Source organism: Globicephala melas, chromosome 17, assembly GCF_963455315.2.
Source record: "Globicephala melas chromosome 17, mGloMel1.2, whole genome shotgun sequence".
NCBI lineage: Eukaryota > Metazoa > Chordata > Mammalia > Artiodactyla > Delphinidae > Globicephala > Globicephala melas.
In genome coordinates this window covers 24,568,041-24,712,219 of record NC_083330.1, presented here as the reverse complement: position 1 = coordinate 24,712,219, position 144,179 = coordinate 24,568,041, and the positions used below count along the sequence as shown (strand labels likewise).

The window sequence follows — 144,179 nt, the reverse complement described above, 5'->3', positions numbered from 1 at the left end:
TGTCTCCTGACTCACTATCTCATCAGCCACTCCTCTTTATATTTCTGCACATTCTGTGCCTAACAAATTATTTACGTCCAGAGTCTATGAGAAATGGTGGAGAGAGACATGCCAAAGTGTTCTATGAAATTTCACTCTGTCCTTTCTGAGGTCAGTCCAAGTGCCCATTAATCAGGTGCAACAGACAGATACCCAAACCTCACCAGGAAACAGCTATAAATGTGAAAGAAGAAATTATGGGATCAAAAACACAGCTATGGGCAATCTGATTTTATGAGATCAAAAACACAGAATGGAAAATCTGTTCAGCTGACATGTTAGAAACTCTTGCCAAAAATTAAATAAGTCTTAAACCCTGAATCCCTGAAGAGCTGACCAGTGCTAAGGATTTTTAGTGGTATTTGAAGGTCTATTTTGTCAAGGTCAATGAAATATGCCAAATTAAATGACCTGTCCAGTACATGACTCAGTCTTGGGAATTTTAAGAAAAGGGTTTCTTTTTTTTTTCTTTTAGCATACAGAGAAACTTTTCAGATTAACCAAAATCATGGTTAGATGCTAATTCCTATTATTTTAACATGAGGTCAGACCTCTGTATTATTAAAATAAAGCAAAAAATATAATGTAGATAGTTGCATCACAGTCTCCTGTACAACCTTTATGCAGATAGAAGATGTAATGTCAGCCCCATAATTAAACGGAGGAGAAAACCTGTGAAAGTTGACTTGGCTACATATAAGGTCCATAAAAGGACCTCTTCATCCCCTTCTCAACAATTCCCATCACCTAGAATAGCAGACATCTTAGAGTCTTTCTTTCAATTCTTTCAGTCATTTATGACTGCTTAGTGAATAATATGGGTGCCAAAATTATTCTGCCAAATGCATCTCAGTCCTCAACCATCTATAGCATTTTCTATGGCCCAACACATTACTCCACTTTCTAAGAGTCAAATGAACAATACTCTAGAAAGGATTTAAGTCTTTGACTCACAAAACTATTGGTTTTTATTGAGAAAGGACATGTTCTTTACAAGAAATGCTGATATAATGTGTGCCCAAACAAATTAAAAATACTATCATGTAGTTTTTATAATTTTAGACTAGCTCTAGATAACTATATGCATTTGCTAATATGTAGTTTTCTAATTTAAGTTAGAGTTGAATTTTTCTTTCTTTTGGAAATATCAAAAAAGCCACAATGCTTAGCAGTGTCAAATACATGGGAAAGGCTATAGTTTTATTTAGTATCATTATTGCTCTTTCCCAATGTAAAATTTTATATAAAAGTGTTGTTCTTTTACCTAGTGAAAAAATAAACAACTTATAACAATGATATCTTTTAAAAAAACTCAAGTGAGGTAAATTTGGCAAATAAGAGGTCTACTATAAGGCAATCATATTAGAATCTCATAAGTATCAATGTATAACTAATATAATTGTGGTCCATGAAAAATTCTATTAAGCAATGGTGTAAACATTTTTCTCCACTGTTTTCATATTCTTAATATGGGTCACTGATCAACTCCACCAGGAATCATTTGTTATAAAATATTTTATAAAAGTCAAATTGACATTCTAGTCAAAACGATGGGATAAACAGTTCCTCTTTCTTCTACACACACACACACACACACACACAGGGCATACTTTATTAAAGAAAATGGAAGTCATTAACACTGTCAGAGTCCCACAATTATTAGGCCTATATTATAGCATGTATTATCTCATTGACTCCTCACGAAGAGAGGATATACATATTTCCACTTTACAGAGGAGGAAAATGAGTCTCTGATACATAAGGTGATTTTTCCAAAGATCAGTCATCTAGGAAGGTGGAATCTGGATATGAATCCAAGTGGTTTGCTTCTACAAGCTATTTATTTCTAGGCCATGCCCCTGTTTTTTCCAGACCTTTGTTCTTGAAACAACATTTCGGGGAATTAGGAAAGCCTTACACTTTTCCTCAAATTAGTTCTGGTACAGAAACACACACACACACACACACAATTATACATAAAAGGTTTTAAAATTAAGACATTTAATCACTTTTGGTGGCCTCTTGCCCGTGTATGATGTGTTTCCAATGCGAACTACAGCGAGACAGGGTCAGGAAGGTTGTGGTGGTTATGAACATATGTTAGAGTCAAAAGCCTGATTCCTCCACTTCATAGTTGTGTGACCTTGAGAAAATTGTAATTTCTCTAAGTCTCAGATTCCTTACCTATAAAATGGGTCTAAGAATACTACCTGCTTCACAAGGCTGATACACAGAGCCCTTGACTCAGAGCCCAGCACTCAGGAGGAGCACAGTTAAACCAGTCTGTCCTCAGGTTCAAAGAGAATGAACAGAAGACCTGTTTCCTGGTCCGTAGGACTGCTGTCCAATTTTTGGAGGCGTGTTTCACACCACTAACTGTGAGTGTTTTGCATGGTGAACTTTGCAGGTTTTTACAATGAGAAGCAAATAATTCACCTGCTGGGCTGTCATATACGGGCTATTGAGAGGACTGTATGGTTGAAGAAGCTAAGTTGCCCAAGTTCAAAAAGCAAGTTCCTCAGCTGAGCTACATAATAGGAAAAAAGGTCATCTTTGACTGACTTTTGCTCTCAGCTATCAAAGGTGGACAGTCTTTCACAGCATATTCCTCATGTGCTTTAACAGCCACCCCCCCAATGGATGCTTTTGATAGAAGGTTGGAAAGAAATGTTAAAGAAGTGAAATGTCTAAACTAAGCTTTCTCTCTGCAAGAAACTATCTTCTATCGTAACCACCTGTAGCTCCACCATGGTGCACTCTTGAAAAGGACCCCTTATAAAGCCAAAGATACAAATAAAGAACAAAAATCCGTGCTACGACTCTCCTTTAAAATGCTTTTGGATTTATTTGGAAGGTTCTACAAACATTTAGGGACTCAGCTGGAAGATTTTTCAAGAAAAGAACCTCAGAGTCCAGTTGAATGTTGATGAATGTACGTCCATCTGGCAGGGTTGAAATAAACAATAATTCAGAGTTACTAAACTTACTTCCTAGAAGATTTCAGAATCATAGAACTTGGAAGTTAAATGATGTACCAGCAGTACTGAATTGCAGAATCTCCATAAACTAAAAGCATTGTCTATGTGAAGTCATAATAACCACGTGAGATGAAAAATAGAAGCCTCAATCAATAAAAATACTGTTTAGTATGTATGAGGCAAAATAATTTGTTGGATCATATTGTTTTTCTGATTTTGATGAATTAAACAGTTGCTTTCTTATCATATAGAAAAAACTTACAAGGTAAAGCTCAGTGTTATAGAAACATTCATATGTACATGAAATTAGCAATTATGGGGAGTGGGTGAGGAGTAAGTCCAGAAACTATAAAGAGATCCAACTTGGACACCAATGATAATGTTAAAATGTAATTTAATCTTATTCACAGAGAAACACATATAAGTAATAGAAGTAGAAAATATGTCTTTGTATTTGCCAGTTAACTAGGCTACTTTCATCAGTAACCTTTTCAAGCATGTATTAAGATCTAATATTTTGTGTGATGCAGCTCTTCATTTAGAAAGATAACACTTTCAAAACACTATCAGTGGATAATATAGTTAGAATGACTCTTTTGAAGCAGTGATAAATTTCCTTTCAACAGGAAAGTAGTGTGATGTAGTACTGTGGTAAACTGGATTATTGATCTCAATTTTTTGCTCCTTCTGTATTATAAAATCATCAGTCTATTCCTTTAGCTATGTAATTTTACAGTTCTCCCCACTGTGGGCATGCTTCCTCACTCCCTGTGACATTTGGCTTGACTGTGTGACTTTCTTTGAAATGTCTGTGGATGTGACACAAGCAGAAAAAACTGTACAGTGGGTCCTCCATATCCACGGGTTCCACATCCCTTGATTCAACCAACCACATTTCAAGCACTATGTTTACAGTCTGCGGTTGGTTGAATCGACAGATGCAATATGGAGGGCCAACTAAGGGACTTGAGCATCCCTGGAGTTTGGTATCTGAAGGGGGTCCTGGAACCAATCGCCCCACAACCCCAGGATTACCAGGAATGACTATATGTGGTCACCTGGACACCTCTGATGGCCGTGATGAAAGTACACTCCTAGTACACCCAAAATGAGATACATGAGCAAACATGAACCCTACCCAAAGCTGGAGTCAAACTCTACTGACCTAAAGCCTGAAGCAGAGCTGCCCCAGCAGGCCCACAGATACAAGGTTGAGAAAAATAAATATTTGTAATTGAAAGCCTCTGAATTCTGGGATGGTTTGTGTAGCATTATTGAAACAACAGCTGTCTTAAGGGTTTAGAATGTGGACTTCAAAGTCAGAAAGGTCTAGATTTGAAGAAACATTTTGCAGCTTAACCATGTAACTGTGCAAACTTCTTAACCTACCTGATTCTCAGTTTCCTCATTTGTAAAATGTGTGTAATGATGTCGATCTAATAGTATTGCTGTAAGGATTAAATAGCATAATGTATGTAAAACAAACTGTATATGCCTTAGAAATTCCTCTGTAAAATAGTTGCTGTCATCATCATCATCATCATCTTTATAATCAAGTCCTTCCTTCTACAATATAATAGTCCAGGACTCACTGAGTCAATGGTAGCTTGTATCATGAAATAGCTTATATGAAGCATCTATAGTAGTCACTTACACAAAGTAGAACCTCATTAATACTTCTTTCCTAATAACTCTTTCCCAAAGGCACATTCAGAAATGAGGCTCACAATTTTTGTTTCAGTAGCATCCTATGCTAAATAACCAAGGTGACCAAAAATATAGTATCTTTTTTGTGAAAAGTGATGTAAACTCACTCTTTTAGTCCCTCCCCGACTGAGACCAAAATCAAATCACTTTGATAGAAAAAACTTATATTTCTCTGGTTCTCAAACCCATCTGCTATTTTGTACCCAACAGTCTGCATAGTCCACACACACACACACACACACACACACACACACACACACATACATTCACATACCCTCAGTACTGCTGTGAATCTCCTACAATTCTGGGGATCTACTACCTTAGTCTGTTTGGACTGCTACAACAAGGTGCCATAAAACGGGTGGCTTAAATAACAAACTATTATTTCTCACAGTTCTAGGGGCTGGAAGTCTGAGATCAGGGTGTTAGCATGCTTGAATTCTTGGTGAAGGCCATCTTCCGGTTTTAAAGACTGCCATTTTCTAATTGTGTCCTCCCACGGTGGAAAGAGAGATCATGTCTCTGTTTCTCTTCTTATAAGAACACTAATCCTATTCGTGAGGGCTGCATCCCCAAGACCTAAATACCTCCCACAACCCCATCTCATTGGGTTTAGGATACCAAATACACTAACATTCAGTACATAACATCTACCTTGTGACTGGGCACCATCATCTTTTCTAGACTCAGCTACCACTTCCACTGGGTACCACGGTTCTCGGGTCCCCTGTACTTGACACTGCTGGCACTTCCTATTATGGCCTTCGCTGCTGATGCTGATATAGTAAATACCAAGGTACAAAAGCTACTCAGTATTCTATACTAATGTGAGTAGAAATGGATCCCTTTTCTCACCCATAACAATCTGTCATAAATGAACCAACGTAATAATCTCTTCTGTCCCAATACCTTACAGAGACTTTAGTGGAAGTAATCCTTTAACTTTTTATTCACAACCCTCACTCTCATAATATTCAAAAATGAGCCTACCACGGAAGGAAGTAAGGAGGGAAGAAGATGGACTTGGAACAAATCTGAGAGATGGACACCATTCTGTAGCTGGAATTGTCACTCTGGGGCCAATTCTGCTATTGGGCCAATTCTGCAATTTGCTGTTGGGTCAAGTTTGTTTCCTTTGCCTCTTCTATTAATATGAATTATTCTCTGTGAGGTCCTCCAGTCTGCCTTTTGTAAATTAACTTTCAGCACACCTAGTCTCACTGAGTCAGGTTTATAAGGATATTGCCTTGAGCTTCTGCTATAAATATACTGCCATTTATTTGGTACAAAACAAAATGAATAAATGATGAGGAAAAAACTAGAGTGTGGGTTATCATATTCATATACTCAGCATTACTCTATTTTTAACCACTTGGTTATTTAATAAGTAGCTCATACTTAGCATAGCAACAATTGAACTCTTGATCTTTCAGCCCACCCCCAAAACCTACTGTTCTATAGTATTCCCTGTTTGGTAAAAAGCAACTCCATCCTACTACTTGCTCAGCCTAAGAAACTTAAAGTCACTTTTGACTTTTCTGTTTCTCACATTTCACAGGCAAAACCAACAGCAAATACTTTTGACTCTACATTCAAAATATGTTTAGAGTCCAGCCACTTCTCATTGCTTCCATCACTATGATGCTGACTCAGGGCCCCATCATCTCTCACCTTGGCAGTTGTAAAAGTCTCCTAAGGGGTCTCTGCTTCCACACTAGACCATCTATTGTCTATCCTTAGTAAAGAAGCCTGTGTGAGCCTTTGAAAATATAAATCAGAAAATATCTTTGCTCTGCTCTTAGCCATTTTCCCATCTCACTCATAGTAAAAGCTAAAGTTCTTACAATATCTATAAGACCCCATATCAACTGACACCCTGGTTCCCCCATGCACACCCTGTTCCAGCCCACTGACCTCCTTGCTGTTTCTTGGCTATCCCAGGTCTATTCCCATCTTAGGGCCTTTGCTCTAGCTGATTGCTCTGGCTGGAACACTCTTCCTCTAAATGTACTCTTAGGTAACAAATACCCTTACCTCCTACAAACATTTGCTCGGACCTCAATTTTTCAAGCAGATCTATCTTAACACTACTAACTGCTCTCTCCCTACTCCCACCTTTACCACCATCCTCCCATTCTGCTTGCCCTGATTTATTCCTTCATTTTTTCCAAACACATCGGCACCTATCATAGAAAATAATTTATCCATCTATTGTTGTCTTTTTTTAACATCTTTATTGGAGTAAAATTGCTTTACAATGGTGTGTTAGTTTCTTCTTTAAAACAAAGTGAAACAGTTATACATACACATATATCTCCATATCTCTTCCCTCTTGTGTCTCCCTCCCTCTGACCCTCCCTATCCCACCCCTCTGGGTGGTCACAAAGCACCGAGCTGATCTCCCTGTGCTATGTGGCTGCTTCCCACTAGGTATCTATTTTACATTTGGTAGTGTATATATATGTCCATGACACTCTCTCACTTTCTCCCAGCTTACCCTTCCCCCTCCCCATAACCTCAAGTCCATTCTCTAGTAGGTCTGCAGCTTTATTCCCGTCTTGCCCCTAGGTTCCTCAGAACCATTTTTTTTCCCTTAGATTCCATATATATGTGCTAGCATATGGTATTTGTTTTTCTCTTTCTGACTTACTGCAATCTGTATGACAGACTCTATGTCCATCCACCTCACTACAAATAACTCAATTTCGTTTCCTTTTATGGCTGAGTAATATTGCATTGTATATATGTGCCACATCTTTATCCATTCATCTGCTGATGGACCCTTAGGTTGCTTCCATGTCCTGGCTATTGTAAATAGAGCTGCAATGAACATTGTGGTACATGACTCTTTTTGAACTATGGTTTTCTCAGGGTATATGCCCAGTAGTGGGATTGCTGGGTCTTATGGTAGTTCTATTTTTAGTTTTTTAAGGAACCTACATACTATTCTCCATAGTGGCTGTATCAATTTACATTCCCACCAACATTGCAAGAGGGTTCCCTTTTCTCCACAACCTCTCCAGCATTTATTGTTTGTAGATTTTTTGATGATGGTCATTCTAACTGGTGTGAGATGATATCTCATTGTAGTTTGCTTTGCATTTCTCTAATGATTAATAATGTTGAGCATTCTTTCATGTGTTTGTTGGCAATCTGTATATCTTCTTGGGAGAAATGTCTATTTAGGTCTTCTGCCCATTTCTAGATTGGGTTGTTTGTTTTTTTTTGATATTGACCTGCATGAGCTGCTTGTAAATTTTGGAGATTAATCCTTTGTCAGTTGCTTCATTTGCAAATATTTTCTCCCATTCTGAGGGTTGTCTTTTCCTCTTGTTTATGGTTTCCTTTGCTGTGAAAAGCTTTTAAGTTTCATTAGGTCCCATTTGTTTATTTTTGTTTTTATTTCCATTTCTCTAGGAGGTGGGCCAACAAGGATCTTGCTGTGATTTATATCACAGAGTGTTCTGCCTATGTTTTCCTCTAAGAGTTTAATGCTCTCTGGCCTTACATTTAGGTCTTTAATCCATTTTGAGCTTACTTTTGTGTATGGTGTTAGGGAGTGCTCTAATTTCATTCTTTTACATGTAGCTGTCCAGTTTCCCCAGCACCACGTATTGAAGAGACTGTCTTTTCTCCACTGTATATTCTTGCATCCTTTATCAAAGATAAGGTGTCCATATGTGCATGGGTTTATCTCTGGGTTTTCTACCCTGTTCCATTGATCTATCTTTCTGTTTTTGTGCCAGTACCATATTGTCTTGATTACTGTAGATTTGTAGTATAGTCTGAAGTCCAGGAGACTTATTCCTCCAGCTCCGTTTTTCTATCTCAAGATTGCTTTGGCTATTTGGGGTCTTTTGTGTTTCCATACAAATTGTGAGATTTCTTGTTCTATTTCTGTGAAAAATGCCAGTGGTAGTTTGATAGGGATTGCACTGGATCTGTAGATTGCTTTGGGTAGTAAAGTCATTTTCACAACGTTGATTCTTCCAATCCAAGAACATGGTATATCTCTCCATCTGTTTGTGTCATCTTTGATTTCTTTCCTCAGCATCTTATAGTTTTCTGAGTACAGGTCTTTTGTCTCCTTAGGTAGGTTTATTCCTAGGTATTTTATTCTTTTTGTTGCAGGGGTAAATGGGATTGTTTCCATAGTTTCTCTCTCTGGTTTTTTGTTGTTAGTGTATAGGAATGCAAGAGATTTCTGTGTATTAATTTTCTACCCTGCAACTTTACCAAATTCATTGACCTAATTAAACTTAAAAGCTTCTGCATAGCAAAGGAAAGCATAAACAAGACAAAAGGACAACCCTCAGAATGGGAGAAAATATGTGCAAACAAAGCAACTGACAAGGGATTAATCTCCAAAATATACAAAGAGCTCCTGCAGCTCAATATCAAAAAAAAAAAAAAAACTACCTAATCAAAACATGGGTTGAAGACCTAAATAGACATTTCTCCAAAGAAGACATACAGATGGCCAAGAGGCACATGTAAAGATGCTCAACATCACTAATTATTGGCGAAATGTAAATCAAAACTACAGTGAGGTATCACCTCACACCGGTCAGAATGGCCATCATCAAAATATCTACATACAATAAATGCTGGAGAGGGTGTGGAGAAAAGGGAACCCTCTTACACTGTTGGTGGGAATGTAAATTGATACAGCCACTATGGAGAACAGTATGGAGGTTCTGTAAAACACTAAAAATAGAACTACCATATGACCCAGCAATCCCACTTCTGGGCTTATGCCCGAAGAAAACCATAATTCAAAAAGATACATGCACCCCAACGTTCATTGCAGCACTATTTACAATAGCCAGGACATGACAGCAGCCTAAATGTCCATCAACAGAGGAATGCATAAAGAAGTTGTACATATATACAATGGAATATTACTCATCCATAGGAAGGAATGAAATTGTGCCATTTGCAGAGACATGGATGGACCTAGAGACTGTCATACAGAGTGAAGTAAGTCAGAAAGAGAAAAACAAATATCACATATTAACGCATATATGTGGAATCTAGAAAAATGGTACAGATGAACCTATTTGCAAAGTGGAAATAGAGACACAGACGTAGGGAACAAACATATGGACACCAAGGGAGGAAACGGAGGTTTGATGAACTGGGAGATTGGGATTGACACATATACACTACTATGTATAGAATAGATAACTAATGAGAACCTACTGTATAGCACAGGGAACTCTACTCAGTGCTCTTTGGTGACCTAAATGGGAAAGAAATCCAAAAAGGAGGGGATATATGTATACATATAGCTCATTCACTTTTCTGTACAGCAGAAACTAACACTGTAAAGCAACTATACTCCAATAAATAACTTAAAATATATATATATATATCTCAGGAGCTGAACAAGGAACAGAAAAATCCAAAGAAATCCAAAAAATCCAAAAAATCCAAAGAAATTTCAAACATTCTGTAATGTTCTGAAAAGTTTGCAACTTATGTAGTAGCAGATAAAATTTCTAACTGTAAAATGTTAAACTGTAAAATCTAATTTGCAAAATGTTCTCAATAAAGTCATTGAAAATGAAAACAAAAAGTCTTACAGATACAAGCTTCACATTTGTTGATGCTCTACCTAGTCTTCGGGGACCTAAGAGGTATAAACTGATATGCAAATGGAAATTAGTCCAAATAGTTACATCATGATATAATTTTTAGTAACAGGAAAATATCAAACACTGCTAATGTAAAAATGATACAGATGACAGATGCTATAGAGAGAAAGTGGAAGACACTTTGGAACAAATAAAATGAAAGTTATATATCAGCTTCATAAACATGTTTTATTTACATTCCCTCTAAAACAGCATAGGCTTTTCCAGGCTCACACATAGATCTCAAATACAGCATGTTAAAAACAAGAGCTTCTCTCCTGATTCCCCAAACTTTCTCTTTCCTTAAGAAGAAAAATGGCACCAACATTTATCCAGTTACTCCCTCACCTTCAACACCTACTTAATACCAGTAACCAAGTTTTGTCAATTCTACTCCATGTCTCTCAAAACCACACCCTTTGCTTTGTAGTTATTAAGTGCTTCTATCATCAGAATCAGCCACCATTTCTTGCCTAGACCACAGGAGCACACTTCTAAGTTGATATCCAGCCCAAGTCTTGCCTTTCTCAAATCCAGCCTCCACAAAGCACATCTGCTCTTACCATTCCATTGCTGGAAAACCCTTAAATAATTTTGCCTTGTCTTTACAGTCAAGTTAAAAAAAAAAAAATCGTAACATGGCTTACCCAAAACTCTTTGATATGTTAATATTGCCTGCCTCTCGAGATTCAAGTAAAGAAAACACTCTATGTTTGATTGCAAAGTACACAGTAGGATATTTTAAGAGGGGTGATCTGGGGACTTCCCTGGCGATCCAGTGGTTAAGACTCCATGCTTCCACGACAGGGGGCATGGGTGGATCCCTGGTCAGGGAACTAAGATCCTGCATGCCACGCGGTGCAGCAATAAAGGGGTGATCTGGGTTATGTTTCCCCAGAAGCAAACCATAAGACTAGGATTTGAGTCAAGTAGATGATATTGGAGGAGACTTAGGAAGTACTAGACAGAGAAAGCCCGTACCTGGGAATTGCAGGTGCTTGCCTTAGGACACCTGTTATGAATGGGAACTATAAGTTCCTAAGGAATCTGGAGGGATTTACCAGCAGCATCTGCTAAAATGGTTATAAACAAAATGAGTCTTTTTTCGACTAAAATAATCAGGGCAACAAAGGATCTTGAAACTATATAACAGGAATGATGGTTGAAGGAATGAAGACTGTTCCACCTAGAAAAAAAAAGAAATATAAAACCAGAAATTGAATTTTCCACTTAAGAACATAGTTAGCCTTGATTAGAGGAAAACTACGAAAAGTAAATCATTTGGATATAAAGGTTATTTTATTTATTCAGTTTCTATATTATAATTCTTATCCTTTCTGCTTATAAAAAGAAACATGAGATCCAGGACACTTATGACCTAGGGAGCTATATGAAGCACATATTTGCTAATTAATCAGGTTACACTGAAGTCTAAAATGAAATTAAATTTGGATATGATCTGTTCTCTGTATTAAATGACAAATTTCTCTGCTGTATTTGTCTGCCACTTAGTGTAAAGATAAAGACTCTCTTGTGATTAAGATATTTTTATGGGTATCTAAAACCTAAACTTGTATTTTTTAAGAATTATGGAACATGTTTTAATTAATTATGACATACAATAAAGCATGACTAATATAGGAGATAAATGTTTCTCCAATTATACTTTTTAATCACATCAGACATATATGAATTCATAATGCATGTTTTTAAAGTTCCTGGCCTTAAAGTTCTGCCTTTTTCTCCCAAAAAAAAAAAAAAAAAAAAAAAATTAGAATTTAAACAGGCAGGACAGCTTTGGGTTCCGAGACGGCTGTCACATTTGCCTGTCTTCTTTCTGCAGAAGTTTGCAACAAGCATGATAAAAAATAACAGTGCTGGGCTTCTCTGGTGGTGCAGTGGTTGGGAATCCGCCTGCCGATGCGGGGGACGCGGGTTCGTGCCCCGGTCCGGGGGGATCCCGCATGCTGCGGAGCGGCTGGGCCGGTGGGCCATGGCCATTGAGCCTGCGCGTCTGGAGCCTGTGCTCCGCAAAGGGAGAGGCCACAACGGTGAGAGGCCCGCGTGCCGCCAAAACAAACAACAACAACAAAAGAACCAAAAATAACAGTGCTGTTGACAGCTTCTAAACCCTAACCCAATGGAGAGCTTTTATACTTTGACACAGAATAACTACCTATGAATCTTGAAATCCAGACTTACGGTAGAGGGATTAGACATTCTGTATGGCTTCATGGGACAGACTTAAGGCAAAAATGGGAGAAGGATTTCAGCTCAAATGAAGAAGTTGGAGGAGAAAGAAGAGGAGGAGGAGGAAGACAAAGAAAAGGAGGAGGAGAGGGAGAGAAAAAATACTTCAAAGTAGCTAAGTTTCTTTTTGTTGGTTTTTTGTTTTGTTTTGTTTTGTTTTGTTTTTTTTGCGGTACGCGGGCCTCTCACTGCTGTGGTCTCTCCCGTTGTGGAGCACAGGCTCCGGAGGCGCAGGCTCAGCGGCCATGGCTCATGGGCCCAGCCGCTCCGCGGCATGTGGGATCTTCCTGGACCGGGGCACGAACCCATGTCCCCTACATCGGCAGGCGGACTCCCAACCACTGTGCCACCAGGGAATCCCAAGTTATTTTTAAAGACTGACTAAGGCGAGCAGTAGAGTTACCTAAGCATAGAGTTAGCTTGGTATTTAGAGAGAACTAAAGAGTATCCAGTTGATTGGACCAATCACTTTAAGGTCTGTTTCTAATTTTGGGGTCTATGATTCTAGATTCTAGGGTTTATCTGGCAATAACATATAAGGTGAATTAGAGGAGAGTGCGGGGATAGAGAAACCAGCTAAGAAGTACCCCAATAATACAGGTAAGAAATAAAGTAAACTCTATAATGATCCTGGAAACGGCAAAGAACAAATAAATATTAAAATTTTGAGCGAGAGAGGGGAAGGACTCAAAGATGATACCAAGGTTTGGAGCCTATGTGTAGGGAGGTTAGTCACCACTAACAGAAATAAGAATTCGAAAGGAAAGAGCAGGTTTGGGAGGAAATAACAGATCCACTGTGAGTTTAAGGTAGTACTCAATATAGTTAGATACAACAACAGGTAATTGGAAAGATGGTACTGGAGTTTGGAAGAGAGGCTAGAATTGGGCATATAGAAGCGGAAATTTCCTGCACATTGATTGTAAAAGTCGTATCATTAGATAAGATTGTCTGCCGAGAGAGAGGTTATGTAGAGAAAAGAAAAGAGATAATGAAAGATCGTTCTGTGATGTCTAAGTTTAAGAAACAGGGGTGGGTGGTGGGAAGGGTAGTGGGTGGGGGTTAGATGGGAACAGAGAGTGAAGAGAAGAAGGAGATGGGAAAAGGGGAAGGAAGAAAGGAAGGAAGGGAGGGAGGAAGGAAAGGAAGGGAGGAAAGAACGGGGTGGGGGGGACATGGGGAGGGGGAGGCTATCTCAGTACTGACCTTTACAGATAATGAGTCAGTAGTATGTTTCATATGAACACGGAATATAATACTCCTATGTGTAACTAACAAATGAATAACTTTGAAAACTTTATTTGCATCATAACTGAATATTCTAATGGAAAAAATTCTCACTGGCAGAATTGTTTTCCATTTCTCCATATTAAATGCTTGCAGCAACCTCCTAGTTATATAAGGGAGCAATAAGCCTGAAGGTAATGATACACTGCTTATTAATAAAGAAGCATCTATTGCTCATTTCAAGTTAAAATTAGATGACAGGTAAAAATACTGTTGTTGCCATCCTTGTTTATTTAATTCTTGAGATTTATAATTATTGCACTGCTCTATTTCCCCTAATCGGATTACAATTCTACAGTTTCCTGATTTGAAAAGTGTTTTCACATGTTTCATCTCTTTCAACTTTCATGAACACCCTGTTCTCTAGACAAGGAAGGTCTAATTACTGAGAGTTTAAGTGACTCACCCCATTTGAGTTGATGGATCCAGTCCACTGCTCCTTCATTCAAACACATTGATTCTCTGTGTCTTTGTAGGAAATTGTAGATTCTTATTTGTGATTAGATGGTTGTGTAGCTGCAGGAAGTCCTTCTGATCATTTATATTCATAGAAACATTGAATATTACAGCAAGCTACCTTATATCAACTGATTCATCCCTTCAAGTAGCAGATGAGAAAAAAAGACAAAGGAGATGTAGGGACGTGTCCTAGACCAGTCTTTTAGTTTATTTTAACAGCATAAGCCATAAACATCTGCTGTTATCTATCTATAAGGACAAAGATGAAACTAATTTGTAGTAAAAGTGACATTGCTTTTTTGCTTTCTTTTCACATCTGGTGGCAAAAGTGAATAAAATTATAAGGAAGTTTTCAGAATTTCTATTCTTACCGACTTTTAAAATTTAAACATACTTAATATGAGTAAGTCTTCTGCTGCCTCTTTATCTCACTCTCCCTTTATTTCTCTTGTAAATAATCTGGTGATAGAAAGCTGAAACAATCGGCACCTTAAAAAGTAACTTCTAGGTCTTTAATCTTACTATTGCCGTCACCTTCTTATTTGTCTTCTTTGAACTATAAAAGCTCCCTCTCTGCCTTTAGATATTCCTTAAAAAATCTACATCTCAAAATTTTTGCTGTTCTTCTCTTCAATCAGAGGCAGTCAGGATGATGTTTTATGGAATAAGGCTACAAATAGGGATCTGAAGACATCTTCAAGTCAAGTACTTCTCAACCACTAGGTTTCTTTCAACAGGTTAGTGATTCACCAATGGTCAGTTGTATAGTTGTCTTAAGTAATTTTAATAACAGTGTACAGTTTTAATGACAAAAAATTTACAGACTCTTTAAAAATAAGTTGGGTCACTTTCAAGGTTATTTCTGGAATATTGAAACTATAATTTTCTATGATATGCTTTCCTAAATGGAAGATAAAAGGATGGTATACACTTAGAGGTAGGAATTTCCAAAATTATGTTTACACCTTAGGAGTGAGTTTCTGTGACTGTTATCTGAGCCATCTACCATGGTGACAAGAAAGGTTGATAATCATTTTTTAATCTATGCATCCATCAAATCTTCTCTAATAAAATCCAAGATATTTTTGTTTATTTGTTTGTTTGGGGTTATAATTATATTTGGCACCAAATATTAAACATTTATTGTATGACAAAACTTTACCACAGCCTTGCAAACTGGGTCTTATGGAAACCAACTTGTAATTAAGAAAACTGAAGCTCAGTGAAATTCGGTGACTTGTAGAATACCACACAGTTAATAGGCAGTGGAACTGGGAATCAACTAGAACGATCTCACTCTAAAGCTTATGCTCACTTCACAAGAATAATGATGCATGGCATCAAGGTATATGTCATACATCCTTGGGGGTACCCATAACCATCCTAGGCTCTCAAACTCTTCCTAAGCAAAGACTGACTCAGAGCCAGGTCAGCAGAGCCAGGAATCTAAGTTGAAATTTTGAAGGTAGGAGAGGAGGAAGGGAAGGAGGGAGAAAGGGAAGGAGGATAAGGGAAAAGGGGGGTGGGTGGGAAGGAGGGGACTCAGAAGAGCACCCACTCCATCCTGGGTGCATTTCAAGTTCACAATAACATCATGGTGGCAGCAATTAAGTTCTAACAAATGAGGCAGGTGTGTGCTTTTCTGGTAAGTGCATAGGTGGGAGCCAATCTAACAGTTCAATTTCTCTCTTCCACTTTATCGGATGTAACATGCTGTGCACATCACAGTTCTTTAGGACAAACGCATTTCAAAAGAAATATTAGTCTTGAAACTTGCAACTGTGTATATTTTACTAAATGTCAATTGCTAGTTGCTGGGTGGTTTGAGTTAGTCTGATTCATTATGCAGTTCCAAGCCTAAGAAAGTTATTTCAAATAGAAAAAAAAAAAATAGACTTGTCACAAATCTTGGACTACATGCAGTTTCCAAAAGTATAATTTAAGCCATTTTCCATCATTCATTTATAATTTTGCTTTCTACTTTCCTGCTTCCAGCTAGGTTACAACCTCCTGGCCATAAGAAAAATTGACTCAGGTTTTACCTTAATTCTCCCATTTTGAGATAATTTCAGATAACAGCACATATTTGTTCCAGAGTCTGCTGTACCATTCTCCTTTCTCTGGTTAAATGCTAGCCTGAATTTTTTTTTTTTTTAATTTCAAGTTTCTCTTCAAATTTGTATCATTCTTCACTAATGGTCAAGTGCAACATTACTTATGATCATCTAAAAGGATCCTTCTGGATACAAAGATGTCTCAAGATGGGTATTTTTTTTTTGGTCTTGATTGTCAAATGATTTCCTGAGACCTGTTTTAAAATAATACACTGTGGTGAAAATAATTAAAATTTTGTTATTCTCTGTACCACAATATTCTAAATGACTGTTACTGGAAGTGACTTTTGAACATATTTTATGGCCCACATTTGTGCCAATAATAATAATGATAATAATAATATTCATTTTGTGCTTATATACCAGTGTTTCGAATGAATTATCTCATTTAAGCATCAAGTAAGACCACCTCATTCTATACTTCAGATTACTTCCTCAGGTAAAATCCCAAGATGAGGGATTCCTGGGTCACTAAATGTGGGCAATTTGCAAACTCAAAATACAATTGTATCCACAAAGATTATATTAATTTATGCTCCCACCATCAATGCATGAAAACTCCTTTCACTCCATATTTTTGTCAGCATTGGGTAGTCTGATTGTCATTCTTTTTTCAAAAATATCTTAATTTGACAAGCAAAGAATGAGATTTCCCTGTTGTTTTAATTTGCATACTGATAAGTTTGTTAGCCTATTTTATTTCCTAATTGTCTGTTAGTGTCACACTGTTTTATCTACGAGTATCTTCTTAGTGCTGTTGTTCCCAATTTGAATGAACTCTTTAAATACTAAAACAATTAACCTTTGTCACATTTATTATAAATAGTTGTACCAGTTTAGCTTGCTTCTTAATTTTAATCTTTTTTATTTTGGACCTGCAGTCTTTTTATGTTCAAATAATTAAATGTATTTATCTTAGTCTTTATAAATTCTTCCATTACAAAGCCATCTTAATAAAATGCAAATTGCTCATGTCACTCCCCTATTTTTTGACCTTAAGTGCCATACTCCTCAGCATAACATAGAAGATCTTTCATGATTTAGCTCTTACTGTCTCTTACAAATCATCTTTCCTCACAGTCACCCTTCAATGCTGTGATCTAATCTTGCCAAATTCCTTTTGTAAAAGCAATCTGCTTTCTTTCCCACAGCTTGTTCTTTTCTCTTGACATTTTTTTTTCTCTTCCAACAACCACCATCTCCAGTCCCATCCCATTCTCCTTATTAACTCCTCCTTGTAACTCCAAGACTCAAATCCCACAGTCTCTTCCAGGATGCTCTTCCAAAGCCACACATCCTACAGACACTGAATGATTTTCCCAAGCATTCCCATAGCATTCCAAGCTTATCTCCTTCATAGCATTTACGTTGCACTCTCTCCTTCCCAACTAGGTGCCAGACACTCTGTGCAGGCCAATATCTACATATTTGCATCTATGTATTATTTGACACATAGTATATATGTCAGTCATTTTTTCTTAAGTGAATTAATTAATGACAAAATTGATGATGAGGATACTGGAACATTTGGATATATTTTATTTGTAAATATATACAATTTTTATTCTTAACACGTAATGAGAAGAGAAATAATTTGGGAGAAACTAAATGACTTTCAAATCCTTTTACTACTTGAAGACATTTCCCAGGGAGTACCAAAGGAAAGGGCAATGTTATGTCAAGAAGTATAAACATGTTTCTGAAGTAACGAGCAATCAAAGTTATGCTACAGCATCTAGTTGAATATCAGTAAAGAATAGTTTATTATGACCTTTTGGAATATGTGTATTTTTTCTTTCTCCTACTATATTTCCCTATTTGACTCAACCTCAACAATACATATTAAGTGAGACTTAAATGTTACATCAAGAGATAACAACAGAATAGAGACTTTTAAGGAAAAAATAATGAAAGAAAAAGTAACAAGAAAAATTTTAGGATGTTGCAATGAAATATCAGGTAATAGGTAATTTTAAAGGAAATTAGAATGGGTAGAAGACAAGGGTCCATTTCATTAGATACATAAACCATTTTAGTGTGAACATCACTGATGAGAATTATGAACTTTCCCACAGGCTGTCAAATAAATCAGTCCTTGATCTTTATTTTTCTCAGTCTGCCTCATGAATTCCAGACTGATGAAAACATTGATTCACTCTCAGAGCCTATTCACACAAATCACTAACCTGAAAAATACAGTGAGTGGGTGTGGCAGGGGGAAGGGGCCTGGGTCCTTTATGGTACCAAGTTTCAAGTTTAAATGAAGTGCTCTGTTAAAAATGAATATTATTGCCCTAAAGAACAAAAGTGTCCTCAATAAAACAAAAATTGATCTCACTTCAGTGAAAAAGGCTATAAATCCATGAGACATGTTTCTGGATATGATAAAGCAGAGATTGATGCAATAAACCTTTAAAGGAAACCAGTTTAACAAAGCAAAATATCCAGCACATGTCACTAAATATCTATCTACCTCCAATGACTTTTGTCCAGATTTAACCTCAGATCTTCACTTATTTTTTCATTTAACAAAAATGTTGAGTGTTTGGGCTGAATAATACACTATTAAAGACTTCAATAACATAATTCATATAACTTCATAAGATATCTTTTTAAGGAGCTTATAACTTAATATAAGTATGAAAATAAAGCAATGGACACCTTAACTTTAAAAACACAATGGCAGAGAATGGTGAGCAAATTCAATAATTTTACTTTGTTTAAACTAGTATTACAAAGATAATTATTTGACTCATATTAAAAATGTAAAATGTCTATAGCCATTTAAAAGAGCTATTAATTTCACCAATAAAATTAATAAAATTTAAGACAGCAAGATAGTAGGTTTTATCTATCAAACTGGAAAAGACTAAAAAGTAAGAATACCCATGGCGAGTGAGAGAATAGGGAAGCAGAATCCACTCTGCTGATGACCGAGTAAATTAGTATACTTTTTTTCAAAGGCCATCTGACAATATGAACTTTCAATATATATATATCCTATGCCTTCAGCCTTTTTCTTAATATTTTTTCATCTTTTTGGCCTAAGGGAATCCTGACTATTCCCTAATGACACTGTTTCTTTTTAAGTCCTGGAGGTAAAGCAGGTTTTTTTCTCTCATAATTCCACATGCCACAGGACCTAGAAGTGGGCTAGGTATCCTTCTTATTTTCCCTTGCCATTTCCAACTATTACTCTCATAATAGTTAAAAAATACACACACAGACACATACACACTCCTATATTATTTGAAGATAAGATTTTACCATATACCAAGCCTTCCTGATGCTCTCATCTTTTTAAAAAAGTATCAAGAGCACAGGCATGCTAAATGAATTTAAAAGTAAAGAAAACAGCCAGAAAAGGAAGAGAAAGCACAAATTTAAACATTAAGATTTCATAGCACCTTTGCTAGTCCAACCATTCTTTACTTTTGTTGTTTTCATTTCTCTACCAGCTATGTGGCAATCTTATGCACTCTCATCTAATACGGCATCTCTGATTCCTGTGAGTACAGGTAGTGGTTGCAGAGTTCACCAAAAGAAGAGATTATCATTACTGGTGCTACAAGCTCATCTTTACCCCTTACACCATCAGTTAACCTACCACACTCCTGAAGGCAATGATGTCAGTGAAAAAGCATAACATCAGACTTCCCTTCCCATGCCTAATCTAGTTCAAAATCCAACCTAAAGTTGGAAAATCTGAAGTATTACCACTTGCCAGTTTTTTTTTCCTGAAGTCACATTGTATACTTTGAATAACAAATTTCTAGAGTCAGAACCTCATTACTGCAATGAGTCAGCCCTTTATGTATGTCATTTGTAATGTTATTTATTTCCATTTCATAAAAGAGCTGCAAAATTTTCTCCATAAATTTCTGCTGCAAATTGCAAATGAGACAAAAGTGTTTCACTTGCATACATATCATAATGTTGCCCATTGATTATACTAATGTTTTTCAAATTTGATAATCACAACCAGCCATTAAAAGATGATCATTCCTCGGGCTTCCCTGGTGGTGCAGTGGTTGAGAGTCCTCCTGGCGATGCAGGGGACACAGGTTCGTGCCCTGGTCCGGGAAGATCCCACATGCTGTGGAGCGGCTGGGCCCGTGAGCCATGACCACTGAGCCTGTGCGTCCAGAGCCTGTGCTCTGCAACGGGAGAGGCCACAACAGTGAGAGGCCCGCGTAATGCAAAAAACAAAACAAAAAAGATGATCACTCCTTTCAATAAACTACAAAGCTTAAAATCATTTAACATGTTGAAAAAGCAATTATTAAAGCTTTTTAGAAGAAAGTTTATCTTAACAGATATTTTATTATTCCTAATTTATATGAGATCTTTTACCAGAAGAGGGCATAAACTTGCTTCTTGTTTCTACTCTCTCCCTTGAAGCACAGAAAGGACCCATCTCATTATTATATTTTCACCTGAAACCCAAGAGTTAAACTTACTCAAAAACTTGTTTCAGAAAAAATATCCAATAGTTTTATGCATGCAACTGAACAGTTCTACTTCATCTTTCACAATGGCTGTTACAATGTGGATTTTTCCAAGGGGGTCCACAGTAAGCATGAAATGAACTATTATTTGGCTATTGACCCTGAATGGAATTCAATGCCCTAGTTACGGAAAAAATCATCTCTGTACACCTTATTCATCATTATATATCACTGTACTTAAGAACATGGGTTCCAATACTTAATAATAATGCATAAATCATGCTTAGCAGAGTGCCTGGCATATAGAAAGTATTCAGTGGGTAATTATTATCATGGAAATTTTTCCATCACCACAAACGTGATCTTCAATGTCAGTTAGTAGGCAGCTATAAGATTTTATTAGCAAAATAGAGAGTGACATCAACAAGGTCGTAGAATAGGATTTTTTCAGCCTTCTTTCCCCACCCAGAGAAACACTGATTTTAACAAACACTTAGGGATCAGAATACCTTTGTGCGAGCTTGGAAGTCCAGTGGTAAGTTCCCAGAACCCCACTGGAGCAAAAAATGTCTGAAAATAGATGCATTGAAGAGGATAAGAAAAACAGTTTCACTTTATCTATAGCAGCCCTCTCCCAAGGTGGCAGCTCAGTGCCAAGAGAGGCCTCTCAGCCCACAATTTCTCCCACAAAGAAAGTGACAGCATAGTAAATGCCCAGCTTCCACAGCTGTAAGGAACACTGACCAAGAAGCCCACTCCTTTCATACCCCAACCAGAATGCTGAGAGGATCAGCATGGCTGATTAGATAGAAGGCAGCTAAAGCCTACTGCATATGCTATCTATATTCCTTCTTGATGTTATCATCTTATTTTGAAAGTGTCAAGAGCCTAGGCATGCTACATAAATTTAAAAGCTCTAGCTATAGTTGTTACATCTACAAAGTTTGTGTGTAGGCCCCTTAGTGGAATACATGAGGTGGTTAGTAGAAATGGCAGCTCTCTGTAGAATTCTGCACCTGGATGCTGTGAGTAGATATAAATTGTGATATCAGTAACATAAAATGTGGGAGGGGGAGAAGTAAAAATGTAGAATTTTTGTATACAGTTGAAGTTAAATTGTTGTCAGCTTACACTTGATTATTATACCTATAAGATGTTTTATATAAGTATCATGATATCCACAAAGCAGAAACTTCTAGTAGATTCACAAAAGATAAAAAGAAAAGAATCAAACCATACAACTACCAAAAAAAAAAAAATCATCAAATCATGAAGGAAGACAACAAGAGAAGAAAGGAATAAAAGAATTAAAAAGCAGAAAATAAAGTGACAATAGTAAGTCCTTACCTATCAATAATTACTTTAAATGTAAATGGATTAAATTCTCCAATCAAAACACATAGTGACTGAATAGATTTAAAAAACAACAACAACAAAACCCCCAAAATATACTGCCTATAAGAGACTCACATTAGGTTTAAGGATGCACATAGGATAAAAGTGAAGGGATGGAAAAAGATAGTCCATGCAAATGGTAACCAAAAAGGAGCAGAGCTGGCTATGCTTACATCAGACAAAACAGACTTTAAGTCAAAAGGTCACTATATAATGACAGAAGCCAAATACAAACAGTCATTACAGACTACTATGAACAACCATATGCCAACAAATTGGATAATATAGAAATTCCTAGGAACATACAACCCGCTCAGACTTCTATTTCAAGAAGAAATAGAAAATCTGAAGAGACCAGTAGAAGGAGACTGACTCAGGAATCAAAAACCTTTCTAACAAAGAAAAGCCCAGGATCAGGTGATTTCATTGGTGAATTCCAGCAAACACTTAAAGAAGAATTAATGCCAATCCTTCTCAAATTCTTCCAAAAAACTGAAAAGGAGAGAACACTTCCAAACTCATTTTACACAACCAGCATAACACTGATACCAAAACCAGACAAGGGCACTGCAAGGAAAAAAAAAAAAAAAAAAAAAAAAAAAATTACAGGCCAAAATCCCAAATGAACATAGCTGCAAAAATCCTCAACAAAACACTAGCAAACCAATTCAAAAACATATTAAAAGGATCATACACCATAATCAAATAGGATTTATCCCTGGGATACAAGGATAGTTCAACATATGCAAATCAGTAAATGTAATGCACCACATTAACAGAATGAAGGGTAAAAATCATATCATCATCTTAAATGAAAACAGAGCATTTGACAAAAAGCAGCATCCTTTCACTATAAAAGCTTCCCAAAAATGGATATAAAAGGAATGTACTCCAACATAATAAAGGCCATATATGACAAGCCCACAGCAAACATAACACTTAATGGTGAAAAATTGAAATGTTTTCCTCTAAGATCAAGAACAAGACAATGGTGCCCACTCTCACCACTCCTAGTCAATATAGTACTGGAAGTCTTAGCAAGAGCAACTGGGCAAGAAAAAGAAGTAAAAGGCATCCAAATTAGGAAAGAAGTAAAATTGTCTCTGCTTGCAGATGACATGATACATAGAAAACCACAGAGACTCCATCAAAAAAGTGTTAGAATTAATAAACAAATTCAGTAAATTTACAGGATACAAAGTCAACATCTAAAATTCAATAGCATTTCTATATACTAACATGAACTATCAGAAAGAGAAATTAATGTAAACAATCCCATCTACTATGGCACCAGAAATAATAAAATACTTACAAATAAATTCAAGCAAGGAGGTGAAAGATCTGTGCACTGAAAACTATACGAAATTGAAGAAAGAATTGAAGAAGACACAGTAAATGAAAATATATCCTATGTTCATGGATTAGAAGAATTAATATTATTAAAATGCCCATATGACCCAAAACTACAGATTTAATGCAATCCCTATCAAAATTCCAATGGCATTTTTCAGAAGAATTAGAAAAAGCAATACTAATATTCGTATGGAACTACAAAAGACTTTGAATAGCCAAAGCAGTCCTGGTAAAAGAGAACAAAGCTGTACGCATCACACTTCCTGGTTTCAAAATATATTACAAAGCTACAGTAATCAAAACAGTATGGTTCTGGCATCAAAACAGACATATAGACAAATGGAACAGATAAAGAGTGCAGAAATAAATCTAAGCATTGACACTCAACTAACTGATATTCAACAAGGAAGCCAAGAACACACGACGGGAAAGGATAGTCTCTTCAACAAATTCTGTTGGAAAAATTGCATATCTACATATAGAATAAAGAAACTGGACCCTTATCTCACATCAAATACAAAAATTAACTCAAAATGTATTAAAGACTTAAACGTAACACCTGAAACTGTAACACTACTGGAGGAAAACATAGGGAAAAAACTTCTAGACATTAGTCTGGGCAATGAATTTTTTGGATATGACCAAGAAAGCACAGGAAACAATAGCAAAAATACAAATATGGGATTATATAAAACTAAAAAGTTTCTGTACAGCAAAGGAAACAATCAACAGAGTGAAGAGACAGACTATGAAATGTAAGAAAATATTTGTAAAGCATACATTTGATATGGGGCTAATATCCATAATAAATAAGGAACTTAATAGCAAAAAAACAAATAACTCATTTAAAAAATAGGCAAAGGACCTGAAAAGACATTTCTCTAAAGAAGATATAAAATGTCCGACAGGTATATGAAAAGCCGCTCAGCAGCACTAATCATCAGAGATATGCAAATCAAAACCACCATCAGATATCCCCTCAAACCTGTTAAGATGGCTTTATCAAAGACAAGACATAAGTGTTAGCAAGGATGTGGGGAAAAGGGAAGGTCTGTGCAATGTTCATAAGAATGAAAATTGGCACAGCTATTATCAAAAACAGTATGAAAGTTCCTCAAAAAAATTAAAAATAGAACTACCATATCACCCAGCAATCCCACTTCTGGGAAAATATCCAAAGGAAATAAAATCAGTATCTCAAAGAAATATTTGCACTCTTATGTTCATTGCAGCATGACTCACAATAGTCAAACTCTATGAACAACCTAGTGTCCATAGATGGGTGAATGGATATTTTTAAATATGATATATACAAGGAAATATTATTCAGCCTTAAAAAAAAAAGACAGAAAGTCTGTCATTTGCAACAACATAGATGAACTTGGAGGACATTACGCTAGGTGAAGTAAGCCAGATGCCAGAAGACAAATACTGAATGATTTCACTTATATGTGGAATCTAAAAATCTCAAACTCACAAAAATGGACAGTAGAACGGTGGTTGCCAGGGCCTAGAAGTTGGGGCAAATGGAAAGATGTTGGTCAAAGACTACAAAGTTTCAGTTATGCCGGATGAATAACTTCTGGAAATCTAACGTGCAGCATGGTGACTATAGTTCATGATACTGTATTATATACTTGACATTTGTTAAGAGAATAGATCTTAAGTGTTCTCAACACACCAAGAAAGAAAAAAAGTAATAATGGTATCTATGTGAGGTGATGGATATGTTAATTAGCTCAATTGTGGTAATCATTTCACAAACTATACATATATTAAAACATCACATTGTATACCTTAAGTATATACAATTTTTATTTATCACGCATACCTCAACAAAGATTGGGGGAAAAAACAATATATAAAAAATTCTTTGGAACCAATAAAAAGGCTGAGATAATAATGGAAAAAAGCAAAAGATCCTACGAGGCACTTCTAAAATAATAGTATGTTCAAATGGCCAATAAAATATTTTTAATAGGGTGCATTCAATGCATAGTCTTATAGAAATAAACATGACGAAGCATGCCCCAGAAGGGAATATTTGGAAACTGCATAGCCAAACATTTTATTTTCCTACATCCCCAAAGAAATGAATAAAATTAAAAGGAAATTAACTGACACATTTTATGAAGGCTTCTAAATGTTCAATTAATCTATCGGGCAAAGGCAAATAGGAATAGGCAAATCAGATTTCGTGAGCTGCTTTTCCACATGGAGTCAAGGTTAATTTATTCACTTATTTCTCAGGTTACATAGGCACTTAAGTACTCAAAGAACTTTAAACTTGCAATATTTCCATAAGTAATATTAACCCATAAAGTTTTATTATTTCTATGACATTGAGTTAGGTCTCATACATGGCAACTTAAATTGAGACTCTGCCATTAAGAAATCTATAATTAACAAGCAAGATGGACTACCATATAAAAGAACAAGCACATAGGTTATTATGTGTACATGTCTTATGAATACTAGTATCAATAATTACTAGAAATAAAAATTATAGCTTAGTATTTTACAGTTATAAAGCACTTTTCTAATATATGTGTTACATATTTCTCAGAATAACACTCTGAAATAAGATTTTATCCCCATTTCATAGGTAAAGAAACTGACACTGATCCTGACTGGGTACATATTTATTTTCTTACTAGTGGCACATACTGAGCATTCCTGAATGTTCCTTCATTCTCCTTAGTTTTAATAGAACCACTCAAAGCTTAGCAAGGCACAAGGCACCCAGGCTAGAGACTATATTTCCATTAGAGTAAGTTTTGGCCACCAGGTAGTGAGTGGAATTGAGCTGCACAACCTCCAGATCACATCATTAAAGTCCATATCCTTCTTATACCCTCTCTCTTTCTGCAGGCTGCAAGGCAGATGTGGTGCCGGATTCAATCTTTGGAGGAGGACAGCACCGTAGGAGATAATGGACCAATGAGATGGAAGGATCTTGCCCCTGGAGGATCTTCTGTATCAGAGCTACTTCCCTACCTGTACCATATATTTACATGTCTGTACTGTTACATGAGAGAAACACAAATCCCTATCCTATGTTACTTAAGTCCTGTACTTTAGGTATCTCTCTTTCAATCACTCTGTCTCTTGTCTCTGTCTCTCTGTCTCTCTCATCTCTATCTCCATCTCCATCTCTATTTCTCTTATCATTATTTTAGCCTTAACCTTACCAATCCATTACTGAATGAGTTAGAGATCGCATGGTTAAAGATGGAGCAAGATCTTGATCCTTGATCCTGACTCTCGAGCCAATACCCTTCCCATTTACCTTAGGTAAATAAACTCTTGGCATAATAAGCATTGCTGCAAAAAAATGTGTTATAGTGATTTTCTGGATCTTCTTGAACTTCTCACACCCTGTGGAACAGAGAATATTAAAAGTAGTATGTGCTTCCTTCTCCATCCATTTTACCAGATTTAATTTTTAAAACAGAGAAGGCAGAATGGTAAGACTCTCCAATTTCCTACAGAAACAGCCATATACTCACTGCCAATTCTGTTTAACACAGGGGGCTTGCTATCTCTACAGCAGACCTGGCTGTGTTCCAGACAAGGAGTCAAGGAGTGCACCGTAGCACTGGGAGACTCTCATTGTGGAACATCTTCCTGATACAACTTTGGACCACAGTCATGGTCATTTCCCTTTCTTCATTGTTCCACTACTGCATCCATCTCTGCACAAATCTTAATTTAGCCACAATAAGCTCACCATACATTTTTATGCCTCTATTTTCTTCCCTCATTATATTGCTCTTTGCCGATTTATTTGTTGCCCTCTGGTAAAAGAGACACAATTTACTTTTAAAAATATATACATGGATAAAATACACACACACACACACACACACACACACACACACACACACACACCCCAAAACAAAACACATAACTAACTATATGTGATAAAGTAAGAATGTAACAAAGTTAACATCTAATAGAATCGTCTTAATATTTAAATACAACACAACAAAAAATTTCATATGGGAGTGATTTTACTGAATATCATGGATATGCTTTCCTGTTTATTAGTTCGATCCAATGTGGAACACACACAGATAGGGATACATGCTGATCTGATTCACTATTGAGCTTATTTCTTTTGTTTTTAATGAAGGCCATGGTTGAAAATCCTAATTTACACAAACAGGTCATTGTGAATGGTATTAATAGCAGTATGTCCTAATAACAAGAAAATTCTTCAAGCTAACTGAAATTTATGGTAAAATTAAAGTCTGTGATCATTCTTCAGTGTAAATAAAGAACTATGCTGTAATACTTCATTTATATCTTCAGACACTAAGTTTAACTCAATTATTTGTTCAGGACTTTGAAAATCAAGTACATCTTTTATTTAAATGTTTCTCTTAATCTTTCAGATATCTCTCTTGGAAGTAACAATTAAAAGTTTGAAATAGAAAACTGAAATGTAATAATATCTCTAATTGTACTTTTTTCAAATTGTCGTTAAAAGTCACAATGCTGAGAAAAAAATAGCTCTGAGCATTACTTATAAATCTCACTGTAACAGTAAGTTTTTCTTATTATCTCAGGTATATCTGATTTGTTGAAATATGTCATGTAGATATGACAAACAACACTGACACTGGTGGCTTCTGATATTTTAAAATAACTCCACTGTATTTTCCAGTTATACTTACTACTCCGCAAACTTCTGATTCCTTTACAGTTTTTCCACCTTGTTTTATATTAATCAACAGTACTACATTTTCCTAATTCTATAGATATGTCTCATCCAGTTGTGGGTGGATTAAATTTAACCATAGCAAACCTTCATAAAATCATCTTGCCATATAACTCTGGTCTAAAATTTTGTAACATGCAAAACTGGTGCTATCATCAACTTGTAGCATAAAATCTACACCAGCTGTTATTCATGTAATAAGTATTACTTCTAAATATTCTGCAACTGTGCATATTTGAGAGGATAGTGGGTTATTAATAAACAATGTAGCTTTAACCTGTAAGTTGTTTAATCACCAAAAATCCCAAATACCTCACCCATATCTACTGAAAGAATATTTTTCAGCATCTTGATGAGACATTTGTCTTATGGCACACAATTACAAGCAAATTTGTCTCTACTAAGAATTTCTCAGAGGAGATCAAGATGGCAGAGTAGGACACAGAACTCACCTTCTCCCCTGAACATATCAAAAATACATCTACACGTGCAACAATTCTCACTGCAAATTAACTGGAGCCTGGCAGAAAGAATCCTGAACAACAAAAGCTGTAAGAAAGAGCCACATGGAATTGGGTAGGAAGGGAAGAGAAGCGATCTGGTTGGGACCTGTGCCCCTGGGAGGAGACTCAGAAGAGGAAGGGGATTACACGGGTGGAGATCCTCCCTGAGGAGTGAGCAGTTTGAGCCACATACTGGCACATACACAGGCAGCACATCAGAAGCAGACCGCCACAGCCTGCACCCAGACTCACGCTGAGCACCCACACCAGCCCCCCTTGCTCCAGCACTATTCCCTTCTGGGCGAGGGTGCTGATGCTGGGAGAAGCGAGAGTACATACTTAAAGGGAATGGAGCCAGCTCAGACCCGATCCTCTGGGCTTCTGCTCCAGCAACCCGGGGCCCAACCATGCCCCTGATAGGGTGGTGACAGCTACTGAGCAGAGGAAAAGCCCTCACCTGGCTCTGGCCTTAGCCCCTCCATCTCCAGCCTTGCCTCCTACCAGAGTGATAGCTGCCAGCACTCTGAGGAAACACATGAATTGTATTCACATCAGATCCAGCTCTCCCACCATAGCCACTGGGCATGAACAGACTGTATAGGGATGCTCCTATATGAGGACATCCTTCAAGACCACAATAGGTAACTGTTTCACCTAATTTCATAAGAGACAAAGATAAGCAAAATAAGAAGACAAAGGAATTTGTTTCAATTGAAAGAGCAAGAGAAAATCCCTGAGGAAACAGCTAAGGAAAAAGAAATAAACAATTTACCAATTTACCAAAGAATTCAAAGCATTAGTAATAAGAATGCTAACTGACTCAGGGAAAAGAATAAAGGAACACAGTGAGAATTTTAACAAGGAATTAGAAATATAGAAAAGAAACAGAACTGAAGAATACAATAACTGAAATAAAAAACACATTAGAAGGAATTAACAGCAGACTAGGTGATACAGAAGAACACACAAGTGATCCTGAAGATAGAATAATGGAAATCACCCAATGTGAGCAGCAAAAAAAAATTTTTTTAATGAGAAAAGTTTAAGGAATCTCTGGGACAACATCAGGCATACCAACATTTGCATTATATGGGTCCCAGAAGGAGAAGAGAAAGGGGTCAAAATGTATTTTATGAAATTAAGGCTTAAAACTTCCCAAATCTGAAGAAGGAAACATATCCAAGTACAGGAAGAACAGAGGGTCCCAAACAAGAACCACACCAAGACATACCATAATTAAAATGGCAAAAGTTAAAGAGAGAAGTCTAAAGGCAGCAAGAGAAAACAAAGAAACATATACAGAGGTACACCCCATAAGGCTATCAGCTGATTTTTCTGCATAAACTTTGCAGGCCAGATGGGACTGGCATGACACCTTTAAAGTGCTGAAAGGGAAAACCTGCAACCTGGGATACTTTACCCAGTAAGGTTATCATTTAGAATTGAAGGAGAGATAGAGAACTTCTCAGACAAGCAAAAACTAAGAGTTCATCAATACTACACCTACCCTAAAAGAAATGTTAAAAAGTCTTCTTCTCTAAGTAGAAAAGAAAAGGCTATAACAAGAAGTAAGAATATAGTGGGAAAGGAAAAAATCCCACTAGTAAAGGTGAATATATAGTAAAGGCTGAGGATCAGCCACTTGAATAAGACAGTATGAAATTAAAAGACAAAAAATTATAAAATCCACTATAACTACAGGAAAGGGATAAATATGAAGATATAAAATACAACATCAAAAACACAAAATGTGGAGAAGGGGAGTAAAAAATGCAGATCTTTTATTGATAGAATGTGTTTGAACTTAAATGACTACCTGTTTAAAACAAATAGATATAATTATAGATCAACATATATGAACCCCAAGATAACCACACATCAAAAACCTACAATAGATACACAAAAACAAGAGAGAAAGCTTTTGTGTACAAAAATATAATGACCTGTAACACACAGGTTTGTCATTTTCATTGAATTTTATACTTTGAGAAAATCACATTTGAAATAATATTCATTTTCAAGTCTTGCCCTTAATTTTGTCTCTTGAAAATGTAGCTTATAAGAAATCAAAGTTTACTGACTAGAACTATGGTGGCATTGGACTGTATCAATTTAGCCAAGCTGGAACTACATTATCCTAGAATCTCCTTCTTGTATGGCTACAACTGAGATTGGCCACAATAGAAATTTGCATGGCATTTGAAAATGGAAGTGAGGAAACAATACTTCTATTCCCTTCTCTCCCCTTCCTTTCCCTCCCTCCTTTCCTCCCTTCCTCCTTTCCTTCCTTCTCTCCTTCCCTCCTTCCTTTTTTTTTTTTTTTTTTCCCTTTTGAAGGTCAGTGTAAGGGTGTCAGGCAATACAGCAGCTCATGTACCTTATTGCCGATCTGCTGCAAGCTCACCGTACCGGTAGGAGAGAGCAGGCTCACAGAATTTCCAGCTTCCAGGGAATTTCCTCTTTATGCTTCTCTATAAGCTGGGCCAGGTGTGTGTGTAGCTCTATGGCAAAGGGTGCCAGCTTCTACTGAAGGTCACCCACATCATCTCTTCGGGTTGGAGATGACAAGAGAAAGACTAGGTTCCAATATGTCCCTGCTCTTATCCATTTCATGTTCTACTCTCCTTCCCAACAGCCAGCCTGGCTGACCCATAGCAACATTAGATCCAACACCAGACCCAAGAGTCCTTGGGTAGACATATCCATTAGGTCTCATATTATATAATAAATAATAATAAATCCTATATTCTATATCACTCATACTGGTTGTGGTTTTCTGACCAAACCTTGACAATTGTCAACATTTTCTCAACATACCCAACAGTTGAACATGAACATGCCTTTGTATTTTTCACTTAATCATCCTCCTTCTTCTAATAATAAAAACCACTTATTTAAAGGTAAGTGTATTATTGCCAGTCCCTGGCATATGGTAAGGGCTTTATTGACATTAAGTAGCTATTATTATTATATGGCACAAATTCAGATAAAGCACTGATGAGCAAAAGACCAAAGCTCTTTCTAGCTAGTATGTTGCATTTATAACATCCTTTACACTAATTTCCGTCTCACAACAATTCACAAGTGGCCACAGCATAAATTCTAATGTGCCCTGTTCTTGCTAGGAATTCCTGCAATGCACTCTAATATTTTCTATTCTTTCTATTTTATTTTATTAACATGCTGCCCACATAACTCTTCCTCTAGGGAATCTTTTTTTTTTTCGCTTCTTGAATTAGGCCTGGAAGCCTGAAACAATTTTGATGGGCATGCTAGGGAGAGTTACAATGAATTGCTCAAATTAATCAGTTTCTGCCCCTGAAGCTATGATAAATTCCCCAAAGTGCACACTGCTATGTAATGGGGGAGGAGTGGTATGGATGTTGAGAAGACCTCGCCAATATCTACTATTTTCCATATGTTATCACATACCTATGAGTAAACACTTTGGGAAATTCTCTTTTTCTGAGCCTTGGTCCTTAACACTATTTAACTCCCATAACATGGGTTATGACATATTTTAATAAAATCTCCTAAAATTGTGCCAGCTCCTACCCTAAAATGCTGCTCATAATCTACTAAATTGACTTCATGACCTATTCAGTTCTAATTTATAGTTTACAAAACCCTGTACTACCTACAATAGCTGAGCCATCATTTCATGCTTGCTCTTGCATCAGCCTTTCCAGAAAAAAAAAAAAAAAAAAACAATGAAGAGGTCAGGATCACCTTCTAGCATACTCTTCTGTCCCTTCCTGACCTTCACCCACTGCAGTGCTTCCATCAGTGCCTAGTGTTTTTTTATTTTTTCTTTCCCTCGTTCCCTAACATCACAGTATAGCATTTAAGAGCACAAATACTGGAATCAGAGACCTGAATTAGACCCTCAGTATTGCCTCTCATTAGTTCTCTGACCTTGAACAATATTATTTACCTCTTTGAGCCTCAGTTTTCCCTACCTGCAAAATGGGAATAATATAATGAACACATTCATAATATTAAAGTGAGGACCAATTGAGATAAGACATGAATACCTGGAACATGATAAAGTACTCAATACAAATTAGCCATGATTATTGCTCTAAAAGCTAACTCACATAATATGATAAGCTAATTGCTCATTTTTATAAAAGACTACTTAATGGTTTCAGTTCCAGGGTACTAGATGTCAAAAACTAAAGCAAGTAACTCCTAACTATAGAACATCAAAGATTTGTCAACTGATAAAGAAGGAATTTTTATGACCAAAGAGTACTTTTCATATGTCCTCAAGTCACATTACAGATAGCTATATACTTGACCCCATTCTTGCTGAAAAGAAAGAAGAAAAAAGACAGTAAAAAGCAGATTTTCCTTTTTTTAAAGAGCACTGCAAAATTTTTCTTTGTCTCCGAGGTAGCCTGGAAATATTTCAGAATTAGACCCAAGGATGTAAATTATCTGTCTTTCTTTTTCTAAGACTAATATTTTAAAAAATCAAATCTTAAGAAATGATTATACATTGTACTCTTTTAGAAAACAAGTAAATCAAGGAGTGAATTTTAGCTGAATGAAAACTATTTTTAGATTCATTAACAATCTGTATGACCTCCCAACCCTTCCCCAATGAAACTTCCAATTTGTCACATGCTATTTCATACTTTTGTTGCAATCTATTTATGCATTCACATTACTTATTCACAGCCAGGAGATCAGAGACCTAAAACAAAAATCACATCAAATGCTGCCAAAAGAATGTGAAAAGGCTATAAAATTACCCATCCATAGTTATGAAGCTGTTATTAACCCTATGGCAACAGGCAAATTTAGAGAAGTTATTTAAAGTTGTCATTCAGAGAGTTTCATCACACCATTGTGGTCCCATATTTTCCACATCCATTACATTTGATTTATAAGTTTTTGCTTTTGTAATGCCTAACATCTGACCATTAGTTGTATGGCTCTTTGCAGTTGGTTATAACTAAACAGAAGTTATATGTTGTATTTTGACAATAAATGCATGGGGTAGATTTATGTTCTTGTGCTCAGTGTTACTCGGTTCTGAATATTCAGTTTCCCAAAAATCAACTTCAGTGGCCTCAGCTGCTACCCATGAGCTTGATTTGGTGCTAAACAGAGGCACTTTCTGCTAGGGGACATAAGAGCATGAGTGAAAGATGAAGAGCTGAATAACTCTAGAGACAAAGAAAAAAGAGAGACAGGATTCGATCCTTTGGGTTTTTTCTTTCTCTCACCGTTTCGATATTGGAGTATCGTATGAGTGAATTGAATTCCAGTAAGATAATCAGCTATCAATTCACTCTTAATTCTTTCAATTTACTGTAGTAACATATCATTCTTTAAATTTATGCTTCATAACTGAATTGAAATGGTTAAAGAAGACCTAACTTATGACTGGGATACAATGGGAGCAAGAAAAGAACCAAAATGTAACTTTGTATATCTGTCTAATTATAGATGAACTTTTTTGTATAATTGATTGCATTTTCAAATGAGCTTATTAGCTTATGCTAAAAAAAAAATCCATCCCATTACATTCTGGTTATTGTTTCTTCCAATATACTTATTAAAAACCTATTCAATCTTTCTTAATGGATTAAAATTAAGCTGACGTGAATAACAAAAAAGCTAAATGCAGAGATGTAGGAGGGCAATCACTACTAAATAATTTGTATCTTCAACAATAACAGCTCTTAAAAATGCTTTCATAATTTACCATGTTTTCACAGTAACCCGTATAAGAGTATAATACAATTTTACAAAGCTCAAAACCAAGGGAAATTAAACAATATATTATTTATCATATATACAATGGTCATAAAACTTTATTTTTAAAAAGCAAATGAATGATACACATCTATTTATAACCAAATAGAAAGTAGAAACAGAAATCTTAATAGTGATTGCCGTGGAGGGCAGAGATGTAAGATAAAGGAAGAACACAAAGAAAGATGAAAGCTATTGCTGGTGTTCTAGGACAGGGGTTGGCAAACTTAGGCCCACAGGCCAAATCCCATTGCAACCTGTTGGGAAAATAAAGATTTATTGGTACACAGCCATGTCCATTTTTTTACATATTGTCAGTGGATGCTTTGCACTACAGCAGCAGAGTTGAGAAGTTGCAAAAGAGACTATATGGCCTACAAATACTTAAATATTTACTATCTAGCTCTTTACAGAAAAATTTTGCTGAATCCTGACCTAGCCTGTAAAAGTAAAGAAGGCTTCTATTAACTATTATTCACACGTGGAATGATAGGTTTTACTAACCCCTTCATTCTCTTCAAGCTTACCTATCTTCATCCCTGATGAAAAGTGGTTCATTCAGCACAAAATTACATATAAGCAGTGGAAAAATGCGCAACTGATATTAAAAAGGCCAAGTTGTGTTTGTTCTAAGGTTCTCCAATCTGAAGAAAGTAAGAATCCAACATATTCTTTTTAGCATGGAACCAGGAAAGGGTTCTCAGCTTTGACTACAACAGAATTATGGAATAATTTTTTAGCCACACATTGAGGCTGACCGTATGTATAACAAAAGAGAACTTGATGGAAATAGAATTTGAAGGTATAGACTTGAAGGAATTATTTTACATCATCTTCTAGATTCCAATTAACTTTTTGATTAGATACAAGTTAAAGTACAATGGTTTTTTTAGTGGTTAACTGTCCTTATACACCATTCCAGAAAGTGCAGATCATAAGAGCAAGGTTAAATATAGACCAGTGGTTCTCAACCAGGGGTAATTTTGACACCTTCCCACCCCTCACATGGAACATTCAGCAATATCTGAGAACTTTCCACTTGGTTGTCACCACCAAGGTATCTAGTGAGTAGAGGTCAAGGATGCAGTGAAACATCCTAGAATTCACAAGGTAGCCCAGAACAATAAAGCCTCAAATGTCAATTGGACCAAGGCTGAAAGACCCTAATATATATCCTTGGATTGTGTCTGTTGACAATTAGAGTCAAGATTCTGATGGTGAGGCCAAATTCAAGGTAAGTGACACCCATTGCAAAATTCCTTCTGGATCTGGTCCATGTGATGCACACAGAGACACACAAGCAAGCACATCCTACACACTCTAATACACACATTCTACATAATGAGAAAACTTGAGGCATTCTCCATGATTCAAACTACTTGGGAATATATATTTTTCAAATCAAAAATATTGTTTAGTCTGAATTACCCATAGAGATTGCCTAAGTTCTTTAGGTTATTCTGCACACAATGAGACAGCACATAGATATCATTTTTTTTCATTATACTATTGCTTACACTTTATCATTTCACATAGATAATTGACCATCTTTCAACAATATGAATTGCCAAAGAACACTTTTGTGGGTATCTTATTTGTTATGCAGCTTTGAGCAGTGTATCAGCATCTGCACATGCCTTAATCCATGTCCAAATGATATTATTGAGCACTCTTTTTAAAGAGTGTCTGGAAAATTACATGTCATGAACTTCAACAGTCTGGCTGTCACCACCAGGAGAAAAAAAAATGATTTCAGCAAATGTTTTAGATGTATCCCAAAGAGGCAGTGAACATTTTCATTGAAATAAAGAATCTGTTTTATAACTAGTAATCCATAGATAACTATTTCCTTTTTAATTTTAGTGTATTAATGAGTAGTTCTAATCTTCACAAGAAGATGTGACAGCTTTGTTGCTCATTAAGTGTCTCATTAGTAGGCTCTGAAAAAGTAGGATTCTAAACAACCAAAATTAGAAAATATTAATAGACAATTCTGAAACCTTTAAAATGCATGCTCTGATGTTCATAATCATAGCTAGTGTGTCCATCATTATTTATTTATAGACGTTGTTAGTAAAGATCTAGTAGAAACACTTATTAAGGAAATTGGAATAGTTTCTCTGCAAGTGAATTAATCAATGTCTTATTCTGTGTGGTCTACTTTAAATGGTAAAATTATTAGGGTTTAAAATGTGCCTTAATATTGTAAAGTTCATCAAGTGAAATATAAGACATTCTCAGAATTAATTTTAATTAATTGCTCTATTCATAACTAACCTAGACAAAATTATGAAGCAGACAGTATGTATCCCAGCCTGCTTTCTACCCAATATAGTTATAGGTTCAAGGGCCTCTTTTCATTGTTTTATTTTATTTTTAACTAACTCCATTCTTATTTGTCCAAGTTGTTTATGTTTCCAACAGTGCAATTGCCTTAGAAACATTTTGTGGTCCACTCTATCAGACAAAAACCACATCCACAAATCTAGCCAGAATGATCCCCCCTCTACCTTGAGCTGCCTCTGAAGCTGTTTTACGACCACCATGCCCTTAAAAGTATTATTGTTTAAAAGCAATGATTTGCATGGCATGCTCTTCAGATTCTAAAGGCACGCTGCTTTTCTTTTTGAGGATCCACCTTAACCTTACATTTTACATAAAAGAGTAAAATACTAATTTTAAGTACAGTGTGAAAAGTTAAGAATATATATTGTAATTCCTAGAACAAACACTTAAAAAGTAATTCAGGAAGGTATGGCCAGAATGCCAATAACTAAATTAAAAATGGAATTTTAAACAGTATTTGATTAATCAAAAACTGAAAGAAAGGAAGAGCAGAGGAACCTAAACAGAGGTGACAAAGAGAAAACAAATAAAGAATTGATAGAATAAATCCAACAAAACCAATAATTACATTAAATGTTAATGGACTACATGTGCCAATTAATAGAACTAAATTGTCAAATAGGATTTTTTTTTTAAAAAGCAAAGCCCAACTAAATGCTGGCTCTTGCATACATGAACTTTAAAAATAAAGAACAGATGCACTTAAAGTAAATAGATGGGAAACATACCAGGCCAACAGTGAGCATGAAAAGCCTGAGGTAATGTTATATTAACATCAGACAAAATATGTTTCCAGACAAAGTATATCCTGTCTATGACCTGAGTGATAATGAAAATACAGTCTATAAAATATGTGGGATGCAAACAAAGCCATGCATATAGGGAAATGTTTAACTTTAAGTGCTTATATTAGAAAATGGAAAAGATTTGAATCTAATGGCTTAAATTTCCACTAGAAGAAACTAGAAAAAGAATAGTAAACCAAGAATAAAAAGAAGGTGGAAAAAAAAAAACAAAAGTAAGGGTAGAAATCAAAGAAACAGGAAACTGACAGAGAAAACTTAAAATGCCAAAAATTGAAAAGATCAACAAAGTTTATCAACCCCTGGCTATACTGATCCAGAAAAATACAGAGAAAATGCAAATTACCAATATCAGTTTTTTTTTTTTTTTTTTTTTTTTTTTTTTTTGCGTTATGTGGGCCTCTCACTGCTGTGGCCTCTCCCGTCGCGGAGCACAGGCTCCGGACGCACAGGCTCAGCGGCCATGGCTCACGGGCCCAGCCGCTCCGCGGCATGTGGGATCCTCCCGGACCGGGGCACGAACCCGTGTCCCCCGCATCGGCAGGCGGACGCTCAACCACTGCGCCACCAGGGAAGCCCCCAATATCAGTTTTGAAAGAAGTGTTGTCACTACAGATCTAAAAGACATTAAAAGGACGGACAATAAGGAAATAATCTGAATAAACAAATGCCAACAATTTGGACTACCTGATAATAATATCTACTGTGAGAAGCTGTTGAAAAAGAATAATGTTTATAAAGAGAATGTATATAAAATGCTTAGGTTACATTGGTGCCAACAATAAGCCAGGCTTTATATATCTCATACAGGCTTATAACTCCATGGGCAGGAATGACTTGCTTAATAGGTAAGAAAACAGGAGCTTAAAAATAATAAAACTTTTAAGGTTTACACAGACAATAAAGAAAAGAGTTTTTGTTTCAACCCACTGCCTACTTGGCTCTAAAGCCTATACCTGTTAAATGATATAACATGATGCTATAGTAATAGATATATTTTTACCTTAGTTGATGCTTGTAAAAAGCTATATCTAAATATTATCCTCTGTTTTCTTATCACCACTAATCTTCTAGATGTGAGAATTGTATATTTTGAAAAAATTAGTTGAATTTTCCTTTTAAATTTAAAAAATATAGGATAATAATTTTTACTCTAAAAATTCTTAAATTACAGGGGATTTTAAGTAGTATGAACATTATATAAAATAACCATAATCACAATAATTTCTCTAGGTCAGGAAGCAGGTTTTATACAACTTAATACTTGCCATAGGAACAAATTCAGTGCCATCCAAATATTTTTAACCAAATCATTTTTAAATTGTTGTTAAATGCTATATCAATACCCCAAAGTATAGAATATAAATTTAATTTATAAATTTATATACAAATTAAATGGACTTAGACTAACAATAAAACAAAATTATTATCAAATAAATCATGCTGAAAATGCAATTAATTACTTAGTTAAATTAATTAAATTTTTAAAGCATCAACAAAAATCATCTGGGCTCAGATTTCTCATCATCAAGATGCTAAATGACAGTGGAGCAAAGTTTCCAATTTCTACGTGAAATTATAACATAACCTTATTTCTATGTCATGGCAAATTATAAATCAAATGTGAATCCAAATCAAAGATATTTACAGATATTCAAGAACTTAAAACATTAATTCACTATTCTTTCCAGGATATCCACTTAAAAATGTACACTTAAATAAGAGTGGAAAATAAGAAGGAAGACTTGGATATGAAAAAGAGTGAGCTCTCCCAGGATTCCAATAGAATGAAGTGCCGAGATGACAGTTGTGCAGCAAGTCTAGGAAATAACCGGTCCAAATTAGAAGAGGAAGTCAGTGGGCTCCAAGAAGAAATTCCTCATAAAGAATGCCACGAAAAACAACACAAAAATACATTTTATGGAAAACTCATGGTTCAAATATGAAGCAAATTACAATGTGGCATGACTTACAGCAATTTATGAAGGGTTAGAAAAACTAATCCAGTTGACCTTAATTTTGCTAATATTCTTTTTCTAACAATGAAATCTTAACAGTGGACCTTTAGGAAGAGAATTCCAGCACACCCCTTGATTCTGAAACTAAAAATATTAAAATAGTAAAATTTATGTAGAATCAATGTATAAAAAAATCCTGAGATATCTATTTAAATATAGATAACACATGAAAAATTTACATGGATAAGGATATAGGTAAAGCATAGGGTATTTACCTCAAGTCAACCTATAGATTAACAAAGACCCCATTATGCTTGCAGAAGCAAAGTATTTACCTCAAGTCAACCTATAGATTAACAATGAAAGACCCCATTATGCTTGCAGAACCAAATATAAATATTATCAATAATAATAATGTGAAAGTAAAATTATAGATGGCAAAATTAGAAGAGGAATGGTAAGGGTGCTAATAACCATGTCTTATATTAGTGCAAAACCAAGAAGAGTCACTGTCTGAATTTGATGGAATAATAAATGTAAGTTGATAAATAATGCTTACAGTTATAAAAGGAACTAATAAAAGATAATTAATAATACCAAGGGCAATGATTGAGAGAGCAGGAAGGGACTGAAAAATATGAGTTAAAATATTTATCTTTCATAGTAGAGGCAATAGAGTTGATATTTCCAAAGTTGATATTTCAAGAAATACCTTATTATTTAGATGCATGGGATTATCCACCAAAAGATCTAATAATAACAGTTGAAAAATGATAGTTTCTGACAAGGGAGTATAAAGGATGGAGCTTTTCATTATAAGCTTTTCTGTACTACTGGAATTTTTAGCATACCGATACTGTTTTGATAAAAACAAATAATTTTAAAGAAAACATAAAACAAAGAGAAAGAGTATTTCATAGATAACAGCATATAAACTTGACTAACAAATGAATAATCAATATATTGTCATTGACATGAGCAAAAAAGCCTATAAAGCCAAGAATAGAATGAATTTCTTAAAGAAGTAGACAATGGCTGTAATTCATGTAAATTATTCTATATGAAATTTCATTAGCAATAAAATAAAATTGATACAGCAAGAATAATTTTATTTCTAAAAGTTCTGCAGGCAAAACTCTTATATAAGCTAAAAGAAAAGTAGAGTCAAAATACTGCTGAGCAGTTGTGGTGCTAAGTCACTCCCGAAAAGAGCCAAGTCATCTGTGAATCAAGTACTTCAATAAAATTCTTAAAAGCATAAGAATGTATAACTGTATTCCAATAATGAGAAATATAAATAATGAAAAATGTCCACCAGAACAGTCTGCAACAGAATTTCTGAGCCATTCACAATGATTTCATTAAAGTTTGGCTGTCACCAATTAAGAAAATAGAGAAAATTTCTCCTTCAAAGATAAGATCTTAGGATCCATAGGCCTTTCTCTCTACTTGCAGTCTCTTACTTTATGCCACCTAAAAGCCCAGACTATTTTAACAGTTTTAGAAACCTCAGACCTCAAACTACGTAAGGAAAATGTAATTTAAAAGTTCACAATTTTATATTACTCAATGAGCTTAAATCCTGAAAACATCAATTGTCTTTCAGTCTTCTCAGCTTCAACCCTTCTCCAGGTAAACTGGATTCACCTGTGAACATATCCTTTGACTCATCAGGTGCTTATCAGGACACACTTCCACCTATGTCCTAAGAGTATGTACTCTATTTCTGACCACAACCTTGAAAAGTAAGTATTTTCTGTCTGTACTCCATATCTGCAACTTGACTTCAGGAAAAATGTACTATTCTCACACAGCCATCTAGGGGCTATTCAATATCTTATGATAAGTAGTGTGGTCCAAAGAATCTTTTTTGCTCTGAAATGCATTCAAGTGATTCTCTTATGTTAGTGACTACAGAATTGCAGGACCAAGTAGGTTATACTGCTTATGCTAAGACTGGGAAATGGAACAGGCAATCTTTATGGGTATGTTTTTTTTTCATAGTCTTAAGTAGCCAGGCATTATAAAAATTACTAGAAGGAGGCAATGGTAGGAGATCATTATAGTCAATTGGAGCATTGTATTAAAAAGAGTGGTAGTGCATGGTAATCCAAACAGATAGTCACTTCTCTTAAACCACTATTAGTATAGCACAATTGCAAAGCTCCAACAAGAAACAGAATACAGAAATCTCAGAAAACCTGCAAAACACAGGCAATACTAGTAACAATATCAACAAAGAATGAAATGTATTGAGTACTTATTATGTGTCAGATACTTTACCTATATTTATATTTACCTATATTATCTTATTTAAATCTCAAAAATTCCTATACACTATGTGCTTTTACAACCCTCATTTCATAGATGAGGAAACAGAAACTTAAAAAGGATATCTAACTTGCCCATATCTAGCAAGTGGTAGGACAGCAATTTAAACCCAGACAGTAGAATTCCAAATCTGATATGATTAAGCAGTCTGCTACATAGTTCAAGACAAAGATTCACATATAAAGAGTAGATAACAGATTTTACTGGAACTGAGCTAAAAGATATGTATTAGATATCAATGAAAAAGGGTAACTGATGGTTTTATAAAGGAAAATAAGAAAAAGGGGGATTAACAATCTGTTGAACTAGTACTAAGTGGAACTTAAAGGTGCCTTATTTTCATTACTCTAGGAGGTGGATCAAAAAAGATCTTGCTGTGATTAATGTCAAAGAGTGTTCTGCCTATGTTTTCCTCTAAGAGTTTTATAGTGTCCGGCCTTACATTTATGTTTTTAATCCATTTTGAATTTATTTTTGTGCATGGTGTTAGGGAGTATTCTAATTTCATTCATTTACATGTAGCTGTTCAGTTTTCCCAGCATCACTTATTGAAGAGACTATCTTTTCTCCATTGTATATTCTTGCCTCCTTTGTCATAGATTAGGTGATCACAGGTACATGGAAACAACCTAAGTATCCATCAACAGAGGAATGGATAAAGAAGATGTGATATAGCAGAGGGAGGAACACTCCCAAATTCCTTCTACGAGGCCACCATCACCTTGATACCAAAACCAGACAAGGATGTCACAAAGAAAGAAAACTACAGGCCAATATCACTGATGAACATAGATGCAAAAATCCTCAACAAAATACTAGCAAACAGAATCCAACAGCACATTAAAAGGATCATACACCATGATCAAGTGGGGTTTATTCCAGGAATGCAAGGATTCTTCAATATATGCAAATCTATCAATGTGATAAACCATATTAACAAATTGAAGGAAAAAAACCATATGATCATCTCAATAGATGCAGAGAAAGCTTTGCACAAAATTCAACACCCATTTATGATAAAAACCCTGCAGAAAGTAGGCATAGAGGGAACTTTCCTCAACATAATAAAGGCCATATATGACAAGCCCACAGCCAACATCACCCTCAATGGTGAAAAACTGAAAGCATTTCCACTAAGATCAGGAACAAGACAAGGTTGCCCACTCTCACCACTCTTATTCAACATAGTTTTGGAAGTTTTAGCCACAGCAATCAGAGAAGAAAAGGAAATAAAAGGAATCCAAATCGGAAAAGAAGAAGTAAAGCTGTCACTGTTTGCAGATGACATGATACTATACATAGAGAATCCTAAAGATGCTACCAGAAAACGACTAGAGCTAATCAATGAATTTGGTAAAGTAGCAGGATACAAAATTAATGCACAGAAATCTCTGGCATTCCTATATACTAATGATGAAAAATCTGAAAGTGAAATCAAGAAAACACTCCCATTTACCACTGCAACAAAAAGAATAAAATATCTAGGAATAAACCTACCTAAGGAGACAAAAGACCTGTATGCAGAAAATTATAAGACACTGATGAAAGAAATTAAAGATGATACAAATAGATGGAGAGATATACCATGTTCTTGGATTGGAAGAATCAACATTGTGAAAATGACTCTACTACTCAAAGCAATCTATAGATTCAATGCGATCCCTATCAAACTACCACTGGCATTTTTCACAGAACTAGAACAAAAAATTTCGCAATTTGTATGGAAACACAAAAGACCCCGAATAGCCAAAGCAATCTTGAGAACGAAAAAATGAGCTGGAGGAATCAGGCTCCCTGACTTCAGACTATACTACAAAGCTACAGTAATCAAGACAGTATGGTACTGGCACAAAAACAGAAAGATAGATCAATGGAACAGGATAGAAAGCCCAGAGATAAACCCATGCATATATGGACACCTTATCTTTGATAAAGGTGGCAGGAATGTACAGTGGAGAAAGGACAGCCTCTTCAATAAGTGGTGCTGGGAAAACTGGACAGATACATGTAAAAGAATGAGATTAGATCACTCCCTAACACCATACACAAAAGTAAGCTCAAAATGGATTAAAGACCTAAATGTAAGGCCAGAAACTATCAAACTCTTAGAGGAAAACATAGGCAGAACACTCTATGACATAAATCACAGCAAGATCCTTTCTGACCCATCTCCTAGAGAAATGGAAATAAAAACAAAAATAAACAAATGGGACCTAATGAAACTTAAAAGCTTTTGCACAGCAAAGGAAACCATAAACAAGACCAAAAGACAACTCTCAGAATGGGAGAAAATATTTGCCAATGAAGCAACTGACAAAGGATTAATCTCCAAAATTTATAAGCAGCTCATGCAGCTCAATAACAAAAAAACAAACAACCCAATCCAAAAATGGGCAGAAGACCTAAATAGACATTTCTCCAAAGAAGATATACAGGTTGCCAACAAACACATGAAAGAATGTTCAACATCATTAATCATTAGAGAAATGCAAATCAAAACTACAATGAGATATCATCTCACACCAGTCAGAATGGCCATCATCAAAATATCTAGAAACGATAAATGCTGGAGAGGGTGTGGAGAAAAGGGAACACTCTTGCACTGCTGGTGGGAATGTGAATTGGTTCAGCCACTATGGAGAACAGTATGGAGGTTCCTTAAAAAACTACAAATAGAACTACCATATGACCCAGCAATCCCACTACTGGGCATATACCCTGAAAAAAACAAAATTTAAAAAGAGTCATGTACCAAAATGTTCATTGCAGCTCTATTTACAATAGCCCGGAGATGGAAACAACCTAGGTGCCCATCATCGGATGAATGGATAAAGAAAATGTGGCATATATATATACAATGGAATATTACTCAGCCATAAAAAGAAACGAAATTGAGCTATTTGTAATGAGGTGGATAGACCTAGAGTCTGTCATACAGAGTGAATTAAGTCAGAAAGAAAAAGACAAATACTGTATGCTAACACATATATATGGAATTTAAGAAGAAAAAAAAAATGTCATGAAGAACCTAGGGGTAAGACAGGAATAAAGACGCAGACCTACTGGAGAATGGACTTGAGGATATGGGGAGGGGGAAGGGTGAGCTGTGACAGGGCGAGAGAGAGTCATGGACATATACACACTAACAAATGTAAGGTAGATAGGTAGTGGGAAGCAGCTGCATGGCACAGGGATATCGGCTCGGCGCTTTGTGACCACCTGGAGGGGTGGGATAGGGAGGGTGGGAGGGAGGGAGACACAAGAGGGAAGAGATATGGGAACATATGTATATGTATAACTGATTCACTTTGTTATAAAGCAGAAACTAACACACCATTGTAAAGCAATTATACCCCAATAAAGATGTTAAAAAAAAAAAAGATGTGGTACATATATACAATGGAATATTACTCAGCCATAAAAAAGAACAAAATAATGTCATTTGCAGCAACATGGATGGACCTAGAGATTGTCATACTGCATGAAGTAAGTCAGACACAGAAAGACAAATATCATATGATATCACTTATATGTGGAATCTAAGAAAAAGGGTAAAAATGAACTTATTTACAAAATAAAAGTAGATTCATGGATGTAGAAAACAAACTTATGGTTACGAAGGGATAAAGGGGGAGAGGGATAAATTGGGAGATTGGGACTGACATATACACACTACTATATATAAAATAGATAGCTAATAAGAACCTGCTGTATAGCACAGGAAACTCTCCTCAATACTCTGTAATGGCCTATATGGGAAAAGAATCTAAAAATAAGAATAGTGGATATATGTATATGTGTAACTGATTCACTTTGCTGTACAGCGGAAACTAACAACATTGTAAATCAACTATATTCCAAGAAAAATTTAAAAAACTGAAATTAAAAAGAAATTTAAAAAAGAGATTTTAAAAACATTTAAATAAAGGTGGCTTAACCTCTTTTGGAAATATCCCTCAAAACTCAAGACTGATATAGGACACAATAGGCATAAACCATAATTAACGAAATATGAGAAAGGCAAAGCTAAGGGTGAACATATTTTAAGAGTTTATTTGTAAGCAATTTTAATTTAATTAATTCAATTAATTTAATTTAATGAGTATATTTTAATAAAACAAGCTAAACTTTCATGGCTTGTCACCTTCATATTTAAAAACAAGTTTTTAACTCTCTTTTTCTCTGAGTTGGCTCAGGTTTTCAAAATTTCTCTCAGATAGAGCCATTCAGCACAGTGTAATTGCTACATGTAATATAATATAACAAGACTGCCCATTAACGTGTTCTCTAAAATACCCTTAAGTAACTGACTTAATACAATATTTAGAATGGTGCAGTCAGGTGGGAAATCTTGCTCTTAACTATACTAACTGCTGAGCACAGATTATAGCAGTTTCCCTCCAGCCTTTTACCCCAGAGCTTCCAGCGTCAATTTGTTCCTCCTAGAATCAAGTGCTCCAAATCAAAAGTTTCTAAAACAATGTTTTCTTCTTTAGAGCACAGATTTTAAAATAGAATAAAGAGGATTCTACTGCTTGCTTTACTGTTTTCTTCCTGTCTCCACAAAAATGTTCATTACACTCAGTCCCCATTAACTGTTCAACTACAAAGGTTATACAAAACTTTAAAATTAACATAGTTGATGTGGATTCATTATTTCAGAAGAGGTTTTTCTAAATGTTACTCTTCCAAGCCTCACTTTTTTCTTTATCTAGTCAAAGTACAAATGTACAATCCACTGTTAAACTACATTTCTCTAGCCATGGAACATAAATGTTTGTTTCTCTCAGACATTATCTATCATTTACAACAGAATCTCAAGCTCTTTGGACATATTAAAATTTGAAAGTATTTAAATTATAAATTCCATAATTCTTCATCTTGAATTCTAGACTTACTGAAGCTTTGTTAACAAGTGTTATATTTATTAACAATGTTATATTTATTAATATGTATAACATTTATGTGTATATACATATATAAAATAAGTTACCAAGATATTATATTCTGACTTTAAACTTAGACTCATTAACTGTAAGATAATATATTTTGGTTTTCAAATAAAAAAGTAAGCTATACTAAATGAGACTTAAAGGAAATTGTATTCTTATTATTTTTAACAATATGTGTATGAAAATATCAAATTCAGATCCAAAGTCAGATCAATGAAGTCATCATTTATTCATTCTTCAGCTGATCTAGTGCCAATCCTTGTACTAAGTGCTGGAGACAGAAATATGAATTAGATATATTCCTTCTAGTAGAATAAACACATAAAAACAGATCTCTGTAATATACTGTCTTATTGCAGCAGTAGGGAATGCAAAGGTGTTTTGGAAGCATCAAAGAGTACAACTATATCTGGTTGGGTGCGAAACGAAGGAATAGTGGCAAGAAGACTTCTTGGAGATGACTCGTGGGTTGAGACTTTAAATAGAAATATGAGTTAGATTACTCAAGAGTAAGAGTTAAAAGCATTCTAGGCAGAGACACCAGAATTAATAAAGATATAGAGGTAAGAAATAGCATGGTATGTGTGATAAACTGTGAGTCATTCAGTGACCTGAAGAGAAAAACAAATGTCAGGAATTGGTTTAGATTTGAAACTTGAAGACAGGCCAAAGACAAATCATTGAATGCATAGTGAGACATATGAACTGCCTTGGACTTTAAATAAGTTTTATCCTGCTCTTCCTTTCTCCTGGGACTCCAATTACATGTTTGACAGACTCCCTGGAATTATCCCAAAAGTCACTGAGATTATACATTTGTTAGTTTTCTTCTCTCCCTAGGCTTCGTTTTCCATACTCTCTATATCAACATATTCAAGTTCACTGATATTCTCTTCTGCAGTGTCTCACCTGCTATAATGCCAATCCAGTGAATTATTTTCATATTTTATTTTTTACCTCTAAAATTTCCACTTACTTCATTTTATAACTTCCATATCTCTTCTCATTATGTACATGTTTTCTGTTTTTACTTTTTTAACCGTTTTTTTATATTGAAGTATAGTTAATTTACAATATTACATTGGTTTCAGGTGCACAACATACTGATTCGAAATTTTTACAGATTATAAATGTTGGACAGAGAAAGACAAATAGTGTATTTTTCACTTACATGTAAAATCTAAAAAAGAAAACAAGTGAGTGAATGTAACAAAACGGAAACAGACTCACAGATACAGAGAACAAACTAGTGGTTACCAGTGGAGAGGGGGTGGGGGAGGGGCAAGATAGGGGGAGACAATTAAGAGGTACAAACTAATAGGTATAAAATAAATAAAATATAAGGAGGTAATGTACAGCACAGGGAATATAGCCAAAATTTTGTTTATATTTTCTTTTAAATCCTTAAGTATATTTATAATATCCATAAGAAACATTTAATGTCACTTGTCAATTTCATCATTTCCATCATTATTGTGTATATTGCTATAGACTGATTTTTCCCCTAGCTATGGTCACAATTTCCTTCCTCATAAGTCTGGTAATTTTTGATTCATTGATAGATATTGTGTGTGTGTGTTTCACATTGTTGGACATTAGATTTTGGTATAACAGGCAGTTAACTTTCTTGATACTTTTGAAGTTTGTTTTCAAGTTCTGAGGAGTGGATATAAAATACTTCTCAATGAGGGTTCTACAAGAAAATTAAACCCTAGTGCCTAAGGCAACATTGTACATAATGAATTAATTTATAGCTAATGTCTTTAGAATGGTATTGTATAAACCTTGAAAGAAACAAGAAAATAGTTATTCAAATTATTTTCCATAGAATGTCAGTTGAGAAAGACTGACAATTTAGCTGCACTACTAAGGCATGACCCTTCCGAAGTCTCTCTGAAGGCCCAGGTGTTCAAGAAAGACTCTTTATTCTAACTGATTAAAACTCAAATGTCTCCCAACTGTGTGTGAATTCTGGAACTTTTCAACTTACAGCTTCCTAGCTATTTGTTGCCTGGCCTCCAGTAGTTTCTTCATACATATGCACAACTTAGTATTTAGCAACAAACTCAAGGGGATTCCTAAACAAATTTCTAACATTCTTTCTCCAAGCAGCTACTACCTCCTTGTTATTCGTCTCCACAAATTCAAGATGCCTCAAGCTTCCTGGACAATTCTGTCTGCTCAACTCAATGATACCACTGTCCTCTGTTCAAAATACCCCTCTCCACACTGTAGTCCAGAAAGTGCCTGGCAGAAAGCTGGGATGACTGTAGGCTCATCTTGTTTGTTTCCCCTTTTTCAGTATTGTGCCAACTGTTTGACCAATGTCCAAAAATTGTTGCAGCATATATATTGTCCAGTATATATTTTGTAATTATTTATGGAAGGAAGGTATGTCCAGTCTCAGAGTGAAAGCTTTATGTTGGACCTTAAATTATAGTTGATGGAGAGCCAATAAAGGATTTTAATCAGAAGACTGACATGGTTGGCATTAGCTTTGTAGCTCAAATGACTCTAGCAGTCCTATGGAAGGAGAACATGAAAAAGTTAGACTGATGAAAGGGAGAAGCTCATAAATGTTTAAGATTGAAACTATCAGGATGAGACAGTTTATTATTTTTTTTAAAGTGAGAGAAAGGAGTTAGAGATACCTCTAAGAACTCAAGCTTGGGTGTCTGAGTGCCATCAACTTATATGAGGAAGGGGACCTAGTTTACGCAATTTTGTTGTTTATATTGCCTTTGAGGCATCTTTAGAACATCCAAATGGAGATAACCTTTGAAGACTTGCATATGCAACCTTGAAACTCCGGGAAAAGATTCTGGTTGGAAGAAATAAAATCAAGAGTAATGAGCACAAAGAATATAGCTGAAACTACAGAGGAAATACTATTGTTCAGGAAGAACATATGGAACCCTACGACAACTGGAATAAAATATAAAACACTAACATTTAAGGATCAAAGGGATAAAGTAGAGATGGAGAAGTCCTCAGAAATGAAGAGAACCAGGAGACTGCAGAGTTGTCAAGTCAACGTAGTAAAGACTTCCAGAAGGAGGAATTAAACTATGGTTTCAAATGAGAGTTCTAGCAAAAGAAAAGCTAAAAGAATGGCCATTGGCTTAGGCAATTGAAGAAACAAAAAGCCTTTCACTCAGTAGGTAAGTGTAGGTGAAAGCCAAATGCCAACAAGTAGAGAACATGAAGAGGAATAGATAGCAAGTATAGATTACTCTTTTAAAGGGTGAAAGGAAGAGGATTGACTAAATTGAAGCTAAGGAAAAATATGTATGGGTCAGGAGAGAATACCTTTAGTATATGAGACTTGAATTCTTGAAAGCTGAAGAGAAGAACTTAAAAATACAGGAGAGAGGGAAAAACAAATGGATTAAGGTCCCAGAAGAGAGAGGGCAAGATGAAGTCAAGAACACAGAAGGACTGGTTAGCCTTGATGAAGAGTCTTGACCTCCACTGGTATCAGAGGAAAGAACACAGGAACCAGCATCCAAGCCCACAGAGAAGGCTTGTTCTGAGCAAGGGTTCCTACCTGGTTTTCAGAGCAGTGACAAGACCTTGATCTGAGGATGGATTGCCATAGAGTTTGGGAAGAGAGAGCAAGGGTGTCAGAAACTGAGAGCAAGGGCCTTACTCTGAGAGATGGCTTTCACCTAGAGCCTTTAGCAGTGACAAAGACCCTGTTTAGGGAACGGTCACTGAAGGCCTTGTTATCAATGTGAGCTGCCACATAACATTCAGAGAATTTACATGAGAGGAGATACAAATGAGAATGTTAATTATAATGATGATGATTAAAATATATCCCCTGATATATCCCCCCAGGTACTCCCTTCAGAACTGTATTCCCCTGGCTGCTGGGAGTGCGGCTGGCTGACAACACTTGCAGCAAGGTAATCTCAGCTGAAGAGAGTTGCCTTCCCCAAAGTCATGATTCTTTCCCCTCTACAGTTTGCACCCCATGACTGGTCAATGCAAGGATATAGAAATCCAGCCTCTGTTCCTCAACCTGGGGTAAGGCTAAAGAGCCATCCCAGTTTCAGTTCCCTAAAGAGTCAGCTGAGGCCTTGGTTGTTGTTGACTAGCAGTCCAACTTCTCTCTGTGTCCACTCCCACTTCCCCCCCTTTCTCCACACATAGGTTTGTCACCCAAAATACAGGACACTCAATTAAATTTGAATTTCAGATAATTATGTTCCAAGTACTTCATTTTTAATTAAAAAGTATTCATTGCTTGCCAGAAATTTAAATTTAACTGGGCATCCTATATTTTTACTTGCTAAATCTGGCAACCTTATCCACACATGTTAATTCCGAGAGCAGTTCCTAGTAAACTTCCTTCACAATAATTCCATCTCAGAGTTGGCCTCCCAGAGAATACGACTTGCAATAGTCAGTGAATTCTGGAGCTAACTGCCTGCTGGATGGCTGGCAGAGTGGAACCTGTGTCTGGGGATAGGTAGAATATAAACAGTTCCCAGAAGCACAGAAAGACAAATATGAAAACCTTGACTAGTGGTGAACTGGGATGGTCTGTGGTGGAAGGAGATGTACTAGCATATGGAATTCACCAGGAGTTTGAGAAATATTAGGGAAATAGTACAATTGTAATGATAATGGAATTGGGTGGTTATTGTTGGAGATAATGCTTTAGAAGAAAAGATAATAAATAACTGAGAGAGATTAAATAACACTTAAAGGCTAAGGGTACAAGACAGAGGATTTCAAGGAGACCAGGGAAATACTTGGTGGCAAGTTGACCCCTTCTACCCTGGGAAGGGCAACGATTTATTTGGTCTGCTATAGGCATAGATTAAGATACAGGTTTCCCTTTCCTTCCCATAGGGCCTTAGCCTGTACCATTATCTAGTAACTTAAAGAGTATTTAATCCATCAACATGAATCCCACACAAAATCACATCAGACCAATGGGGGTGCAGCAGTAAGCACATGAACTTGGGATTCAGGTGTCCTCTCATATACTGCACCACCTAGAACCTCCCAACCTGATAGAGCAAAGAAAAGCCTACTGAGGGTATAGCTATAGCACCATGTCAGAGAAAATATCCTATAAGAACAAGGCACCCTTCTCCAGAACACAAGATGCACATACCCATACACATCTACATACATATAATGACACTGTGTTCCCAAGAGATAAATGCATGGCTCTGAGGACCAAGGGGTAAAAAGGAGATAGTCTCACTTATATCTCTCCCAGGGAGCCACTTGGGGAATTTTTGCTTCCTGCCACACAATTCTGAGCTCTATGGGTTGAGAAGTCCTGACTCCTAAAGGAGAAATTCTTCTACCAGGGGAAATGACACAAATCTCATTGAACTTTAAGCTATGGCCATCTGCTTAGTACCATATTCTTCATAAGACAAAGGACAAACAGGCAAGAAGTCACCAAGTTACAGAGGTAACTGAACTTGATCATTAGGAAGAGGAAATTACTATTATATAATGGAGGCATTGGCACACAGGTGAGCTGCTTAGACATTGCTTATTACTCCCTTGTCCAATTTAGATGATAAATGGACAAGTACAGAAGCCATGACCTAAGGAGGGCATAATGACTAGGTACTTGAGTATACTCACTAAGAAGTAGTGTGGCAGGACAAGAAAAAAATAAAAAGACAAAAGAATAATAGAGGAGAGTCATATAGAGGTCAGAACAAGCTTTCTCGAAATTCAGAGTATATAGATTTCTCCTATAATCTTCTCCTAATTTTCCAAGAATAATGATCTATTATCATTGAAAAAATTACTGCATTGTAGAGAATGCAAATTAGTGTTTATTGAGAACCTACTATATGCCAAACAGTTTTCTTATGTTATTTTACATTAATTCTTATAAAAACCCTATAAATTGTCTTACTCTCCACAGATTAGGAAATTGAGTTTTGAGAAGTGAATAGTGAAAGGTATTCCTATTACAGTATGTCCACGTGGAAAACTAATAGAACCTACAGGCTTCAGACAGATTGAATAGGACCAAGGAGACTGAAAACAGTGCTGAGATGGCCAAGTATAAATGCTCGAAAGTAGTACTCTGCAATAGAACTTTCTGGGATGATGGGAATGTTCAATATCTATGACTGTTCTGTCCAACATGGTAGCCACTAACCACAAGTGGCTATTAATTAAAATGTGGCTAATGCAAATGAGGAATTTTCTAATTTTATTTAAATTTAATTTGTTTAAATTTGACTTTAAATATCCATTTGTATTGGGTAGTACAGTGCTAAAGAATCCCTGGAGCTTCTCTGTTCTTCTAATAAAATATACCCAAGGGTTAAGATGGTTGTTATAAGAAATCAATGCAACTCTGAATTTCCAGAACAAGATTTCTAGTTCACTGACCATACTTTTCCTCTCCCTCAAGCAGTAACAAAATTGGACTCATGGCATTCCAAGCTCTAATTCTTAAATAGAGCAAATGTATCATAGATATTAATTAAAGACTTTTAGCAGCCACTGCTAATTTCAGAGCGACCTTATTATTTAGAAGCACTCTGAGCTACTTTTTCATTATTCACAACTTCTTAGCTGGATAAACTCTAACTTTCTCAAAAATAATGTGGTGATATATTAAGTTAAACAGCTGTTTTCTATCTTTTGTTGTTGTTTTTATGCCTGATTTTGTTGGGAGGGGCTGGTTTTGTTGTGTTTTGTTTTTCACCATCTAATTAATTTTTAAATGTCTCCAGTTTACTGTTTACTGTCTGTGCAACCTCCTTCTCTAGAGATTTAGACCAAATAGATTTTTCCTGATTAGGTTGCTCATAATTATTTTTTGAGCTTCCAATTAAGCATCATCTGGCAATCTGGCAATTTTGTGAAAAGATTAAGGCAGGCTGTGTTTCAATTCTGCCTTTCAATGTTTAACTTTCATTAAAGAGAATCTATTTTGAGGCCACTGCTGAACTGAGACCTCCAAATATTTCATAAGTTTTGACACCTTGCCAAACCTACAAAAATCTATACTCTGCTTAAAAGGATTTTTTAAATCAAATCCTATGACAGATCATTTACCAAATTGAGTATCTTTAATTTTCTGGCTTCTCTCATTCAATCTAATGAGTCACACTGAAATCCTTAAATTCACGTGATTCCACAACTTCCACAAATATTTTGCAATTAACACTATTTTCTACAGGGAAACTATGAGGTGAGAGAAATACCTCTTTGAGAGTGTTAACACGGTACCTATCCCTGTCTTCATATACGTACTCACTTTCATCACCTGCTTCTTTGCTGAGATGAAAAAGGAGTTGCAGATTTTTAAAACCCAGAGTGGACTAGACATTAAAAAAATACTTTGTCATATAGAAACAACAAACTTTTACCCTCAAGTTCTTATGGCTTTCAAGTAACTGGCTAGATGTTGGAGGCCACACAAAGAGGATCTAGCAAATATTAAACTTTCTAAAGTCAAAAAGCCAGAGTTTGAATACTGATTTTATTATTGAGCATTAGAAATTATTTAACATATATGTACCTCTGTTTCTTCATCTATAAAATTGGGATAATAATAATACCTCCCTCATAATGTTGTTCTGAAAATTAAATAAGTTAATCTTGTAAAGCACTTAAAATAGTGCCTGGCATAAAGGAACCTAGCCTAAGTTAATATAAGTGCATAGAATCATAGTATACAAATGTTGAATAGAACTCTAGATATTATTAATTTTATGTGTATATTTAACACTTGCATGATCTTAGAAACACTTTTTACACATACCTTTGAGACTTTAGATTCTAGAAACAGCAATAAAATTTTAAATATTCATTACAATTTGATATAAACAGAATTCACAGAAAAGGGGTTTTCATTCAATTTGGAGATTGGAGTTGTGATATTTATGTAATTGATATAGATAAGAACTTTGTATTTCTGATGGAAATTATGCCTGCAATTCTCATAGTGTTAAGAGTTACGGACAGCAATGTATCTATGGATACTACATTATTCATTTTGAGCAGATCTGCTTATTCAATCAGCCACTGTTCCTTGATCGCCTCCATTTCACCTTTTTAAATTTTTTTCATCTCTATTGCTAAGTATGGGTGGTAACATTATCAACAAAATAGCTCTCATGACATTTACTCTAGTAAAGGATAAAGACATTAATCAAAAAAAAATCACACAAATGTGAAACTTCAACTGATTTATATAATTTTTTTGAGCATATTAATTGAAGAATGTGATATAGTCAAAGAGATTAGAAAATTTTCCCTAGAGAAGAGAGAACTGGACTGATGCCTAAAGGTGAAAGGAAGTTAACCAAATGAATAAATGAAAGACCATTCCTAGAAAGGGAACAGCATGAGCTAAGTCTCATGGAATGAAGTAAAGAGAATAAGGTAAATGAGATCATCCACAAACTTGGAATGGTAGGTAGAGAACAGACCATACTGTGATATAAGGCCATGTTAAGGAGTTTTACCACACCATACAGCCAAATAAAATCCATTGGATCCTATCAGGAGGTGAGGAGGAGACAAACATGATCAAGTTTGACTTTACACCAGATTAGTAGGCTTACAATGAGAAGATAGGGAGAGAAGGAGGCAAGAGTTAAGTAAATCAGTTGGGAGGCTATTTCAACATGTATCTTAGTCTACCAGATGATTAGTGGAGATGGAAAGAGGTATAAATTCAAGAGATATTCAGGGATCTTGATGATTCACTGGATGTGGGAGATGAGGAAGAAGAGATATCAAAGATAATTTCTAAATTTTTGACTTGTATAAGTAGACCAGATTTAGGGAGGGAAAACCATGAATTTTCTTTTTTTTGGGGGGGCGGGTGGATATACTGCATTTGAAATGCCTTTTTTGTGTTTGTTTGTTTGTTTGTTTTCTCTGTTGTTTTTTAAATTGAAGTATGGTTGATTTAAAATATTATATTAGTTTCAGGTGTACAACATAGTGATTCAATATTTTTGTAGATTATATTCCATTTAAAGTTATTCTAAAATATTGGCTCTATTTTCGGTGCTGTATCTTTGCAACTTATTTATTTTATACATAGTAGTTTGTACCTCTTAATCCCCTACCTTATCTTGCCCCTCCCCCTTTCCCTCTCCCATGTTCACAGTGAGAGAATTTCTGATTTTAAATATAATAAAGTAACCAGTACCAGACTACTCTTCCCATAGTAAATGACTGTAAAACTAGACAAAATATATAAAACAGTATTTACAGAGCTTGGTCAAAAGGCAGCACTGAACTCTGATCCCTAAGAAAGGAAATACACAAGGTTAGTCCCATAAATGCCCTGAGTTTCTGCCCCAGGGAAGATTTTCCAGATTACAACGCAGGGAGAGGAAGTCAAGCAGAGCACAATATCACTGAACTGAGGAGGTAGAGATCAAAGTTGGGAGCTGCTAAGGAGGCTAAAGTTTGTGGAACTGGATATTGTAGACAAGGAAGCTGCATAGAGAAAGATCTCATAAATCTACATAAGGATCATCCAATACTTTCGCTAAATCCTAAAGCTGTGCATGCACATAGTGAGACTGGGGAAGGTCTGATAGAGAACAACCACTACGGATTTGTAAAACAAAATGGATATCCTGGTAGTTGCAAATTGCTTGCAAAATAGAAATTCTGAGCAGCCAGAGTGAAGAGGACTTACTAAACAACCCAGGGTCTCAGTTGACACTTCATAGAAAGGCCATATAATAGGAGTAGGGCTACTCTAGCTAAAAATAAGCTCTAAAGAATAAAGTTGATTCAGCAGTAAATTACCTGCCTGCCAGCTCAAAACCCAATACTTCTAAAGAAAGAAGAGAAAAGTCAAAAATTCATTCAAACATTTGAAAATATATCTTAGAATGCTTAGCACACAATCAAAAATTAGTAGATGTGAAGAAATGACAGCATAGTAGCAGTGACTACTTCCCAGCTCTCCTGACAGGGTTTGCCCCCTCTGAGATACCCTGGCAGTTTAATGTAAGCCCCAAGGGAAAAAAAATAATAAAAGAACAATACACCTAAGGCAAGGCAAGTAAGTAAATAGTTAAATAAATAACAATAAATATAAAAAGAAGAGGAAAGAGAAAGAACAAGTAGAACACTAAAACTACTAGAGCAGACAGACAGCAACCAAAAATAATTAAAGCACTTATGATTTAACTACATTAAGAAGAATATTTCTGTAAATTACAAAGCTGTATATTTTAATTGAAAATTAACTAATTTAATTGAAATGAAGAATGGTTACTATTGAGAAGCAAATTAGTGTATTCAAAGATCCAGAGGAAGAAATATCTCAAAAGGGAGAAAATGTACAAAGAAAAGGTAATCATGAGGGAAAGAAAAGAAAAATGGATGATGATCTAGGATATTTAATAAATAAATTATAAAATTTCAGAAGAAAAAAGTAAATAACAAAGGAAAAATTATTTACATTATAAAGCAAAATCTGTCTGGTTTTAAGAAAAATTTGAATCCACCAATTTAAGGTCCTTACTGAGATTCACAAAGATTTTAAAAGATACACACTAGGGATACCTGGCAATAATGTTGGAATTTTAAGGTGGAATATTCTGAACAATGCCCTCACAAAAATATCAAGTCCTAATCCCTAGAACCTGTGAATATTGTCTTTTATGGTAAAGTCTGCAGATGTGATGAAATTAAGGATCTTGAGAAGGTGAATTTATTTTGGATTATTTGGCTAGGCCCTAAATGCCATCATAAGTATCCTTATAAGAAAGAGGCAGATATATATTACGTACAGACAGAAGAGAACAAGACAGTGTGACCAGAGGCAGGGATTGGAGTGATGCAGCTACAAAACAAGGAATGTTGGCAGCCACCAGAAACTGGAAAACAAGATGTATCTCAATGCTCTCTATTGCTTATCTATTCTGGAGATCTGCTAAACATTTAGAGTAAATGTTTGTAACATATTCAGAAACTGGAACAGGCAAGGAATGAATTCTGCTAGAGCTTCCAGAGAGAGTGTGGGCCTGCCAGTTCCTTGATTTCAGTCCTGTGATATTTATCTCAAACTTCTGACCTCCAGAACTCTGAAGAATAAATTTCTGTTGTTTAAACCACCCAGTTCTAGGTAAGTTGCTACAGCAACTGCAGGAAACTAACACACAAGGGTAAAGAGAAAACTTTATAAATTCTCGTGGAAGAACAAGTTACTTCAAAAGGCAAAAGAGGGGAAAAAACAGCAAAAGAATCAGACTAATATCAGACTCCTCCCCTACAACTCTAGAAGTTTGAAAACAATAGAATAATATCGACAGACAACAGATGTTAAAACAGCAAACCACGTATCTTAAATTAGCCAAGATGTTAATTACCTGTCAGACTGAAAGGAAAGTATTTCAGATATTTGAGGATTCAGACAATATATAACCCACATGCCATATCTGAAGAAAGGGTTAGAGAAACTAAGCAACAAATGAGTCAAAACAGTTGGAGAAAGTTAAGGAGGAAGGGAAGAACAGAAGGATATGAGCTTTTCAATACATTATCATTAAATCTAAGTGGATAAAGTGAATGTGTAATATAAATGAGACATTTAAAAAAGAAAACTTAATAGCTGCCTTAAAAGTCACAAATCTTTTCAGCAAAATGTAGGTGCTATAGAGAGAAAAGGTAAAAGCATTTTAAATATATCATCTTATTGGAGGGAAAGCAGGGAGAAATAAAGCATGGGGGAGAAGATCATTAGTATTTTGTTTTCATATAATAGTAAAGACATATCTCATTAGAAATGTGGTATGGAAATTAATGTGATATGAAAACACACAGAAGAATTATTAACAAGAGGAAAATAGGGAATGAAAAATAACTTCAACAAGTCTGCAAAAATAAAGAGGAAAAGGGAAGAATACAATTAAAGAAATGGTCATCTTAACATGGAACAAACAAAAGATAATACACTACTTTGTAAATGTAATACACTATTATGTAAATGTAATATACATTCACATTTTACACTAAATGTAAATGGGCTGAATTCTCCTATTAAAATATAAACAACACAGTCAGTAATGTGGGGTTTTCTTTAATACAAAACAAATTAACTCAAAATGATTAGGAAAAAAGTTTTAAATTTTAAATAGTCAACAAAACACCAAGAAAATGCCAAATTCCAGAATCTAAAAAGTGCACTGGTGCCTCAGAGACTGTCTCAAAGAGGGAAGTGATATGTTTCCTCACTCATTTCTTAAGGACAGAAATGAGCTCTGACTTTTACTCACACCTTTACTCACACCTACAGGTAAAGTTCTGTAAGCCATGTTTCCAGTCCAACAGTGCCATAAAGGAATAATAAAATGGAAATTTCACTTTAACGTGGTTTTATATCCACTCCCAAGCCCCTCAAAACTGACAGGAAAGAATGAAAAAATACACTTCCATAAGAACAAAGAGAACAGGAGGGTAGAGACAGCAAATGAGAGATGTCAAAAAATTATTGCAAAAGACATGAAACATAATCATGGTACAAGGCATGGTATATACAATTCAACAGTCAAAATGTTGTGAATATTGGGGGTGGTGGTGGTGGGATGAATTGGGAGATTGGGATTGACATATATATACTAAAATGTCTAAAATAGATAACTAATAAGAGCCTGCTGTATAAAAAATAAATAAATAAAATGTATTTTTTAAATGTTGTAAATATTGATAGGATAGTGAAAACCAAAAATAATGATAAAATTACATTGAGAGGCAGTGGGAAGGAGAAGTGTTACATAAGTAAGGTCAATCTTTAATAATAAGAGCCAGTAGATATCTAAAATCAATAAATTAATAGCTAGCATTAGAAGCAGCTCCTTTAGACATATGAAGGAAATAATAGAAAATAGAAAGAAGGGCATGCAGTTTCCCTTGAAGAGGCAGGATCTGGAGTAGAGAGGAGGGAGGCAGAAAACTGCTGTACTTTATCATAAACTTTTAAACTGTGTGATTTTTAACCCTACATATTTTGGATTGATAAAAATTCAAATTATTTTTCTAAAGTTCAGTAAGGCTCAAAATAAGTTCAGTGAATTTATAAAATGTAAGTCTTTTTTTTCAAATTTCAGTCTTTACTAAAAGGTGCTCCAGTATTCTCAAAAGATCAATACTATCATTTTCATGACAGTCAATCTCCTATGTGTACCACTGTTAAAGGTTGATGTATATTAATGACCGTCATGTGGCACTAGAAAGAATCTTTTCCATGGAATGGAGGGAATTGTAAAGGATTATCACCTTACATCTTACATTTCTTCCATATCTTAACCAACTTTTGGAAAATCTTCCCACTACAAACTTCTACTTGATCACCCTCTTACATGATATTTGAGGAAATGTAAACTGGAAAGAGTGTGGAATTTGAAGCCAGATAGACAAAACTTTGAACTCTTGTTTTCTAAGTTTCTAGCTTAAGCATATTTATTAATTTCTCTAGCCTACATTTTCTCATCTACAAAACGGAAGTAGTAATTCCATTATTATATAAAATAATGCATGTAAACATCTTGAGGTGTGCACAGCATACAGTAGGTATTCAATAAATGATGGATATTTTATTACATAGATTTCCATGGTATTTTAATCAGAATTTTGTAATCCGAGTGCCCATAAATTCACAGGCCTACCAAACAAGGCCACATATCCTTTTAAAGTTTAAATTATCATGACACAACTCTCCACAAGCTTCATTAACCAAAAAATGGCACCCCTAAAAATGTCCCCAGTTATTTTGGGGCATTCGAAAAGTCCTTACAATTATCCAGAAATTAGTTACTCCCTATATCTGCTCCTCAATTTCCTGTTCTGGGCCTTCTGTATCCATGCTTCCTGCCTGTGAGGCACCTGGAGAAGCCTCCCAGACCAGTCCCACCACCATCCGTTATGACCAATGGGGAATGAGCGAAGGCTGCTGCATGAAGAGGCAACCAGGACAGAGCACTGCAGGGAAAAAGGAAAAAGACTCTTTCCTAATTCCATGTCAGACTACAGACAAGATTTGTTAAAGTTATTTGGGCGGGGAGGATAATTTAAGTTTGGGAATTGGGATTTATTTATTTTTTTAATGAGGCAGGTTTCAATCTGCATATGGCAATTTCTGCAGGTAGTTTTTCTGCCCTTGGTAAAAAATAGGAGCCAAAGCCATTTAAAATGCTTAAGATTCAAGTAGTACGCATATTTAGAATCAAAAAGTTTCTTGAATCAAAATAACTTCGTACCCATCAATATGACCCAGCCCAAAGAATACACTAAATCATCATTATTTGCAGATTATGTATTTGAGAATTTGCCTACTCGCTAAAATTTATTTGTAGCCCCCAAATCAATACATATGGTACTTTCAAGGTAATCCTCCAACATGGAGATACTCAGAGTGGTGAAAAATTTGTCATCCATGCACATTCCCAGTGGAAGTCAGAGATCCTCTGCCTTCTTGTTTTAATTCTCATAGTGTAAACAGTATCCTTTTAAATGTGTCCTTTTCAAGAATGTTTAGTGCCACATTTTTCACACTATTGTGTTTTCTGTTGGTGATTTTGTTGTTTAAAATGGCCCCAAGCATAGTGCTGAAGAGCTGTCTAGTGTTCCTAACTAAGCACAGGAAGGCTGTGATATGTCTTATGAAGAAAATACACGTGCTAGATAAACTTCCTTTAGGCAGGAGTTACAGTGCTGTTGGCTGTGAGTTCTCTGTTAATGAATCAACAACAATATATTAAGTGTTTTTTTTTTTAAACAGAAACACACATAAAAGAAGGTTACATATTGATTGGTTGATGAAAATGTGACCAGAGGCTCACAGGCACCTCACCCTGTATTTCCCTTGGGGCAATGATTCCTATTCCCTAATTCAGTGTTCCTGAAAATGCCTAGATAACTGCAACGAATAATAAGAGTCTATTGTATTCTGATTTATTAAAGTAGTTGAGGTCCCTCTTCTCTGTCTGCGTACTAGGGGGAAATAAACCAATGAGACATAAGCTCATTGTGACAGGCTTGGGAAACAGGAACTAGCGAGATTCTGATTCTGCTCTGACAGAAGTTCTTAGGAAGGCAATAAGGGAAAAAGCTCCAAAAGGTCTGAGCTCTATTCACCAAGTGGGTTGCTACAGGTGGTATTACCCATACATCAGAATGGACCCTTCTCCAACTCTCCTAGGACTAGGAAGATGTGGATCCAGGCCAGTCAACCATGGTCCAGGGGGAGCCATTCACACCAGAGCTACCCCAGCTAATCTCTGCCCAGGGACAGAATACCTTATTACTCAGGATCAGCTCTGGAGCCAGCAATGGGAGAATGGGGCCTAGAAAACTATTCATTCTTAGCTTTTCCTGTTTGAGGCCTGCACCTACTAAACGGGTTTCTTTGTTTGTTTAAGTGCCTAGTGTTAAAAGGGCACTTTTATTGATTTGACTTGAACTAGGCAAGTAGACTAGAGTGAAGTGGAATAAGTGACTGTAAATCAATAAAGTTGAACTTTATTTATATAATAAAGAGCTTCTTCTGAAACACTCTGAAGTAACTCTGTTTGCTGTTCACAAAGTCCTGCTTGAGAGTTATCTCAACTCCTGACCACCACCTCTTGCCTGGCATCTTCCCGTATCTTTCTTAGTTCTATCAGTCTTTAAACATGGCCATTCAAACCCAGTTCATCTGCCTGATTGGAAACAGATATCAAATACTGGCTTCATTATCAGCTCCTTTTCTTTCATATGCAACACACACACATACACACACACACACACACACACACACACACAAGCATATCAATTGGCGCAAGTAAATACTGGGAGAGGCATTTTCCACAGTATTATTTTTGGAGTTCAATTCAATAAGTCCAAAATGGAGAAGTAAGAAATGGGGAAACAAAGTGCCCTGCCAACTAATGATAACAGCAAGCACAGAGAGCTTACAGACACAAAGTCTTTTACCTATATTAGCTCATTTAATTCTCACAACTCTATGAGGTTGTGATTTTCATAATCCTCATTCAAGACATACAGAAATCGAGGGGTAGAAAAGTTAACTAACTTGCCCAAAGTTGCACAGTGACAGAAGAGAGACTTGAACTCAGGCAGTCTGGCTCTAGAATCTATGTTCTTAACCACAGCACAGCACTGCCTCCCCAACTATCTATAAATCCCTGAAGTGAGAGACCATGCTTGATTTTTCTCTAGCAGTTCCTGGTATGATGTAATTATACCATTGGCTCACAAATGGAAGTGTCTACATGAGAACTTCTCAGGGGCTTGGGTAATTTCTATAACATGAAACTACCCTGAAGGTTTTCAAGAATGAATGATGTCCAGTGTCATGTCATTACCAAGGGCAAGATTATTGTTACAGTTAGCTGGTGATGCTGTTTCTCCCTTTCTAGAAAAACAGAAGCTAATCTGAAAATCAAAAGGCTTTTTGCCCAGTTTCCCACATGTATATCCAGTTCAGAGTCAAAGGAATGGAGGTTTTGGTTCAAAAATATGGTTATGGTTTTGTGGAGTAGGGAAACAGTAACTATTCTTGATTTGCTGATGACTGAAATATGAGATGAGAAAAAGGTGAGGTGAATCTGAGATTACATACTCAGAGGAAATGGTACAGTGTTTATGACTAAGGGTGACAGAAAATTGAGGAAGATAGGATAGCCCATAAACAATGACAAGTAACTCTGCTTTTGCTATATTGAGACTGCCAACAAAAACATCTGTTAGCTTAGTAGCTCTGTGTCCTGTCAGTCAAATATTTATTGACTGCTTCTCAGGAAGATGCTCAGTGGCAAATATTCTACAAAGACAAGCACATTACTACATAAATGCCATAAAATGTGCTGGAGAGATTTCCAGCCACTGCTAACCTCATCTGAGTAAATGTGAACAGTTCATTAACATCCAGAGAACCATCCAGACCTGACACTCCAGTCATTTTAAATCTTTCAAAAGTGAAAAGACTCAATAAAAATAACCTAAAACAAAGTATGTTTCCTACTATTTCATAAATCAATAGTACTGTGTTTTTCACAAACATCTGACTCTAGCCAGCATTTTAATGTAGCAATTTGAACAAACTTACAAGCAATACTTTATTTCATTTGTTTGAGGGTACCCATTGATTTCTTACATATAAACTCTCTAGTTCATTTAATTCTTCCCAGGTGATCTGGAACACCGTTTTAAACTTGACTACCTTTCTTTCATATGCCAATCTCTTTGAGACATAAAGATTAAATATCTATTAATAAGGCAACAATCATTTGAATTTTATATATATAAACGAAGAAATTTCAATAATAACGTCTATCAATCTTAAATATTGGTCATGTTGTCACAAGTTAGTGTTGTCATTTATGTACTAATATAGAATTACTTTATACAATAAGGTATTGATTTTTCAAACTGCTTTCCTGTAGCCCAGGGTTCTGGGGTGTGTAAGGAGTCTATTTGGGTGAAAAAAGGAAGAGAACTAAATGGCCAAGGGAATTGGGCCCACAAGCATCATTCTAATCAATTTTTAAATCTATCATAAATTACAGTTTTACATACAATATAGTTTGGGGATAAATAATCTCTAGTTAAAAAATATATAAACTACCTCTAATGGAATTCTGTTCTGCCAAAGGAAAATATTGCAAATCTACTTCTAGTCTGCATCCTGTAAAAACAATTAATGTTTTAGTGGTTTCAAAGATCATGTGCTTTAATTATGCTCAGCTATTGGTTTATGTAATTTCATATTAAGTAAAATCTCAAATGTAATCAAATATCACAAAACATTTAAGTCACAATTAAAGGTAATACACTTTCAATCTGAAGAAAAGTTATTTAGACACCTTTTCCTAAAACAAATACACTACCTTTCACAATAATCATCAAACTGAGGTAAATATTTCTTTTTTTTTCACACCTATCAATAATCTTTCTAGTTATTTGCAGTTAAATTGACTATTTTTTCTCCAAAGTATTCTACTGTCTCCACTAGTTTATTTTTCTATTCTCCTACATGAATAGAAATGAGGCATTTCTATCATATGACAAAATTAAATGATGTCATATGCCTGAAGTTCAAGGATAATTTTTTACATTTATTCTTTGTGGTATTTATAAATTTATTTGAAGTGCTATGTTATTGTACAGAAATATGTTTCCACCTTTATAATGAAAATATCTCAGTAATTTCATCAAGATTCTACAAAATCCATTTAAAGTTATACAGATAAGAAATAGTCAAAATCTCTTTAACATAATTCCTTCATAAATGTCAGGATGCGACCAACATATGTGATTCGGGATAACCACTTTGTGCAAAATTAAACTATAGTTTCTTTTTTATTCTTCATCACCTCCTTAAAATAAGAGAAATGAATAGATTGACAACACTGGATAGAAACTTTGAAATTATTTTATCTAACACATTGTTTAATTATTTAACATGAGGAACATAACAACCCAAAAAAGGAGAAATAACTTATTTAGTAGCAAAATTATGACAAAAACACAGTCTTATGTCTAAAGCCCTTTCAACTACATCCACATAGAACAGAATATTATGTGTGATAGCATACAATAAACATAATAGAGAATTGTAGCAGCATGTCAAGATAGCCTTCCGTGAACTGCCTGTAGGCAATTTTAAATAGCTAAGCAATTGGCTTAGTATCTGCATGTCATTTTCTGACCTAATGCTTGTTATTTTAAATTTTAATGTGAATGACTATTCTATAAATCTTGTGGTAAATATATTTAAATAGAACATGTCCTGTGTGTTTTGTTTATTATCACAATTTCTAGAGGAGGGTAGGAATTTGCGGAAGGCTAAAATTTACAAGCAGCTCATGCAGCTCAATATCAAAAAAACAAACAACCCAATCCAAAAATGGGCAGAAGACCTAAACAGACATTTCTCCAAAGAAGATATACAGATTGCCAACAAACACATGAAAGAATGTTCAACATCACTAATCATTAGAGAAATGCAAACCAAAACTACAATGAGGTATCACCTCGCACCCGTCAGAATGGCCATCATCAAGAAATCTACAAACAATAAAGCTGGAGAGGGTGTGGAGAAAAGGGAACTCTCTTGCACTGTTGGTGGGAATGTAAACTGATACAGCCACTATGGAGAACAGTATGGAGGTTCCTTAAAAAACTAACAGTAGAACTACCATACGATCCAGCAATCCCACTACTGGGCATATACCCTGAGAAAACTATAATTCAAAAAGAGTCATTTACCACAATGTTCATTGCAGCTCTATTTACAATAGCCAGGACATGGAAGCAACCTAAGTGTCCATAGACAGATGAATGGAATAAGAAGATGTGGTACATATATACAATGGAATACTACTCGGCCATAAAAAGAAACAAAATTGAATTATTTGTAGTGAGGTGGATGGATCTAGAGTCTGTCATACAGAGTGAAGTAAGTCGGAAAGAAAAACAAATACTGTATGCTAACACATATATATGGAATCTAAAAAAAAAAAAGGTTCTGAAGAACCTAGGGGCAGGACAGGAATAAAGACACCGATGTAGAGAATGGACTTGAGGACAGGGGGAGTGGGAAGGGTAAGCTGGGACCAAGTGAGAGAGTGGCATAGACTTATATATACTACCAAATGTAAAATAGATAGCTAGTGGGAAGCAGCCACATAGCACAGGGAGATCAGCTCAGTGCTTTGTGACCACCTAGAGGGGTGGGATAGGGAGGGTGGGAGGGAGATGCAAGAGGGAGGAGATATGGGGATATATATATAGAGAGAGAGATATATAGATATATATCTATATATATATATAGCTGATTCACTTTGTTATAAAGCAGAAACTAACACACCATTGTAAAGCAATTGTACTCCAATAAAGATTTTATAAAATAAAATAAAATTACCTATGTTTGGAATGTCTCTCAGCTTAGGCAAAATGACCAGAGGGGCAGGCAGGTTCTTGGCTTTCCTTCCTCTCTGGCCTGAGGAGGCACTAGCTCTTTCCTCAGGCACTGACACTCTGGCACTCTCACCATTTTTAGGGTTTCAGTTACAGAAATCATCTCTAACTTTCAGAGAACTGCATCTACCTGCATCATGGGTAGATTCCCATTTGAGTACTTGACTCCCCACTCCATCCCAAACTCTTACAAAGGAAAATTTCTTTGCAGAATGCCCCATTTTAATCACTCTGTAATAGCTATATATTTTCCCAAACATAATAAATAGTTTATGCTTCTGTGTGTTTCTGTTGCCATGACGGGATATATTTTTTCAACAAATTGGGGGACAATTAGAAAGTCTAATTTAGTAAATAGACAAGATAGCATATGCAAAATTCACCCGGGACTGGGGGCAAAAGGGACGTGAGGAAAAATCACTTGAGGACTAAAAAGGAAGGAAATCATTTTTAAAAGTGAACAAAAGGCTGTTTAATCTGAAGAATTTGCTGACAGTTGGAAGAGACATGTATTCTCAAAGACATCACAGACTGTTACTTAAGGTGAAGAACTTTTGAGCACCCCAAGAAATAGGCAATCATCATTTGGAGGTATTCAAAAGACTAACTATAGGTCAAGAGAGAAATGTTTGTTCATGGACAGTTGAAATTGATATTAGGCACTGGAGACAGCACAGGCTAGCTATCAAAATGTCATAGACAGAGAATATAGTGGTTTCAAAATTAAACCCAAATCAATTAGGCTAACATAGTGGGATTACAAAATAAATACCTATTACTACAATATGTGAAAAAGAAAACATATCTAATCTTTTCAATGAACCACATTCCACTGGGTAACAGGGAAATTTATACCAATTAATATCATCTCAGTCATTTCGAGTTTAACTAGTCTCCTTTTCGTGTATAACACTCCCTTTCAAGTAAATACGGTTCAGGGATTCTCCCTGTACTTTCCAAAGACTACCAGAACAATATCTCCTATCCCACTTTCTCTTCTACAATGTGACCTTGCCACCTTCCATCAAGAAATGGGATCTAATTTCTCCAAGAAGACATACAGATGACCAATAGGCACATGAAAAGACGTTCAACATCGCTAATTATTAGCAAAATGCAAATCAAAACTACAATGAGGTTCCACCTCACACCAGAAAGAATGGCTGTCATTAAGAAGTCTACAAACAACAATGCTGGAGAGGGTGTGGAGAAAAGGGAACCATTTTACACTATTGGTGGGAATGTAAATTGGTGCAGCTACTATGGAAAACACAATGGAGGTTCCTCAAAAAATCAAAAATAGAGTTGTCATATGATCCTGTAATCCCATTCCTCATCATATATGCAGACAAAACTATAATTTGAAAAGATACATGTACCCCAATGTTCATAGCAGCACTATTTACAATAGCCAAGACATGGAAGCAACCTAAATGTCCATCGATAGATAGATAGATAGATGCTGCCATTTGCAGCAACATGGATGGACCTAGAGATTATCATACTAAGTGAAAAAAGTCAGAAAGAGAAAGATAAATGCCATATGATATCATTGATTTGTGGTATCTAAAATATGATACTAATGAACTTATTTACAAAACAGAAACACACTCACAGATATAGGAAACAAACTTATGATTACCAAAGGGCAAGTGGGAGGAGGGATAAATTAGGAGTGTGGGACACAGATACACAGAGATACATGCTACTACATATAAAATAGATAAACAACAAGGACTTATTGTATAGCACAGGGAACTATATTCACTATCCTGTAATAAACCATAATATAAAAGAGTATGAAAAAGAATATATATGTATAACTGAATCGCTTTGCTGTATGCCAGAAACTAATACAACATTGTAAATCAACTACACGTCAAACTGTTAAAAAAAATTAAAGAAAGAGAGAGAGAGGGAGAGAGGAAAAGGGAGGGAGGGAGGGAGGAAGGAAGGAAAAGGGTCTAAAGTTCCAGTTCAAGATGGCAACAGAAGAGGATCCTGAACTCCCCTCCTCTCATGAACACACCCAGGCTACAGCTACATATGGAACAGCTTCCTCTGAAAAAAACATAGAAAATGGCTGAGTGAGAGATGGCCCTGGTTGAAAGAAAGAAGACCCACATCAAAGTGGGTAGAAGCTGGGATACAATCCACTGTAACCCCATGCCCTGTGCAGCTTAAAGGGACTCATAGTCCTTTTAAGACCTGTACCCGGGAAACAAGCTTCCAAAGGATCTAGCTTTGAAAACCATGGGGGTTCATGTCCATGAGACCCACAAAACTATAGTAATTTGAGAAATGGCTCAGAAAATGGCTCACATGCTTGGACTCACATATACCAGGGCCCAAGTGAATAAGTGGCTGATCATGATGCGCCCAGACTTTGTGTGGGAGAAGCTCATTTGCTTGCCTTGGGGTGTCCTGAGGGGCAGGCATCTGATTTGGGGGCCATGGTCTGGTGACAGAGACTGGTGGCTGCCATCTTTGTGCTCTCTCTCCCTTTTTCCATGCTCCAGAGTGCCAGTATCTCTCAAAGAGGAGCTTTCACACATGTCTGGTGCCCCAGCTTTTGTGGCTGCCACCAGGGACACCTCTACGTTGCCTGCCACTGGTGGCCAGTGGGGCTTATGCGTGTGGTCCCATAGGACTGTATATATTAGCATACTTTAAAAGCTGCTGCCTGCAGGTATGACTTCCAAACAATCTGAATCTAGGTACTGACTGAGATCCTCCCCTTTGCAACACTGACAGGTCTTAGCACACCCTCAACTACTGGGAGCCATGAAAAATAAAATAGGCTGCTTGAACAATCACAGATGTTTGAGAGACAACAGAGAGCTAGAGCAGGATTAAACAAGAAGATTGATCTCCTACTCAAGACCACTCCTTTAAGACTGGGAGAGGTGGCGTTTTATCTAATGCATAGAAGCCAACACAGAGAGTCAAGCAAAATGAAAAAACGGAGGAATATGTTCTAAACAAAAGAATAAGACCTGAGGAAAAAAACCTTAAAGTTAGATAGTGTACTTACAGTGTTTATATTATTACTATACATACTGATTATGTGTATCTTTATATATTTCAGTTACTTTACACATCTAAGTGACAAATATGTAATTTACTTTGTATATGCATTAAATATATTATTTTGTATAATTCAAATATTTCCCAATTAAATGTAAAAAGCCATATACATAAATTAAAACATGATTTAAAAAGTAAAAAATAAAAGAGAAAGAAAGAAGAAATGGAGTCAAAGTTCCTTCCCCTCAAATCTAAGTAAGCTTGTGATTGCTCCAAACAAGGGAGTATGGCCAGAGTGATGCTATGTGACATCCAAAGCTAGTTCATTAAAAGTGATGTAGCTGCCATCTTGTCCACTGGGACACTAGCTTTTAGAACCCTAAGCTACCAGGTAAGGAGTCCAACTACTCTGAGGCTTCCATATTTTGAAAACCAGACCACGTGTAGGGACCATGTGGAAGTACTCTGGCTGGCTGCCCCAGCAAGGTCTTAACCAACAGCCAGCATCAGCCTCCAGACATGTGAGTGAAGACACCTCCCGATGATTCCAGCCCCAGGCATCGAATCACTCTCAGCCAGTGAGTGTTCCTAGATTCATACATTATGTGGTGGAAAAAAATGATCCTTAATATGCTTTGTCCAAATTCCTGATTACAAAATCCATGAGCATAATAAAAAGGTTGTTTTACACCATTGTTTGGTTTATTATGTAGCAGTAGTTATTGGGATATTCTCCCTCTCCTGGATCCACACCTATATAGTGTGTGGGATTACTAGGGCCTCGTGGCGTTATGGCGAAAGTGATCTTGCATCTCTGCAGTGTCCTCTGGATCCTTTCTAGTTTCTGCTGTGATGTGACTGGTCTGATCTAATTCTTGAACTGATGCCTACTATTGTGTGATGTTTCTATTGAAGCATCATGATGACATCCACCATGGGAGTTTGTGGTCTTAGATCTGTGACTCTGGTCATGAGGTCCCTCACACAGAGACCTCTTTGTCTCAACTTTGGGCCTCTGATGGACCATTGACAGTATCGGTCCTTCCACATCTCCTCACCAGAGGATAAGGAAATTTCTTAATCCCCTCACATACCCGTTCATACCTGTGAAGTCAAGAATGCTGCCTTGTGTCATCCACTAGCCAACTCCTTTTACCATACTTGTGCTTTCACCCTTGCCATATTTAATAGGGTCAAATATGAGATTCTCTCTGAATTTTGCAGTCTCTCCTGGGCTTGTGTTTACTTGACTCTCTGATGTACTCAGATTATTCCACACATGCATGGATGCTTCTACCACACACACACTGGGTTCTATTCCCAAGAGGAGAAAAATGAGGGCTTAAAAATCGGACTTCTTTACCACATCTTTTCTTTCTTTCTTTTCCTTCCCTAAATTCACATGTTCAGAAAAGGAGAGTATCCCATTTCTGTTTTCTCCCTGGCAAAGACTTCTCCTCCATTATATGTAATTCCTTCCCAGGAGCCATTAACCCCCAGTTCCCAGCCTCAATTATAGAAGAGGTATCTTCTCTAAGCTAAAGAATAGTAGCATAATCTGAATATCCAGGCATGGCTCTTCATATGAGAGCCATAAAACTACAGGGAAAAAATCCATTTTGGTTTAATACCATGAAAATATCATTCCTGTTACACTAAGGAATATTACAGTTTTCTAATCTTTAAATGGAACAGTGAGCTGAAAGATCCTTTCTTTATCTTTGAGTTGTTTCACTTAGGAGGAATATAATATTGCTGCAACATATTGGGATCATGTTTTTAAAAGTATAGTGTAAGGTTTTCTGATTCTAAAGACTAGTCCTTTGGATATGATCGGAGTGTGATAGTGAAAACATCTCTCATGGTATTAACAAATACATAATTAGCAATTGAAATGAAAATCATTTATAATATGGATTCAAAAATCATTATCTTCCTCTTAGTGTCTTTATGTCATTCTGGGTAATTCCTAAAACTTCCATGGGGCAGATTTACTAAAACAGTGGACATTTGCTTATTTTTTGTCCTCCTTATTCATCATCCATTGTCCATTTTAAAATGGGCTAAATAATTCATATTTTTGAATCAGTTGTCCCCTCTGTACAACATTTAAAGCAACAGAAAAATGTCCAGTCTCCATTACTAAGTCATATGCAAGGCTATAGACAATAATGCCAATCTAGAATTGAATAAGAGTTGGTGTGCAAAGTGAACTCTCTATAAGGGAGTTAGTTAGTTAGTTTAATTCTCTGGGAATTAAAATGCATATGTCAGACTAAACCCTAGTCTGTGTGTGGTCAATACATCAACCAATTTTCTGTTGTTTAAAGTCAAGGGCCAAAAAAAGAGTCAAGGGCCAATTACTATTCAAAATAGTGACAATATGTTTATCACAATTCAACCATTAGAACTTGTCTTCCAGTGAGAATGTTTAAACATATAAACCTCAGTAAAATACGGTTCTGAATAAAAAAGAAAATATGAATATTTCATTATCCATCTCAGCTAATTTGTACCATAATGTCATGTTTATGAAATTCTAAAGAAAAAAGAATTTTAAATTCACTTAAGTCTTTTAAATCAGTAGAAGACAGGAGCTCTATCTATCTTGTTCACCTTTGTATTAATATTTCCAGCACTAACATCTGGCACATAAGCATTCTGAATAAATGAATGAGTCTAGACCATCCCTTTATTTTACAACTAAGGAAACTGAGAACCAAAAAGGTCATACATCTTCTCTCTTTGTTCAATAAGAACAACTAAGAGGTTGCTAAAATGAATCTGTACTCAGTATGAATGTTTCATAAATGTTGCTTATATTATATATGTTTGATTTATCAGCTTTATATACATTTTTAGTATTTGCTACATTTAGGTTCTTTTTGCTAAGTAAGTTATGGTTATTTTTGCTGCTGATTGTTGATAGTAAAAAAAAAAAAAAAACCAAGAAGAAATAATATATATAAAATATTCAATCAGTTTTCGATGTATGACTTCACTATATCCTAAGCTAAAACTTTTCTTTGGAGCTAAAAGATGTAAGAGACACTTGGGTGCAATAATATAATTTAAGTAATTCTGAATATTACATACAGCCCTTTTGATGAAAACCAAAGTCTTTAAAATTTCATGATATTGAAAAGTAGTTTGTAGCAAGTTTCTGCTACTTTAATTTATATCTAGAAATTTTACTATTAATTGAACAGAAATAAATATATTAAAGGAGAAATACATTTTAATGTTGATTATTCCTAGACCTCTTTTCTATAATGCCTTGAAATTTTTACTAAATTCAGCAATATTTATTATATGCCAACCAGAATTGCCTAGCCTCATTGGAGTTTACAATCAAAAAGGACAAAGACACATGGGGAAAAAAATTAAAACATGATTGAAAAGTGCCATGGTAGATCTATATATACAACATCTTAAGAGCAAATATTAGAGATGATTACTTCTGCCTGGGAAACCTTGGAGGTCTTTTTAGAAGAGGTGATTTTAAGCCAGGCTTCAAAAAATGTGGAGGAAGTCATTAGATAAAGGAAAGTGGGAAGAAGAAATAACACTCAAGGCCTAAAGAAAAACATTCACAATCACACACAAAAAAAGTGAAACAGCTAACAAATAAATATAAGGAGCATCCAATTATGTTGTGTGACTAGAATAGGGGACATGAAGAAGGGAAGTTTCACTGGCATGATTCTCAAAAGAGAAGCTGGGGTCAGATTATCAAGAACTTTTTGCATCATGATAAGAAGTTTTAACCTCATCTTACTGGTAATGGAAAGTAATTTCTAAGCAGGAAAGTAATATAATTTGGTTTATAGATTAGAAAAAAAGAATCAATTGGAATAATGAAGAGACTGAAGAGAGTTAATAACAAGGCTATTTAAGCAGGTCAAATTTGATGACAAGCACATTATCAGAAAGGAGGAAATAGATTCTGGATATCTTTGAAGAGTACATTCTAAAGCCCTTGATGATTGATTAACTATGGACCATAAAGAAAGCTGAATCAAAATTTCTAGGCTGAGCAACTGAATGGATGCTGACAATTTTAACCAAACTGAAATGCACTAAAAAGAAAGAATCAAGAGGTCACAGTTTTTGTAAGACACAGCAGCAATTACTTGAAATTTAAAAACTAAATACTTGACATTTAATTTTTATTCAAATAGTTAAATCAATCAGCTATATTTTCTCACCACAATGAAAAGCCATATGAGGCCATATAAAGGGCCTGTTTAATATTCTGTTCCTGGCAACTTCTTTAAGACATATTTGAATGTAGCCACACTTTAAACAGACAAAAGATGGGATATACTCTAGTTTCCCTAACTTCTTGTAATGAAGCCAGACAGCGTGCAGCTTATTTCCCAATCCTGATGTCATATTCCGTGTAAAGAGATGTTTCTTTAGCTTCACACTCTTATCACTCTCCTCCCCCTCACTCAGTCTAGGGGAGATGGGCAGAATTACCTAAAAAATCGTTGAGTTTGGAAGGTATGCCAGCTCAAGTCCTCTGTAAAGCTGATGCAAGATGGGATTAGACACACAAGAGGTTTATTGAAGGAAATGCCCAAGAAGGATGAAGGGAAGGGGGCCAGGGAAGGCAGGAGAGAGCCTTCATAATGCAATGCAGGTCTGATACCTGCTAAGGAGAATCAGTAAAATTCTCAGACTGAGGTGTCATTCTGAGAGGTTTGGCAAGGTCAATGGGGCCCTCACATGTAGGTTGCCCACTAAAAAAGTCTGAGGAATGAGTGGCATTAGTCCCTGAGCCTTGCTCAGTCACGGTGTGGGAGCAGCCCTAGGTGCTTCAGAGCAATTGCAGAGTTGGCTCCAGAAAGGGCAGAAATTGGGGCAGTCAGTCAGTTACGCTCCCTGCTGCAGAAAATGTAAGCACTGCATTTTCCTGGTCGCCACAGAAGGAGAAACTGAACATGTGTTATCTGGCACCTTCCCCTCTCCTTTTCTTGGGAACCAAACTCACCACAAGATTATACTCTTTATTGTTCCAGGTCAGGACATAAGATTTACCCTATGGTGGGTAAGGAGGCCTGTTTTTATTTCTAAGGGAGGAAATATCTGGTACATGGGGCCAGGGTCTTTGTAACAGAAAAGATAATTAATATTTGGGGACTGACATACACCAGGAGTGACTGAGGTTTCTGGGGTAGCTATGATCTATGGCTTCAGTTTTTTAACTTTGACCACATGTAGAAATATTATCAGACTATCTTGAAATGTACAATTATCCAATTGGTTTTTGTTAGTTTGTTTGTTTGTTTCTGCCCTGGCCTGAAAGACTTTAAGCCTTAAGCCTCATGGTATTTTTTCACTTGGTGATCAGAGCTTACAGTGGCTCCTTCTTTGGGGGGCAGCGCTACATGCACTAGGACTAATGAACAGGATGATAGACATAAGGAATGTGGGGTTGTGGGCTTCATCTAAAGATTGATGTATAGCTGACTTGGCAAGTTCTGGAGGCAGGATCCTGCTGCAAGACCTTGGACTACACAGGTGTAGCTTCCTAGGCATGTGTGGCTGAGACAAAGTTCAACTGTAGAAAGCACTCTTTTTATACAGAGGCCCTAAAATAAGACAGGAGGCAGAAATTTGCTTCTATTATGCTGAAAGGATTTATCTCATGCTATATCTGAGTTTTGCCTGTGCCACACTACACTAGTAAGTTTCTAGGTTTAGATTTTCAATGTCAGTCACAGATAAACAGTACAAAGAAGAAATGCAAAACTAAGAGGCTTTGACTATGGGATGGAAAAGAGGGGCTCCTCAAATAAGATTTTCTGTCTGAAGCTTCCACCATTAAAAATTTCTAAACTTTGAAAAACAGCAGCCAGTTCTCGAATGCAAGATCTGGAAGACATGGCACACAGAGGTGGATAGCTCCTCATATAGGCCTAAAGGAAAAACTAAGCTTTTACTGATTTCTCCCATCTGAGTTTATGAATTCTGGACCAACTGGCATAGACTGGCATTACAGCAAAGCTAGATCAAGAATATTTTATCTGATAGGCAGTTGAGAAACATAAAGTCAATTTATGTTTTGGGTAGATAAAATTTGTAGGAGTTCAGAGAAAAGAGTGATCAAAGAAACCAGGAAAGAACCAAACATTAGAAAATGTTCTAATTGGAAGAAATCTTAGAATTATCATTTGGAACATCTACCAATGTGGAATCCTTCTTAGGTCATCTCTTATTTCTTAATGGATAAAGATCTCTAACTTTTTTTTTTAAGTCAAACTCCTTCTTTTTCATACTCCCAACACTAGATCCAGTTTTGTCTTCTGGGAAGGCTTCAAAATTTAGATATTTTAATGTTCAGAGATTTTCCAAAGAATGAAGTTTAAAATAAATACATGAACAAAAATGAAAAAAAAAAAGAATATTTTCTCTGTCTTCACTTAGATATCTTTGAGCTAATACTGTGGTCTTCGACAAATAATATTTGGGTAGATGAAATCCTGGGTTCTGGATTCTGGAAATATTATTTTGTCTTGTAAAACTGTTCTAGGGACTAGGGATTGGCTCATTTCAAAAGTTACTGTGTGTGTGCCTAGAGCTGATACCATCTGATGTGCCTAGTTATCATTTGGTCTCTTTAAAAGTGTAGCTCACAAAACAAACATTTGGCATTAAGCAAATACAACTTCTGAGGCCCTGAAGGATCTAGAGCCATTGCAGAAGGAGATAGCTCAGCCTGCAGCTTTTCAAAGAAACCCAACTCTGCCAAGCACTGAGCAATGACTCTAGCTGAGACTGAGCAGAATATTAAGTTAAACAGAATGGATTTTGCACTTAAATTTCTTTGGCATTTTACAACACAAGGGCAACAGAATTAGATTTTGGACTTTATTTCCTTAGCACTTTTTCTTACACTTGGATTTACGAGCTGGTTCTTTTCTGCTTGCTCCCCCAGATCACTCTGTACACTTTGTGCCCCAGAGCCTGTGCAGGTACCTGGCCCTCTGACTCCCCACTGAACTCAACCATTGGAAAGTACCAGTAGGATAAGAGGAAAACTAGGTCAGGGTGTTTATTCCCTTTGTTCCTTCCCAGATCACCACGAGTTAACTTTCCTCCCTCTATTTAAGGTAGCCCTCTCCATACAATTACTTTCTCCAGAATTTGAGGATCTCTCCCTCCTTGTGCCCCTTAAGACCCAGGGTGTTGTCAAGTACTCCCTCTTGATAACCCCACAACATTGTCCATCCTTCTTTGTTCCCCTATACCCTGTCTCCGCTGGTGTAAACAATTCTTTTATTAAACTCTTCTCTATTGCCCAGTTTGAGCGTGCCATCTGCTTTCTACTAGAATTTAATGGATACAGCTTGGAAGGGGAATTAAGTTTACAAGTTTCATTTCTCCCTGGGAATTTGATAATAAGAAGAGGATTGTATTTTTATGACTTGTCATTTGTTCTCTTTGAAGAACCTCTGATAGGCCCTTCTGGATTCGTGGTTGTATACATTTGGGAGGTGAAGTAACATATAAGTGAACTTCAGCCTTGAATACAGAGTGGCCTTAGAGGAGTTAATTTAATTGGTTATTGCTATGACCTATTTTAGAGCCTTTTGGGTGTAAAATCTGTACTGCCTACTAGTGGTCCTAGTAGGTACTCAATGGAGCAGTGACTAGTATTTGCAGAGCAGCCTCAGGGGAAGGGTCATCCTGAGAGACCCCTACTTCCCTTTCCCAGTGGCATGGCTCTAACTTTGGCTGACCAAAGATTTAATAGTTAAACCCAATGGATTAAGGTGCAAAACACCAGGAAATGTGAGTGGTGAGAGATGCTTATTGGCCATCCTGATATTTCCTTTGATGCAGAGGGAACCTCATTAGTAAAACACTCCTGGCCTCTCTCCACCCCCTCATTCATGATCTCCTAAATGCCTGTAGGTGACTGGTGAGTCCAGAAGGAGAAAGTGAGTATGAAAACCCTTTCCTCTAGGCTGTCCATTCTCTTAGGAAGGCCCTGCCCACAGTGAGCGGGCAGTCTGTTCAGCTCCAGCCACAGATTCCAGCCCTTTAGTTTGTGATGTCTGTGCAGAAAGTTGCCTTAATCCATACAGTTATGACTTTGTGAGGAAATTGGTCTAATTCCAGAATTCAGTATTAAGAAACACATTTGTATACAAATGTAGGCCACATTCTGAAATATTAGCTTTGTGTGGAATAGAGATCATATTTGGACTTCCATCAGCCTTGCTCCCTGGGGAAGAGAGGTAGTATTTATTTGTCCCCCTCAATGATCCCCAACAAATACTAAGTTAAAAGTTTCTCAGACCAAATTCCATATTTGCTAATATAATTTCCTTGAGTTTATTGCACACTGCATAAAGTATAAGATTATTAATATCAGTAACCTACCACCAAAGACTAAGTTGTGATTTCATTATTTGTTTCACAAGCCAGGTAGATAATATAATGCCCAGCAAAGACGCAAAGCATTAAATTATATGGCAATCAATGAAATAATAAAAATCATATATCTGCCATTGTTTGGAAGATTTCAATTTATTTAGCTAAAATGAGTATGTAATTCTTAAAAAAACTGAATTATAGTAAATGGTAGAATTTATTTATTCAGATAAACCAGTTTTGTTTCTTCTTCTTTGTCCTCAGTGTGTAGAACAAAGGTCAAAATCTGAGTGTACATCTCTGTGGTTAACTATGAGTACAGATGATGGTGTCTGGTGAAATAGCTGCTGACACCAGGTCAGCTCGAACAATAGAAAAAAACATTGCACTGATAAAAGAGTAAGACCTTCCTTGTTTTGTGTCATGTTTGATATCCAATGGAACACACACAAAAAGTGTTGGTTGACAAAGGTATATTATTATGTGAAAACTAGTAGAGTTGAAAAGAGGAAAATTTATACTTGAGAGGAATATTTCTGTGTTAAACAAATTGAAGAATTGCCAGAGCAGGCCACTGAAGTTCTATTGACACAACTGTTCAGAAAAAGATAAAGCTGGTGGGGAAATTTCTTAACACAAATCCCCAGGAGCCCAGCATTAGTATTGGTGATTTTGTGACACATTTCTTGTGGATTTCACTTCCTAAACAAATTTTTCACCAATATTTGAGCCGACCTGTGCTTGATACCAAGAATACAAGACTAACTTGTGCCAGAAGGGAAGGTATGTCACGTAAGCATCACACACCAGGAGGAAAATGCTTTGAGTAGACCAGGAGGCAACACGGCCCTGCCAACAGAACCCAGAGATTCATGGAACGTTATTCTACACATAAACTATGTCTTACAAGGAGAAAACAATATTTGAAGAAGGAATGGGTATTTCATAAATTAGGAGTGTTTTGTGTTTCTGTATCACCCCACACTCATCAACCACAAACTGTCATTGAATACCGTGTCAGGAACTTTGCTAGGCAAAGGAAATACCTTCTCTCAAGGAACAAACAGTCAAGTTGAGGATACAGAACATATTTATGAAAAGGCAAATAACATAATAAAGTAGCAGATACTATACAACAGGTAATAGTGAATAAAGCTAAATATCCCAGTTTTAGGGAAATATACCAATGTCAAGCTATTAGAATTATTTTAACAAGAGAATAGAACCAGACCACATCCTTGAGTACTGGGATGGTTCCCCCAGAAAGGAGGAGTGTTCCTATTGTCAGTCATCCAACAAGAGGTTAAACCAGAGAGCTGGGATTGGAAGTGGTAGTGTTGGGGAACTTGGGTATAAAGGATACTTGTCTCTTTCTGGGCATGGCATTTGATGCATGAAGATGACTTAGAATTCTAGAGTGGTCCTAACGGTGAGGTTTGAGCTGTCCCTGGTCAGAGAAGACAGGCTAAAAGTAAGGCAAAGAATGAGCCTATAAGTGACCATAGGTGTGAACACAGGTTTGAGCAGTGATTGTTAGGAATTCTCTAACTTAAACCTCTCTACTCCTTTCTTTTATCCATGATGTATTAGTAAAGCCTAAGCAAGAATTATCATGGTCTCAGTTGTATAGTGGATCATTAAGAAAGGCCTAGTGCATGCATTGTGAGAAGGAATGATACAAGTGGGAGCAGTTCCTCCTCTCCAGAGCCTGGAGAAGGATGTGAGTATGAGGGTCGGGAGGGGTAACCTAGGGAGTCAGTGGGGTTGGGCAATGTAGGAGCACCAGGGGGAGTGGCTATCTAGTAAGGATCAGTGGTCAGGAAGGCAGAAGAAAGCCCTAGGATCAAATGAAGAAGACTGAACAGAAGAAACTGAGATGTTTGTGTCTGAACAGGTGAGATGCAGTACTCTGGGAATGGCCAGAAATAGCTGAGACACATAAATTGATGGGAGATTTTCCATAATAGTTTGCATATAAAGATAAAGTATGCTTTGATTTGATAATAACAGATTTGATAACTTAAGGCTGCACTATTCATAAAGTAACCATCTGTCTCTTTGCCCAAGTCAGTCCCAATTTATACCAGTAGTCACAGTGTAATTATCAATGGTACTCATTTTCACTATCAAGAGTCCCAGCTTGAATAATAAATAATGTGGTTGGTCTAACTAATAAGCACAGTATCAATGACAAAGAAAAAAACCATGCAACTTCAGAAGGGTAGACATTACTGAAGAATGGAGATTTGATCTGAAATATGTCTTGAAGGAAGGGAGGGCTTAAATAAATAGAGAGAAAAAGTAATGATTTTATAGGAAAAAGAAATGGCATGTGAAAATAAACTCAAATCTGCCATTTTTTGCTGACATATATTGAATCCTTTCCATGTGTCATATACGGTTTTCTGTGAATTTTATGTAAGAACATATTATTTCTCATAATAACCCTATGAAATAGGTACTATTATTAGTTCTTTTTTAGTGAGGCACAGAGGTTAATTAATTTACCCAAGCTATACAATGAGAAGGTAGTAGAGCAGGAATTAAGTACAGACAACCTGGCCTCTCTACACTGACTATCAGAGAATAATGAGCAGATTTATTTTGCTAAAGTTTCTGATGACAGAATAGTTGTAGATAAAGTTGGCAAGATGGATTAAAGGGTCTGCAGTGCCTCGATACAGCATTCGTACTTCCTTCTCTACACGGTATAGAATTAGTGAAGAGTTTTGAGATATTGATTTGAGAAAGTCTTATTTTCAGAAGATTTATCTTTGACAGCAGCATACAGAAGGACTAAGAATTAGACTTATGAGGTTGTTTTAATCACACTAGTTTAAAATCTCAGATTTATTATGTTTGCTACACTTACTCTGCACATTAGTATGAGCATAGGTGACACTTTTAAGAATCATCTGCAGTTGAGATTTGTGGAGAATAAGGTCAACAATCAGAACACAGAAAAAGAAAGTTACCAGAGTGGGGAGGTATATACAGATATTTGAACATATAAACATTTCTTGTTTAGAGCTATGTATCTAAGACAAAGCCCCAAAGCTGAGTGTGAAACCCTGTAGGAGAGGATTAAGTTAAAGATGAAAGAAGAAACAAACAGTAGGACTATGAAATGAGATCAGGGTTTCAGGAAAGATTAGGCATGCTGCTCGTTAGATTAGGCATGCTGCTCGTTAGTAAAAGTGAGTACAATGGACAGAAGTTTCAGTTCAAAACAAGAAGGAATTTTCAAACAATTACAACTTTCCAAGTATGATTCTATGAGTATTTGTTCCCAAACACCTATATTCTAAAGGTTAATCTATTGAATGTTATACAAAAATGGAAAAGAAAAGAAATGTAACTGACATGGTATATATACAGAAGAAACTAGTACCTGTTTAGTAGAAGAAAGAGTAATATACATAGTACATGTACTGTAGGTAAGTTGGTGAGATATGGACAGATAGATCCATAGAATAGATAGATATTAACTAGATAAATGAATAGACATGCAAATGGGCAGATAAGTATTATTACATTGTTTTACCAAATTTCCCAGTCTCCAAAATGTGGGAACCCAATCAAGACTCCAAGCGTTTAAGGGCTATGCCTGAATAATGATTTACATGGTCCATGTACCAGTAAATGGGAAAAGGAAAATGATTGAAGGCTTTAGTTTATTGCTAACATCTGGATTTGGACAATTAGTATTTGTTCTTGAGGTGAAAATTGGGTGCTATTTCACATTATTAAAAATCTAGCGAGTATTGGAGTTTGGGGAGATCATTTCCCCTAAAAGGTAAAAAAAATAGTTCAAAGTATTCTTTCAGCATGTGAGGAAAATTAATTCATCATGCTTCTTTTATAAGCATCAACATTTGGGGCATCCTACTATATCCAATGTAGTGTTTTTTTCATGTACTGGGATTGTGTATGTGTTTGTGTGTATAATATAAAAATGCAAATTATATTCCTGAAAATTTAAATTATATTCATCTCAAATAGTAAATTTAAAAATGAATTGCTTGAAACGTCTATGAAAGCAAATCAATTAAAATCATAAATATTTACCTACTCTAATATATATGTATGATATATATATAGTTTCACTTCCTTTGCCTAGGTAGTTTATATCTCCTGGTGCCCCAAATGAAAGTTCCAGTACAGAACCAGACACCTGTCTTCTAATGTTTATATATTATTTTGAAAAAGAAAGAATTCTGCAGAAGAACAAGAATAAAAATATTTTAATTTTAAAATCATTTATTTCAGCAGAAAGACAACTAAAGGGTTTTTTAACTTATATTTTATAGGTTATATAATGAAGTCATTATTTCCAGAGAATAATTCTTCTTTCCAATTGCTTGAAACCACTGTCACAATAATTCTATTTAGATTAAAGAAACAATCATAGTCTCCTTTGAATTAAGAGACATATTTCATTTTCCAATACCTCCATTCTCTTCATTTCTTCTAAAATTCATTATAAACCAAATAATTTCATTCAGACCAGGCAACTACCGGAAACACAATCAAGGGTTACAGTATACATGTGAAATTTTAAATTTTGTCCTTTATCTTTTTCTTGGGAACATTTTACATTAACAGGTAGAAACTTGAGCTTTTAAAATATTTCCCTAAAGTAGTACATTTGCATGAAAACAATATATAGGAAAACTATAGCTTTTCTTCAGGATTAGTATGATATAGCACCATCAAAACATACTTTGTAAGACACAAATGTTATCAAGAAACAATGATTGCTCTATGGTCAAAGGGAGTAATCAAAAGGAAGTTTTAAAAAAACTACAATCCCAGGTGTGTGGATTTTTAAGTCAAGAAAATCAAAATGCATTCTTCATATATATATATATATATATATATATTTATATTTATATATGTGTGTGTGTATTTAATTTAAGCTATAAGTTCAGAAAAAATGCTGTTCTTCTGAAAATTTAGTAATCAAGCAGGACTTTGTAATAAGATGCATAAAGGCCAAAATAGGGCTTATATATTCAAGTAATATATTTAAATAAAAATTTGAGTAAGGAAGGGAAAATAATTTAACTATAATTCTTAGCTCCAAGAATTTCACCAAGCACTGTACATATGTAGTTATCTCATTAACTCTTTCAACAATTCAAGAAGGTTATCATTGCCTGTATCTTATGGATGAAGAAACTGAGGCTGAAAAAAAAAGGAGTGATTTACTCAAGATCATACAACTAGTTTGTGGCAGAGTAAGAATTTCAAACCAGATATCAATTCAAAATCCTTCTGTTGGGCTTCCCAGGTGGCGCAGTGGTTGAGAGTCCGCCTGCCGATGCGGGTTCGTGCCCCGGTCCGGGAAGATCCCACATACCGCGGAGCAGCTGGGCCCATGAGCCATGGCCGCTGAGCCTGCGCGTCTGGAGCCTGTGCTCCGCAAAGGGAGAGGCCACAGCAGTGAGAGGCCCGCGTACCGCAAAAAAAAAAAAAAAAAAAAAAATCCTTCTGTTATTGACATGAGGATTCTTTAATGTTCTATACAACAATTTTTCTAGAAAAAGCACAACAAAGTCAGCACTGAAAAGATGTAGGAAAATATTGGTAGAAGTATATTCACATAGCCATTTAAGAAAGTAATTTTCCAGCAGCTATCAAAATTTTAAACATAAAAAAGCATGTCCTTTTACCCAGTAATTCACTTTCAGGAATTCATCCTATAGAAATCTTGCTATGCACAAGTATGCCATTGCAACACTATCTGTAATTTCAACAACAGAAAAGTAAGATCAACCTAATGTCCAGAAATAGGGAATTATTTCAATATAATACAGTGTGCCCACACCACAAAATTGTACATAGCAATATAAGACTATGGTAAATCTACATGTACTTACATAAAAAGATCTCTAAGATATATTTTTAAGAGTAAAAGGAAAATAGAATATTACAAGTAAAATGGTCTTATTTATGAGCTATGTTAAATTACAGATAGATGATAGATAGATAGATAGATAGATAGATAGATAGATAGATAGGAAGAAAAACATATTGAGAAGATCTTCCTACCATCCAATGATCTTGTGACCATGATTTATCTTTATTCCTAGAAAACAGTTCATGCTACTTGTCAAAGACCAAGAATTAAAATATCTCCCTCACAGGTCTATTGGAGCTCCAGGACTGAATCCACCACTACCATATTCACCATAAAACACATTTTTTGGCATTTACCATTTTAAAGCACTTTCACTTGAATTACCTAATCTAGTCCTCACAATACTAATAATCAAAGTATCCCAGAGCAGTTCAACAAAAACCAAGTTATACTATTTTGCCATTTTATGCTAGTAAACTCATATTTATTCAGTTAACAAGCATTTATTGAGGGTTTACTATGAGCCTGCTTCTCATAATAGGTAGAAACACGAATCAAATTAGACAAAGATCCTACACTGAAAAAAATGAGCAACCAGAGTATATGTGTTGGGAGATGTGGTGAATTATAAGATATATGCACAAAGAACATAATTTAAGGTAAAAAGTGAATAGGTAGCATCAAAAGGGTACCCAAAAAAGTACAAACTATTGTCTCAATGATCTGCAAATCATGAAGCCTGGGGGTCTTCCGTAAGAATCAAAACTTTGAACTCAAGTTGTTCAAGTGACTTTCTTTGCTTATTTATTCACAATAGTTCTTTTAGGATTGTACTGATCCTACAACACTCTACTGTGCAATATGACCAAGGGGCAAGCACACAAAGTCAGAGAGAAGTAAATTGGAGCAGCTGGGGCTGCTCCACTTACTAGCTGTTTGGGAGAGTCATTTAACCTCTCTGAGCCTCTGTATGGTAAACTGTATTTTCTAAAAGTGACCATGTCAACATTTCTCTTCAGAACCTTGTCACTCCTCCATTAAGAGGAAAAGTCAATGTCTCCTCCTCTTGAAATTGGGCATTCCTCATAGTCACATAGTCACTCAATGAACAGAATATGACAGAAGTTAATGCTACAGTGACTTCCAAGGCTACTCATATAAATGATCTCATTCTCTCCCTCTCCCTCTCCCTCTCTCCACTCTTAATACTCACCTTTGAAATCTGTCCACCATGCTCTTAGAAAGTGCAAACTAGTCCATGTGAAAATATCACATGCAGTTCGTCAGCACCTATCAGCATCAACCACTCAACTTGTGAGTGGATGAGGTTTCAGATGATCACAGACCCAGTCTTCAAGTCTCCCAGCTGAGGCCTCAGACCCTGTGGAGTAGAGAGACAAGCCATCTCTATCTGAATTCCTGATCCACAAATACGTGAACCTAATAAATGGTTGTTTTGGTGTAATTTGTAACAAAGACAGAGTAACTGGAACATTCAATTCCCTCATCTGGAAAAACAGGAGGAGAACAGTATTTAGAGTGTTGTTTTGAGGATTAATAGAACCAATATAAAGCATTTAGTAAACTACCAGGCACACTGCCGATAATAAATGGAAATTACTGTAACCATGTTAACCCCTCTGAAAGATTGTCCTCTCTGCTACAGGCCACATTATTTTGCCTCCTCTCTCCACCTCCCTGGTAGAAAAGTCAATCCTCATTCTGAAACTGCACCCCAACCCAACACATATTCCAGAATTAAACCAGTCTTTAGCTTATGAGCAGCTAGGTGCCTTTTAGCAGGCAGTTTGTACATCCCTAATCCCTTGCAGTAAACTTTAACTCTGAAGGTGGGAATTAACAGAGATGGAGTGGATGGAATAGCCAAGAACAGACAATGCAGACAAAAACTCTTTGGTGGTGAATCTACTTTCTAAGTATTTTCTGCTGTCACTTAGGGCAGTATGTACTTGTGTGATATCTCACACATACACACACACACACACATTCACCATTTGAAATGAGCTCTTGTGTGATCAAAAATCATGCTGGTTGGTATTCAAAGCATCAGCTTAAACATTTCATTTTTCTGTTCATTCATTCATTCATTTTACAGACCTTTACTTAGCACCTTGTACACTCCAGGAACTATATAGGTACTAGGACTTCAATGATACATCCTACATACATCCTTGAAGATTTACAGTCTAAAGGTAGAACATATACGAGTTCTACTTGGTTATTGCGGAGTTCCTTCTTCTCCCCCAAAATCTTTAATAGTCTGCTTACACTAAAAATGTGTTTTAGTTAAAGAGGTCAAACTTTAAAACAAATAAGTTGTATATTAAGGCATCTTCAATTTATGTTGATATTCTTCTCTAGTAATTTACATTATCTTCATCATTGGCACACATATGAACCAACACAATATTTCAAGTATATCTGTTTTGTCTTCTCTTCAGTTAATGAACAAAGCTAAATGATCATGGTATTGCCATATGGGTACAAATATTACAGTGCACATGTTGTACTCGTGAACATAATAAATATTTGCTAAACAAGGCAATGAAAGTGGGGTTCTGGTAAAAACAGACTTAGTGGAAATAAAAAGAATCTGACAAGCTTTGCACAAGTTCCACAACAGCTGCCTGAGGAAGTCATGTTGCCCATCAGGATCAAATCCCTCTGAGAGGACTTGAATGAGCAATAGCCCTATCAACTGTCATAGTTAATGCTTCCTAGAAAAGCAGCTGCACTGAAAACTACTTACTGCTTAGTAAACTATTCAGTGTTCATAGCCCAAGTGCTAAGTATACATCCTCCCATCAAGACTATCAAGACTAACTCCATTTTGTCATATATTCCTACTTCACCCAAAGTCCAAGCCCCCATGTCACCCTTTATCTCATAACCAAAGTGCTTTCTACATCCTCATCCAGTTCTCCTCCTTTCTCCTTCTACCTAAACCCCAGATTTTCACATGCCTGGTTTCCTCTCATTGTTCAGGTCTCACATCAATTACCGTCTTCTCAGAGGCCTTCTCTATGCCATTAGGTAAGTCTTCTGTTATGCTCTATTACAGCACTATTGACTTCATTCACAGCATTGTCACAAGTTGTAATTATAACTTATTTTTTTTTCTTTACTTGTTTCATAACTTCTTTACTTACTTTTTTACTTGTTTATCATATCTTTCCAAATTAGGTGATAAGGTCCATAAAAGTCAGGGATAATACTCATATTGCTTACCACTCTATACCAAAAGACTAAATCAGGCACTAGCATGTGGTATGTGCTCAATTAATATATGCTGGATGAAAAAATAAAAACATGAAATACATAAATATCTAACAAGAATGTATCATTATATTAGCAGAAACATATACTTTGCTCCAATTCCACTACACTCATGCAGGTCAACGTCATCTCTTAATTGATTCAAACAACTTTTAACTGGTCTCCTAGCTTCTGCTGCTTCACTACTTTTTTCCCTTCTATTTAGTTTTGCAGCTTTTTTATTGATGCATAGTGAACTAAAAATATTATATTAGTTTTAGGCATATAACACAGTGATTTAATATTTTTATACATTACCAAATGATCAGCACAATAAGTCTTGTTACCATCTGTCACCACACAAAGTTATTGCAATATTATTGAATACATTCCCTGTGCTTTTCATTACTTCCCCATGGCTTATTTAAAACTGAAAGTTTGTACCTCTTAATCCCCCTCACTTACGTCACACGTCACCCTATACCCCACCCTTCTGGCAACTACCTGTTTGTTCTCTGCATCTATGAGTCTGTTTTTTTCTTATATTTATTCATTTGTTTTGTTTTGTTTTTTTCTTTTTTTTGTTTGTTTTTTCTGTTTTGTTTTTTAGAGTCCACATATAAGTAAAATCATATGGTAGTTATCTTTCTCTCTCTGGTTTATTTCACTTAGCATAATACCCTCTAGGTCCATCCATGTTGTTGAAAAGGCAATATTTCATTCTTTTTTATGGCTGAGTAATATTCCATTGTATGTGTATATATGTGTGTATATATATGTGAGGTAATATCTCACTATGGTTTTGATTTGCATTTCCCTGATGATTAGTGATACTGAACATCTTTTTATGTGTTTATTGGCCATCTGCATGTCTTCTTTGGAAAACTGTCTATTCAGGTCTGCTCATTTTTTAATCAAGTTGTTTTTTTTTAATTATTGAGTTGTATGACCTATTTATATATATTGTCTATTAATGCCTTTTCAGTCATGTCACTTGCAAATATTTCCTCCCATTCAGTAGGTAGTCTTCTCATTTTGTCAATGGTTTCCTTTGCTGTGCAAAAGCTTTTCATGAGATATTACCTCACTCCTGCCAGAATGGCTATCATCAGAAAGTCTACAAATAACAAATGTTGACAAGGATGTGCAGAAAAGGGAACACTTGTACACTACTGATGGGAATGTAAATTGGTGCAGCTACTATTGAAAACAGTAAGGTGGTTCCACAAAAAAGTAAAAACAGAGCTACCATATGATCCAGCAATTCCACTGCTGCATATACATCTGAAGAAAATGAAAACAGTAACTTGAAAAGATTCATGCACCCCAGTGTTCATAGCAGCATTCTTTATTTACAATAGCCAAGATATGGAAGCAACCTAAGTGTCCATCAACTGATGAATGAATAAAGATGTGATACACACACACACACACACACAAACACACAATGGAGTCTTAGCCAAAAAAATGAATGAAATTCTACCATTTGCAAAATCATGGATGGACCTAGAGAGTATTATGCTTAGTGAAATAAGTCAGACAGAAAAAGACAAATTCTCTATGTTATCAATTATATACATAACCTAAAAAATAAAACAAATGAATGTATATAACAAAACAGACTCACAGATATATGGACAGAGAACAAACTGGGGAGAGGAAAGGGGGAGGGGGCAAGATAGTGGTATGGGAATAAGAGATACAAACTACTGGGACTTCCCTGGTGGCACGGTGGTTAAGAAGCTGCCTGCCAATTCAGGGAACATGGGTTCAATCCCTGGTCCGGGAAGATCTCACATGCCATGGAGCAACCAAGCCCGTGTGTCACAACTACTGAGCCTGTGTGCCACAACTAATGAAGCCCACACACCTAGAGCCCATGCTCCGCAACAAGAGAAGCCACTGCAATAAGAAGCCCGCACACTGCAACGAAGAGTAGCCCCCACTTGCCACAACCAGAGAAAGCCCGTGGACAACAATAAAGACCCAACGCAGCCAAAAATAAATAAATACAATAAATAAATTCATTTTTAAAAAAAAGATACAAACTACTGTGTATAAAATAGATAAGCAACAACGATATAATGTATAGCACAGGGAAATATACTCATTGTTTTGTAATAACTTTAAATAGAGTATAATCTATACAAAATATTGAATCAGTATGCTGTACACCTGAAACTAATATAATATCATCAATCAACTATACTTCAATTCAAAAAATTTATTGAGATTTGTTTTGAGGCCTAACATGTGATCCATCCTGGAGCTTGTTCCATGTACACTTTATAGTATTCTGAAGTTGCTGAATAGTATGTTCTATAGATATATATTAAGTCCATCTGGTCTAATGTGTTGTTTAAGGTGAAAGTTTCCTGATTGATCTTCTGTCTGGATGATCTATCCACTGATGTAAGTGGGGTATTAATGTCCCCTACTATTATTGTATTACTGACAATTTCTCCCTTTACATCTGTTCACTTTTTATATTTAGGTGCTTCCATGCTGGGTGCATAAATATTTACAAATGTTATATCCTCTTCTTGGCTCAAGCCCTTTATCATTATGTACTGACCTTGTTTTTTGTTACAGTCTTTGTTTTCAAGTCTATATTGTCTGATATGAATACTGCTATTCCAGCTTTCTTTTCATTTCCATTTGCATGGAATACCTTTTTCCATCCCTTCACTTTCAGTCTTTGTGTGCCTCTAGATCTGAAATGAGTCTATTGTAGGTAGCATATCCACTCAGCCTCCCTATATCTTTTGACTGGAGCATTTAGTCCATTTACATTTAAACTGATTATTGATAGGTATGTACTTATTACCATTTTGTTTATTATTTTCTGGCTGTTTTTGTAGTTCTTATCTGTTCCATTCTTCTTTTCCTGATCTTTTCCTTTGTGACTGGATAATTTTCTTTAATGTTATGTTTGGGCTCCTTTCTATTTTGCATGTGTGTACCTATTGCAGATTTTGGTTTGCAGTTACCATGAGGTTCATATATATATCAACCTATACGCAGTAGTTTATTTTAAGCTGATAGCTGCTTACGTTCAAATGCATTCTAAAAGTACTACATTTTTACTCCCCTTTCCCACATTTTTTATGTCATATTTTATATCTTTTTATTTTGTATCACTTATGTACTTATTGTATAGTTGATTTTATGACTTTTGTCTATTAGCTTTCATACTAGATTTTTAAGTGGCTAAACCACTGCCTTTAGTATATATTTGCCTTTACCAGTGAGATTTTTTTTTCTTTCATATATTTTCTTTTTCCTAGCTATGGCCTTTTCTTTCCTGCTTAAAGAATACCCTTTAAATTCTCTCATAAGGCCATTTTAGTGGTGATGAACTCCTTTAATTTTTGCTTGTCTGTGAAATTCTTGATCTCTCCTTCAATTCTGAATGATAAGTTTGGCAGGTAGAATAATCTTGGCTGTTAAGATTTTTTTTTTCCTTTTTCCTTTAAATACATTGTGCCACTCCCTTCTAGCCTGCAAGGTTTCTACTGAAAAATTAACTGATAGACTTATGGGGGTTCCCTTGTATGTGACTAGTTGTATTCCTCTTGCTGCTTTTAAATTTTTCTCTTTAACTTGTGCCATTTTAATGACGATAAGTCTTGGTGTGAACCTCTTTGGGTTCATCTTATTTGGTACTTTCTGTGCTTCCTCCACCTGGATATCTGTTTCCTTCCCCAGGTTAGGGAAGTTGTCAGCTATTATTTTATCAAATAAGTTTTCTGCCCCTTTTTCTCTCTTCTCCTTTTGGGACCCCTATAGTGCAAGTGTTAGTACACTTGATGTTGTCTCTGAGGTCCCTTAAACTATTCTCATTTTTAAAAGTTCTTTTTTGTTTTTGCCATTCTCATCAGGTGATTTTCACTTTTCTATCTTCTAGATCACTGATCTATTCTTTATTATCTAATATGCTGTTGATTCCCCATGGTGTATTTTTTGTTTCAGTTATTGTATTTTTCAGCTCTGACTGGTTCTTTATTTTCTAAATCTTTGTTGACGTTCTCACTGTGTTTCTCCATTTTCCTCCAAAGTTCAGGGAGCATGTTTATGACTATTACTTTGAACTCTTTATCAGGTAAATTATTTATCTCCATTTCATTAGGATTTCTTTCTGGGGTTTTATCTTGTTCTTCCATTTGGAACATATTTTCTGTCTCCTCATTTTGTTTCTCTGTTTGTTTCTATGAATTAAGCAAAACAGCTACCTCTCCCAGTCTTGAAGCTGTGGTTCTGTATAGGAGAGTACCCTATGTAGACTGCATGTGTTGGGTGGCTTTGGCAGGCTGGCTGGAGGTGGAGTGGGTGCCAGCTGAGGGTGGGATCCAGGGGTTGCCTTGGCAGGACAGCCAGAGCTGGAGTAGGTACAGATTAGGGGGGATCCCAGACTGTACCACATCAGGGCCACCTTGGCAGGATGGCTGGAGTGGGCACACACTTGGAGGAGGCCTCAGAGCACACAATGCCAGAGTCACCTTTGGGGGACAGCTGGAGCTGGTTTGGGCCAGGGGCCTGGGGCACACTGGGATGGCCCTGGCAGGCCTGCTAGAGCACCTGAACCATGTTCCTGCTTATACTATTAAGGTAGAGGGGGAAAACAAAATAATGGCGCCCTCCAGTGCCTCTGGGCCCCAAGAGAATTCCAGCAGGTCCCCTTCTATATGGCAGATGCTCTAGGGTTAGTAAATAGATTTCCTTCATGTATAGTCTAGGTGCCCTTTAAACCACTCTTCTTTCCCCATACCCCAGGACAGGCAAGTCTGCATGCAGACCCCTCAGTGATATACCTCCCTACTGGAGGTCACCACAACAGGGGTGGGATTCCTGCTGATAACTATGTCTCCATCTCTCCTACCTGTCTGTATGTGGTCATTCTATTATTTGTCATGCAGAAGCTGTTCAATCAGCCCTTAGTTCTTCTTCAGGAGTAATTGCTCTGATAAGTAGGTGTAGATTCAATGTGTTGTGGGAGGAGGTGAATTCAGGGTCTTCTTACACTGGAACCTATTCCCTTCCCTTCTGAATCTGTTCTCCACATAGTAACAGAAGTGATTTATAAAAAGTAAATTTGAAAACAGAAAAAGTAATTCGAAACTTCTGCTTCAAGAAGGAAAAGTAGATCTTCTTCCCCCTATTTCTCCCATTAAGTACAACTGAAAACCCTGGAAACTGTATATAAAACAAACATGCCTCTGGAAAGTGAAGAGAAGGCAAACCAGCAAGGGACATGGAGACCCAAGGAACCACAAGGTAGTGAGTTACTTGTGTTTTCTTTTAACCTCACATATTCCAGATTTGGAGTTGAAGAACTGGCAAACCAGAAATGTCAACAGACATAAGCAAAAAGACAAACAAAAGCCATACTCCTTGGAGGTTTGAGAGGGATAAATATGCTTGGAAATGAGAAGGGAAGCAGGAGCCACAGAGGGTTTTATTAGTGAGGAGAAGCAGCATGTCTCAGTGTTTTCCTTTTCTCTTTTTTTTCAATCTAACTCATCTACTCCTCTTCCCTCTGGACTATATTTTAGATTGCAGATCTCCCTGACACATTTCCATGGCAATGCTAGACCATTACTACCTGTCTCGACTCCACCACTATCAGACAGGAATCAGATTTTCAGATGAGATCTGGGGAACAGGAATAAAGGAAATGAGAAGTGGTAGGAGAACGGAAGGGCAGATAATAAGATGCTGAATTAACCTCTTAACTTATAGCAAATATTCAAAGTGTCAGTGGAGAAGGAGAGAGAGGAAACTCATCAATGGTGTGGCATTTCATACTTCAGTACACATTACAAATACTCACTGAGAGTTTCAAACTATTTACTACCATATTCAACTAAATGGGGAAGGTTTTATGGAAAACATGAACATGTGAGAATCAATTGAAAGACGGATAATTCAGTGAATTGCTGGGATGTAAGAAAGAAATTTAGGAAAAACTGCAAAGGTGTCAATGTAATAACTGAACCAAAAAGGAAATTTAGTATTCTTGATTATTGATACATGAATACTATACATGAATATATTATGTATATTATATACATAATAATACTATATATTGTTATGTAAATATATTGAAATATATAATAAAATTTAAGCTGTATTATCATTAAATATTAAGAAAAATATCTAATTGAATATACTTTTTAAGTTTCACTTTTAGGTCCAAATCAGTGCTGAAACAGTGTACTAGGAAACAACTGAAACCTTGAAGCAAGCATTTTAAATATAAATCCATTAGTGCTCTTCATACACTAATGAATTAGTCCATACACTAATGAATTATTCTAATCTAGGCTTTTTGAATTCTCAGTAAATACCTTTGGATAATATTTGCTAATGTTAAAATCAAACCATGTATCTCAGAAATGACATTAAGTGACTTGTATATAATATCAATACTTTTTGTTTTGCTAGTCAATGGATTCCTTTTAAAGCTGCTTATAACTTTTTCTTTAATATATATAACAGTGAAATGCTAAATTTTACCACAAGGTGGCTCTTCCTAGATTCTAAATTAACTGTATCATGTAAGTAGCACTGAAGGGCTTCCCTGGTGGCACAGTGGTTAAGAATCCACGTGCCAATGCAGGGGACACGGTTTCAAGCCCTGGTCCAGGAAGATCCCACACACCGCAGAGCAACTTGCTCAAGTGCCACAACTACTGAGCCTTCTCTCTAGAGCCTGCAAGCCACAACTACTGAAGCCCATGCACTGTAGAGCCCGTGCTCGACAACAAGAGAAGCCACCACAATGAGAAGCTTGTGCACCACAACGAAGAGTAGCCCCCGTTCGCCGCAACTAGAGCCAGTTTGGGAAAGGAGAAAAAAATGTAATATGTACAACTACATGCTCTTTCAATAATTTTTGCGTGTATATGTGTGTGTGTATGTGTGTGGGGGGGGCCGAGGGGTGTTGGAAATCCATGATTTAACCTATTTCACTTGTACAAGAGTATATCTCCCATTCAATGACGGATACAGGATATGAAATGTCAGATATGAAATAATTCACTTAAGGAATGTCTTTATTAGCATTTGAGGGAAGCCCAAAATACAAAACATTCATTCATTCAACAAATATATATTGGTCCTGACTATATTCCAGATTCTGTAATAGACAACATAACAGAGTTGTTAAGAACATAGACCCTGGAGCCAAATTGTCTAGGTTCCAATAGTAGTCCACACACCCCCGTCCCCACTATCTGGGTCCTCTTAGGTGAAATACTTAACTTATCATACCTAGATCTACTCACGTGTGAAATGGGTCTAATAATATAAGGTTGTCATGAGGATCAAATACTCAATATAAGTAAAAAGTATAAAAGAGTGCTTGCTATGTTTAAGTGCTTGGTAAGTATTAGCTATGATTATTAGGCACTGTAGTTGACTTAAATCACATCAGCAAACTCCTTGACACTCCTCCCATCAAAAGTCTAATGTTCTTTTCTTTAGATATGAGCTAGCCTTAGTGATGCATTCACAAAGAGCAGAAGGCAGTGACTTCTGAGGCTAGTTTAAGAAGGCAATACAACCTCAGCATGGCCCACTCTTTCTTAGGATGCTCACTCTTGGAACCCAGACACCATGTTGTGAGGAAACAAGGAACAAGACACAAGGAAAGTCCAGGTAGAGGCGTCTGGCCAACAGCCCCAACTAAGGTTCCAGGCAACAGTGAGCATCGGCTGGCAGACTTGCATATTAATGAGCCAACAGGTGGTTCCAGTCACAGCCTTCAAGCCGCCCTAGGTGTGGCTGAGTAGAGCAAAGCTGAGTTGCCTCTCCCAAGCCATGTTCCCATTGCGGAGGCATGAGCAAAATAAATGTTATTGTTTTAAGCCACTAGGTTTTGCCAAGTTTAGTCACTCATTAATAACCAGGACAGGCACTGAACCCATAAATAAGAAGATCCAGCTTCTTCCTTCAAAGAATAGTATAGTCAAGTACACAGGGACAGTATGATCTACTAAGAAAATTTATGGACTTTGGAGTCAGATAATCCAGAGTCCTAATCCTCTCTGCTTACTGCCAAACACCTCCCTAAGCTCTGCTTCTGCATCTGAAAAATCAAGGTTGTAATACTTGCCCTCAAGGATTTCTATATACCCTAGCAAATCACCTCCCTGCCTTGAGATTTGCCTCTCTATTTCTTCTGGACACCAGAGACAGAATAATCTGTCTGAAATTCAAATCTGATCCTGGGTTCTTTTCTCTGTCTTCCCATTGCCCATTCCCGAGAGGAAACTTCTATGCTCCTCAACCTTGCTTTCAAGGTCCTCTGTGACCTGGTCTTCCACCTCCTCGGCCTCATCCTGAGCCTTCCCAATTCTATGATTTGAGGTATTTGCTCTGTGGACTTCCTCTATTTCTCTTCTTGCATTTCCTTCTAAAATCCAAAGAATTCCCAGTCAAGTCTCTATGTAGTGTTCCAGCCACAGAAACATGAGCTTGTCTGAAAGCTTGAAGGACGGGGTAGATCTTAAGTATGACGTTCTTAAAGAGGTGAACCAGGAGTTTCATGCAGAATTTCAAAGAAAGCTACCTAAGCATTACCTTTATACACCTTTCCTTCCCCTGAAGGTTTTCCATTCTGAGCAGCTGGCAAAAATCTTTTTCCCCTCATGACTCTCTTATAGTCAGGTAGCCCCACCCTCCATTATATCCCACCTCTATCATGTACCAATCCTGGTCCTCAATCTTCCGCCCAAGACCAATAGCTAAGGTAATCCATCCTAGAATGGTTTAGGACATACAGAGAACCTAGCAGTCAGACGCCTAGACTTCTCTCACGTCCTCAGAAAGGAAGCACACATGGAACTTCCTGGGAAAGGCAATCTCAGCTATCCTCTTGGTTGCTTTACTTATATAAAAAAAATCAGCCCATTACTACATTATGCAAAAGACCTAATAAGTAAGATTGACTCCTTTACTTTGAGGTCTGGGGTGCATGGAAAATTGTACATATTCATATACTCATAATGTTTTGCCCCTAATACACTTGACTCTACCATGCTGTTTTTCACCACCAGACCTTAGGAAATACTGTCCTGCCTGGAATGCCCCCCTCCCCACACTTCCAATCCCCATTCCCTTCACCTGTCTAACTTTTAATAATCCTTCAGATCTGAATTTAGATGTTATTTTCTTCAGGAAGTCATCACTGATTATCTACTCCACGGCCTGGGTTGGCCCACTTCCTTCGTATGAACACTCTCTACTTGACCGAGTTATGGTTCTTGCTGCTCTGCATTGTAATCACCTGTTTGGTCTGTTGCCTTTGAACTATACTGTAAATGCCATGAGGGCAATAACTAATTCTGATTTTAATACCACTGTGTCTCTTTGGTCGGAGTATGGCAACCATAAGTGTTCAATAAATATCTGTTGGTGAAAAGAATAAATGAGATAATACATGTAAAGTGACTACCACCGAACCTGACACTTAATCCCCAACTCCAAGTAAAACTGCCTCTCTCTTCTTTATGTTGATCAGGTACCCTGTTGAGAGATCCATCCTAGTGTCTAGAACACATTCATATTTATTGATTTAAGTGCCTATCTCTACTTAACTGCTAACTGAAGTTGTTAAGTATAAAGTGTTTATCTTTAAGTGACCAGCACTTGGAATTATGCTTCACACACACAAGGTACTCAGCAAACGTGGGCTGACTGAATGAAGGGGGAGACAAATATGAAAACAATTTCAATACAGTGTGATAAAGGCCAAAGTTTACACTAAGGACAAACAGGAGCACAGAGGAAGAAATGCCAGCTAAGCTTGGGAAACGTATGAAAAAACACATGAAGGATTTAAAATGTAAGCTTTATGAATGGACTCTTTCAAAGGAGAGAGAAGCGGCAGCATGGACCAAGGAGAGGAGGCATTTCACATTTATAACAAGTGCTTCATCCGGTATAGGGGCTAAAAAGAGAGAAAAAGAAAACCAGGAATGAGGAGATTAGAGTGGTAGGCAGGGGGCAGATCATAAAGTCCTTTGTGCCAGCTGCCAGGCTAAAGAGTTTTGTGTTTTATCTCATAAATGATGCTTAATAATAAAGGATTATGATGCATGTAGACCTATGTTTCAGAATTCTCACTCTTGTAGCAAAAGTGGAGAATGAAAGTCTGGTGTCAAGGATACCAATGTGGAGCCAATTGTATTGGTCCAGGGCAATATATCGGATGCCCAAAGGAATGTATTTGTAGTGATAAATGAAGAGAAAACAGTTTTGAAAGATATTTTAAAAAACAATTGATAGAGACTGCTTCTGACAGGGTATAAGGATGGAGAAATAAAAATCTGAGACAGGGCTTCCCTGGTGGCGCAGTGGGTGAGAGTCTGCCTGCCGATGCAGGGGACACGGGTTCGTGCCCTGGTCCGGGAAGATCCCACATGCCGCGGAGCAGCTGGGCCCGTGAGCCATGGCTGTTGAGCCTGTGCGTCCAGAGCCTGTGCGTCCGGAGCCTGTGCTCCGCAACGGGAGAGGCCACAACAGTGAGAGGCCCGCGTACCGCAAAAAAAAAAATCTGGATCAATTCTTAAGTTTTCTGCTTCAGGTGATCTAGTAGTAGGAATGTTGTCACCAACAAAAGTAGAGAGGGGAGGGGAACATCAAGGTAGAGAGGAGGGAGACAATGAAGAAATAATGACTTTAAAGTACTGATGGGACATTCAAGTAGGAATGTTCAACCAGCTTTTGGGACTAGGCCTAAGTGAAATGCGCCTTCCTTTTCTGTTCTCTTCACGTCTAGAAAAGGAAAAACTGGGATTGGGGGGTCAGCTTTACCATTTTTCCAGCTGGACTGTTGCTGACAGGCAAACACTTCTCATCACTCAGCAGCCACAATGAAGTGGGTGCTTCTCCCTGTGGATCACTAGAGGGGAAGATACGTGACCTCAATCTGTACTAGACACCACCTAACCTGACTTTCCATAAATCAATAGAGATCCAGTGGAAGTATAAGCTGATCTTTATTGAGGAAGAATCCTTGAAAACCATCCCAACCTTTCTCTAAAGCTATATATCTTTACCCATTAATTGGGACACCATCCAAGTTCTTCTGCCTCTTATTTAGGATTTACTCATATCCTCATCATTGATCACCTCTGATTATGTCATTAACTACCCTCATAGAGAACATTATTGATTGTTTTTCAGCATCCATGTTCCATCCTCCCCTCCCAACAGCATCCAGATTGTTATGCTGACATACACCCCCTCCCCCATGCAACCCATGTTCTTTGCATAAAGCTTATTCAAAGTCACCTACTTCGGGGCTGGACCTTGGTTGATTTAAGCCAACAAACATGTTCTATTCCCCTGGCCACAGTCACTGCTGCATTGTTGGGCATCTGACTTAAACTGTCCAATCAGGATAAATCTCAGGAATCTGCTTGGAATATTCAGATGGAAGTTCTTTTTCCCACAAGAATTAACGAGGAGACATATATACTTCATTACTACCGGCAGCCATCCTACATCGTGAGGCTTTTTAGCCTAACACTACAGAAAACAGAACAGAACCATTAAGTCATCAGATCACCCAACTTAAAATCCATCCTACCTCTGTATTTTCAGGTAATTTCACGTGTCAATATATTTGATTATTAATGTTTCAGCAAGTGTGAGCCGTATTTTCTATTACTTATAGCCCCAAGTCATACCAACCAATTTAGAACCTGGTATTAAAATGTGAAATGAGCTGAATGAGAGAAGCATGGTCCAGCACATATCCCAGGCTGAGGAACTGGCCATCCTGATAATAAGGTTGAAAAATTGTTGGTTAAACTGTTAGCTGTTGTGATGGGAAAGAAACACTGTGTTCACAAACACTGAATTCTCCAGGGCACCTCATCCTCTCTCTTCAGGCCTTCTCAAATACTACCTGGGTGATGCTGGTGGCACATCTCAATAATTCTCTGAACTAGCAGCCCTCAAGAAGAATTTTGGAGAAGTTTGCTGGCTCCACCTACCTGTGTACTGCATCCTTAGAACATGGAGTACTTAGCAACTTATATCCTCATCTTTGGTACTTAGCTGCCATAGGTGATAAAACTCATGTATCAGCCAGTTGCATATCTTTATGTCTATCTATATCTACAACCATACCTATAACTATATTTATATACATGCTCATGTGTATATCTATAAAGCATATATATACATATGTCTAAGTCTATATATCCAGCTGCATACATAATAGTACGTTGTTGTAACATTTAGGGTGGTTATAGCAATTAAAGGAGCTCAATGGGTATTTGTTGAATGAATAAAAAATGCCTGCAACGTTTTGCATTCTCAGTAAAGGCTAGACATTATTATCTGTATTTATTGTATAATAGTAAAGGTAGTAACAACAGAAAATCCCAAGGTAAGCTTGCTTATCAATAAGGAAATTTATTACCTCAGATAATTTCAAGACCAGAAGCAGAGCAGACTCTAGGCACAGTAAATTCAAAGGCACCATCATGTCATCAAGATGCTTACCCCCCTTCACTCTGCCATCCTTATACCGGCTCCATCCCAAAGCAATTCCCTTGCAGTTGCAAGATGACGACCAATGGCAGTCAGGACTCTTTGTGCTTCCTTGTTCATAGCCAATTGCGGAGAAGAAGAGAATATTTCCCCCCAAGAACAGAAATTAAACCCTTCCCTTTTTTGGCCTTTCTTTTGATCTTTCTCTTCACTTGCCTATGTGGCAAGCAGCCCTAAGGTGGCTCTGTCCAATTTAAGATAAAAGAAAAATTTTAAAGATATTGACTAGCCCACAGAACCTCTAGGAAACTTGGGGACAATGCCGCCAGGAACAAAGCCTAGAATCAAACCATAAAACAACTCTTGTGAGGATGCTTCTGTCACTGAGCTTTAGATGCTCTACCTCAGACGACCAACACAGCCGGCATGGGAAAGGATTCATCTGATTGGTAATGCAGAGGGCATATTCTGTACCCTAGCTGCAATGGAGGCTGAGAAAGCAAGTATACAGCAATTTAGAATTTTATAGGGGGAAATGGGCTCTGACTTCTCACCCAGATTCATAAGACTGGAATTCCCCAGACTCAGAAAGACACTCAGAGTTGGCATCCAATAAGGTCTGCTGCAGAACTGTTACAGGAGCTTCTGTCAACTCAGCCACCCACATGGTATGGTGCTCTCTGGGGAAAAGAGGACTAGGTGAACAACACTCAAAGGGCTTGCTTGTCAAACTGTGTACAGTATTCAAGCAAAAGTGAAGGAAGATTCTCCGTTTCAATTGGCAGCAGGCTGCCGTCCTGTGGGTCTCCAGTCCAGCAGGGGCAGGTAGCATTACTGGAAGATCTCCAGCTTGCATCCGTGGTGTAAGAGTTTGACTCAAGTGACACTGAATGTCTCAGCTCTGTTAGTGGAAAGGCTAGTGCAGAGCTGTCAATGCAAGCATGACTCCATCAGTGGCAAAAGCAGTGACAGCAGCTCATCCAGCAATGGTGACAGGGAGCAATGACCAAAACAGATTCCCTGGAGCACAGAAGATACCTCTTGGGGAGTTTAAGGGTATGTAGAAAAGGAAAAATTTACAAGAGACTAGAGCTCCTTAAAATGAAGTGGGAGCTTGAAACTAGCAAGATTTGGGTATTAATGTTAACATCCAATGTCTCAGAGATATATGGTTCACATATGCAATTGGAGAAACATCTGGCATCTTACTTCCTGGAATTAGAGTGAGTTCTTAGGAAAAGGAAAAGGGAGTGCTTTTGCTAACTGGTTTCCTTTTTCCTCCTACAGAACATAGGAAGCAGCTTTCCTAGAATGCTCTGCCCCCCCCCCCCACCAATGTCTACAAAGTTGTTTTCTTCTAGACATTCACATTCTCAGAGAGGTCCGATTTGATGCCTCAATGGATAATTGCTGCACGTCCCCCTACCCCAGCCACTCTGATCATATTACTCTATTTTATTGTCTTCAAAGAATATAAATTCCTAGGTAAATTCTTAAAACTTATTTCTTGTTATGTCTATTGTCTGTCCCCACGTAAACATTTACCAAATGTGAACTCCATGAGAAGAGTTGGCTTTGCATATGCTCTTGCTGATAAATTCCTGGAGGCTTAGAACGATAACTGGAACACATGGTAGGCAAGCAACAAATATTTGTTGAATGAAGAGGAAGATCTGGCTCCTCACAGAGTTGAGGCTATTTGATACCACATAAAAATTAAAACTGTCTGCAAGTCTTTATTTCAATTCAAACAACTTTGTCTCTCATTATTAAGCAATCTCTACATAAAATCCTCTACCTTTTCTGCCTAGGATACTCCTTTTCCCAACTATATCCCTCGCTTCCCATCCAGACACATCCTTCACCTGGTTAATTCCTTCCCAATCATTCTGGTCCACCCAGTCTTTCAATAAGGAAGATGAGAGAAGTAAGAACTCAGAACCAATATCAAAGAGCAAATCAGAATAACAGTAAAGCATCTGAGGACAGAACAGGCACATGAGAACATCAGTGTATCAAGACAAATTATTTTAGGAGCCAAACCTAGGATGCATGAATTATACTAGAGCTAGGTAAGAGTCAAAGAAAAAATAAATGAAATCATCTGAGCCAGCTATCATACTGTTAAATGAAGTGAGGAACCCAGGAATTCCTGGAACTAAGTCCAAATACTTTGTTTTCAATCTATGTCTTGCCAAGTATGGCCCTCTGAGGGTCTAGGTTCTACCACCTGCAATGACAGAGAAGGAATGGCGGAGGAGAAATCTGAGCTTGGGCTTCAGAGACAGACAGAACTGGGCTTGACTCCTAACCTTTTCTGAACAAGATAACTTCTCAGAGAATAACTTTTCATATATAAAGGACAAGCTATTTGGCCTTTCAGAGACTCAATCTGTAAAGGATCAATTATGATAATAGTACCTGACTCGTGGGATTATTTTGAGGGTTAAATAAGTTAATGTACATAAAATCGATAGTGCAGTTCTCTGCTCATGGTTCATTCATTCATTCAACAAGTATCTACATACATTACTATTAATATTGTCTATCTTCTTAAAGTAGTTGACCTACCGAGTTGACTCAAGATAATAATAATAGCTATTGTTCATTTTGCCAGGCACTGTACTAAGCACTTACCAAGCAAGATCATTTTTTTATTTTTCACAATAACCTTATGAGGAAGAACTATTATTGTCGCATATTACAGATGAAAAAAGTTGGAAGTAATCCAAACAAAAGACCACAGGAAACCCAGATGATTTAAGCCCTCCCTGAAGAGGCTGATATCCTACATAGGAGATGAGCAGGAATCCTGGTATTGATGGATCAGACACTTGCTACTTCTGCCAAGGCTATACTTTTTCCCCTGAAAACTTTTTTTTTTTTTCTTTTTTGAAAGGATCTCTTGCGCACTGGGATGTTGAAACCTGGCACTGGGACCTCAGAAACCAGAATTCCTTCTCTGTGTTTATCCCAGAAGCTGAAGCATATCTCAAACTTTATTAAGACAAAGACTTAAATGTACAATAAAACCTAATCCATTGGTCTGTTTAATTTCGGTAGTTTAGCTTTTTTTGGTTTTCATTTTATTTTTGCTCTGCATAATGCCTTTTATAGATCTTAACCAGGTTGTGATACTTCTTTGGTTATCTTCTTAAGGTTTCAAATGATACACATAAACTCATAAAGCGTTAGATCTGAAGTAGACCTTAGAAATCATCTATCTAGTCCAGTGATTTACAAATTACTCTGAGCAAATGAAGGAATCCTTTCTCTTTAAGCAGAGTTGTTTCACTTTGTTTCATAGAGCAAATTTCCCTTTAATGTCTCTTTGAAACCAAATTCCACTGAGAATGTTTGTATGTGTGTCTGTTTCTCTTAAACCACCAAGCTGATCCAATAAGACAACTTTAGTCACCCATTTTCATTCATTTATTCAGTCTAGCCCCAACATACGCCAGAGGTTCTGCGAGCCAGTGGAGAAGAAAAAGACATGTCCTCTGCCTTAAGGAGCACATGTTCTAGTCAGGAAGGCAGTCACATAGGGCTAACCAGTGGGGGCAAGACCACAGCAGAAGCTTGTAGAGAGGACTGTGGGCACATGATGAAGAGGGATTCAGACAAGCCTTTGCAGAGCAGGTCACCTAGAGCTGAGCCTCAGAAATGGGACAAGAGGAGTAGAATTCCAGGCAAAAGCTACAAGAAATACTAGCAAGAGAAAAAAATGAAAAGCTCAGACTGGGAAATAATTGATATAGCTGGACTTTGAGATTCATTGCATGTGATAGGTACTCAATAAATAGCTGGTTAATTAATTTACTAATTAATTAATATGGAGGAAATAGACCATAAAGGAGAAAAAAGTCATTACATGAAGAGGCTCATGGGCCTACTCAAAAAATTTGGATTTTATTCTCTAAACTAGGAATTGAAAATGCAAAAGTCTAGAGGGATATTATAGGAAATGTGAATAAGTAAGATGGGCCAGGTATAAAAAAATTATTATGGAGACTTTACATGAAGTACCTGCCTTATTCAGGTATCATATAAAATGCTGTCAACACATGGATGTCCAATATATAATCCTGGCCCTTAGGCTGCACACATAACAAAGTACTCAAAAATAATGTGATGATTGTCTCCATTCATGTACCAAATACAAATACAATGGGCTCATAGAGGCAGTGCTTACTTAATTCCATCTGAGGAAATCGGGGAGGTATTACTCATGAGATCATATTGGAGAGGGACTTGAGGGATGAGTAGGAGCTCATATCTCTATTTCCAGCTACATCCAAAGACCCTTCAATCCAATCAGATTGGTCTCCTCAGTGTCCCACAGCACCCCACATTGTTATGCCCTTTCTCAAGTTTTTGACTTTGCCTAGGGTGCCTTGCCTGCTTCCTTTACGTATTCAATTCCTAGCAATCCTCAAAGGCCCAATGCAGGCCTTCCTCATGAATAAAATACATGAAGATTTCCCATGGGCCCGTGAGCCATGGCCACTGGGCCTGCGCGTCCGGAGACTGTGCTCTGCAACGGGAGGGGCCACAGCAGTGAGAGGCCCACGTACCAAAAAAAAAAAAAAAAAAAAAAAAAATGTTAACTGAGAATGTACCGGGGCAAGACACTATTGAAAGGGTGAAAGATATTTAGGACACAATGAGTGCAAAAGTGCTCAGAAAAGGGCGTCTTACTATGCATGGTAAGAAGTTTACCAGTTTGGGAGTCAAGAGTTCACTGGCTCTGGGATTGATTACAGGCAGAACTTTTTGCTTCTGTTTTCCTCAGTAGTCTTAGCTCTAAAATGGAGGCTTATCTTCATGACCATTATGGTCCCTTTCAGTTCTAAGACTGTAACTGTGATTTGGTGAAGAAATTTGGTCTCTTTGTTGTATTTCCAGTAGGATTTCCACACATGCTTTCAAAATCTTCCTTATGTAATATGATGAGTGGAAAATCACTAATCAATGGTAGCAGTATTGAAGTCTCTTCTTTGTCCCATTATAAATGTCATGTAATTCCTACCCTGGATTTAGGAAATTGCATAGGTCACAAATTCATTGTAATAAAGTTGGCTATCACGCTGCCCTGTTACAACTTTGGTCACTTCCTGTTACTCTAAGAACAGATCACTTGTGGTTCATTTTCTGAACTCTTACAATTTCATGGCAGGGAGAAAATAAAGGGCAGGCGGAGTACAGATCCTGAATATTATGATTACAGAAACACTGCCTATGGAAAACAGCATACATGAATTAGGGAATTCATGAATATATCAAAGTAATAATTGAAAAAGAGTCATTTTATGTTTTTTAGTTATTATAAATCATTGAGAAGGACTTGCTTGCATTTTATCAGCTTTTACTTTGCACCTTCAGTTTGCCTCATTCCAACTTGCTGTATTAGTTGTACTCTTGATTATAAGCAAAATAACCAACTCTGGCTAGATTTAAGTAAAAAGCAAATCTATTCGAAGAACACTAAGTTACTCATGAACTCTAAGGAAAAGTGGAGAATGGGGAAGAACCAGATCAACTCCAGGGATCTTAGCCGTGGGACTTCATGGACCACAGAATTTCCCTTAGTCTGACTTTAGCTCCTGTGACTTCCAGCCTGTAACCACACCACCCACCCTCAAAATAATTTCTAGAAGAGAGCATTATTTGGACACAACTTGGGTCAAATATCCTCTTCAGATACAATCAACTATGACAAAAAACTTTTGTTATAAAAGTATCATATTACGAACATGGCCACGAGGGCCCCAGTCTTGTAGAAGAGGGACAAGCTTCATAGAAGGGGGAAATGTTGGGATCTAGGAAGCTACCTCAAGAGATGTCTGCCTATTTCACATACTTTTTCTGTTGTGTTTTTTTCTACCTTTCCTCTCCCTGCCCCTTAAACCCACTACCACCAAGTACCACTGTCGATATATCATTGTATAAAATAGTACCTTGAGTGGGCTCAATACATCCTGCTAGGTATATATCTTTTATATAAAATTAAAGTACTGAAAGGGCAGAAAAATGGTCTTTACAAATTAAAGACCTGTTACTTTACAAATTAAAATGTATGCAATTCAGTTTGATTGTGTGCACTGTATAGAGGCATCCAAGCTTAACTATCAATAAAATAGTCCATGCATAGAGATTAGCCATTAGATGTTGTCTGTGATAATACAACTTTTACTCTGACAACCACAGGATATTCTTTCTTAATTATTAAGGATGTTCCTGAGGCCAGAAATAAACCCATGTATATGTGGTCAATTAATTTTTGATAAAGGGGCCAAAAATATATTATACAATGAGGAAAAGACAGTTTCTTCAATAAATGGTGTTGAGAAAACTGTACAGCCGCATGCAAAAGAATGAAACTAAACTACTATCTTACACCATACACAAAATCAACTCAAAATGGATTAAAGACTTGACTGTAAGACCTGAAACCATAAAACTCCTGGAAGAACACAGGGGCAGTAAGCTCCCTGATGTCAGTCTTGGCGATGATTTTTTGGATCTGACTCCAAAAGCAAAGGCAACAAAAGCAAAAATAAACTAGTAAGAACTACATCAAACTAAAAAGCTTCTACACAGCAAAAGAAACCATCAAGAAAATGAATGGGAGAAAATATTTGCAAATAATATATCTGATAAGGGGTTAATATCCAAAATATATAAAGAACTCACACAACTCAATAGCAAAAAAGCAAACAACCCAATTAAGAATGGGTAGAGGATCTAAACAGACATTTTTCCAAAGGAGACATACAGATGGCCAACAGGCACATGAAAAGATGCTCAATATCACTAATCCCCAGGGAAATGCAAATCAAAACCACAATGAGATATCACCTCACACCTGTTAGAATGACTATTATCAAAAAGACAAGAAATAACAAGTGTTGGTAAGGATGTGGAGAAAAGGGAACCCTCTTGCACTGTTGGTGGGAATGTAAATTGGTGCAGCCACTATGGAAAACAGTACGGAGTTTCCTTAAAAACTTAAAAATAGAACTACCAGATGATCCACCAATTCCATTTCTGGGTATTTATCCAACGAAAACAAATACTAATTCAGAAAGATACAAGGCACTACCAAGTTCATTGCAGCATTATTTACAATAGCTATTATATGGAAACAACCTAAGTGTCCATCTATAAATGAATGGATAAAGATGTGATACACACACACACACACACACACACACACACACACACACACACACACAAAATGGAACACTAAGCAGCCATAAAAAATGAAACCTTCCCATTTGGGACAATATGGATGGACCTTGAAGGCATTATGCTAAGTGAAATAAGTCAGGGAAAAAACAAAACAAATACCATGTAATCTCACTTATATGTAGAATTAAAAACAAAACAAAACACCAAGCTCATCAATACAGAGAACAGACTGGGGTTGCCAGAGGTGGGAGGTGTGGGTGAAATGAGTGAAGGGGGTCACAAGGTACAAACTTCCATTTATAAAATAAATCAACCATGGGGATGTAATGTACAGCATGGTAACTATAGTTAATGAAACTATATTGCATATTTAAAAGTTGATAAGAGAGTAAGTCTTAAAAGTCTTCATCACATGAGAAAAAAATTGTAACTATCACATTAGAAAAAAATCATAGTTGTATGGTGACAGATATTAACTAGACTTACTGTGATGATCACTTCACAACATATACAAATATTGAATCATTACATTGTACACTTGAAACTAATATAATGTTATATGTCAATTATATCTCTTTAAAAATATTTTAAAGAAATATTCAGTTCATTTTCTAAAAGTAAAATCTAGACATTAATCTATACCAGATATTCTGGAAGATAAAAGTTACATATAGTATGTATATCCTGTATGCTCCTTTCAATAATTAGTGAAGGAAGTTCTTTTTGGACAATTCCAATGATTTTTCCTAGATCTTTTTTCTCCTCCTAACTGGGATATCTCTATGCCTTTACTTCTTGAAAGTTTAATATTCCTCAGCTTCCTTGATATTAGATTATCAGATTTCCCACATCAAAAGTATCTTTTGCTACCACCTGCAGTCCTGACCACAAGTGAGGAAAATATTGCAAAGCTCCTTTTTCTTTTCTTTCTATACCTTTATTAACTTACAGAAATCATGGATATAACTGCCACCTCACAGCCAAGACTCTCAAGTCTGTCCTGAAAACTACCTCATGTTTTAGTCTACTGTTTCTACAGAATTCTCTTTTTATGTCTCATTCACACTGGAAGAGCAATATTATTAACCCAAAACCACTATTATGCCACAAGCCAGATTATCTTCCTGTGTGAATTTTGAAATTACGACTATCAATTTTTCCGAGTCTTCGTAATATTCGAAAGCCTTAGAAATCATGGAATGATTTTTATATCAAATTGCTCAATTCTAATGATAAACAGACCTGCAGACTGGTCTGAATTTCAGTATTTGACTATCAAAGAACGACTTTCCTGATAATCTTCAGCTCTTTAAACGTGCACGTCTAACAAGCTTAATACCATATTATTTGAGATAAAATTGCTCTCGAGATAGTAAAAAACAAACAAACAAAAAACCCACCACTAACACACTGAAGAATTTCAGGAGTTCTCTGCCAACGAGGAGTTCTGAATTATGTAGGACGAATAGGCTGTAGCGGAGCATTCTATCTTCTCACTCAGAATCAACTGTCATCCCTTAAAGCGCTGTTAACTCTGGAAACTATTCTGTAACCTAGTAAAACAAGCCCAAACTGGTGATGACTACAAGTCCCATGATGCAGAGCAGAAGCCCGGGCCAATGTTGGCCGCAGTGCCTCCCGGGAATTGTAGTCTTCTCATCACCTGTTGGGGAAACTAGGGACCGTAGTCTCCATTTCTCAAAAGTTAACTTATAAAAATAAAGCTGTGGAAAAGAAGGTAAAATTCTTACCACAAAACTAGTTTCAACCTAGCTGCCAAAGACCCCTAGCCCCACAACTCCCGTCTGCGCCTCTGGGGGCCGGCGCACTTTGGCGTGACGTCACTTCCTGGAGCGGCGGCCCCCGCCCAGCCCCGCCCTCCACCTAGCCGGGATCCTGCGCCCTGTGGCCCGGGCGGAGGCGGGCAGAGGCAGGGAGCAGCTGTTTTCTGGAAGGGGTGTCACGTGAGGCCTCTCGGTGTGGTGGGTGGAGACGGAAAGCTGCGTTTAAGGAGGGTCGGATTTAACCGTCCCAGGGAAGCGCGCCCGAGCTGGATCGCGAAACGGACTAAGGTAGGGACCGGGCAGCGGGCGCTGTCCTGGGCGCTCGTGCAGTGACACCTGCGCCCCCGCGGTTGGCTGGCGGCGGGCCGGCTCCCCAGGAGGGTGGGCGTACGCCGCAGGAGCTCCAGGCCAACCTCAGGCCACCGCCAACTCCACCCGGCGTCTGGGAGGCGCTGGCTGCGCACCGAGCGGCGGAGGCGGGACCGTCTTGGGGCCCCAAGGAGGTCCGGGAGCTGTGAGTCTTGCCATCCACCGAGCCGAAGACCCTTGGCATGATCAGACACCGACCAGACACTCCTGGGGTCGAGCTAAGCCCGGGCTTCTGCACTTTGCTCTCGCCACCGACTTCTCTCGCCCACCGTGTTGCTCAGGCTCGGGACACTTCACCTGCCCTTGGTTTTCCAGAGTAGCACTGAGATGTTCGTCCTCAGAGCATGTGGATGCCAAGGCAAAAGTGGAGACACTCTTAATGAGCTCAGTACGTTTTTCTAACGTTTGGGTAGCGCTCACGTCTTTACAAGGTAAATGGCTGTATTTGTCTGAGCGCCCCCCACGCCAGCCCTGCGGCCTCAGGTATTCATTCGAATGGCTGGAGGCGGGGCGACCTTACTGGCGGTGAGGAGGTTGAGATTTCAGACTTTTATTTACTTCTTTTTGGGGAGGCCATCTGGCGGAACCGAGGAGCGGTGAATCAGCAGCTCAAGTTTCCTGAATCTTTGATGATGGGGAAGGTAGCCCAGAGCCACGTGCTGGGTTAAAAATTTTATTGCAGCATCTGTCAGAGTCTGAGCGGCTTGTTTCCTACCTTTCTCACCAGTAGGGTTGCGTAGATGTAATTGGATAGGCAGACCTCTTATGTGACATTTCCCTGGTCTGTAGTTATCTCCATTTCTTAGTTTATTAGTTAACAACTTAGTGGTAAAGCTTTTTTCTTCGTATCATTACGAAATTATTCTGAGGCAAGATAAACTCGTCCTTTTGACAACAGAGCTTACCGAGTATGAGTTTTGAAGATTTGTTACGTACCTGCACTTTATGGCGTAGCAGAATTAGTGATGATCTACAAACTGAAGAATATTTAAACTTTTATTCATTTAATCTTTTTGGACATAAGTTTAATGTTCTTTGGGGTTTATCTGATTAATGTAATTTGACTAAGTTTTTTTTAAAATCCATTTGATCCTGGGTTTAATAAATCGTTGCTTTAAGAACTGTTATTAATCTTACAAGGTGTCTAAGCTTCTGGCTCACTATCATTACTCAGCGTAATTGTTCAGTTTCACTAATTAAATCAGAAGGAAATATGAATAAGTCTTCTCCCTTTCTTTCCTTCCCTTTACCCTTCCCTCCCTGTACTGTATTTAGTAGTGTCAGGATCGTAAGCAGAGAATAAAGTTTCTGGACGGTCTTTATCACTTTTCCTCTTTGCAACTGATATAGATGAGATCAGGTTACAATAGTCGTTATAGAAATCCATCACGAAGAAATAAAGTGGGTAAAAAAGGATCAAGGTCAAGAAAAAGGGTGCAAATACTTCTGCTCTCCTTACCTTAAAAACGGGAGTTCTTAGAGATGACATTTTGGGATTAAAGGAAGAGGTTTGGGGCATGTTTTCATTCCAAATAAAGTAATAGAGTGTCACGAAATTAAAAGAAATGGATATGAGCATTTTGGGTTTTTTTGGATAATGCTCCCGATTAAAGACTAATCTTTCTATGTGTTCTTCTCATTTTTAGGTAGTGAATTCCTAAGAAGAAAATAATGGATTGCATATTACTAGTTCTCTAATTGTTTGAACACAGAAGTGTGCAGGTTTGTTGCAAAAGCCAAAAGAAGATGGCAACTCCTTATGTCCCAGTTCCTATGCCAATAGGGAGCTCTGCTTCCAGTTTTGCAACCAACAGAAACCAAAGAAGTTCTTCTTTTGGGAGTATCTCAACAAGCTCAAACTCTTCCAAAGGCCAGTTAGAAGACTCAAATATGGGTAATTTTAAACAGACAAGTGTACCTGATCAAATGGAAAGCACTTCATCTGTCTGTAGCAGTCCCCTCATTAGGACTAAATTTACAGGTGCAGATTCTTCCATTGAGTATTCTGCTAGACCAAGAGAAAGTGAAGAACAAAATCCTGAAACAGTGAATTTGGAAGATAGACCTTCTACACCTATTATCCTGGGTTATGAGGTGATGGAAGAAAGAGCTAAATTTACTGTGAGTATTGACTTCTGCGGTACATCAGTAGAAGATGAAAAATTGATTAGCCTGTGTTCTAAACTTGTGTTAAGTGATGTTAGCCTATACTTGTAATTTCTTGAACATAAAATTCAAATGGTTTATACCCCTTAAGTTGTCATGCCGTAGTGAACTTTTGCTTTACTTGAACGAATTTTCACAAACCAGTCACAGCTGTGAAACTAGCACACAAATCAAGAACAGACCATTACAACAGCCCAAAAGCCTCCCCCCATGCTCTCTGTCAGTCAATACCCACTCTCCTATTAGCCTAGATTAATTTTGCCTATTTTTGTACTTTATGTAAGTGGAATTATGGAGTATGTACTCTTGGGTATGGTCTCTTCAGCATTATGTTTGTAAGATTCATCCTTGATTTTGCATGTAATTGTAGGCAGCTCATTTTTATTACTGATGCTATTCCTTTATGTGAATATACTACAGTTTATCCACTGTTTATCTACTGTTAAGGAGCATTTAGATAATTTCCAGTTTGGGACTCTTACAAATACTACTGCTGTGAACCTTTTAGTACTTGTCACTCAGTAAACACACGAACTCATTTCTTTTTGATAGCTCCCTAGGAGTAAAATTGTTGGATCATCTGCCCAGCTTTAGAAGATACTGATGAACAATGTACCAGAGTGGTTGTACTAAGTTATACTCCTTTAAGTAGTGTATGAGAGTTCCAGTTACTCCACATCTTCCCCACATGTGGTATTTTTCTGTCTTTTTCATTTTAGCTATTCTAGTGGGTAGAATGATACCATATTGTGGTTTTAATTTGCATTTAAGACTTTTTTTTGGGCCATTTGGATATTCTCTTCTGAAGTGTCTGTTTGAGACCTTTGTTCATTTTTCTTTTAGAAAGCCTTTTCCACTTTGATTTGTAGTTTTCTTTGCATTTTGGGCATAAGTCCTTTTTCAGAACGTGTATTGTGACTATCATCTCTCCCTCTGTGGTTTGCCTTTGTTAATGGTGCATTTGATAAACAAGAGTTCTTAGTTTTAATATAGTCCAGTATATTAAATTTCTTTTACACTTAGCACTTTTTAAAATCTGCCTCAGGCTTCCCTGGTGGCTCAGTGATTAGGAAAACGCCTGCCAATGCTGGGGACACGGGTTCGAGCCCTGGTCCAGGAAGATCCCACATGCCGCAGAACAACTAAACCCGTGCGCCACAACTACTGAGCCTGTGAGCCACAACTACTGAAGCCCGTACACCTAGAGCCTGTGCTCCGCAAAAAGAGAAGCCACCACAATGAGAAGCCCGCACACCACAACGAAGAGTAGCCCCCACTCGCCACAACTAGGGGAAGCCCACACACAGCAGCGAAGACCCAACACAGCCAAAAATAAATAAATAAAATAAATAAATTTATTAAAAATAAATAAAATAAAATCTGCCTCCTCTTAGGTTAAAAATATGTTGTCCTATGTTTTCTTCTAAAAGCTTTATTGTTGAACCTTTCACAGTTAGTTCTGTAAACCATCTGGAATTGCTTTTTTGTCCATGGTGTGAGGTCAGGGTCAAGACACACTTTTTTTCTCCCTAAAGTCAAATTTTTACTGAAAAGACAACTCTTTCTCCTCTGCATTTACTCTGTTGCCTACGTCATAAGTCAGGTGACCATAAATGTATGGGTCTGATTCTGTGTTCCATTTTTCCCTGCTTTAGCAATTCCACACTGTCTTGATTACTAAAGCCTGATGATAGTCTTGACATCTGGTAACTTAATTACTCTAGCTTTGCTGTTCCTCTTCAGGATTGTCTTGGCCCTTTGCATTGGGATTGTATTGAATCTATCTAGAGAGAACTGACATATTTACAGTACTAAGTCTTTGAATCTATGAACCTAAGCCATTTATTTAAGTCTTTAACATTCTTTTAATAATATTTTGTAGTTTTCAGGGCAGACATCTTACATCTTTTGGTAAGATTTATTTCTGGGTATGGATGTCATTTGAGGTTCTTGACATAATGTTTTCTATTTGTTCTTTGCTAGTTTATATATTTTGGTCTCATATGTTATTATATATTTATGCATCCAGTGACCTTGCTAAATTAAATTCATTTATAAACTTATTCTTTCAAACTGTTAGTTTTTTCTCTTGGATTTTCTTGAAGTAATGATTTCCTATTTATTTCAACATTTCATGCTGTAAATTTATGATAGTATGGAAGGACCGTCAAAAAACAAGTACTGAAATAATTTATGAAGAGGCAGTCTTTAGAGTTCAAATATTGTAAGACTGATGATATGATGGGAAATCTGCATGGACCTGACTTTTTTGCGAGTGATTTTTTGGAAATTATAATAAATTGGTGGCTCGTTTCCTTACATTGACCTACGTTCCATACGAAGGAAGGAGCATTCATTGAGGTGACATGTGTGAAAAGTTCATAGGCAAATTGAAGGCAGTGATATATAAATATAAACTCTTTCAAGACAATACAGAGGAAGAAATAAGTGGCAAATATGAAATTAGTCATAGTCGTTTATTTGTTAATTTGACATTTTTGGAGTACCTGTTATGTGCCAGGCCCTCTTCCAGGTAATGTTGGGACAGCAACTCGACTGAGTGAATGAAAGATAGATAAGTTTTTTTTTTTTTTTTAATGCTAGTATGTCACATGGTGATAAGTGCTATAGGGAGGAATAAAAGAGGGGAAGGAAATGGAGAGTTTCTTGAAACTGGAGTTGCAATTTAAATAGCGTTGTCAGTCATGGCCTCACAGAAAAGATGTTAGTACTAAAATGTTAGTGTGGGAATATCTGGGGGGAAAGCTTTCCAGACAGGTGGCATAACTGCCAAGACCCTTGTGGCTGACAGGAGAATAAGCGATGGGAAGAGATGTACGAACTGAGGTAACAAGTAAAGGCAGGCGAGTGTGACACCCAGATCAAGTAGAGTACCTAGCCTTTATAAGGCCTTTAGATTTTACTCTGCATGAGATGGGAATCTTGAAAATGTTTTAAAAGGAAAAGTCAGATGATCTGACTTAATTTTTTTAAAGGCTCGCATGAGCCTTTAAAATTGGCTGCTGAATTGAGATTAGATTTTTGTGGGGGAAGATTAGAGGCAGGAGGCAGTTAGCTTCCTGCAGTAATCCGTGGGAGACATGATGGAGCCATGGACCACGTGGTGGAAGAGGTCCTAAGAAGTGATCAGATTCTGGATATATTTTGAAGGTAGAGCCTTGGGACGTGGTAGATGGAGAAATCAAAGGTGATCCCGAAGTTTTTGGTCCAAACAATGTGAAGAATAGAGTTGCCATTTAACTAGATGGCAAATTTTGAGGGGAAGATCAGGATTTGTTTTGGGAAGTGCTAGGTTTGAGATGTTTGTTAGACATCAAAATGGAGATGTCAGGTATGTGTATGTGCATGTGAGTGTGTACACACATATGTATTTTATATCTCTATATATATATTCGGTATTGTGTTTAGGGTAGAAGTCTAAGCTGGAGTTACAAGCTTGGGAGTCTTAGGTTTGTAAAATAATTTTACCTTGGTATATTTCTTTAAATTGATCTCTTAACTGAAGAAAGTATTAGGACAAACTGGCAAGATCTTATATAGAGAGTGTCAAGCCTTTGAAAAGTGATTAAAAACAAAAAGTGACTAGGAGGGGTGGTGAGTCGGATCGGGAAAGAGTCATGAAGTGGACTTCTTTGGTAATGTTTTGTTTCTTGCTCTTGGTACTAGTTACATGGTGTGTGTACTCTGTGAAAATTCATTAAGTTATATACTTAAGATTTTGGCACTTTTCTGTGTGTATCTGATGATTAGTGTATGCATCTACATTTGTTGTTGTTTACTTAAAACAGGGAGTACATAACAAGATAGACAGTACAAAGTAGTATATACTAAGTTTCAAATAAAGAGTAGAGACAATAACTGCTATTAGAACATAGAGGAGGCAATGATCAATATTGTCCATAAAGTTTTCATTGAAAGCACTACTTAAGTAGAAAAGTAGGAGAGCTTTCTAGAAAAGAAAATGAACACCTCTTTGTTTTTCCTAGAGAAACAGGAGTGTTTAGGGACCACTGCAAAGAGTGGCTTAGTTAGAAAAGGGCTCATTTTTTAAAACAGGAAAATAAAGTTGGTATGTATTATGTATAGATAAACCTAATTATCATATGAAGTTGACTTGTATCATGCATCAGTTATTCATAGTCAAAAGTTTTGAAGTCAACATAAATTAGTAACTCCTAAAAAGAATGTTTTCTTTGTTTCCCCTTCGTGACTATTTTACATCAGGGCTGTCTGGAGACTTTACAGGGTATCCAAATAATTTTCTTCTTCACCTTTAAATGTAATAAAGATAAATTACTTATGTTTTACTTCAAAACAAAGGGATTCATCCTTACCCTTGCTGACTCACTTCAAAGCTGAAAAAGAAGTCTGTAAGGGAGAAAAATCAAATGGTAAGGATGATCTACAGTCCCTAAATAATGAATTGTCTCTAGATCATCCAATAGGATTATGATATGAGTCATATTTGTAATTTAATACTTCCTAGTAGCCGTGTTAAGAAAAAGTAAAAAGAAACTGGTGAAATTATATTTAGTAATGTATTTTGTTTAACCTAATACACTTAAAATATAATTTCAACATGTAACCAGTATATAATCATTTGAATGACATATTTTTACATCTTTTTTCATACTAAGTCTTTGAAATCTGGTCTGTATTACACTCACAGTACATGTCCATTTGGACTAGTCACATTTTGAGTGTTCTATAGCCACATGTGGTTAGAGTGGAGTTCTAGAGCTACAATTGAAAGTTACTGCACAGCAGACTTTAAGAAAAAAAGTTACTCCTTTTAAGAGAGTTTCACTCATTCGATAGTTACTGAGTACTTTTCATATGTCATGTATATAGTTTAGCTCAAAACACTGTACCGAAAACTACCAGATGTTTCTCTGAGATTCTGTTATAAGTAGTACTTCCAAAATTATACTTATGAAAAATAGGATCTAGCTTTTTCTTATATGCTTTTTAAAATATTGACTTGCTTCAACCAAGTTTTTCTATTCAATAGCCTAGATAATTGTACATAATTATATAAATGTAAACTTTAATATGGGTATTTTTTACCTTGTATTTCAGCTTTGAAGATTAAAACATCATCTAATTTATTTGAAAACTTTGCTTGGCAGTTACTGAATTTAAAAATTAAGTTGACTGTATAAGACAAGATTTTTCAAAGTTTTTTCAAGCATGATTGATTCTTTTATTCATTTTAGAATATATTAGCATAAAATATATTTTGAAGGCTGATGAGTTTATTTATTATTAGTGTTCAGCAAAAAAGCATTTTGCCTCAAATATGTCAGTCATGTTTCTTAAGAAAAAATCTTGCTTTTGGTACCTACATTAGATTATTTGAACATTTGATGGTCTTTATTTCTGATATTTTTTACATATTGTTATGATCTGGGTTGTCAAATAAAAGTTTTTAAATTATTTGGTTTGAATTTTTAAATATTTTTACATAAATATATTTTAAAACTCTCTGTTTCTCACTCTATCTGCATAGGTATATAAAATACTAGTAAAGAAGAGTCCAGAAGAAAGCTGGGTAGTTTTTAGAAGATACACTGACTTCTCTAGGCTTAATGATAAAGTAAGTACTTTAATAAATCTAAAACTGACTTTTCAGTTTTCAATTATTATCTGTTCCTGGAGTTCTGTTATATTTGTGTTTTTTCTTCCTTGTTAATTATTTGAGCGAAGTCAAGTCTTTGCTATTTCCAAATAAAATTGACTGTTTCATTTAACTGTAATAGTTCAAAGTCCCATCCCTACGCATAACTTCCTTTTATTGGAAGCAAAAAATTATTTTTAATATTAAAAATGTGAAAACCTTAAAATTGGCAACAGAGATATAAGTGATTATTTATATAATCTTGTGAGTTTGAAAAGATGTATATGTATAATAAGATCCCCTAAATCATATGACTACAAAAGAACAAGAAAGAAAAATTTAGCACATTGTGTTATGTTTCTATTGCTGTATAACAAATTATCACAAACTGTGGCTTAAAACTTATCTGTTCATTATCTAGAGATTTGGAGTGCTCAGCTGGGTTTGCTGCTTAAGATCAAACAAGGTCAAAATCAAGCTGTTGGCTTGACTGGCCTCTTACCTGGAGGGTCTGGAAAAGGATCAGCTTCCAGTGTCATTCTGGTTGTTGGCAGAGTTTGGTTTCTCGTGGTTGTGAGACCAAGGTCCCTGTTTCCTTGCTAGTTGTCAGCCAAAAGTTGTTCTTGGCTCATAAAGACTGTTCTTCAGCCCTTGCACATGGCCCTTCCATCTTCAAAGTCAGGAAGAGATGGTCAAGTCCCTCTTGTGCTTTGAATATCTCTGACTTTGTCATCTGTCACCAGCCAGGAAGAAACTTTTACCCTTATAGAACTCATGTGATAAGGTTAGGCGCACCTAGATAATTTTCCTATCTTAAGGTCAACTGAATAGTAACCTTAATTGCATCTACAGAATCTTTTCCTGTGTAAAAACAAAACACAGAGGCAACACCAAGGGCAAAGGTCACAGGGCCATCTAGAATTCTGCCCACTGCACTTGTGAAATAGACAAAGACGATAATAATAAACCTCAGTATATTAAGTACCCTTAAAAATAAGTAACAAAAAAAATAGAAAATTCAGCAAATGATATGAATGGGGTAATCCACAGAAGAAATATAAATGACCAATAAATTACTATCACAAGTACTCCAAGAAAAGAAAATTAAACAATTTTTCACCTGTCAAGTTGACAGGCTTTAAATGGTATTATCCATTGTTGGAAACATGAGTCTTCCTAGAGGACACCCTAAAGCTGAGCATAATTTTGACACAATCACATTTCTGGGATTTATCCTATATAATAAATTATGGATATGAGCAAGATTTAGCCCTAAGGATACTTATCATGATGCTTTATGTATTTTTGTTTTCTTTGTTCATGTTTTATTTTGTTTTTAATAGTTAAAAAATTAGAACCAACCTAAATTTCCAACACTAGGGAATTCATTGAGTTAATTGCAGTAAGAGTTCAGTAGAAAAACAGCAGCTGAGGCGTTCACAGAGCTGGAGAGAAATCAGGTGGGGCAGGTGGGGGTAATTGGTATTTAAGAAACCAAGAGAAAGAGCATTTTTCCAAAAGAAGCAAGTGATTTATGATACTTCTGAGAGGCCAAGTAAGCTGAACTTGGATCACAAATTATTCCCTAATTTTGACATATGTTTAGTAGAGGAAACTTTACTGGTCCTATTCTTTCCCATCTGCCACCTCCCCCCACCTTCTTCCTGGACACTCAGAACTTCTCAAGTTGGTATATTCTTAAAATGTTTGGTGGTGGGAAACTCCATTTATGTGACTTCGCAACTGCCCGGATGCCAAAAAGTTTCTACCATTTCTGAAAACCTCAGTTTGAATGAAAAGATAAAATATAAAATGCTAAACTATTTTAGCCTTAATTAAGGTATTGTTAAGATGACTTTTTGCAACATGTCAAAATACTTAAAAGTATTATTTCTAATATATTTCTACCATTATATGTAAATTTTATTTTCTGTTTCTGAGTTCTTCTTATATTCACGATTTTAAGACCTGTAATTCTTTACTTCTGTTTATTTTTTTTAATGATTAAACAAACAAGAGGACCAAAGTAATTCATGAGGTTACCAGATACTAAAGTGGAATTCCTAGCTTTCTTATGAAATTGTTATAATTTTTGTTCATACAGTTTCTAATAGATTCAATTTTGAGCTATTTCATCCTTTATGACTTCTTATTTTTCTTTTCAGGACTCAACTATTATTTAGTGTTTACGTCCCTTGGTCTCTCTAGATTCATCTTTATTGCCAAAATATTCATCTTAGGCAAGCTGAGATTTAGATAGCTCTTAAGCTTTTGAAGAAAGATGTTAGTAGAAGTTTAATTTAAATCTAGTAAATATCTCCTTGATACTCTGAGTTGGGCACTTAAAATTGATAAGTGTCTGTGTCAGTCTTCTAGGTACCAGAAAGAGCTCCACCCATCACCTGATTTTACTGGCAAGAATCAAAAATGTGTGTCAAGCACCAGCAGCCACACAGTTTAAATGGTAGTTATTATTTCTGTAATTGTTAAAAATAAAGTAACATCTTAGGATCTTTCATTTTATAAAACCAATCATGAAGTATTTGTGAAATGAGAGTTCAGCACTGTGCTAGGAATTTGGTATTATATAGAAACTATATAGATCTGATTCTAACGTTGAAGAGTTTCTGTTTTCCATTTATCTATACTAGGAGGAAAAAAATAGTCAATTGACAATATGAAAATTATTTAACATAGTTAAAATAACACTGTTTAGGAAGAAAATTTTCTATAGAACCCTAGTCTTTTTTTTATTCCTCTTTTTTTAATCTCCTGGGTTATAATCTGGCTTCAGCTTCTCTAGGAGTTTTTAAGAGCCTCTTCTGGGAAAGTCAGAGGGCAAAGTCATGAGCAAGATCTGGAACACATAGAGCTTTTCAGAGTTGAGGCATCTGGCAGGGTTGTAGGGCAGGCTGATGATGAATAATTTGCAGGAATATGGCCATGAGTGTAGGGTTTTCTCTATATTCTACTTAAAAGCTCGCTATTTTCTACTTCCAGGTTGCAGAGTAGGTCAAAGCTGAGTATTTCTGTGAGGTAAAATGATTATTCTCAGTTGGTTCCACACAGCAGAGCATAGGCAGGGAGCAGAACCATTATCAGCTCACTGTCAAGACAAGCCAAGCTCATATGAAAATCTGGGCTAAGCTCAGCCAAGTATTTGATCCTCTCATTAAAAAGAAATTCAGTGGTAATCCTCAACATGTCTGTCTCTTGGGTCACACTGTCCTGAACTGTCCTGAACTGATTGACATCAGGCAGTTCATAAGTAGTGTCCTAAGTTCGCCTTTTACTGTCTTTCTGGGGATTTTTTTCACTTTTTTCCTTTGTTGGACTTTATTTCCTTTATCTCATGTCTTCTTTCTTGAATTACTCTTTCCTTTTAGTAGAACTAATCCCCTAGTAGCTTCTTGAGGAAGATTACATGGGAAGTGATGTCTTTCAGACCCCACATGTCTCTAAATATTCTCATGCAGTTTTCATACTTGATTGAAATGTGGGCTAGGTATAGAATTATAGATTGGAATTTTTTTTTCCAGAATTTTGAAGACATTAAGCTATTTTCATCTCGCTTTTAGTGTTGAGTATTACCCTTGAGAAGCCCAAAGCTATTCTTGCTCCTGATCATTTGTATGTCACCTGTTTTTTTCTTCTTTGGAAGTCTGTTGAATCTTCTCTGTGTAATTAATTTGAAATTTCACTGTGACTTTTTGTAAAGTTCTTTTCTTCTATTATCTTGTACACTCTGTGGGCAACCCATGTGGTTCAGATCAGAAAAATGCTTTTGAACTGCTTTATTAATGAATTCCTCCCTTCTGTGTTGTCAGTTCCCTCTTTCTGTAACCTTTCTTGTAAAACAGGCATTTGGGCTGGTTCCAGATCTTTTCCTCCCCTTTCTTTAGTACCTTTTTCTTTTTTGCTATTTTGAAGGAGATTTCCTTATTTCTTTCTAAAACAACCTTTTTGTTCTCTGAATGTCCCTGGTTTTGGTCATTTTATTCTTATTTCTTGAATGTAGTATCTTAATCCATTGAGTGTATTAGTGATTGTTTTTATTTGTATTTTTATTATTTTATGGGTTTTTTTCTCCTTGTGTTGTCTGTGTTCTCTGAGTTACTTTTTTTCTGTCTGTCTTTGTCTTCCATGTTAAGTAATAGTGTGTAGTAATTCTTTCTGGTTGTCTAGTCATGATTAAAAATTGGGTACTAAAAGCTGATTGGAATCTCTTACTCCATGGGTGAGGCTTACGTTGACTTTAAGACTCACTGTGTAATGGGGAAGGTGGACTGTGTTGGAGAACTTCTGATGTCAGGATCTTAAGGTCTTTCCTGTCGGATTGATCAGACTCTCCAGAGAAGTGTTTTCCAATCTCCTGCCTTGTGCTGCCAGTTTGTGAGCAATTTGAGGTCTCTGTAAGTATAAACCTGGTATAAATTTTTCTGCACTTTGGGTTTTCTTCACTCTCCTGAGTCAGTTGCTACTCTCCTCTCTACTTTTTGGTTTCCAGTATGTTGTTTTATGTTTTTTTTTTTTTCTCTTCACTGTAGTTTTAGCAGGGCTGCAGAAAGAGAGAATTAGATGAGTGTACTCAGTTCTCCAACTTAATCCAAAAATTCTGTGCATTACTTTTTTAAAGGCTTTTTATGGAAACATCAAATGCCTATTATGATGTCATTTCACAGGAAATCTATTAATGTTTAATTTAATGAAATATAAAAACTAGCCTTGGGCTTCCCTGGTGGCGCAGTGGTTGAGAGTCCGCCTGCCGATGCAGGGGACATGGGTTCGTGTCCCGGTCTGGGAAGATCACACATGCCGTGGAGCGGCTGGGCCCGTGAGCCATGGCCGCTGAGCCTGCGCGTCCAGAACCTGTGCTCTGCAACTGGAGAGGCCACAACAGTGAGAGGCCCACGTACCGCAAAAACAAAACAAAACTAGCCTTTACTAAAGTTATTTCAAGCAAATGTATAGTTCCCAAATTGTCCTTTGTTCAAAATAAAGTTATTGAGTAAGCACTCATAATATAAACACTTTGTGAGGGCTCAATTGTGGAACAACTCACTCTTTTCTGAGGATTATTTTTTTAGGGGAAAAAAACCTAACCATGCATGTGGACATATGTGACATTTAAATTTTAAAGCTTGAAATTAATAAAAAAGACTATTTTTATTTTCTCCTTATGGCTTTTATTACTTGCATTGCGTACACAGTAAACGACCAGACTCCAAGGCCAAAATTATCTGTTTACATCTTGAAATCAAATCAGCGTTTTCAGAATAGAAATATAGACAGAATTTTTGTTTTATATTTTTATTTCGCATTTTACCCTGTGAATTTTCTCTTTTGCTAGTCTTTTTTCTTACATTGTGATATTTTGTCTTATATATAAGCATAGAAATTTGAACAGTACATGATTTCATCTCATTCATTTATTGAACATAGATTGTTGGCTGCTTGTAATATAGCAGGCATTATACTAAACATTGGGGGTGCAACTATGAATAAGACAGTCATTGCAATGTAAAATGATTCTAAGTCTTAGCTGTACTTTGGACTTCCCCGGAAAACTTTTTAAAATTACAATGCCCAGGCCATATCCCAACTAATTAAATGCAAATATATCAGAGATAGGACACAGTCATTAATACAAGATCCTCATTAATTATCCTCAGAAAGGAGGGAGCTGTTCTACAATAGAGCCCTCACAAAGTGTCTGTATTCCTTGGGCGATTCCAATGTGCAACCAAGGTTTAGAAGGCTGGTCTGGTAGAAGAGTCCAAAATTAAATAAACGTTACTTAATTTACATCGTGATAAATGTCATTTAAAAAACAAATTAATGATTTGAGAATGTGTGGCAGATTGTCTTTTCTAAAAATGAATGCAGCAATACTCTCAGTCCCATATGCTCTTCCAGAATCTTGCCGCTGACTGTCAAGAAGTAGAATCTGTTTCCTCTCCCCCTTGAACGTGGGTGAGCTTGTGACTGATCTAACCAATAGAGGACAGTGGAACTGATGCTGTGGGATGATGAGGCTAGATCATAAGAAGCATACAGCTTCATCCTGGCTTTCTCTCTTGGGATGCTCCCCTTTGAAACCCAGACTATATGCTGTGAGAAAGTCCAAGATACATGGAGAGGCCATGTTAGGCTTGTGACTGACAGCCCCAGCTAATGTCTCAGCCAACAAGCAGCATGATCCAGTATAAATATGTGGGAACGAACTTCAGTGGCTTCCAGTTCCCAGCTTCAAGTTTCCAGCTGAGGTTCTAACTCATTGTGACAAAACAACCCATCCTCACCATTCCCTGTACGAATTACCAGCCCACAGAGTCCATGGCCTAATAAATGGTTATTTTACACCACTGAGTTTTGAGGTAACTTGTTATCCAGTTATAGTCACTTGATCAGAGTGTATAAAGGGAAATCTAACCTAGCTTAAAAGGTGGAAAAGTCTTTCCTAAGAAAGTAAAATTTAAGCCAAATATGCAAAATTGATCATAAGCCAAAATGTAAAAGCTAAGACTATAAACATCTTAGGAAAAAACGTGGAAGAAAATTTTTGTAACCTTGGAGTGAGCAACGATTTTTTAAATAGTATCTAAAAAAACATAAACCATAAAAGAGAAGTGGATGAATTAGGTAACATTAAATTTTTTTAAATGTGCTCTGTTAAGATGGTTAACATGAAAAATCAAGCCACAGTCTGGGAGAATATATTTGTCATACATATATCTGACAGAGGCCTTCTATCTAGAATATATAAAGAACTCTGACAACTTAAAAGACAAGTAACCCAGTTTTTTAAAAGCAGAGGGTTCAGAAGATTTAAATAGATAATTCGCCAAAGAAGATATGCAGATCCAAGCACATGAGAAGATACTTAACACCATTTGTCAAGAGAGGAATGTAAATTAAAGCCACAATGAAATACTACTACACACCCACTGGAATGGCTGACATTAAAAAGACAGGCAATGCCACGTGTTAGCAGGGACAGGGAGCAACTGTAACTCCTATGCATACACAACTGGTAGAAATCAAGAAATAAAACAACCAAGGCATAAAAAGCATAGCTGAATTTAATTCTTTTATTGTAAGCTTGTTATGTGAATAGTTTCACATAGTCAACAGGATAGATTTTGTAGAATTCATATAATTGAGTTGAACATTGTATCTTCTTTTTTCTTCTTTTTCAGTTAAAAGAGATGTTTCCAGGCTTTCGATTAGCACTTCCACCAAAACGCTGGTTTAAAGATAATTACAATGCCGACTTTTTAGAAGATAGACAATTAGGATTACAAGCATTTCTTCAAAATTTAGTAGCTCACAAGGACATTGCTAACTGGTATGTAACAAATTGAATAACAGATTATAAATGCATTCCAATAATTGGTTTAAATTAAAGAATAAATCTAGGACCATATATATTCAAGCACAGAAATATAAGATAGGCGTGTTTATCTCTATTAAAGCACTAACTGTAATTTTCTTGCCTTTTTTCAGCAAGGACATTATTTGGTGTTTGATTTATAGTAACACCTCCAAAAAGTCAGCAAAGTTGAAAATTCAGTGTGCCATATATTCAAACCACCCAGCTATAAACTTGATTTTAGAATTTTAGTAATAATTTAAACAGAGTGGCTTACATACTGGTAGATTTTTAGTTAAATAACACCATATAATTTTGATGATAATATTTATATGTCTCCAAAGTAATGCAAAAATATGAAAATTGTGAAGTCAGGTTAATTTATACAGAGGGTAAAGTGAAAATACCAGAAATCATTAAAAAGGGAAAGAAAGGACCTATATGGGGTTTTTGTATCTGAATATATTTACAAGAAAATTGCTATATGATTTAATATCATCTGGGTATTTAATTTTGGAACTTACATTATCAGATAAATTAGAACCATTTTGAAAAAAATTACAGAGCATTTATAAAGAAGCAATAGCATATTCTATGGACACCTGTGTCTGTAACTATCTTTAGCAATTTTTCACATAAGAATGGAAAACAAATAAGAAAACTGCCCTTACTTTTTTCACCCTTTTTTCTTAGTCTTTCTTTTATGTATATCCCCATATATTACACATGTACTATGCATATACATCTTGCTTCTTTTTTTTTAATTTAATTTTATTTTTTTATACAGCAGGTTCTTATTAGTTACCCATTTTATACCTATTAGTGTATACATGTCAATCTAAATCTCCCAATTCATCCCACTACCACCACCCGCCCCCCGCCAGTTTCCCCCTTGGTGTCCCTACATTTGTTCTCTACATCTGTGTCTATTTCTGCCCTGCAAACCGGTTCATCGGTACCATTTTTCTAGGTTCCACATATATGCATTAATATACGATATTTGTTTTTCTCTTTCTGGCTTATTTCACTCTGTATGACAGTCTCTGGATCCATCCATATCTCTACAAATGACCCAGTTTTGTTCCTTTTTATGGCTGAGTAATATTCCATTGTATATATGAACCACATCTTCTTTATCCATTCATCTGTCGATGATCATTTAGGTTGCTTCCATGTCCTGGCTATTGTAAATAGTGCTGCAATGAACATTGGGGTGCATGTGTCTTTTTGAATTATGGTTTTCTCTGGGTATATGCCCAGTAGTGGGATTGCTGGGTCATATGGTAATTCTATTTTTAGATTTTTAAGGAACCTCCATACTTTTCTCCATAGTGTCTGTATCAGTTTACATTCCCACCAACAGTGCAGGAGGGTTCCCTTTTCTCCACACCCTCTCCAGCTTTTGTTTTTTGTAGATTTTCTGATGATGCCCATTCTAACTGGTCTGAGGTGATACCTCATTGTAGTTTTGTTTTGCATTTCTCTAATAATTAGTGATGTTGAGCAGCTTTTCGTGTGCCTCTTGGCCATCTGTATGTTTTCTTTGGAGAAATGTCCATTTAGGTCTTCTGCCCATTTTTTGATTGGGTTGTTTGTTTTTCTTAATATTGAGCTGCATGAGCTGTTTATATATTTTGAAGATTATTCCTTTGTCTGTTGATTCGTTTGCAAATATTTTCTCCCATTCTGTGGGTTGTTTTTTCGTCTTGTTTATGGTTTCCTTTGCTGTGCAAAGCTTTGAAGTTTCATTAGGTCCCATTTGTTTATTTTTGTTTTTATTTCCATTACTCTAGGAAGTGGATCAAGAAGGATCTTGCTGTAATTTATGTCCAAGAGTGTTCTTCCTATGTTTTCCTCTAAGAGTTTTATAGTGTCTGGTCTTACATTTAGGTCTCTAATCCATTTTGAGTTTATTTTTGTGTATGGTGTTAGGGAGTGTTCTAATTTCATTCTTTTACATGTAGCTGTCCAATTTTCCCGGCATCACTTTTTTTTTTTTTTTTTTTTTTTTTGCGGTACACGGGCCTCTCACTGTCGTGGCCTCTCCCGTTGCGGAGCACAGTCTCCGACGCGGAGGCTCAATGGCCATGGCTCACAGGCCCAGCCGCTCCACGGCATGTGGGATCTTCCTGGACCGGGGCACGAACCCGCGTCCCCTGCATCGGCAGGCAGACTCTCAAACACTGCACCACGAGGGAAGCCCCCAGCACCACTTTTTGAAGAGCCTGTCTTTTCTCCATTGTATATCCTTGCCTCCTTTGTCACAGATTAGTTGATCATAGGTGCGTGGGTTTATCTCTGGGCTTTCTATCCTGTTCCATTGATCTATTTCTGGTTTTGTGCCAGTACCATATTGTCTTGATTACTGTAGCTTTGTAATACAGTCTGAAGTCAGGAAGTCTGATTCCTCCAGCTCCATTTTTTTCCCTCAAGACTGCTTTGGCTGTTCGGGGTCTTTTGTGTTTCCATACAAATTTTAAGATTTTTTGTTCTAGTTCTGTAAAAAATGCCATTGGTAATTTGATAGGGATTGCATTGAGTCTGTAGATTGCTTTGGGTAGTATAGTCATTTTCACAATATTGATTCTTCCAGTCCAAGAACATGGTATATCTCTCCCTCTGTTTGTATCATCTTTAATTTCTTTCAGCAGTATCTTATAATTTTCTGCATACAGAAAATTGTCTTTTGTCTTCCTAGGTAGGTTTATTCTTAGGTATTTTATTCTTTTTGTTGCAATGGTAAATGGGAGTGTTTCCATAATTTCTTTCAGATTTTTCATCATTAGTGTATAGGAATGCCAGAGATTTCTGTACATTAATTTTGTATCCTGCAACTTTACCAAATTCATCGATTAGCTCTAGTAGTTTTCTGGTAGCATCTTTAGGATTCTCTATGTATAGTATCATGTCATCTGCAAACAGTGACAGTTTTACTTCTTCTTTTCCAATTTGCTTTTACATCTTGCTGCTTAATGTGTGCTAAGCTCAGTGACTGCTTGAGATCTCTGCCCATCCCCCCTCACTTTCCTCTAATAAAGGAACTATAAGCCAGACCCCTTTCTCATCTCCAGATTCACATCTGCAGTTGCCTCCTTGACATCTCCTTCAGACAAACCTCAAACCTAGGAAAGACTTCAGTGCTTACTCTCTGACCTTTCCCCCAGTATTCAGCATCATCCTCTACCTAAAACCCACAAGTCATCTGGACACCTCCCTGCCTTTATACTTTAAACACTCCTCGAATCTGTCTACTTTTCTCCATTCCTGCCATCGCCACCTAGTCTAGCAGTTTTCTCTCACTTTAATTACTCCTTTCCCATCACTCATCTTCCTCACCGAGTTTTATTTCTATAGCCCATTGGAGCCACAGTGATCTTTTGTAATGCAGTTTAAGTCATCCTTTCTGGTCCCTGACCATCTGCTTGTCTTTCCAACTTCATGTTTTGTTATTCCTCCCTGCCCCCATTCTCTGTACATCAGCCGTCTTGGTCTTGTAATTTTTCGAAGTCGCCTGCTCCTTTGTCCCTTAGGACCTTCAATATGCTATTCCCTAGAAAGGCAACATTTCACACTACTACCCTTGCTCCCCCAGCCCTGGCCTAAAAGTCACGTTTCAACACAGACTTTTAGGTAACTGGCTCTCTGGACCAACCCCTCACCTACCACCACCACCAAAAACTAGGTCAGGTCTTTCTCAAAGTATCTTCTCTACTGGTTCTGAAAGTCAGCTTCTAATGCCCTAAGACACCCATTGCATGTAATGAATTAACTTCTCATTACATACTTCTAGGATGCTACTAGCTAAGTACCAGTCTTAAGAGAATGAGAAAATAGTCACTCACGTCATTGTCAGCAGGGTTTAATCCTGTCATGGAATCCCAGCTGAGAAAGGCTGCTTGGTACTTTACTTACACAACATCTCAGTTTGTAACTATTTCTGTGATTATTTGATTGTGTTCTCCTACCAGGCTGTAAGGTGCATACATAGTAGTAGGTCATGTGGCTGGTTTACCCACCATTCAGTGTGCAGTGCTTAGCACAATGCAACACAGAGTCCATGCTCGATAAGTACTTGTTGAATGAATGGCAGAACTGTTGATATTTGCTGTTGTACTATTTATAAGAAAAAGAGACTGAAACAAATACGACAAAACTTAGCAACTGTGTGTTCCAGCCTAGATGGTGGGAAGATGGATGCTCCCTACTTTTCTATAATTTTTTACATTTCTCCAAAGAAAAAAAAAAAGGTTAGTGTTAATTCAGATACACAAAGCAGGAATAGAAACCAACAATATCTAAAATCATAGAGAAAACCTTTGAAGAAAATATATTTTATACCATACCATAAAAGAAGACTTTTACAGCTAAGAAGTCAAAACATCATATCCCCTTTCTCTTATTCCTTATTCAGTAAACCTTTATGTCTCTGTATTGCAAATATGGTAAATTAAAATCAAATTTATTCTATAAATGACTATACTCTTTCTATTCAATGAAATATTAAATAGTATGAACCACGTTGATGAACTCATCTTGTGATTTCTTGATTTTTTTAAACGTTAAAAGTGTATCTTAGTTGAGATGTATCTTTTTTTTTTAATTATTGTTAATAGATCTGTATCTGTATGGTAAACATTCGAGATCCTGTTTCTAAAACTGCAGTCCTTAGAACAGTGATAATCATGTTCAATTTATAGATAGGTGTTTCAGGGACAGATAGATTCCTTGGTCAAGTAAGTTGGAGAAAGGTTTCATTTGACATTCCTAGAATATTAAAGGTTCTAAAAAGTGTTGCATGAAAACCTATTGTGCCTCACATTTACTTGCTTACTTATTTTTGTCATATATCTCAGACATTTAAGGACTACAAGTAAGGTAACTTAAAGAGAACTCTAAATAAGGTTTGTATACCTTGTTTGTTCTAGGGTACTATATTTTTTGCGAGTGATGAGTAGCATTTTTTATTTCACAGTTTAAGCAGTTTCTTAATAAATTACTATTTAAAACATGACTTGGCAGAGGGAAAAGTTATTAATCTGTATCCTAAGCATTTGCCCTTTATCATACTAAGAAGGGTAAAAAGGAAGCTGAGGATATACTTACTGAACTTAATTCATTTGAAGAAATTAAGCTTCTGTTTGAACAAAATAATGGAGTTTATGAAGTCCTACTTGGCATGATACAGATTATAAAATAAAAGGAATTCAGAGAAGGGGAAGATCAGTCCTGTTTGCAGTGAATCAAGCAATACTGAAGTAGGGAGTGGGGTTTGAAAACCTTGAACAATAGAGTAAGATTATGCGTGGGAGGACAAATAATTAGAAAATATCCAGAAAGTCTGAGGTTCTCAAACAGCCACTTATGAATTCTTATAAGGGAGGAAAGGATAAAGACAAAATCCCAATACTTCTTTATAAAAACATGAAACTACATATTTAAGAATCACTACTTAAAATATCAGTGAGTTTACCTTACCTATTGGTATACCTGTTAGCATCCTGTCACAGTTGGAACGGCAGCATAGAAAATTACTATCTTTATATGGCCAAGTAATTATCTGATATTAATTCTTTCTACAGTTCTTTCACTTTCCGTTTTGATTCCTTAGCAGCTCATGACACAGTTATTTGTTAACCTTCATGTGGGCTAAGAGCTTGCCAGTGCACAACTGGCAGCTCTTAATATTACAACTTCTCTAACTATAACAAAACAGAAGTGAAATAAGAACTGAAGGGATGTTAAGAATTGTTGGTTTAAATGTTTTAAGAGAATGTTATTTTCAGATGCATTTGGAGAATACAAAGTAAGAAAACAGATAAAAATGTTAATATTTTTATGATAAAGGATTTATTATTGGTTTTTGTTTGTTTGATAAATGTTTATTTAGGTCTTACTATATATAAGGTATTACAGCTACACAAAGGTGCATTAGATGCTAATCCTTTATTCAAGTAAACTGAATAGGAAGAAGACACACCCAAAAGAACTATAATGGATAGAGCTTGATGTCTTTCAGAAGAGGAAGAGAGGGAACTTTTGACTGGGAGAATTAGAGGAGGCTTCCTAGAGGGTGATATTTGAGCTGGGTTTTAAAGACTGAGTGCTATTTGAACCGACAAAGAGAAAGTAAGGAAGGACTTTCCAAATGAGAGGGAATATTATGTGAAAATGCAGAAGCAAGCAGGCCAAGTCCTATACCCGAAACAGCATGTAACTCAGCTTGTCAAGGTGAAGCATGTGTAAAGATGGATAGAGGGGGATGTTCTCATATTGCATAATCTGTTATAGTTAAAATTTAGCTATTTATTCTTTTATTCTGGTTTGTGTTACTTTGAAATAATTACATCATTTAATCAGCACACCAAATATCTTACTATTCTCTGTTTTCAGAATTACTACACATATATCCTGATTTACCACATTTTTCTTCTTAATTCTTTAAAATACAAGGGTTAAAATTACATATTTTTCCTTATATTAGCATTCATGTATAAGGAGTTCCATGCCAAAATTCAGTGTTCTAAATTCTACATCTGTTAAAAGAAAAAAAGTGCAGATAGATCTGGATTAACAGCAGTTCATGGTTTAAAATATATATATTGTAGTATATAGTATCCAAACATTTACATGAGGAAACAATTGAAAGAAATGAGAATTTACCCCTTGAAAAAAAAAGTACTTGGAAGGACATGATAACCATCTTCACGTCTTTGAAAGATTGTGATGGGGAAAAGAATCAAATGATATTTAGCTTTAAAACGGTGCTTCTCCAGCTATAGTGTGCGTCTCGTTCAAATGCACGTCCTGAATTAGCAAGGTCTGGATTGGAGATTCTGCATTTCTAACAGGTTTCTAGGTGATGCTGATGCTGCTGGCCTAGGGACCTCATTTTGAATAGCAAGACTAACGTGTAGAACTAGGAATAAGTGAACAGTTAGAGGAAGCCCCCATCAGCTCAGAGAAAAAAGAGCTACATGTCATTTCAAGCTGTCTGGTATAAAAATGTTCTGCCTTTTGAGAAAGTGAGTTTACCTTAAGCATCAATATTTGAAGAGACTAGGCTAGATAACTATCAGTGGTATTAAAGAAGGAATTATTTACATGGGATATATTGGATTAGATGACTTCTTAAGTCTCTTCTAGTTGTAAAATTCAATAAATCTGTAATTTTTGAACAAAAATATGTAAAGAAGCTATATTTTATACATTTTCACATCTTCTCACAGGAAATTTTATTAATGTGTAAGTTGTTTTTATATGTGAAGATACTGTCAAGAGAGGTTGGGTTAGTATTTTTATAAAAGAATTCAGTTATATATGCAATAGTTTATATAATGACAGCTCATGAGAATGAACACATTATTGCTAAGGTTGGTTGCATGATTTTTACCACAAAATATTAGTTTGGTGGACCTTCAGTTATGGACAGCTTTTTTAATGTAATAAAGCAAATATTTTGTATTCAGATACACGTAAACACTGCTGTGGCCTCTTCCTTTGCGGAGCGCAGGCTCCGGACGCGCAGGCTCAGCGGCCATGGCTCACGGGCTCAGCCGCTCCATGGCATGTGGGACCTTCCCGGACTGGGGCACGAACCCGTGTCCCCTGCATCGGCAGGCGGACTCTCAACCACTGTGCCACCAGGGAAGCCCCACGTAAACTCTTAACTAATTAAATTAGGTCTCAAAGACCTTATGCAAAATTCAGTTTTCTGGGCTTAGTAGTGAAATAATTTTAGGCAATTACTTAACTGATTTTTTTAAACGTATGCATTTATTTTTTATATATTTATTTATTTTATTTATTTACTTTTGGCTTCGTTGCTGCGTGCGGGCTTTCTCTAGCTGCGGTGAGCAGAGGCTACTCTTCGTTGCGGTGCATGGGCTTCTCATTGCTGTGGCTTGTCTTGTGGAGCACGGGCTCTAAGTGCCCCGACTTCAGTAGTTGTGACTTGCAGGTCTAGAGCGCAGGCTCAGTAGTTGTGGTGCATGGGCTTAGTTGCTCCGTGGCATGTGGGATCTTCCCGGACCAGGTCTCGAACCCGTGTCCCCTGCATTGGCAGGCGGATTCTTAACCACTGCGCCACCAGGGAAGCCCTACTTAACTGATTTTAATTAGTGTTTCCAATTAGAAAATGAAGTAATTGGACTAAATGTTCTCTAAAAATCCACTTTCAGCTCTAAGTTTCTCATATGCTATTCCTTTCATTGTGCTTCTTTATAAATCTTGAAGGAGTACCATCAGAAACAGCCAGATTCTAACCGTCTTTTAACTCTTAAGACTTTTGGTCTTACATGTTGCTGTCCTAAGCTTAGTCCCTCGTCAAAGTAGGCATATCTGTTAAAAACTAAATTCCATCTCAAATTTGAGAGTGTGCTGTATTATTTATCTACAACAGTAGATAGAAATTTATTCTGACGCTCTTCATAATTTCATTAATTTTTTAAGAGCAATTAGCATAGCTCTTACAAATAAATTCATTATTTTTTGAATACTTATTCTGTGCTATGCTAATTTATTCAGATTCTGTACAGCCCTGGAACTTGTCATCTACTTTTTGTTGAAGCAGACTGCTTGGTAAACAGAAAATACTAATAATACAGTGTAGTAAGTCCTATGAAAGGGATCTCTTCAAGGTGGTGTAGTAATGCATATAAGAGTACTGAACTGAGTAGAGTGTAGGGGAGGGGGATTTAGTCAGAGAAGATTCTATGAGGAGATAATAGATGAGCTAAGTCATGAATGTGAAGTCTGAGTCAGCCAGCTGAAGGTGGGAAGGATGGGCCAGGGTGATAGCAGCAAGCATGAAACAACATGATAGGCATGAGGAAGTACTATTGCTGAAGTGTCAAATAAGAAAGGCAGTAAAAGCTTGAATGTACACAGGTGCTTTATGCCAACACCAAGACCTTGGCTTTGTTCCCTCTTGTTAGAGGAGGCATAGATGGGTTTCAAGCTGAGTTGGACATAAAACGTTTGCTTTTGAAGTATTTTTGTATTAGAAGGAATAAAACTGAATGTAGGGACACAAGTGGACTAAAAGTAACTAGGTGAGAGATAACCAAGATATAAACTAGGCCCACAGCCTTGCCTGCATATCCAGCACAGGAGGGTAAATGTGAGCCCTTCAGCTTCACACCCAGCAGCCCATCTCCCTCACCATGACCCTCACTGTCACCAACCTTGATCCCTGAGTCCCTATCCTCGGGGTTGTATTTAATGTCATATTTTTGTTATTTTCTTTTTACTGGTAGAGAATAACTGAAGAGAAATAGTAACTGATAAAACATTTCTATCTGAAATCCCTCAATTAATATTTTCATGCAGTGACTTTTTGTGCTTAATTTGGTTTTGACAGAAGAAGTATCTAGTATTTCTAGTACTTTTTTACTTAGTTCTTTATAGACCTTTTAATGAATTGTAAGCATTAGTTTTAGCTTTTTTTAATATAAATTTTGAGATAAAGAGCTCATTTAGCTATTAAATTACTGGTCTTTTTAAAAAAATTGTGGAATGTAAACAAATACATACCCATGAAAGAAAAAAAGGAAGGTATATTATGAAGTAAAAGGTGAAGATTCACTGGATGAAGTAGTTTTTTAAGAAGTTTGAAAATTACAGTAAAACTCTTTTAAAGGAGACTTTTTCAAGAGACTCAAAGGAAGAGTTTAAGATATCGGGCAAATTTGCTCTGAGGAAAACAATGCTGAAGGGTACCATCTCTGGTTTCCTTATATTCAGGCAAGTTAAGTCAACTGATCACAATTTTAAAATAGAGATTTCCCAACCACACTAAGAAGTTACTCTACGTGATAAACAGAAAGATAGTCTTTCCATACCTTTCAATTCCAGATTGTTGGATTTTCTCTTAGATAGGTTTCTCTCCTAATTCTGATGTTTTTCTTACCTTCATTATCATGGTCAAATGGAAACAAAAGTATTAAAGATCAAATACAGAAGAGAGATTGGGGGTTGTATTGAACCTATCAGTGAACAAGTAAATAAATAATAATTTTTTAAATTGACTTCTATTTAATCCATAGACCATTTAATAATATAGACTTTTTGGTACTTATACTTTAATTGAATTTACTTGATTTGTTTATAAATTATACATTGATAATATATAAGAAATCACTGAGCAGAGCCGTGGCACACATAGGCAGTCAAATATTTATCAAATCTAAATAAAGTTCTCTAGTCAGTGATCCGCAAGGAGGGGTAATGGCTTCCTTTTCTACGGGGGGAGAAAAGGTACCTGAATTTTTGAGAAAGAAATTCTTTTCTCAAACACTACCATCTGCCAGACATTCTTGTGTGTCCCTTTCCTTGGATGGGAAAAGAGTTTAAGAGTATTAACTTTCTTCCTCCATCAACTGAGTCCTATTGAAACAGAAGAAATGTATTGAACCCCTGAAAAAAGTGTTTTGTCAATCACAGTTGTAGTGCCAGTTTTAAATTTCACTCTTATGCTACAGATTAAACAAAATAGAGCATGGAATATAACCTTGGAACTGTAGTGAAAAAAAATTTAGAGAATCCATTGGATTTCATTTGCGTAGAACTCTAGTGAGCCATAAATCATAAAGATTTTTAGGGCAGGAGAATGAAATGGAATAACTACTCTAAAAAAAAATTCCTACAACTAGGTACATTGTCAACATCACTGTGGATCTTGGGCTGAATTTCTGCTTTAAACCAAAGGTATAAAAAGAAATACATATATCCCTTTACCCCCTTTTTCTTTCCTAGCAGTAGCATTCCAATAATTAGAGTAATGGTGAACATAAAAATGTTACTAAAGAATGAGGAAATCTGAGTATAAACTTATAAGAAATAATGTCACACATTAAGTTGTCATACACTGAAAGTATTAAAAAGACTCTTCCATAAACTTCTTAGCACTTTCCTTTTCATCCTTAAAGGCTGTTCTCTCAGCGTTTCATCCAAACTTTTTTTTTTTTTTTTTTTTTTTTAATTGCTGTACGCGGGTGTCTCACTGCTGTGGCCTCTCCCGTTGTGGAGCATAGGCTCCGGATGCACAGGCTCAGCGGCCATGGCTCACGGGCCTAGCCGCTCCACGGCATGTGGGATCTTCCCAGACCAGGGCACGAACCCGTGTCCCCTGCGTCGGCAGGCGGACTCTCAACCACTGCGCCACCAGGGAAGCCCCCATCCAAACTTTTGGCCTGTCAATCCCAAGATCAGTTTATTTCTTGTGCCTCATTCTGCCTAATAGTTTTTTCCGATATACACAGTGGGTGGATAGAAAGTATAATATCTAAACCAAAAGAACGTGTGGTGGTCCTGTTCTTCTCTATACTGTTAGACCAACTGCAGTATTCTAGAGACTTTGATTAAAGAAAGATACAGAGAAATTGAATGTGGTCAGAAAGAAGTGATCAGCAAGGGGAAAGAATCCAAATGAACCAAAACATAAGAGAAAAGAGTTTAAAGGTAGAAAAAGGCACATATTTCTACTCAGAAGACAGATTTAAGGTCTAGCTCTACCACTTGCACTGATGACCTTGGGTGGGTCATTTTACCTCTCTGAACTTTATTATCACTTGTACAATGGAGGTATAATGCCTATCCTCACCTCACATGATTGTTGTGGAAATTGAATAAAGTAGGGTATGTGAAAACCCTGTGTGTGTAATGTACTTTGAAAATGTTAGAAATGGTAACCATGTGAGGTGATAGATATGTTAAGTAGTTTGATTGTACTTCATATTTCATAATGTATGTATATATCGAGTCAAGTTATATAACTTAAATATATATAATTTTTAATTGTCAATTATAGTTCAGTAAAACTGGAAAAAATGTTGGCTCCATGAATGCAGAAGACCATATAGTCTTTAAGTACTCACTAAATTTTGTTACATGAAAAAAGAAAAGGAAATGTTAGTGTGTTAGTATTGCTTGCTAGAGGTATAAGGTTAGAGTAAACATAACATTCTTGACATATTTTTAGGGTTATCATGTGAAAGAAGACTTAGACTTACCTGGAAGGGCCCCAGAAAGCCAAACTAAGACTCATGAATAGAAGCTTCAGGGAGAAAAATCCAGCTCAGTGAAGAAATAATTTTCTAGTTTTCTGTGTTATTCAAACTTAGGATGGCTTATTTTGATGGTTTATTTTAAGAGACAGTTATAGTCCCTATTTCTGGAGGTGTGTAGACATATTCTTGGCTGAACATATAAAGGGGATAATATAAGCAGCATACTATGGATAGTTCAACTAGATCACATTTACGATCCCTTCCATCTCTGTTATTTCATGATTATGAATACTCAAGTTTTATCTCAGTTTCCCTGAGTGTATGTTTTTTATTATCTATATTATCAAGATTTTATAATCCAGAAACTTGCTCCTCTTTTTTCTATTTTTGGGATCTTCTGGATTACTTTCTTAACACCACTTCTCTATTTCATTTTTTCCTTTGGAATGATTTTACTAAAGATCCCATTTATCTCTTTATCACCACCCCCTTCATCATCATCCTTTAAGTCTCCACATTTTTGTTTTAACATACATATAGAGCTGTCCCTCAATCCAAGATTACTTTTTAGAAAGAGGAGTATTTTGTAACAAGGAAGTTCAGGTTTCTACCTTCTTAACCTGTTTCTGGTAATTGAAAAGTATAAGTATAACAATATCATATTATTTCATTATTTTGAACTTTATGGTAATTCAGAAATGGGAGAATCAGAATTCTTTCTCTTGAATTCTCTAGGGAAAACATTTAAGTGAATTAATATAATAAACATGATTGTAAGAAAAATCTTTAACTTGTTTCATAGTAAATACTTTAGTTACTTTAGAATCATCTCCTGAAGAAGAAACAAATGAAGTATGAATTAGAACTTGTATTTCTTCATAAAAAGATAATGACGTTTTTAGACTAGTTCAAATTAATATTTCTTTGAAAATAATACTGTCTTTTCACCATTTACGTTGGTTTCCTGTACCATTTCTGATTTATGTTTTATGTCGTGTAGTTTTTATGTAACATAAATTCACAATCTTTTTATGTTCATAAGATCATAGAAATAACCTAAAATCTTTGTATCTTCTATAGATTTTATATTTGTATTTTGTTACTTGTGTGAAAACGCATACGCCATCTTGCTTATTTTCATTTATCAGCAGAACCAACTTGCTTAAAACACTATAGCTAGCTTCAGAGTAACTTTTGCTTTCTGCTATCTTGCTCTCTTTTGTAAACTTACTTGTATCCCAGCTAATTTTTTTTTTTCCTTTGAAAGCCTTGCAGTGAGAGAATTTCTTTGTCTGGATGATCCACCAGGTCCATTTGATAGCCTAGAAGAAAGCAGGGTAAGTGCTGTATTATATATCACATGAAAAGAGGAACAAATAATACCGTACAATAACTACATTGTTTCTTGAATGGAACAGCAAACAGCAAAGTTATAATTTCGGACTATGGTAGTTTTGCACAGAAAGCTTTTAATGTTTGAGTCAAAGCTTTCTTTCATTGAAATACATGAACATAATTCAGTGAAAAAATAAAAATTCGTACATGTCCTATAGTCTATGAAGCCCTAAAATTAAATTCTACATTTATTCTCTTTATTTATACCGTTTCAGAAAAAAGAAGATTACTTGGAAATTTATTTTACATTTAAAAGTAACATTTGCATGCTGAGTTTTCTTCCATCTAAGTATCAAAGTAAAGAACCTACAGTTAAAATCAAATTAAAAAACTAATCTTCAGAAGTAGAAGTTATTGTCTTGTTATCAATTCAGCTCAAGCTTAAGGCTACTCAAATTACACTACTTGACGTGTTAAAGTAGCCTACTTCTTGAAGCAATTGGCTAGATTCACAGACAGATTTGGTAATAATAGATTAGCTAGGATTTATGCAAGTTTTTCTTCCAAATGTTTAATAGTGTTTAAATGGAACAGATTTAATTGGTAGATTTGTAATGTTTTCAGTTAAACTGAGTCAGTTCTTTGTGTTAGAGGAATGCCATAGCTTTTTTTTAAACAGCTTTATTGAAGTAAAACTTTCATCCATAAAATTTGCTATTTGCTATTCCATTGTAAATGTACAATTTAATAACTTTTTAGTAAATTTGTAGAGTTGTGTCTCCATTACCATAATCCAGTTTTAGAAAATTCCATCACCTCAAAAAAAATTCTACAAGCCATTTTGCAGCCATTCCACACTCCCAGCCCCAGACAACTACTGATCTGCTCTCAGTCTCTGCAAATGTGTCTTTTCTGGATATTTCATATAAATAGAATCACACTGTGTGTGTGTATATATAATGTGCATATAAGTGTATATGTGTGCCTATATATATATAATCTCATATATACAATATGCATAATATTGTATATGCATAATATATACAATATGCAATAGTATACAGTATATATAATCTTTTCATCTAGTTTTGTTCACTTAGCATAATGTTTTTGAGCATCATCCATGTTATAGTCTCTCTCAGTATTTCATTACTTTTATTATTGAATGGTTTTCTGTTGCGCACATATACCACATTTTGTTTATCCAGTCAACAGCTGAGGGATATTTGGATTGTTTCCAGTTTTGTGTTATTATGAATAATGCTGCTATGAACAATTTCAGAGAAGGTTTTTTGTGGACATATGTTTTCATCTCTCTTGGGTTGATCCCTAAGAGTAGAATGTTTAGTTATATGGTAAATTATGTTTAACTTTTTTAAGAGACTTACAAGGAGTTTTCCCAAGTGGCTATGCCATTTTACATTCCCACAAGTAGTGTATGAGAGTTCTAGTTTCTCCATGTCCTCACAAACATTTGATATTATCTGTCTGTTGGATTATGGCCATTCTTGTAGGTGTGATATGGTATTTCATTATAGTTTTAATTTGTATATCCGTAATGATTTTTATGTTAATCGCTTTTTCATGTGCTTTTTTGCCATTTGTATGTTTTCTTTGATGAATTGTCTGTTTGAGCCTTTGGCTTATTTTTTTAGTTGGGTTGTTTGTCTTATTGATTTGTAAGAATTCATTATTTTGAATACAGGTCCTTTATCAAATATATGATTTGCAAATATTTTCTCATTGTATGTGTCTTTTTACCTTCTTAATGGTATCTTTTGAAGTGCTAATGTTTTTAATTATAATGAAGGTCATTTTATCATATCCTTTATGGCTTATGCTTTTGGTATTGTATCATAAGAACTCTGCCTAACACAGGGCCACCAGGATTTTCTCCTACTTTTTTTTCTAGAAGTTTTATAGTTTTAACTCTTACATCCATACTGAGCTAATTTTGTATAAGGTGTGAAGTGAGGACCTTAAGTTTCTATAGATACTAAAATGTGTCAGTACCCTGTGTTGAATTGTATTGGCACCTTTATCAAAAGTCAGATGAACATGAAAGGAAGGGTTTGCTTCTGCACTCTTCTCTTTCAGTGATCACATTACCTAGCCTTATACTGCACAGTAGAAATTAGTATAGAGAGTAGATGAGTATAGCGAGATGTTGATGAGGCAGTGGGGGAGGAGGAGAAGGGGAAGGTGGAAAAGACTGGGTTACCTGGGGCATAGAAAGTAGCGAAATGCAGTGATCTAAGATGTTTGCCTGGTGGCTTTGATGATGAGGTGGTAGTGCAGATGTACCGTTGGGAGTGCATTTTGACTTACCATTGGTACATACAATTGAAGGGGACCAGTAGGCATATGAATGATATCTATGTACTCAGGTAAGGTCTGGGCTGGAGATGAACAGAAAAAAAAATTGGAAGTCGATAGCAAATAGTATAGGTTATAGTTGAAGTGATAACAGTAATTGCCCAAGGATGAAATATAGAGCAAGAGAATATATAATCAAGGACAAAACTCTGATGAATGCCCACATGCAAAGAACAAGTAGGAATCTAAGAAGTAACTGTAAAATTAGGGGAACCAGGAAGTTTCACAGAGCACAATAAAAGAGGATTCCATTAATTTTTTTTTTTTTTACTTTTTAAGTCAGTAGTGACATGCTATGAAGTTGAGAAAAACAGTACTTTGGATTTGACAGAAGTCATTCTTAGCATTTGCCTGGGTATAATTAGTAGAGAAAAGCGAGTAAAACTCCTAATGATTTTAGCCATGAATGAGGAAGCTAAATTTGGATGATAAAAACTTCTTTCCTGGAAATCTTTTTTATTTTGAAAAGAACAAGATGAGTTAGTAGCTAGAGAGACTCCTATCAAGGGACCGGTGGATATGACTTTGTTTTTATGTGGAGAGATTTTTAGGTTTGCTGAATCAACTTCAGTCAACTTGATTAAATAAATCTAAGGGCCAAAAGAGAGGGAAAGGTTGAAAATTTAAGAGAGAGTGTATGGGATAGGGCAGGCTTCCAAAGGAGATTGGGCTTAAATTGAAGAGACACATATTCTTGAGGACAAGAACGGAATGCAAATGTAGTTAGGATTCTGGGAGAGTAACTTTTTTTTTTTCTGGTATAGGAATAAAGATCATCTGCTGGGCTTGGGCTCACCAGTAGTAACATATTGTAGGGGATTTGCCAGGGGTGAAGGTTTAACGTAGTCACAAAGGAGACAGGGAATGATAGATAATGATAGATAACTAGGAACAATTAAAAGCAACACTGAAAGCCTCATCAAGGTAAGTGACCCAGATTTTTTTCATGACATCATTCTTCATGGCAGTATGATTTTGTTTTAATCTATTTCAATAGTGTTTAGCTTCCTGGGTATAAAGGATAGAATGTCTTTGAGTGAATATAGTAAAAGGAGAAGCAAGGGAAAATAATATTGAAAGCACTATGAAGGAAATCGTTATTATAGGATGTGTCTTCTGAGCTAATACAAATGGAATCAATAGCCACAGTTTTCTTTTTTTAATTTTTTTTCTTTAAAGTATAATCATCTAGGACTGGGCAAAAACAGGCTAAGGAGAATAGAAGCTAAAACAGTGATTATTAGTAATTTTTTTTCCCAGTTATACACTAGAGAGATATCACATATTCATTTCAGGCACCCTAGCTTACTACTTAATAATTCTCAAGAAAAGGGACTTGTATTTATTTATAAGTTCCCCAGTACTTATTTATAAGTTCCCCAGTAGGTACTAAGGTAGCAGAGACCTAAAAAGATGAGGGTGGAGAACAAATCATCTGGTTTGTATACACATTATTTTGGTTACCTATGTTCTTTGACTCTTCAGTTATGCCCTTGAGAAAGGTACTGCATAAGTAATTAATGTTATTCTCTTTCTGCATGTGTTTTTTATTTGCTGTTTGTTTGTTTTTAAGGCTTTCTGTGAAACTTTAGAAGAGACAAACTACCGTTTTCAAAAAGAACTACTTGAAAAACAAAAAGAGTTGGAATCACTGAAGAAACTGCTCTGTGAGAAGCAACTTCTTATAGACACTCTAGAAAACAGAATCAGGTATGTTGTGATGCTTGCATTGTCAGTCTAATTCAGCTCGATACTCTGGGCTAAATGCCCTTTGTACGTTACAATTTAGGAAATTTCTGACTCCAAAAGTCTTAGACTCATGGTGTACATCTTTGTAGATTGGGAAAATTGTCTGTTGTTTGCTTATTTATTTAGAAGCCTGAAAATTTGAAGGACGGGAAATATCAGGAAAATAAAGCTCTAGTTGTTCACCAAGACAAACATTATTTTAACCTATTTAAATAGTATCTTTGTTTCTAGGCATTTATGCCAGCTTTTCACATGTGAAAGTTCTAGTTTGCCTTCTTGTCAGCATATATCGAATTGATGTTAAAATCATTTTAAATTAATCATAAGTACTGATTTCACTGTTGACACCCAGAGTCAACAGTTTATTAGGTATATGACTACACTTAGAACAGCTGAAGGCTACTAAAGCTACATGCATTCAGAACAATAAATATATACCTATTTTATTCATAGAAAATAACTTGTTGCTATACTTTACCTTTAGGAACTTATGTTTGGAACCTGAAGAATCACTGATCGTGTCAGGAACAGAAGGTGGACAGATCCTAAAGGTGGAGTCCTCTGCACTTGAGGTTGATCAAGATGTCTTAGATGAAGAATCTAGGTATATAATGTTTGGTTTATTATAGCCTAATCATCTGAATAATTGGAGAGAAACAGTCATAATACTCTGTAGAGCATGTTTTTATGAACTCAGTGTTATTATATCATGAATCTGATGAGCAAACAGAGGAAGACTATAGATATTCTAGGCTGTCCCTAAAAATGAATCTTTGTCATCCAGCCTATAAATTTCATTACTTATTTTGAAGATACGTCTGAATTAACTGGGCTGTGACTCAGTTAATTCATTAATTTTGTAGTCTTGACAGATTACTTTAATCTCTTTCAATGTCAGTCTTTTCCATGCAAAAAGTGGGACACTGTAATAGCAACCACCCTGTCTACCTAATAGGAATGATGGAAAGATGGTATATTTGAACACACAAAGAATTTTTATTACATATAAATCCAAGGTCACCATTAATACATTAGTGATAGTGGTTAAGCTATAATTATGAGAACAAATTTTCTGTTGGTTAAAGGTCATTACAAACTAGATTTTTATTGAAAAGTGGTAGTTCAGAGAGCTGAGAGAGTTAAAAATATAAACTAGATTTTTATTGAAAAGTGGTAGTTCAGAGAGCTGAAAGAGTTAAAAATATATCTCCAAAGGTGTTATCTGGCAATGACAACTTTAAAATATTAAATTTCTGATTGAATATTTAAGTGTTCCTTTTCATTAAATATTTTTCCATTAAATATTTAAATATTCTTTACATGACTTAAAAAATGTTTACAGTAATAGTGAAGTGAAATAGCATGCATCCAGTCTCTTCATTGTGTTTCTCTTTTTTTTTCAGAGCTGATAATAAGCAATGCTCAAGTTTTAGTGAACCTGAAAATTCCACATCAGACATAGAAGTAGCAGAAGTGGCATATAATGCGGAAGACGACTAATGCATCTCAAATGGTTCCTTCCATTTTTACGTTCCTGCAAATTTAGAATAGAGTGGCAGATATTTAAAAAGAAAAAAAGAGACTGAAGCATTTACAGAAAACAGCAAGATTGCACATGTATAAAGTTTACATAAAGAAAAATTTAAGTTATTGGTATAGGAAATATATTCACTGTTGCTTTACATTGTCTTTTAGCCAAACTTTGTATTTAACACACTAAAAAAAATCTGGAGTTCTGTCATCAAGGCCCACATCCTTAAATACTGTGCATAAATTATTTTGTTGTTTTGCCAATATATTGCTCCAGACTAACGTGGGTGTGCACACTTTGTGTGTGTGTGTGTGTGTGTGTGTGTGTGTGTGTGTGTGTGTGTGTTTAAATCACCAGTTACATTAGTTAAGTGGACATAAATTGCATGTTGCTGTCTGTTATATACTTCTTGTGTCTCAGACATGATATATTTTCATTAATGGTTTAAATAAGTGGTAGAGATGAATTGAGTTTTAAATGTTGACATGTTTATCATCTCTAAATAAAAGTTGCTTATTTGGAATGTTACTATTTAAAAGAAGAAAACTTTCTAGTACCAAAGGAAAACTCTTTGAAAGAGCTGTAATAACATAGCTAAAGTGAT

At 36.3% G+C, this 144,179-nt stretch overlaps 1 protein-coding gene and 1 long non-coding RNA gene across 3 annotated transcripts; one reads left to right on the top strand and one right to left on the bottom strand.

Annotated features, from left to right (window-relative positions):
• Window positions 1-83,373: 83,373 nt before the first annotated feature.
• Window positions 83,374-109,013, bottom strand: LOC132593794 (uncharacterized). The gene is made up of 3 exons (XR_009559650.1): window positions 108,651-109,013; window positions 85,490-85,657; window positions 83,374-83,828 (listed from the first exon to the last, which is right to left on the bottom strand). It is a non-coding gene; the product is annotated as an uncharacterized lncRNA (long non-coding RNA).
• Window positions 109,014-109,134: 121 nt separating this feature from the next.
• On the top strand, window positions 109,135-143,918 carry SNX16 (sorting nexin 16). 2 transcript variants are annotated; one of them, XM_030839193.2, is made up of 8 exons: window positions 109,135-109,322; window positions 111,050-111,524; window positions 117,100-117,186; window positions 124,407-124,555; window positions 137,852-137,921; window positions 141,869-142,005; window positions 142,529-142,648; window positions 143,448-143,918. In XM_030839193.2, the coding sequence occupies exons 2-8, from the start codon at window positions 111,150-111,152 to the stop codon at window positions 143,542-143,544; spliced, it is 1,035 nt and encodes a 344-aa protein (XP_030695053.1). In that variant the 5' UTR covers window positions 109,135-109,322; window positions 111,050-111,149; the 3' UTR covers window positions 143,545-143,918. The 2 variants fall into 2 exon arrangements, with proteins under 2 accessions (XP_030695053.1, XP_030695052.1); XM_030839192.3 differs by lacking the exon at window positions 109,135-109,322 and adding an exon at window positions 109,385-109,834.
• Window positions 143,919-144,179: the final 261 nt, after the last annotated feature.

Excerpts from the sequence above, each read along its gene's own strand:
- SNX16 (XM_030839193.2), top strand. The coding sequence starts at position 111,150 with ATGGCAACTCCTTATGTCCCAGTTCCTATGCCAATAGGGAGCTCTGCT. Across the intron at positions 142,006-142,528 it reads ACTCTAGAAAACAGAATCAG|GAACTTATGTTTGGAACCTG; the intron begins GTATGTTGTGAT and ends CTTTACCTTTAG. Across the intron at positions 142,649-143,447 it reads GTCTTAGATGAAGAATCTAG|AGCTGATAATAAGCAATGCT; the intron begins GTATATAATGTT and ends TTTTTTTTTCAG.